Below are 137,604 nucleotides of genomic sequence, written 5' to 3' on the forward strand. Positions count from 1 at the left end.
CAGGGAGTTGCGGTGGTGCAGAAGAGGGAGGGACCAAACCTACCTGAGGAAGTCAGGCAAGATTCCCTGAAGAGTCTGAGGAACAGTCAGTGTTATTGGCACTGAGGATGTGCAGAGAGGGGCCAGAGGGAGAAGACCGAGTTGCAGGCTCGAACCATGGGGTTGTGAGGAAGGGCTAAGCCAGTGCTCACTCCATGTTGCTTTAATTCTGTGCACAAAGAGGTGTCATTTTAAGATTTGGATACCTCAACTCTAGACCTGTTCCAACATTCTTCTTTCTTTGTGCTATTTTGCACCTCGCTTTCAGGAAAAGCAAGATAAACGAGCCAGCTAAGCCTGTGGAACGTGCATCATACCTGGAGTCACCATTATCCCTGGAATTAGAAAAGTCTGCAAAATTTATAGAGCCCACAGAAATCCTGGAGGCTGTAATAAACCTGGAGCCCCCGGACTCTCCTGAGCTCACAAAACCCTCTCAGTTCCCACACATCCCTTACACTCATTCTCCATTGAATAGGGGTTTACTCTCAGACCTAGTCTTAGAGCCTCTGAAGACAAACTTTGCAATTGGTTGTTTGACTAAACCAGAAGAAATCTGTGCCACCCTGGGAAGGTGTCAAAAGAAGGAAAGATATATGTGACAATGTGAATCAAGTCCATCAGCAAGTTGCTTTTGAGCGCCTACTGTGTGCCAGTACCTGAGATACACCTACAAGAGCACCAGGCTTTCAAGCCTTCATATCTGGATGGAATCCCAACTTCAGTGCTTGGTAGCTGTGTATCTTTGGACAAAATCTTTCATTCCCCAACCTTTAAACATCACATGACCCATACCTGGGTGGAGAGCGGGTGAAAAGTACTGTTCAGAGATGCAGATGAGAAAAAACATGACAATGGGCCCTGAAGGCCAAGATTCATTGGAGCTTTATCTTGTAGGACCTTATCCTGACTCCCTTAGAATGTAAGTTCCAAGAGAACAGGGACTTTTTCTGCCTTGTTTTCTACTTTTATCACCAGCACCCAGAATGATGCCTAAAATACAATAAGATCTCAAGAATGTTTGTCAAATGATTTAATTAATTATAAGCTGTTGTAAGGTTCGTAGCAAGCAAGTAGAGTGACCAGATATATACAAAAACATCATTCCCCTACCCTGACCCCATATATGATATATTTAGAACGGGTAAGGCTGGAGGTAAAGATGCTAGTTAGGAGGTTACTGCAATAGTTCTTGGCCAGAATGAAAGGCAGGCATGCAAGGAATGAGAAAGGGATTCTGGCATTAGGATGAACGACAGCTGTGTATTGTTCCTCTCAGAATGGATGATAACCTCCCTTCTAGTAGATTTTTTTTTTCTTTTTTTCAGACAGAGTTTCGCTCTTGTTTCCCAAGCTGGAGTGCAATGGTGCAATCTCGGCTCACTGCAACCTCCGCCTCCAGGGTTCAAGTGATTCTCCTGCCTCAGCCTCCCGAGCAGCTGGGATTACAGGCATGCACCACCATGCCCAGCTAATTTTTTATAGTTTTAGTAGAGACGGGGTTTCACCATGTAGGCCAGGCTGGTCTTGAACTCCTGACCTCAGGTGATCCACCCACCCCGGCTGCCCAAAGTGCTAGGATTACAGGTGTGAGCCACCGTGCCTGGCCAGATGCTAGTAGTGTTCAGTGGGTCGAAAGAGGGTCATCTCTTCCCTGGGGCAATATTTGTGAGTAAATACAGTGACCCTGTAGCACCAACTAGATGGTCATCTTATACTCAGGGTGGACATTTCTGTTAGCCCCCACGTGTATAAGCACCTCTCACAGACAGTTCACATTTCACAGAAGTATCAGATGTGCCAGATAATGAGGGGAAGAAGTAAGACACTGACCCTGCCTCCATGGAGTCATGGTCTACACAGATAGACAATGAAGAAAAGCAGACAAGTGTATAGCTTAAAATGTTGATAAGTGCTAGAAAGAAAAAAGGATAGAATACTATGAGAAAGCACAGGAAAGGAAGCTAGGTTGGATTACAGAGTCAGAGAAGGCCTCTCAGAGAAAGTGACACTTGTCTTGAGACCTGTAGGATTCTCAGGAGCTGGCTAGACAGAGGGAGCAGTAGAGCCTAGGCCCTGACATGAGAGCAGTTTGGTGAGTTCAGGAGCCCAGAGCAGGCTGCTGTGACTGGAATTGACTGAGGGATGAGCTCCTGAAGGGCCAGAACTTTCAGGGCTTCAAGGGCTCTAGTAAGAAGTCTAGGTTTTGTCCTCACTTGTGGAGGGTTATTTCCTCTTATGCTTTGTAATTCTGGAAAGTGCAGATTGTATGAGAATCACATTCAGTGGAGGTGTATGAGAATCCTGTGCAGCAGAGGTTTTGAGTTGAGGATAGAAGCCTCTATATAACAGGTTTGGTGTTTGCTTCTACTAAAGATACATCCTCTCCTTGGGAGGGAGAGGCAGATAAGGCTGGGGAGAGGGAGAGTGCCAGTGCTGGGAAAGAAGAGAATAAAATGTAGAAGAGGAATGGGAGAGAGGATGGGGATCGGGTTGGAGATAGGTCAGAGATGGGTTTGGGAATGGGAATAGAGAGGCTACTCTTCATCGTGTGTCTTGTTTTCTTGGTGGTAGGGGCCTCGGGTGCAGGACAGGAAACAAGGAGTACACAGGGTGACTTCTGACCAGCCCCGGGGGTCCAGCACTGGGCATTTTGTTCCTTAGCCAGTGCCTTGACTTCCCGCACGTACTAGGTTGAGAGAGGAATGTTCCTTAGCAACTGATTGGCTTGGAGTCTAGAGGACTGGTGGGGGTCTGGAACCACCTGCCCAAGGAAACCGATTCTCCCAACGGCTGGCTTACCCAGTAGCGACGGTTGCTTCTGACTAGCTCAGGCTCTGGAGACCCGCGCGCTCTCCTATGCGGCTGCGCGTCCCAGCAGCTCCCGCGAGAAGCGTCAGGCCCTGATTGGCTCTGGACAAACTCGCGTGTGCTTGCGGGGCGGGACTTCACGGAGTTGGTATCCCCGTGCAAGGAGGTTGGCGAGGCCTCGGGGAACTTCCAGTTCAGCGAATCCGTTAGCTTTCCTCCACCTTAGTCACTTCCCCGTGAGGCACTCCGTGTTTGTGTACACGGTTATTCCACGTGTCAGTCAGTTCATCGGGCGCATCTGGAGTCATTGAAAACAGTAATAGGAAGTCAGACAAACCCGCTTGATGCAAAAATTCAGGAGGACATTCGGTTTTTAAGGAGACAGTGCTGAGGTTAAGACCAGGCTGGAGCTCTTTGGAACCTGAGACTAGGAGGTAAATATGGAAAAAGAAACAATAATTTAGGGGGAGGGAAAAGAGATCGCCTGTGAAGACAACTCATGCATACACCAGGGCCTGGAGAAGGAAATGAGACTGGAAAGAGATCAGAATTTTATTTTTATTTCATTATTTTATTCATCTATTTATTTTGAGACAGTGTCTTGCTCTGTCACTCAGGCTAGAGTGCAGTGGCACAATCTCAGCTCACTGCAGCCTCGACCTCCCAGGCTCAAGCAATCCTCCCACCTCAGCCTCTGGAGTAGCTGCACCCACAATGCCGGGCTGCTTTTTTTTAAATTGTTTTGTAGAGACAGGATGTCGCTATGTTGCCCAGACTGGTCTCAAACTTCTGAGCTCAAGCGATCTTCCCACCTCAGCCTCCCAAAGTGCTGGGATTACAGATGTAAGAGATCAGAGTTTTTGAGTCTGAAGGACCCTTACCTAGTTTGCAGTAACCCTCCCGTTTTACCGAGGAGGAAAAAAAGGGGAAGCAGAAAGGGAACAGAACTTGCCCAGAGCTATCCAACGAGTTACTGGCAAAGCCCCAACTGGAACCAGTCCACAGCTCTTCCCAACCTTTGATTTGAGGTTGTAAATTAAAGCAGGAGGAGGAAGGATTTTGACAGTGGGGAAAAAAAGGAAAAGTGGCTTATGATGGAGAGATAGGATTTGTTATCTGGAAGCCTGAGTAGCATCTTGATGTAAGGAGGGAGTCGTTTTTTAAGAGAAGCGAAATCAGAATGGAAAAGCAGAGGGCTGATTCTTGAATCAAAACATCACTGAGCAGAGAGATGAGTCAAGAGCGGTCACAATTTAAATGCTAAGGGAACCAGGCAGGTGATGTGAATGATAAACACTTGCTTAGCACTTATTTTGTGCTGGGCTGTGTTCTGAGGGTTTTACATACATTAATTCATTTAATCATTTAATCCAACAATTCTGCCAGATGAATCCTGTTAAAATCTACATGTTATAAGTGAGGAAACTAGGGAAACCTGGAGAGGGGAAGTAATTTGCCCACAGTCACACGGCTGGCAAGTGGTGGAGGCCAAATTAAACTCAGGAAGGCTGACTCACACACACTTAACCACTGTGTTATATGCACCTCCCAGGTGAGTGTAGCAGGGAGAGCACGGCCAGGAATGGACTGGAGAACAATTGTTCAGTGTTAAAGGGGAAAGTTAATATCTGCCATGTGTTGTCAGATCTAATTTATTAAAAAGTAGCTGGGAGTTCAGACTTTTATGTGAGGATCCTGATTTTTAAACATTGCAACTAATTAAAGTCTGTATGCAGGTTTCTTAATGCAGGCTAAATAAAACCCCTTGCATTTTAACTGCCTCACAAAGCCACTAATTTGCAAACTCTAGACTATCTTTGAAAGGAGGAAGCAATTCCCTAGTGAGGGAAGGGCCTGGCCCAGAAATACCTAGAAAACGGAAGGCAAAGACCAAGCCTTTGGACTGCTGGCCGTCCACTCACTGAAGAATCTAGGACCCTTCCTTTGAACTGGCTTCAATACAAGTTGTATGGGTTTCCTGTTGCTTTCATAAGAATTACCACAACTTTAGCAGCTTTTTTGTTGTTTGTTTTGAGACCAAGTCTCGCTCTGTCACTCAGACTGGAGTGCAGTGGTACAATCTCAGCTCACTGCAACCTCTGTCTCCTGGGTTCAAGCTGTTCTCATTCCTCAGCCTCCCGAGTGCCACCACGCCTGGCTAATTTTTAAAAAATATTTTTAGTAGAGACAGAGTTTTGCCATGTTGCCCAGACTGGCCTGGAACTCCTGCCTTGTGTGATCCACCTGCCTTGGCCTCCCAAAGTGCTGGGATTACAGGCATGAGCCACTGGGCCCAGCCCAACTTTAGCAGCTTTTGAAGTAACACTCATGTGTGATCTCACAGAAGGTCAAAAGTTCCAGCATAGTGTGGTTCCCCTGGTTTTCTGCTCCAGCTTTTACAAGGCCTGAATCACAGTGTCAGCAGGGGTATGTTGCTTTCTCGAGTCCCTTTGGATGAACCATTTCCAATCACATTCAGAATCAGTTCCACGCTTTGTAGTAGTGAGGTCTGCATTCCCTTGCTCGCTGTCTGCTGGGGTCATTGTCAGCTTCTAGGAGCTGCCCTCATGGGCTCGTGGGTTCGTTCCTTCATCTTCAAAGCAAACAATAGTGAGTCAAATCCTTCTTATGCTTCACATCTCTCTGACCTCCACTTCTGGCTCGTCTGTTCCCTTTCTTCCTCCTGAATCTCTCTGACTTTTCTGCTTTGAAAGTTTCATGTGATTACATTACATTCACTCAGATAGTCCAGGATGATCTCCTCAATTTAAGATCAGCAGATTAGTCACCTTCACTCCATCAGCAAAGTCCCTTCACTGAAGCACGTAGATTAATGTTTAATTGAATAACCAGGGCACAGGAATCTTGGAATGGGAGACATCTTTAGAATTTTGCCTACCACACAAGTCCAGGGGGAAGACATTTGCAACTCACATTGTGCATAACTACATGCTTTTCCCACTGTCTCTCTCGAACCTTGTGAGGTAGACAGGACAGGTTGATTTATCATATTTTATACATGAGGCATGGGACTCAGGAGAAGAGGCTTGAACCATGATGACACAGCAGTTCTGAAGGCAGCCTGGCATACCAGAAAGGACACTGGGTTTGGAGTCCAGGGACCTACATGATGACTTCAGGATGTCAATTTCTTGGCCCTGTGAACCTGACCAGTTCCTATGCTGTTCTGGGCCTCAGTTTCTTTATCTGTGAAGTGATGCATTGAGAACTACATCACAGTGCTGTTGTGAGATTAAGAATAATAAAATATGTGAAGCATGTGAATCTCCAGTGCACAGTACATGGGCCACCATGACTGTTCAGTATTTATTTATTTATTTATTTATTTATTTATTTATTTATATTAAGGTATCTGCAGAGCCACAGTTAGAACTCAGATTTATTTATTTATATCTCTCTCTCTTTCTCTTTCTGTCTCTCTCTCTCTCCCTCCCCTTCCCCCTCCCCCCAGGCTGGAGTGCAGTGGCACGATCTCTGCTTACTGCAGCCACTGCCTCTGGGGTTCAAGTGATTCTCATACCTCAGCCTCCCGAGTAGTTGGGACTACAGGCACATGCCACCACACCTGGCTAGTTTTTGCATTTTAAGTAGAGAAGGGGTTTTGCCATGTTGGCTAGGCTGGTCTCGAACTCCTGGCCTCAAGTGATCTGCCCGCCTTGCCCTCCCAAAGTGCTGGGATTACAGGTGTGAGCCTCCACGCCTGGCCAAAACCCCAAATTTCTTGGTTCCAAATCTTTCATTTGATAAAGATTTATTATGCACCAGCTGTGTTCCAGATTGTGTGTTGGGTACTAGAGACACAAAAGTGACTCTGACTTGACTTTGAAAGGTAGACTCCATTATGTCACACAAAGGTACCTTGGGCATGACACACAAAGGCCACCCAGGAGTGGTACACAAAGGTGATTCCAACATGACACGCAAAAGTTATTTGGATATGGCTAATTTTCTCAAGGAACTCACATCCTGGTCAGAATAGATACAGAGTTACTTCCCTGCGTACTGTGAAGTGGCAGAAGCTGACCAAGGAGAGAGAGAGAAACAGAGGGGAGGTACGGTTAGGTAGTATTTCTAGCAGTCTGCTAATAATCTGTCAAATTTTAGAGTTTATTTTGACAGTAAAGTGAAGCCAGCAGATGGTAACGAACAGGGAACTGACGTGATTGATTTATAATTTAAAAGGATGTCATGTGGATATGGAAATGTGAAGGGGCAATGGTGGAAATATCACTGGAACAATGGAGTCATGGAAATTCTACTGTCCTTCCTCAGCTGCAGAGCCCCCTGCATAGTCCCCTTGTCATCTTCCTCTAAAAGTTTTCTAAGAGTCCCCAAGGAGTCTCCTATCTCTTCACAGACAGGCCCCCTTCATCTGGTTCCTGCAAGCATGGGACCTTTACTTTTTTTGTGGCGGGGACGGAGTCTTGCTCTGTCACCCAGGCTGGAGTGCAGTGGCACGATCTCGGCTCACTGCTGAGTTCAAGCAGTTCTTCCACCTTAGCCCCCCCAGTAGCTGGGACTACAGGCACGTGCCATCACACCTGGCTAAGTTTTGTATTTTTAGTAGAGATGGGGTTTCTCCATGCTGCCCAGGCTGGCCTTAAACTTCTAGGCTCCAGCAATCTGCCCTCCTCGGCCTCCCAAAATGCTGGGATTCTAGGCATAGGCGACCGCGCCTGGCCTAGAAGTTCACTTTTGGCTGGATTCCCTGGTAAGGCATTTTGTCAGTTTTCCAACTAGCACGACAATCAAATGGAGAAGAGATACGGCGGCGGGCTGTGTGGGGTTGTTGCAACAGCTCCACAGGGTCTTCCGAAAACCAGGCTCTCCATGTCGTTGTCAGCGACATCCTCAGATCTCCAGCTTTCATCCTCACCGTTGTCTCATAGTTGCCAGGTGGCTGCACCATCTCCAGCATCACATTCATCTTCCAGGAAGGAAGAAGGGGAAGGTGAGGAGGAGGAAATGGTGGTGCCGGTGTCAGAAAAGAAGAACTCCCAAAACTCCCCAGCAGATAGCCTCTTAAGTTTGGTATTTTAAGTAGACAAGTCTCTCAAAATGCGTGCTCAGTAACAAATCTAGCAGAGTTAAAGGTTTTTATTATTTATTTATTTATTTATTTTTGAGACGGAGTTTCGCTCTCGTTGCCCAGGCTGGAGTGCAGTGGTGCAATCTCGGCTCACTGCAACCTCCGCCTCCCGGGTTCAAGCGATTCTCCTGCCTCAGCCTCCCCAGTAGCTGGGATTACAGACACCTGCCACCATGCCCAGCTATATATTTATATATATGTGTGTGTGTATATATATATGTGTGTGTGTATATATATATGTGTATATATATATTTGTGTGTGTGTGTGTGTATATATGTGTGTATATATATATTTGTGTGTGTGTGTGTGTGTGTTTTTAGTAGAGACAGGGTTTTACCATGTTGGCCAGGCTGATCTCAAACTCCTGACCTCACGTGATCCACCTGCCTTGGCCTCCCAAGGTGCCGGGATTACAGGCATGAGCCACTGTGCCTGGCCAGGTTTTTATTTTTCCTGCATTGTTCATGAGAGAGAAGAGTACAGTTCTACAGATTGGTATACAGTTTAGGAAAACAGATGTCAATTACAATGTTATTATTACCAGAGCAAGAAATCATCAGGTAAGACAACCCGTCAGAATTCCATTTTATGTGGGGATCATTTTCATGAGACATGGAATAATTTCTAACATCTTTGGAGTCTCATAAGACCATTTTGTTTAAATTGTTCTTCCAAGGGCAGATTCATATTAGCAAAGACTAGAACAAGTCAGCAACCGTCATGAATATTCATACAAAACTGTATATTGCAGAGGAGAACATAAATGACATTCTTATAAACAGTCTCAGTTTTGCACAACATCAAATCAAATTCCTTGAACCATTTTATAACACAGAACAGTATCTTTTGATTCAGTGCTGCAGGGGCAGGAAACATGTCCTTCAACTCTTTCTGAGAGTCATGTACTTTATTATGAAAACTTATGTTTTTAAAACCAAGTCTTGGAATTTTATTAGCTAGTATTACATGAAAAAAAAAAAAAAAAAGGGCGGGGGGTGAGAAAAGCTGAGTAGGCTTTTATTCACTGATAATAATTTGATAACATTTTTCTTCTCCTTGACTCATTGGCCAGAACTCAAAAAAAAAAGCAGGGGGGAGGGGGGGAGAAAAGCTGAGTAGGCTTTTATTCACTGATAATAATTTGATAACATGTTTCTTCTCCTTGGCTCACTGGCCAGAACTCTGCCATGTGGCCACCCCAGATGAGGCAAGAAAACAGAGACATTATTTTTCAAATTGGTGGCTTGGTCACCTGAACAAATTTGAAATAATAAGGAGGAAACAGAGGTTGGATATCAGGTAGGCAACTCTCAGGGTTTACCTGAGACATTGCCCTAGAGGAGATGGATAGCTAGGGCTGCTGAAGAGAGTCGGAGAGAGGAGGCTTCTTTCTGGTTGTGAGATCCAGGAGAGAACTTCCAGGAGGAGGTTACGTTTGACCTGGACTTGGAGAGAGAGAGAGGGTTTGAATGTGGGCAGAGGACAGGGCTGCAGAAGGACGCCATGACACGGGGAGTGGCCTGAGGAAACAGGCAGAGGAAGGATGTGTGGAGCATCTGTGGAAAGGATCCCTATTTCAGCCGGTGCAGTGGCTCCCGCCTGTAATCCTGGCACTTTGGGAGGCCAAGGCGGGCAGATCACCCGAGGTCAGGAGTTCGAGACCAGCCTGGCCACCATGGCGAAACCCCGTCTCTACCAAAAATACAAAAATTAGCTGTGCGTGCTGGCAGGCACCTTTAGTCCCAGCTACTTGGGAGGCTGAGGTGGGAGAATCGCTTGAACCTGGGAGGCAGAGATTGCAGTGAGCTGAGATCGCGCCATTGCACTCCAGCCTGGGTGACAGAGCAAGACTGTCTCAAAAAAGGAAAAAAAAAAATCTTTTTTTTTTGGTATGGAAAGAATGACAGGGTGCAGGCATGGGGAATATCGAGGTAAGGGAAAAGCGGGGCAAAATCAGGGAGGGCTCGAATGAAAGGCAAGGGAGTTTGGAATGTACTCCGTCTGTCCCTGAAATGTTGTTTATTTCTTGAATATCTCTCTTAAATATATCACCTTCTCTCTGTCCCCCATAGCTACCGTTCCAGCTCAGATTTCATCGTCTTTCTCCTGGACTGTTGTTTCCTCCTCAGTGCAGACCCAGAGGGATCTTTAGAACACCCAAACCCGTTCTCCCATAGTTCAAAACCGTTCCATAATTTCCCTGAGCTCCCCCATTGACATGGGAGGGAGTCCGAGCTCCTCAGCCTGGCATTTGAGACTCTTTGAAGAGGAAGTGGAGTGGGAATGCAGACTGGAGAGAGGAAAGCAAACATGGTGTTGAGGCATCACAAAGAGTTTGGGGACAACCCCTGTTCTTTTGTTTTTGAGGCAGGGTCTCACTGTGTTGTCCAGGCTGGAGTACAGTGTTGTGACCACAGCTCACTAACAGCGTCAACCTCCCAGGCACAAGAGATCCTCCCACCTCAGCTTCCTGAGTAGCTGGAACTACAGGCATGTACCATTACACCCGACTAATTTTTTAAAAAAATTTTTTTTATAGGGAGAGGGTCTCCCTACATTGCCCGGGCTGGTCTCAAACTCCTGGGCTCAAGTAGTCCTCCCACCTCAGCCTCTCAAAATGCTGGGATTACAGGCGTGAGCCACTGTGCCCAGCCCAACCTCTGTTCTTGAAGCTACCCAGCATCAGGTCCCATCAGGCCCCTAATTCACCAGATTAACAGACCTTAGGGGTGGATTGAAAAGACTAGAGCCCCTAGCAAGCCGTGGACTTCTTCCTAGCTGCACCCCATGCCTCTTGCTGCTGCCTCTCTCCTCATCCAATCCAAATCCTGCCCTCCAGGACAGACCAATCTGAGGTCAGAGTTAGCAGCAGGATACATCCTGGTCCTCTCTTGCCCATGAGGTCTCGCTGGGGCTGATGGCACTGCCGCTGCTATGGTTGGGTAAGTAGAAGGAGAGGCAGTGTGGAGGTATCTTGGGGAGGTGAGGGTGGGTAGGGGTGGAAGGCAGACAGGGCTGAAGTCAGATGAAGTGGTGAGAACATAAAAAATTAGGTACTTGGCCAAGCACAGTGGCTCATGCCTCTAATCCCAGCAATTCGGGAGGCCAAGTTGGGCAGATCACCTGAGGTCAGGAGTTGGAGACCAACCTGGCCAACATGGTGAAACCCTGTCTCTACTAAAAGTAGAACAATTAGCCAGGTGTGGTAGTGGACACCTGTAATCCCAGCTACTGGGGAGGCTGAGTTGGGAGAATTGCTTGAACCCAGGAGCGGGTGTTGCAGTGAGCCAAGATCGTGCCACTGCACTTCACCCTGGGTGACAGCAAGACTGTCTAAAAAAAAAAAAAAAAATGTAGAATCTTTATTCTACAATATAGACCCTCAAGAAACCCTGATCTTTGAAGACCAGAGTTCAGGTTCAAGCTCTACCACCTTGAGTAATTCTCTTCAGTTTACTCACCTGGACAATGGAGTGTTCCCCGTCTATACAGTGAAAGGAAGTTTATTTGTGGAAACCATTCAACCACAAGAGTCCTAGGTTTCACAGGGCTGTCGGGGAGGGGAGGGGGTTCCAAATGAGCTAATGGATGGCGAGCACAATTATTCACTAACTATTCACTGTGACATGGTCCCCTGTAGTGGAATGTGACTGAAGTCACAATCTGCAGTTATTGCAGAGGGCCACGTGCCTCTGTAGGTATTGTCCTTAATTATCACAATATTGTAGTGTTGGTATTATTGTACCCATTTCCCTGACTGAGAAACTGAGATTCAGAAATGATGCAACATGGCCAAGATCATAAGATACAATTAATACCAACAAGAAGAGCAATAAAAAATCCAGCAGACTAGATTGGGATGATGCAATTTAGGAGTCCCCAAGACGCCTCTGATTCAGTGATCCACAAGAAGGACCCAAAACTCAGCAGAACTGTTTTACTCATGATTGCAGTTGATTATAGCAAAAGAATACAGATGAAAATCAGTACAGGGAAGAGGTGCCTAGGGCAGGATTCAGGAGAGAGCAGGCATGCGCTTTCAGCTGGCCTCTCCCAGTAGTGTTGCACCAACAGAGGTTACTTCTTTCAGCAACAATGTGTGGTGACATGCACAGACATGCCAAGAAGAGAAGTGCACCCAAGCCTTGGTGTCCAGGGTTTTTATTGTGGGTCTGGTCACTGACTTAGCTTAGTCTTCAGCCCCTCCAGAGGTCAAGCTGATGCCCCAGGATCCAGGGGTCCCACCATAAATCAGAGTGTTAGCATCAACTGATGAAGTCCAAGGTCTCAGGTAAACAAAGACACTCCTATCAGGCAGGATATCCCAAGGGTTTAGAGATCACCTCGTAGCAGCTGGACAAGTGTCAAGCCTTTCTTAGGTAAGGTGACTCTTTTAATGCACAGATATAATACAGGAGTATGGTAGGTGGGTCTGTTTTTCAACTTGGATCTCTCCTTACAGGGTTACTTTCTCAGGTTTTGATGGAAATCAAGAAGATACCAGTGGAAGAGGGGCTGTGCACGACAATCCCTTGTGCATTTGAATTTCCCAAAGAACTCCCAAGCAATTCCATGATCATGGGCTACTGGCTCAACAAAAACGTCAGCTCCCTTGTAGCTACAAATAAACCCAATGCTACCGTTGGTGATAACACCAAGGACAGATTTTCCATGACTGGGAATCTTGATGAAGAAGACTGTACCCTACTCATCCATGATATTCTCAAAGGGAACAGTGCGACGTATTTATTCTATGCAGATCTAGGAGAACAAAAAAGTGCTTTCCTGGGGGAGAATATCAAACTCTTTGTGTCAGGTGATGTTCAATATCATCCAATAAGTGGTTTGGAAAGAAGGAAATCCAACCGTGGTTCTGGTGATTATGTGGTTTTTACTTGATGGGCACTAGGCTTTACAAAACCTCAGGTGTTTGAGTTTTCCAGTGATGCAATGAGATCGGTATAATAGGTAACTTTACTTTTCCAAATAGAAATGGCAAAAAGAGAAGCGACTCACCCTATGTCATCCAACCAATACAAAACAGAGAGGAAATGATCACAGACTGGGCTGGGAAGGGGCAGAGTCTAGGGGTAGAATTGGGCTGGAAAAGGGAGGCAGAGGAGGAGTTACCACTAGCACATCTAGTCTGGGGCTCAGGTAAGGGGCCAGAATGTAGAATCCTCATTCTACAATGTAGATCGTCAGAAAACTCACCCTCAGTCTTTGAAGACCAGAGTTCAGGTTCAAGCTCTACCACCTTGAGTAGTTCTCTTCAGTTTGATCACCTGGACGCTGGGCTGTTCCCCTTCCACACAGAGAAAGGAAATCTATTTGTGGAAAACCATTCAACCCCAACAATCCCAGGTTTCACAAGGCTGTTGGGGAGGTGAGGGGGTTGCAAATGAGCTAATGGGCGGGGAGCACTTTGTAACCTGGAAACGCCGTGCATCAGTGAAGTGTCCATGAGGGTCCCTTTTCCCCCAAGGTTTGGGTCTGCTTCTCTCTTCTCCAGACCTAACCCAAAAGCCAGAGCTCCACATCCCAGAGATTCTTTTGGCTGAGAAACCTGTGACCTTGAACTGTACCCTCAAAGGCACCTGCAAAGAAATCAAAGCCCTCTTTCGCTCCTGGAAGAACCCAGCCATCTCCAGCAGCTCCTCCTCAGTGCCGCACTTCATCCTGAGGCCTGAGGACCATGGCAACACCCTTGGATGTCACTTGAACTTCTCCCTAGCCAACGTGACCAGAAGTAGCTTGGTCAAGCTCCAAGTGGTCTGTAAGTGCTGGTGGGCACAGGCAGGATCCTGAGAAATAGTGGGCTCAAGAAAAGACCTGAGCCCCAGAGGGAAAGAAATCTTAGGAGCTGTCACATGTTCCCCCTGACCTTTGGGGCTGAAAGGTCAGAGGTAGGAGCTGAACCCAAGTCGGAGGCAGATGTGGAGAGAGGATGAAAGGGGACTGTTTTGAGTCCCAGCCCCACTCTGGATTGCCAGAAAGTCTTTCTGAAGCTCCCTGTGAATAGCGAGTAGAGAGAAGGCTGGGTCTTAGGGGAAGTAGAGAAGCAAAATCAGGACATCTTGATGATCCCCGATTCTTCCTCCGCACAGCACCTCCCAGGTTGTTCGATTCCTCTTGTTCTTTGGAGAAGACAGTTCTGTGCAGCTGTTCCTTCCATGGGATCCCCACACCCTCCGTGCAGTGGTGGATGGGAGGTGTCCCTGTGGATGTGAACAGCATGGATAACATCCCCCGGGTGACTTCTTCCACACGTGTCCCCTGGGCCAATAGCACCATCAACCTCATCGGGGAGCCAGAAATAGTCATGAGACTTCGCTGTGAGGGGAAGAACCAATATGGAATTCACACTTCCAGCTTCTTCCTGATACCAAGTGAGTATCCAGGGACCTAGTGACTGAGCTGGAAAGAACGCCTAAGGACCAGATGTGGATGGGCACAGGGCCAGTGGAAAGGGTAGAGAGTTTTAGCTCCGACTTCAAAGCCTTTGGAGAAAAGTCCATCTCACTTCCCTCCAATTCCAGATAAGAAATCAGTTTCCAGTATGTTCGTGAAAGGATTAATCCAGGGCATTGTGTATGGAGCCATTGCATTCTCATTGCTCTTCTTCTGCCTCGTCCTCTTGTTGTGAGTATCAAAGTTCAAATTCATCAGCAGCCTTTCCCAAAGCCTACTACCTTTATTTATGTTCTCCATTTCCTTCCTCATACTTCCTTCCAGTTTATTTTGCTTTTTCTACTTTGTTTGTTTGTTTGTTTGTTTTTTGAGACAGGGTCTCCCTCTCTCACCCAGGCTGGAGTGCAGTGGAGCAATCACAGCTCACTGTAGCCTCCACTTCCCTGGGCTCATGATCCTCCCACTTCAGCCTCCTCAGTAGCTGGGACTACAGGTGTGTGCCACCACGCCTGGCTAATTTTTGTATTTTTTTGCAGAAACGTGATTTCACCATGTTGCCCAGGCAAGTTTCCAACTCCTGGGCTCAAGTGATCGACCCACCTCAGCCTCCCAAAGTGCTGTTGGGATTACAGGTGTGGCCCACCGCCCCCGGCCTTGTCTGCCTTTTAAAAATGGATTCTTACGTCGTTAACTTTCGGTTATTCTTCTTTTTCAGTATTTGTATTTAGGGCCATAAATTTCCCTCTGAGCGTGACTTTAGCTGCATCTCACAAATTTTAATATAAAGATTTCATTATCATTTGGTTACAATATTTCTAATTTCCATTATGATTTTTTGACGCATGAGATTTTTTTGTTTTTGTTTTTTTGTTTGGTTTGGTTTGGTTTTGAGACAAGAGTTTTGCTCTTGTTGCCCAGGCTGGAGTGCAATGGCATGATCTCGGCTCACCACAACCTCCGCCTCCCAGGTTCAAGAGATTCTCCTGCCTCAGTCAACCTAGTAGCTGGGATGACAGGCATGCGCCAGCACGCCCGGCTAATTTTTTTGTATTTTTAGTAGAGGCGGGGTTTCTCCATGTTGGTCAGGCTGGTCTCGAACTCCCGACCTCAGGTGATCCGCCTGCCTTGGCCTCCCAAAGTGCTGGGATTACGGGCGTGAGCCGCCGCCCCCAGCCTAACCCTTGAGTTTCTTAGGCACATTACTGCCTTTTAAAATTTTTAGCTTAAACCGAATAAGGTCAGAAAATATACTATGCATGATTTCAATTCTTTATTTTCTTTGTAACACATTTTTTGTTTAGTTTTTATAACTATTCCATGTGAACTTGGAAAGAATGTATATTCTGTGCCTCTTGAATGCAGTATATATTTCTCTGTGTGTGTGTCTGTGTGTGTACACAAACACATACATATACGTATATACCCTTTAAATCAAATTCATTAATCGTGTTGTTTAAATCTTCTCTACTTGTACCGACTTAATTGCCTGCCTGCTCTAATGATAAGAGATAGGTGTTTTTAAATCTCCCACCATGATTGTGGATTTGTTTGTTTCTTCTTGAAATTCTGTCAGTTTTTGCTTTATAAATCTTGAGGCCATGTCATTAGCTTCAAGTCTATTTTAAAATGTGCATACAAGGCCGAGCGTGGTGGCTCATACCAGCCCTTTGGGAGGCCAAGGCAGGTGGATCACTTGAGGTCAGGAGTTTGAGACCAGCCTGGCCAACCAGGTGAAACCCCATCTGTACTAAAAATAAAAAATTAACTGGGCATGGTGGCGTGTGCCTATAATCCCAGCTATTTGGGAGACTGAGGCAGGAGAATGGCTTGAACCCAAGAAGCGGAGGCTGCAGTGAGCCGAGATCATGCTCCTGCACTCCAGCCTGGGTAACAGACTGACAGGCTCTGTCTTAAAAAAAAAAAAAAAAGTTCATACAAGTATCTTCCTTATATCAGAAACCATTTTTCTTCTTCACCTTTGTATTAAAGCCTATCCTGTCAGATATTAGTATAGCTCCACCAGCTCCTTCTTTTACATCTACTCTCAATCTGTGATCTTAAAGTTTAGATATGTGTTTCGTAATCAGCATATGATTTTGACTTTTTTTAGTCTGGTAATTTTAAAATCGGATTTAAATTACTTTACTTGATGTAATTACCAGTGCATTTAAACACTGATGGCATTTCAATATACCATCCCGGCTTGTTCCATATGTTTATTTTTTCCCTTTACTTGTCTTCATTTGGATTGGCTGGGTATTTTTATCAATCCATTCTTTTCTTTCTACTAGTTGAAAATTATGCGATTATACGTTTTTTAAATATTATTTTACTGGTTACCCAGAAATCACAACATCTGTACTTCAGTTATCAAAGTATATATTTGAGAATTTCAAAGTATAAAACCTTTACCCTCCTCCAGATAATATAAAGACCTTAGAACAGTTGAACTCTAGCTCTCCTCCTCACAACTTACATGCTATTTTCATAACATTCTTTGTGGCATTTTATCAATCCCAATATACGTGTTATTTCACATTCAAACATCTCCGAAGTAGAGGTATGTCTTCAATTGATGGTGATTTACAGTTGCTGTTAGTCCCAGGTGGCAGTCCTGATAAAGTTGTCATTGCCTGCAGGTGCATGAACTCTGTCATTGCTGTTCATATTATCGCTTTAATTGAATTATTTGTTCATTGATACATGTTTAATTTATTGCCTTTTCAAACATTTGCAAAAGTGTTACATTATTAGCTGGTACAGAGACAAAGTTATTGTGTATACAGAAGGGCACAGAAGTAAAAGAGGAAGCATACCTTTCATTCTTGGGACGCCTGTAACATTTGTTTGGGAAATGACCATATTCGGTATTTTTTTGTAGAGCAACAATCTGGTGCTTTATAGAACCTAGGAAAGAAAGATACCCACATGTGGATGAAGCCATGTTACTTTTTGTTGTAAGATAAAAAGCAAAAGGGTAATTTACCATAAACTGTCAGTGCAAATGAAATAAGAAGAAATTGCTTAATCCTTTAGAAGACATTTTTAAAATTTAAATTAACATGACATGGGATGATTCATGTGCTGTTCAGGACGATGATTCATGTGCTGTTCAGGACGATATTAGTTCTTAATAGTTTAACTGGCAACATTTTTTTCCCCTTAGGTGATATATAAATTATGCATCTTAGTATTAGTGGCATTTTATTATTAATGAAATACCAATTCTATATTTTTGAGCCCCCAAAGATATCATCGTGATGTTTGGTTTTATTTTGTACATTCACTGCTCATTTTGATTTACATACATATTTACCATAGTCTCTATTCTTTATTCCTTACACTCTGTTAGTATTCTTAGATCTTCCATCCAGAATCTTTTTTCCTGAAATATATTCTAGAAACCCCTTTAGAATTGGTTTTCTGGTAGCAAACATCCTTGGTTTCCTCTCTCACTTTCTCTCTCTTTCTCTCTCGTTCTCTCTCCCTTCATAGTCGAAAAATATTTTGGCCAGACATGGTGGCTCATGTCTGTAATCCCAGCACTTTGGGAGGCCAAGGTGGGCAGATCACTTGAGGCCAGAAGTTTTAGACCAGCCAGGCCAACACGGTGAAACCCTGTCTACTGAAAATACAAAAAACCAAAAATAGCCAGTTTTGGTAGTGTCCACCTGTAATCCCAGCTACTCAAGAGGCTGAGGCAGGAAAGTCACCTGAACCCAGGAGGCGGAGGCTGCAGTGAGCTGAGATTGTGCCACTGCACTCCAGCCTGGGCCACAGAGTGAGACTTTGTCTCAAAAAAAAAAAAAAAAAAAGGTAGATTTGCCAAGTTTGGAATGCTGTATTGGCAGGCATTTTCTTTCGGTATCTTGAACTATTCCGTGTTCCACTATATCTTGCTTCTATTATCACAGAAGAAAAGTCAGCTGTGACTCTCATCTGCTGCTCCTTTGAAAATGATCTCTCCTTCCCTGTCTCGGCCTTTAAGACCTCTTTGTCGCTGACATTTCTGGTTTGGCCTCACACTTTACACTTTCCTAACAGCAACTTGCCTATTTGTCTCTGACACATGCGTTTCTTGTCCTGCAGCTTTGCTGACAGTTTGGCTTCTGCCCAGTACTCCCTCTCCTCTGCATTTCATCTCCTACCCCTGCTCCCCTCTCACACCTGGCTGACATTTATTCATCATTTACAACTCAGCCTATAGTCCTTCCATCACACGGTCTGGAAAACTTCCCCGGGCCTCTCTCCAGGGCCAGGTGTCTCTTCAGGACTCCTGTACGTCTCCTGGACTTTTGGGTATTAGCACTAACACTTCTACTTTGATGTGACTGAGTGTGGATATCATCTTTTTAGGTTTGTCGTTATTGATATTTATTTGGCCTCTTCAATCTATGCTTTGGTGTCTTTCATCAGTTCTGGGAAGATTCTTAACCACTGTTTATATTGTCTCTGCTCTTTGTTTTCATTATAGGGCTTTCATCTAATGTTTGTCAAACTTTTTTATCTGTTTCCCCTCTTACCCTGTGTCCTGTAGTTTCCAGAGAGAGGGAGTCAAGTAAACAAGTACTAGGTTAGAGGTCTGTATGAGGGAGATGCTAACAGAACCCTACTCTTTCACTGTCTTCATCCTTGGAGCAGAGGTACGGGATCAGTACTGCCCAGAAATCCTTTAGCTTGCCTCTAATCAACCCCCTTCGACTTCACACTCTGTCAGTATGCCAGGTGTTTCCCTCTTTCCCCCAATCTCTTATCTCATCCCATCACATTCAGCAATAGGGTTTACCTACTTCCGAGGAAAAAAATCAACTCCCCGACACATACGACATCATTACCACTGACGGTGAGTGATGTACTCCCTGCCTTTTTCAGGTAAAGAGGCTTCCTTCCTCCTGTCCAAGGTAAACCTCACCTCCTCTGCTTGGGAATCCTTCTCCTCCACTGCCTTAGGAGCTGGACTCCATCAATCATCCCTTCTGGCTCCTAAATTTTCAATCATTCTTTCTTTGCCGGCACAAATCTCTCCCACCTCAGCCCCACAGGCTTCCTCTATGTACTATCCAATATTCTTTTGGAAAAATACCTTACACCACTTCCTGATTCTCATCACACTCTTCCACTTGCTCCCCAGCACCAGGCCACTGAAACGACATTGTCTAAAGCAACCAGTGACCCTTATTCTCAACGTTATTCTCAAAATCCAGTGGCAGGTGTTCTTTCTCTTGTTCACCTTTAGGCAGCATTTAGGATTGGGGTTGGTGGGGTGAGGTCCTCACACCCAGTGGCTTATTTTCATAACAAGGGAAGCATGGCAAGGCCATCTGCTGAAAATGACACGGGTGGGAGCATGGGGGATCCGTGGGGGATTGAGAAGAGGCATGATGTGTTAGAGTGGTTGGAATAGCCACTGGGGAGAATGAGCAGGATCTGTATAAGGACAAGGAGAGCAACCACTGAGCAGTAGCAAAGGCCCAGTGGTTGCTGGAGATTAGTAATCATTAATGGTGCCAAGCATCATTGCTATGTGACATCTCCTCCCAGCAGTGGTCATTGGAAGACGTCTTAGTCCATTCAGGCTGCTATAACAGAATACATAGACTGGGTGGCTTATAAACAAAAGAAATTTACTTCTCACAGTTCTGAAGGCTGGGAAGTTCAGGATCAAGGCACCAGAAGATTCGGTGTCTGGTGAGGGCCTGCTTCCTGGTTCACAGACGGCACCTTCTGGTTGTGTCCTCACATGGTGTACAGGGAAAGGGAGTTATCTGGGATCCCTTTAAAAGGGCACTATAATCCCATTCATGAGGGCCACACACTCCTGACCTAATCACTCCCCAAAGGCCCCAGCTCCAAATACCAAAACACTGGAGATGTTGTTTCAACAGAAGAATTTTGGAGGAACACAAACATTCAGACTATAGCAGAAAAAAAGGAGTAGATGATGGCATTGGGCTAGGTTTGAGTATTCATGGACAACATGCTAGGAAGGGTGATGGAGTGGGGAGGTGGGAGATGGGGAAGCGAGGAGGCTGGAAGGTGAGAGCACTTTAACTGAGGAGCCATTGTACCTAGTGGGGTGGGGAGGGAAGGAATGGAAGAGAAACTGAGTCTCCATAGACTGTAGAAAATATAGTGTCTTGGGATTGAAGCTTCCACCTGTGATATCATATAATGGGAACAGTTGGAAGGGGAGCACAAAAATACTGGATGGATAGAAGAACTAGGCAGATGATGAAGTATTGGAATTTGCATTTTCATAAGTGGAAAAGTTTTTGGGAGATAATGAACCCTTGGTAGTTAAAGGAAACAGTTGCCTTCATCAGGTCTCTTCCAGTTGTGAGTTATAAGGGCTGAACTCAACCAGCTCAAAGAGAAAGGTAACAGTTCTGATCATCTGTTGCTATGTGTCTCTACCCCTGTCTTAGTCTATCTGGGCGGCTGCCACAAAATGCCATAGATTGGGCGTTTTGTGCACAATAGAGATTGATTTCTCACGGTTCTGGAAGCTAGGAAGTCCAAGGCCTGGGCACCAGCAGGTTCAGTGTCTGGTGAGGGCTCTCTTCCTCTCACAGTGTCCCCACTTGGTGGAAGGGACTAGGGGGTCTCGCTGAGGTCTCTTTTATGAAGGCTCTTGTCTCATTCAGGAGGGTTCCATCCTCATGAACTAGTCACCTCCCAAAGGCCCCACTTCCAAATACAGTCACCTTGAGGGTTAGGATTTCAACATGTGAATTTGAGCGGAGGATATAAACATTCAGACCATAGCAATCCCCCAAAATACAGTGGCTTCAAACAATAATCATTTTAGTATTTTTCATGATTTCCTAGATTAGGAATTTGGGCAGGGCCCAGCTGGATGCTCCCTGTGGTGTCACTTGAGGTCACTTGAATTGGGCTAGCATGGAGAGTCCCAAATGCTTTCATTCACAAACCAGGCATTTGGTGACAACCAAAAAGACGAGAGTCAAGCATAAAAATCCTCTGGGAATACAGAGGCCTGGCCTAGGGGGTTGCCAGTGACAGAAATGAGGAGAGGAAGGGAATGTTCTGGCCCAATAGCCAGAGGCTCAAAGTAGCAGAAGGAGACTCTTTCTTCAGAGGATGAGGGTTCTAAAACAGAAGAACACAGATGTGGGCTCCAGGCCTCCTGGAGAATCAGGCCAGAGGCAGGGTCGCTCTCAATGGGGAGAAGGCTTCGGAGGTGGTGTCCTGGGGAAGGAGAAGGAAGGGATCTGGGAAGAGTGGGGTACAGGAGGTAGGAAGGGCCAAACACAGCAGAAGATGGGTGGAGAGTCCAGGACAGGAGAGTGTGGTGGTGGTGCCCCAGCCAGAGGGTGAAGCAGAAGGCATGGGGGCAGTAGATTGGGCCACAGGTGTGGAGGTGTCCCCTGCAGGCGGGCTGGTGGCTCTGGAGCTGAGCTGTGCCAAGTTCCCTCAGGAGGCAGACATTGGGGGCCTTGGGAGGGCAGGAAGAGAGTCACAGTGTGTCCAAGCAAATCCAGTACAAGCATAGGAGCGGGTTGTGAATGGGAGGAAAACCTACAATAAAACAAAATGGCGGCCGGACATGGTGGCTCACGCCTGTAATCCCAACACTTTGGGAGTCCGAGGCGGGCAAATCGTGAGGTCAAGAGTTCGAGACCATCTTGGCCAACATGGTGAAACCCCGTCTCTACTAAAAATACAAAAATTAGCCAGGCGTGGTGGCATGTGCCTGTAATCCCAGCTACTTAGTAGCCTGAGACAGGAGAATCGCTTGAACCCAGGAGGTGGAGGTTGAAGTGAACCAAGATTGTGCCACTGCACTCCAGCCTGGGCAACAGAGCAAGACTCTATCTAAAAAAAAAAAAGAAAGAAAGAAAAATGAGGCTGAATGCATTCACTCATGCCTGTATTCCTAGCACTTTGGGAGCCCAAGGCAGGAGGATCGCTTGAGCCCAGGAGTTTGAGACCAGCCTGGGAAACATAATAAGACCCCATCTCTACAAAAAAAATACAAAAATTAGCTGAGCATGGTGGCGCACGCATATAGTCCCAGCTGCTCAGGAGGCTGAGGTGGGAAGATGGCTTGAGCCCAGGAGGTAGAGGCTGCAAAGAGCTGTGATCACACCACTGCACTTCAGCCTGGATGACACAGTAGGACCTTGTCTCTCAAAAAAAGAAAAGAAACAATAAGTTGCAATAATAATCTTGAATTCAAACCATCTCACAAGGCTGCTTCAATATTTTGCTATTTTCCTGCATGTCTGGATTGGTATGCTTTGGCCTCATTCATAATTTTTTAGAGTATGCAAAACATGCAAATGGCCTTTATCACAGTGCACATGCTGCACACGAATGCAACGGAGATGTGTGATGCAAAGCCTTTCTCCACACATTAACTCAACAGAAATTTACTGAGCAGATTCTACATGCCAGGTCATACTGTTATAGGAAAGGGGTCCGGATCCAGACCCCAAGAGAGAGTTCTTGGATCTCACACAAGAAAAAATTCAGGGCGAGTCTGTAAAGTGAAAGCAAGTTTATTAGGAAAGTAAAGGAATAAAAGAATGACTACTCCATAGACAGAGCAACCCCGAGGCCTGCCGGTTGCCCGTTTTCATGGTTATTTCTTGATGACATGCTAACCAAGGGGTGGATTATTCATGCCTCCCCTTTTTAGACCATATACGGTAACTTCCTGTTGTTGCCATGACATCTGTAACCTGCCATGGCGCTGGTGGGAGTGTAGCAGTGAGGATGACCGGAAGTCACTCTCGTCACCATCTTGGTTTGGGTGGGTTTTGGCTGACTTCTTTACTGCAACCTGTTTTATTAGCAAGGTCTTTATGACCTCTATTTTGTGCTGACCTCCTGTCTCATCCTGTGACTTAGAATGCCTTCACTGTCTGGGAATGCAGCCGAGTAGGTCTCAGCCTTATTTTACCCAGCTGCGATTCAAGATGGAGTTGCTCTGGTTCACATACCTCTGACAATATCGTAGAGCAAACCAGGCCTCAGGGAGGTGGACACCGAAGGAGGACATATACAGATGTGTAGGGATAAATGTTGGGAAGTGCCTGGAGGAAAACGGGGAGCTGGGAGAGAGTTTGGCAAGGGGAGGGGATGCGAAGCAGCCGTTAGGTACTTGCTCTGAGACCTAAAGGAGTATGCTCAGACCGAGGGAGCCGCAGTTCTAGGCTGAGATTGCAGAGGTTTAGGAGTCCAAGAGTCCAGCAGGGCCGGATGAGCTGAGAGCTTAGGGAGAGCTTGAGAGAGGCCAACCTGTGGGCAGAGCCTCAAGGGCTCTGGTGAGAAATTTGGGCTTCATCTTCCTTGTGGAGGGCTGTTTCCTCTCATGCGTGGTCATCCTGGAAGGTGAACTGCTCTTCAGTGGGTACTTTACCTGCGAAAATCGTATGTGGACAATGTGGTGGGTGAGTCCCTCCAAAATGAGTTTTGTGTGAGTTGCCCAACAGCGTAACAAACTGGGCGCTATTTGTGTTCATTGCTCACTTTGTTGCTCTCTGATGCAAATCTCTGTAAATGGAGGCCTCAGCTTCTAAGAGAAATAAAAAAAAAGGTTTTTTGCAACCCAAAGCCCAGGCTGAAATAGACATGCTTCCTTGTCATTGCCTTGACCAATGACTAGATTTTTTTTTTTAGTGCCCTGTTGATGTGGGGGTGTCATATCCAGGTCCCTACTTAGTATGGACCCAAGGCCTTGTTGTCTGCTGTCACCGGACCATTTAAACCAAGTCCCTTGGTTATTATAACAGCGAGCCCCCCTACCCCGCGACCCAGCGGTGTGCAGCCAACCCTCAGTTGATGCGTGGCCTCTGATCTTCCCTCCCGAAGTCCTTACAACCTCAGCCCCATCGGTATTTTCGGATGTTTTTGTAGCGCAAGTGTTTTCAGACAGGAAATGGACGTTTGAATCTTATTGTCTGAATGCAGAAAGAAACAATGGAAGGATCTCCATCTGGGGAGGAACAGATCTGGTCTTTAAAGTTCGCTCAGGCTGCTCTGCAGGGGACGTGGGGCAGAAAGACAGAGCCGCCAGCCGGGGACCAGCAGGCGTCCCCTGAAGCTGCCAGAGCAAGAAAGGAAGGGGACCAGTTATATAATCCATGGGACATCCACACAACAGAACAACACAGCTGTCAGAAAGACCAAGGCGGTGTGCCGGGCACGGACATGCAGACATGAGCCAGAAATATTAGAAGGAGGAAGAAAGGTGCAAAAAAAAGACCTGTCCAAAACTAAAAAGTGTATATGGAGACATCACAGGGCAGCAAGAGAAGCAGGAATGGACCAGACATGAAGGGCCACCAGGCTGAAGGGCTGGGCTGTGTCCTGGGGGAACTGGGGAGCCATGGGAGGTCTGTGAGCCGGAGAGGAGCTGGGCAGCTCTGGGGGACAGAGTGAATTTCAGGAGGCCCAGAAAGAGGCTTGGGAGAGGGTCCACACCAAAAGAATAGAGGTTCTTATCCTCACTTGATGGGGTGGGGTGGGGCTGCGCTGGTGACAGAACCGGCAATCGGAGGAAGCGGGTGTTCTGGGCCCAGCCCAGGGCTTCTTCTGGGAACTGGACGGGGCAGGGACTGAGCACAGCATTCACCACGGGGCTTCCTGCCTTAGAATGAAGATGCTTAACTGGTGGGAGGAACATCAGAGTCCCAAGACCAAAGAAGGCCTGACCCTTAAGAAACCAGAGCTGCTGGAGGAACCAGAAGTACCCAGCGTGCCTGAAGCTGACATCCCACCAGACCGGGCTGGAGGTAAGTCCCTGGGACAGTCACAGGCAGGTCGTCAAACAACAGGGCCGCAGGCCAGGGTCCCCAAACCCATCACCTGGCAGAACCACCGGGAGGCACTTGTTCAGGACAGAGAGTCCCAGGCCGCCTCAACCCCCCACACCACATGCTACATTTGCCAAAACAAAGTGCCACAGACTGGCTGGCTTGAACAGCAGATATTGATTTTCTCCCCCTCTGGAGGCTGGAACTCCCAGGTCAAGGTGCCAACAGCCAAGCTTCCTTCTGAGGCCTCTCTCCTTGGCCCGCAGATGCTGTCTTCTCCCTGTGTCCCCACAGGGTCATCCCTCTGTGTGTGCCTGGGTCCTAATTTCCTTCCCTTGTAAGGACACCAGTCATTGAACTCAGGCCCACCATGTGACGTCATTTAACCTTAATCACCTGTGTGAAGACTCTGTCTCCAATACAGTCACATTCTGAGCCCCTGGGGGTTAGGATGTCAACATATGAATGATGGGGGGTGGGGTGGATTCACACTTTAAGCCACAACAGAGGCTTAAAGAGGCTGCTTGGATTCCCCGGTGTTGGGTACTCAGAGAGGGGACTGGGCTTGCCGGAGGCAGCGGAGCAGCCGAGTCTGGTTCTCCCGAAGTCTAGGGATCTGGAGAGACAGAAGAGTGTAGACTCCGAGACGGATCACGGCACTCGGCCTGGGACGTGGAAACCTGGCCCAGGCAGAGCTGCACAGACCTGCCGATGCCAGCAGTGACTCCGTCCCAGACTCCAGACCCGGAGGCCGATGCCCGGTTCTCACCCATTTCCTCCCATTTCCTCGGGGAACATGCCCCGGGGCCTCCCCAGCGCCAGCCCTCGTGTTAGCCAATGTAGGGAACATGCCTAACACCTGACACCTGCCCGAGGGACACGCCACCCCAGCAGCCAGGCTGACAGGAGCAGAAACAAAACACACAGGGACACGCCAGGCATCAGCACCAGGAAACAGGCTGCTGCCGCCCACAGGGGCCGTTGTGAGCCCAGAGTGGATCCAACCCAGCCTCAGCCTTCTTCAGAGAGAGAAACTGAAGCATGCTCAGCACCATGGGAAGGTGGCTTGAAACCCTAAGGAACCCCCAAAAACACATCCACAGGGGCACTGGGAACCATGAGGCCCCAGCCTCGGCACATCTGCATGCAGACAGAGAAACTGAGGCTCACCGTGCCTCGGGCCACACCGCAACGCTGCGCGCTGCTCAGGACTCCTGAACCCGGGACCCTTGCCCCCCACTGCAGCAGCTGACCCTGTCCTGGACATTTTCTCCTGACTTTATGAGACTCTAGTGCAGAGGTTGCAAACTCAAATGCTCACAGCCACCAGGCAGGGAACAAGCGGGGCACAGTTGGCCTAATGGGGGCCTCATCTGCCTTGAAAGCAACTGAGCGTCCTGAAGGCGGCGGCTCACAGTGGCGGAACTCTCTCCAACTCCTCCCTACCCGCTCCCCACAGGTCAGGAACACGGGGTGACTACAGCTAGCTCTTCATGTTTTTTTGTTTGTTTGTTTTTTGAGGAGAATCCAGAGATCTCGATTTCAGTGTGAAATGTCTTGATTCCAGCACCTCAGCAATTGAGAACATGTTTTTAAAAGGCAGCGCCGCCGTGGGTCAAAGAAAAGCCCCGATGAGGCGTCCCATTTGCAAACTCGGATCAGAGGCAGAGATGTGGAGGGGACTCCGCTCCCTGAACACACTTCCTGCCCACAGCAGGCGAGGCTATTCAGAACGCAGACGCTTTGCCCAGGGCAACCAGAATCCCCAGGTTCTGGGGGGAAGCTTGGGTGTGGAAGAGTAAGGAGGGGTTTCTAGGTAGAGAAAAACATTCCAGGTGTTCACTCACGTGGCCACAAATCCCCGGAGGCCTCCTATGTGCCAGGCGCTGGGCTGGGGACAAAGAGGAGTCAGACCCAGGTCCTACCCACAAGGACCTCCAGGTTGCTACACCCCTTCGAGCAGGGTCAGGGCTGTGTCCCAAGAAGCATGGGGAGAGGGGAGGGGAGGAGGAGCTGGCATTGAGGGAGGGAGGGCTTGACCCTGCTTGGGGAGCTGAGTGTTGCTACCTGAGCCCAGCGGGCATGCAGGGAGAGGTGATGGCACCGCCAGGCACAGAAAGCTGCAAGATTGAAGGCAGGAGGCATGGCGCTGGGGGTCAGAGCACTCCAGCAAGGGCAGAGCAAGCAGCATTTCTAGGGCAGGAGGCAGACGACGGTGAGAACGGAGCCAGGCAAGGGACCACAGGCTGGGCCTGGGTGAAGCTCCTTGCAAACAGGCCTTGCTCACCCTCAGAAGTGAGGGAGGAGCTGATACTGACGGGGGTCCACTTCCCCTCCTCTCTGAAGGACACGCACAGTGGTGACAATGTTCCTGAGTTTGACTTCAGTCCTGATGCCCCACCAGTTGAAGGGTCGTGGGGACTAGGAGGCTGACCAGGAAAATTGTGGCATCACTCTGGGTGGGCTGAGGGGTGAGCGCAGCAGGGACCAGCCGCTCCACAGATAAAGGTGAGATTGGAAAGTGGAATCATCTCCCAAGAAGTGGATATTGGGCTGAACTCTTTCCCCTGAGGGTAGACTGAGGACTGAGGGTGGCCCAAGCCCTCACAGGCCTTCATTCACCTAAGCCAAAGACCCTGTGGAATTGGTCCCATTACCATGCCCATTTTACAGAGGAGGAAACTGAGGCCCAGAGAGGCTGAGAAGCCTGCCTAAGGTTACATTCCTACCTTCTGAGGCAGACGCTATCCCCCTGCCCTTACCCACAAAGAAGTTGAAGTTCAGAAAGGGGAGGTCCTTCCAGACTGTCACAACCTGGGGACAAAGCCAGATCTGAGGTGCTCCTGCCCTCTCCTGCCTGCTCCTAGGAGCAAGGCCCATAGGGATCACATCAGGCTCTCTTCTCCCCATTCCAGAGTGCAGACTGTGGAAGGGAGCCGTCTGGGGCCATGCAGCCACTCCAGGCTTTGCTGGCTCAAGGAGCAGGTCTAGGCTCTCCCTCCCATTGACCCTCAAAGTCTAGTCTCTCTGTCTCTGTTTCTCCCTCTCTCTCAATTCCATGCACAGATGGTTAACTCTCTGTGTGTCCTGTACCCTGCTAGGTTTGGAGAATGGCTGTGGATAGGGCTGCCACCATCCCTTCCTCTCCCAGGTGGGGATCACCCCAACCGCGGACACTGCAGAGGATGGGGGCCATGGGATCATGGACTTCTGTAGTGGCCCCCTGGACAATGGAGCTGAGCCACCTGTGTTTAGATCCCAGCTCTGGCCCCGAATGTGGGCCACTCCCATGTTCCCTAACCCCAGCTTTCATCTGCAAAATGGGGGTATAACAGACCGTGGACCACTGTGAGGCACAGATGAGTTAATGTTTATTCGGTAACCAGCTCGGGGTTAAGGGCATGGTGATGGCAGCCTGTGTGTGTGCCAGGCCATGTTCTAAGCACATTACATGGGTCATCTTGTTTGTATCCATCAGGATTCCATCAGGGAAACAGAATGAGTAGCTGATCCTTATACAAAGGCTTATTGCATGGAAGTGGGTTATGTGATTCTGAGAGCTGGTTAGGCAGGTGCTATGGACTGGATGTCTGTGTCTTCCCAACATTTTTATGTTGAAACTTAATCCCCACTGTGATGGTATCTGGAGGCCTCGGTGTGGACTACCACAACAACATACCATAGCTTATAAACACAAGAAATTCAATTCTCACAGTTTGGGGAGCTGGGAAGTCCAAGACTTCTTATTTCTTCTGGGAAACCTCCATTCTGCTCTTAAGGCCTTTTTGGGATGTGATTAGGTTATGTAGGTGGAACCTTCATGAATGGGATTCATGCCCTTATAAGAGGCCTAAGATGGCTGGGCACGGTGGCTCATGCCTGTCATCCCAGCACTTTGGGAGGTTGAGGCAGGAGGATCACTTTAGCTCAGGAGTTTGAGACCAACATGGGCAATATGGTGAAACCCCATCTCTACTAAAACTACAAAAATTAGCCAGACATGGTGGCACACGCCTGTGGTCCCAGCTACTCGGAGGACGAGGCAGGAGGATCGCTTGAGCCTGGGCAGTGGAGGCTGCACCACTGCACTCCAACCTGGGCAGCACAGCCAAACCCTGCCTCAAAAACAAAACAACAACAACAAAAAGGCCTAAGAGGTCAGACATTTCCTCTTCTACCGTGTGAGGACATAGCATAAAGCACCGTCTATGAACCAGGATGCCGGCCCTCACCAGACACAGAACATGCCAGTGCCTGGATCTTGGACTTCCCAGCTCCCCAGACTGTGAGAAATGAATGTCTTGTATTTATAAACCACCCAGTCTGTGGCATTTTGTTGCAGCAGTCCACACCGAGTAAGACAGCAGGTCTGAAGTCTATAGGGCAGGCAGGCGGGAGAGGCAGGCTGGAAACGCCAGCAGCAGCTGAAGCGAAACGCTTTCTTTTCCCGGGAAACCCCCATTGTGCTTTTAAGACCTTTCAACTGATTGCATCAGACCCACCTACATTATTGAGACTAATCTCCTTCAGTTAAAGTCAACTGATTAGAACAACAACAACAAACAGGTAACTACAAGACGTGACGGATATGTTAATATGCTTGACGGTAGTAATCATCTCACTATGTATATATCTATCAAAAGATCACGTTGTATACCTTAAATATATACAACACAGTCAACTGATTAGAGACGTCAGTCACAGCTACAAAATCCTTCCTCAGTGACATGTCTCGGTGTTTGATTGAGCAGCTGGGGTCTGTAGCCCAGCCAGGTTGGCGCATAAACAGACCATCGCACTGCTGTGTCCCCACCACGGCCCTGTGGAGTGGGTTTTGAGATTATCCCCATCCTGTAGAAAAGGATGAGGAGACTCAGAGAGGGTAAGGAGCCCACCTGACTGAACAAACGGCGGAGACACCTGAGCCAGGGCTCGGAACGCCCCTTCCTCACCTCCCGCACCACGTCCCATCCAACCTTGCTCAGGGAATGTCTTCAGCTGCTATTATTAGCACCAAGCACAGCTCCAGGGACATGGCACAAAAAAGGAAAGTACATCTCAAAGTGGGTAACCATACCTGACCTTGTCCTAGGAAACAGAGCGTCAGGGAGGGAAGTCTTTGAAGATGAGAAGAGTTCAGTCAATGAAAGGGATAGGAACTAATTTATTCTTTCAAAAATATACTGAGGGCCAGGCACAGTGGCTCATGCCTGTAATCGTAGCACTTTGGGAGGCCGAGGTAGGCAGATCACTTGAAGTCAACATGGTGAAACCTTGTCTCTACTGAAAATACAAAAAGTTAGCTAGCTGGGTATGGTGGAGTGCACCTGTAGTCTCAGCCACTCTGGAGGCTGAGGCCAGAGACTTGCTTGAGCCTGGGATGCGGAGGTTACAGTGAGCTGAGATCGTGCCACTGCACTCCAGCCTGGATGACAGAGCAAGACTCCATTTAAATACATACTGAGGGCCAGGTGTGGTGGCTCATGCCTGTAATCCCAGCACTTTGGAAAGCCAAGGCGGGCGGATCACGAGGTCAGGAGATGGAGACCATCTTGGCTAACATGGTGAAACCCCATCCCTACTAAAAATACAAAAAATTAGCTGGGCCTGGTGGCGGGCGCCTGTAGTCCCAGCTATTCGGGAGGCTGAGGCAGGAGAATGGCGTGAACCCGGGAGGGAGAGCTTGCAGTGAGCTGAGATTGCTCATTGCACTCCAGCCTGGGCAACAGAGTGAGACTCTGTCTCAAAACAAATAAATAAAAATAAATATATACTGAGGCTGGCTATGGTGGTATGTGCCTGTAGTCCCAGCTACTCAAGAGGCCAAGGTGGGAGGATTATTTGAGGCCAGGAATTTGAGACCAACCTGGACAACATAGCAAGACCCCATCTCTACAAAAATAATAATAATAATAATAACTGGGCATGGTGGCATACACCTATAGCCCCAGCTACTTGGGAGACTGAGACAAGAGGATAGCTTGAGGCCAAGCACAGTGGCTCACACCTGTAATCCCAGCACTTTGGGAAGCTGAGGCAGGAAGATCAATTGAGCCCAGGAGTTTGAAACCAGCCTGGGGAATATAGTGACACCCCACCTGTATAAAAGTTTTTTAAATTAGCATACAGCCAGGCACAGTGGCTCATCCCTGTAATCCCAGCAGCACTTTGGGAGTCCAAGACAGGCGGATCACCTGAGGTCAGGAGTTTGAGACCAGCCTGGCCAACATGGCGAAACCCCATCTCTACTAAAAATATAAAAATCAGCCTGGCGTGGTGCACACCTGTAATCCCAGTTACTCAGGATGCTGAGGCAGGAGGATCGCTTGAACCTGGGAGGCAGAGGTTGAGTGAGCTGAGATTACACGACTGCATTCCAACCTGGGCGACAAGAGTGAAACTCCATCTAAAAAAATATATATATATTTATATTTATATTTATATTTATTTTTATATCTATATATATATACACACACACACACATACAGGGATGCCTGTAATCCCAGCACTTTGGGAGGCCGAAATGGGCGGATCACAAGGTCAGGAGATCAAGACCACCCTGGCTAACACGACGAAACCCCGACTCTACTAAAAATATAAAAAATTAGCTGGGCATTGTGGCCAGCACCTATAGTTCCAGCTACTCAGGAGGCTGAGGCAGGAGAATGGCGTGAACCCAGGAGGCGGAGCTTGCAGTGAGCCGAGATCACGCCACTGCACTACAGCCTGGGCAACAGAGCGAGACTCCATCTCAAAAAATATGTATATATATGTGTGTATATATATATTTTTATATATATATTTTTTAATTTTAAATTTTAAAAAAGCATTAACTATTTTGGAGAGGCTTTGCATCAATAAGGCATGAATTTTTGTACACCCCCGAGCTTTCTAAGCATTGCGTTCAGTGGGCTTCAGGCCTTGACTTATTCGACTCATGCCCTGCAAAGCCCCCTAGCAGAATGGAACGCTCTTAATGAATAAAGATAAAAGCCAGTGATGGTGCTAGTCAGCGAGGTCCTGGCCTGAAAGAGACAGCCCCCTCCAGTGGGATTTCTTAAACAGACGGTCTAATAAAGGTACCATTTGCAGAGGTGCGAGCAGGGTTAGGGATGTAGGGAGGGTAAGGATCTCAGGTGCCAGCAACGGGAGGGAAGGGTTCCTGCCAGATTCTGCTGAGTCCTGGAGGAACAAGGGGAGGAATAGTGTGACCAAGGCCTTAGTGAGAACTGAGATCATGGAGGAGCGGCTGCTGATGGCATTGAGGCTCCCAAGGTGGTCAGCAGGCAGGGAGGAGAGGATCCTCCAGCCCCCTCCAGTATCCTGCCTGTGCCTTCCTTTGGCCAAACCCACCTTGAAGTTGAAGGGCAAGGGAGCTTGCTGATGGGGTCAGTAGACGTCAGCCTCGTAGGCACAGGGGATGGCCACCTCGGCCTCCCAAATTGCTGAGATTACAGGCATGAGCCCCTGCATCCAGTCTGCCAAGTTTTTTTGTTTTTTTTATTTTTTTATTTTTTCAGACAGGGTCTCACTCCATCACCCAGGCTGGAGTGCGGTGGTGCAATCTTGGCTCACTGCAACCTCCGCCTCTTGGGTTCAAGTCGTGATTCTCATGCCTCAGCCCCCTGAGTAACTAGGATTACAGACACGTGCCACCACTACCCCTTACCTGGCTAATTTTTATTTTTTTAGTAGAGATGAGGTTTTGCCATGTTGGCCAGGCTGGTCTCGAACTCCTGACCTCAAGTGATCCGCCAGCTTCTGCCTTTCGAAGTGCTGGAATTACATGCGTGAACCACCGCACCCACCGCTACTTTTTAAATTATTTGTAGAGACAGAGTCTCACTATGTTACCCAGGCTGGTCTCAAACTCCTGGCTTCTAGTGATCCTCCTGCACTGGCCTCTCAAATTGTTGAGATTACAGGTGTGAGCCACTTTGGGCAACTCTATTTTATTTATTTTGCAAACAAATTTCCTAGAAATGTTAATTAAGTAGCTTGTCTGAGGCTACCCCCCTAACAGGTGCCAGGGGTGAGATTCAAACTTCTCCAGCTGGCACCAGAGCTGGAGCTTCTAGCACTGAACTGCCCCTTGCAATCCCCATCCTCTCCACATCTCTGTATGAGAGCTGGGACAAAAGGCAGAGCGTCGCCTGTCTGTACCTCTGCTCGGAACCTGTGTGCAGCAACTTGAAATTTTAGCCCCTCTGCGGATGACTGAATAGTCCTGAAAGCCCTGAGAGTATTGATTTTAGGGTTAGAAATAAATATTAGCGAACAAGCGAATTTGTAAACACAGAATCTGGGAATAAGGCAGATAGACTATATCTCTGTCCATTCAACTATCATCCAGACCAAGAAGTAGAACGTGCCCACTGCAGAGGGCTCCCTTCCGTGCACCTCCTACTGGATTACCATGACATGTCTCCTCCCAGACTCTCCCCAACCAGAGTAATTACAATTCTCACATCTATTGCCATGGATAATTTCTGCCGGGTATTAGACTTCATATAAATGGAATCATACAGTACGTAATCTCTTGTATCTGGCATTTTTCACACTACTCCTGTGAGTTTCCACCATGTTTTAGCACGTATCAACAGGTCATCCTATTTTATTAATGAATCGTATTCCATGGTATGAGTCTATATTAATTAATTTACACATTCACCTGTTGCTGGATATTCAGTTATCTTCAGTTTGAGGCTTTCATAAATGAAGCTGCAGTGAACATTCATTTGCCAGTCTTTGTGGACATGTTGTTTTCATTTCTCACGGATAAATACCTGGGGTGAAATTGCTGGATTATAGGAATACTCAGCTTTAGTAGACACTGACAAAACATTCCCCACAGCAATCGTGCCCATTTACACTCCCACCAATGATACAAGAGAGTTCCAGGTGCTCCACATCCTCACCAACACTTGCTATTGTCAATCCTTTTCATTTTAGTCATTCTGGCCGCAGAGTAAGAGTATATCCTTATACTTTTGATTTGATCTCCCTGATAACTGATGCTGAATTCTTTTTCATGTGATGATTATTACTATTATTTTTTGGTCCAGAGTCTTGCTCTGTCACCCAGGCTAGAGTGCAGTGGTACAATCTTGACTCACTGCAGCCCCTGCCTCCCGGGTTCAAGCAATTCTCCTGCCTCAGCCTCCTGAGTTTCTGGGACTACAGGCACGTGCCACTACACCTGGCTAATTTTTGTATTTTTAGTAGAGACAGAGTTTCACCATGTTGGCCTGGCTGGTCTCAAACTCCTGACCTCAGGTGATCCACCCCCTTGGTCTTGCAAAATGCTGGAATGACAGGTGTGAGCCACTGCACCCGGCCTGAATATCCTTTTTTTCATAAAGTGCTTGTTCATGTATTTTGCTCATTTTAAAAATCGAGATGTCTCCTTTTTGTTGATTTGTGAGAGTTCTTTATATATTCTGGATATAAGTTTGTTATAAGGTGCACATATGGCAGATATCTTCTGTCATATTCTGAGGATGTAGCAAGAAAACTAAAATTTTCAGCTCACTGCAACCTCTGCCTCCTGGGTTCAGACAATTCTCCCACCTCAGACTCCTGAGTGGCTGGGATTACAGGTGTGCGCCACTACACCTGGCTAATTTTTTATCTTTAGTAGAGATGGAATTTCACCATGTTGGCCGGGTTGGTCTCAAACTCCTGGCTTCAAGTGATCCACCCGCCTTGGCCTCCCAAAGAGCTGGGCAGAGCTGCCAGGCCCTCAGCAGGTGCACCACCCTCCAGGAACCTCCATGTGTTCGGCTATCCAAAAACTCTCTGAACCCAGTCCCTTTGGGTTTTTAAGGAGGCTTCATTAATTAGAGGCATGGCTAATTTTAATTAGAGGCATGGCTAATTAAACCATTGGCCACTGGTGATGAACTTAACCTTCAGCCCCTCCCTCCTTCTGAGAAATTGGGAGATGGACTGAAAGTCCCAACTCTATAATCCTGCCTTGACCTTTCTTGTGACCAGACCCTATCCGGAGGTTACCGGCCATTAGTCAATTCATTGGCATACGGAAGACATCACTTTGGAGGTTCCAAACATTTAGGAGTTTGTATGTCAGGAAAGGGGCTGGAGGAATGAAGACCAAATACATATTTCACACTATTACACACCATTCACCCCTGGTCTTTGGACATGGTTCCCTTATACCAAATGAATATACAACTCAAAAGATACTGCCACATTACTAGAATCCCATTCAATCATGACTAATTAGTTCAGTCCATCATATTGTAAGAATGTCTCCCGGAGCGAGACCACTCAGGTTTACAGCCTCCCATTCTATCTTATCAGGTTCTAAAAGCAGGAGTGGTCTCTGCACACATATAGTTTCACCCTCTCAGGCATCTGGTATAATTGAGCTAAGAGACGTCATCCCACGTTCTGAGCATCTTTCAGCCTGTTAACGTAACATTAGATTTCCTTCATTACATAACCTGTTTATTCATTCCTTTACCTTCAGCTACCATTATTCCTTCTCTTCATTTATATCCAAACTTTTCCACCTTTGCAAGGAACACGGTGCTTGTCTAGACTGCAGGCAGCAATACTAGTCTAGCAAGTACCCGCCCCCTAATCCACTTCCATTCAGACTGGGTAAGGTTATACAGGTGCAGAACTAGTGGACTGGTTTCACTACTGGACAATGTAGCTGCATCCACTGTTAGCCCCAGTTTTGCCAGATAGGATGGAGGTACAATCTGCCTCTATCAGGCCTTTAGGGAATTCTGACAAAAAAGGGATATGGAAAGATTTGTTAAAGGTTACACAATTACAGCTAGATAGGAGGAATGAGTTCGAGTGTTCTATAGCACTGTAGGATGACTCCAGTTAACAATAATATATAGCTTCAAATAGCTGGAAGGGGGATAGTGAATGTTCCCCACACAAAGAAATGAAACATTTTTGAGATGATGGATATGCGAATTACCCTGATTTGATCACTATATGTTGTGTGTATCGAAACATCACTATATACCCTGTAAATATATATGATTATTGTATGTCAGGTAAAAAATAATAACAAACAAAGAACATAGCTGCATTTTTTTTTTACTTAGGAATCATCCCTGCTTTCAGCACTTGGAGGTTCAAGACCTGGTTCTCGTCCTAGTGTTACCAACATGCCAAGGGTTTAGTCTAGTTCCCATTGCTAGATGCACAGAAAACCGACCCCTGAGACAATAAGGGTTGCTGGGGAAGAAGATTTTAATCGGGTGCTGAAGCCAAGGAGAATGGGAAATCAGCCTCAAATCCACCTGTGACTGACTAAAACTGGGGGGTTTATATAGTGGTGAAGGAATGTAAAACAGGAATTAGGGAGGAGTAAGGAAGCAATTATGAGAAATGAGGGATTTAGTCTCTCTTTGTCTGGGTGGTATAATCTGGTGAGTTTCAGTCCCTTGCCTGAAGGTCAGCTTCCAAAGGAAAGAACTCAAGTGAGACAAATGTAAATTTCAAGTTTTAACACCAAAAGGGTCACTTTCTAGGTTTATTCGAAAACTCAGCGGGTGAGGTGGCTCACTCACACCTGTAGTCCCAGCACTTCCGGAGGCCAAGGCAGGAGGATTGCCTGAGGCCAGGAGTTGGAGATCAGCCTGGCCAACATAGCGTGACCCTGTCTCTACAAAAAAAAAGTTTAAAACTTGCCAGGCGTGCTGGCACACATCTGTAGGACATGCAGGAAGCTAAAGTAGGAGGATCACTCGAGCGCAGGAGATGGAGGCTGAAATAAGCCAGGTTTGCACCACTGCACTCTAGCCTGGGTGACAGAGCCAGACCCTGCCTCAAAAATACAAAACAGTGAATACCATTTCTATGGGACAATTGGGTTGGTTTTACTAATACCAGTGCCTCAGGTAGGGGGAAAAAATGAGGTTACATCTGGAAGAAAGGAAAAAATACATAGTCATTATAGCAACTTGGCAAGAATTGCATAGCCACACCAGCATTCTCCCCACCCCCACTTTCCCAGGTCAACCAGAAAACAGGAAAGTCTAGTGGTGCCCTCCTCTAGCCCCATCAGGTTGAGTGTGAGCACACACTCAGGAAGGTGTGTAAGCCAGATCTTCCTGTTTTGTTTTGTTTTGTTTAATTTTTATGGGTACATTTAAAAAAAATTATGGGTACATTCTTCATGCTTTTATCTTCTCTGTTTTAGACAACCAATGTTTTAATTGCTCATTCCACTTCTTGATCAAATTATTACCCAAAGGAGGACAGCTCTGCCCATTGCTGGACATTATGGGCTGGACAGTGTGTTCCTTGGATGGAAGAAATGACGACAGCCTGTGCAAATGTGTGTAATATATTCTGTTCTGATTCTTTTTTTTTTTGAAACGGAGTCTTGCTCTGTCGCCCAGGCTGGAGTGCAGTGGCTGGATCTTGGCTCACTGCAAGCTCCGCCTCCCGGGTTTACGCCATTCTCCTGCCTCAGCCTCCAGAGTAGCTGGGACTACAGGCGCCCGCCACCTCGCCCGGCTATTTTTTTGTATTTTTTACTAGAGACGGGGTTTCACTGTGTTAGCCAGGATGGTCTTGATCTCCTGACCTCGTGATCCGCCCGTCTCGGCCTCCCAAAGTGCTGGGATTACAGGCTTGAGCCACTGTGCCCGGCCTGTTCTGATTCTTTTACAGCACTCTGAGCATTTGCATCTTCCACTGGGTAAGCAAAGGCCAGCCCAGAGTCAACGTCTATTCCTGTCAAGACCCATTTGTAGCCCCCCAGGGCTACCAGCATCAGCCTCACTTGCCAGCTGTGCTCGGAACCTTCCCACCAGGGAATCTGCCCCATAGCCATCTGCAGTTTCTGTCTGGCAGACAGAACAGTTCTTACTGGCATTATGTGCCTGAGAGGGTGCAATAGAAACATGTTTAGATTCAGCCCATCTCTGCACTGCTGCAGTGCCCTCATATCCTTTCATTTCACGGACACAGGTGGCCACCTTAAGTGAGCATACAGGGATATCTGCTTGTCGATTTCAATCACCTTCCAAACCTGGAAGGGAGCTCTTCTGATGGGCATTGACATGTCCTACTTTAAGGACCCCTCAAATTTCCAAAGGGCTGTGTGTGTCCCATATGGGCATCCCTTTAATAGGCTAGGTTTCCATTATCCACCTGCTTGACTATATGGCCAAATCATTGGCCACGGCCTGTGAGTCAGTAAAAACTCAAACAGAGGGGCTTTTAGCACTGTTCAATTCTTCAGCATGCAGTTCAGCTCACTGAATGGATTTGTTTTTATCTTCTTTGATCAGAATGGCATCCTTCTAAATAGGACGTGGTCTTTTCATCTTGGCACTGTCATCTGCACACCAAGCAGCTCTTTGTTGGTTGGTTGAGAGCTGTTTATAGGGCACTGTCCAAGTGGCAGTAGGATCCAGCTGCTCCCATACTGTTCCAGAGTCAGTCTGAGGGAGAAAGAGGCTCCCTTTTCATTAGTATCTCCTCCTTGCATTCCCCAGGTAGCATGATCCTGTATAAATCATTTCTAATTTCTTAGGGGACTCTTCTGGGCATTTTAATCTCCATTAGAGTGTTTTAAAACATAATCCAAGATATTATTGGTATTTCAGGCTTCAAGATCATTTCATGTCTCAGTCATAGGGGTAGCTTGAATTAATATCCCATAGAAAGTAGTATTATACTCTTCATATTGAAATTCTCTAGTCCAGGGTCCCAGTACTTGTCATTGGAAGGTGCTTATAGGCTGTTCCCATAGGTCCCAGTCTAGGTTCCATACGGGGCTCTGCCCCAGAGAATTTGTTCATAGCATCACTCCATCTTCTATTCTACATTGTGTGGGCTCCAGACATCTGACTGGTTCCTATTCAGCATGTCCAATTAATATTGATTAAAGGCAGATGTACATGGCTTTTGTTTTATAATGCTAGGTATGGGAAACATTTCTCAGGCTGATACAATGTCTATCCCTATAATGCAATCAGGGAAAATCACTTCAGAGAAAGTGTGTTCAAATATACCAACTCTCCTATAAAGGTTTATCTTAATTATCTTAACCAACCCTCACTTTCCTAACTGTAGCCTCTATTAGAACTTTATTAATGGGTTTTGGTTTTACAATACTAGGTAGGAGAAGTGTTCCCCAGCCAGATACGCTATGCAGTCTCATTAAACATTTAGGTAAAGGAGACACAACTTCTTTACATGTAACTTGTTCAAGCATTCCAACTTTCATAAGTCTATCAACCCTTAAATTTTTATGTTCTCTCAATCAAATTATACCCCAAGTCAGGACTTCACCAATGGATGTTGGTACCATAGTCAGTGGACCTCCTATATCAAGGAGTCCCAAGAATTTCCACCATCCCTGATCATTTTATCCACTTGTGTACACAGGCCTTTAGGTCCCCATCAGGGCATTGAGCAAAGGAACTCTTGCTTGTTGGGTTAATCTTTATCTCGATTAAACAGCCAGACTACTGCCCCAGGAAATTTCATATCAGATGTCTTATTATAATCTCTGCTTTCTGACTTTTAAAATTTCTCCAAACTAAGGTAAATATAGCAAACTTTTTTGGAACCCTTTAATGTTAGAGAACCAACAAGTACTCCCTTTGGCCCACCCAACCTTAAATAGGATTATATTAAAACCTTTCTTCTAACTCTATCAACTTCTATTTTACTTTTCCCACTTCTGACACCAAATCTGAGACCATAGGGAACACAACTAAAGTGTTTTTTCTATTCTCTCACTCAACAACCAACACTTCTCTGTTGATTGGTGTCACCAAGGATTGTGTAGGAATTTCTCCTCACTAGCAACTAATTAATCAGTTCTGCAGTGGACACCAATTGGGTGTACTCCAATTCAATTCTCATACTATCTACCCGGACTTCACAGCAGATCCCACGTTGAGAGCTTGGTCCCACAAGACTGTCCCCCACTTCCAATGACAATTGTAGGCTCCAGGTTCTCTACTTGTGCTTCTGACTGACCAGCTATAAATTGGGGTTCCCATAACCCCTTTCTCTTCAATTAATTTTTTAGAGCAGCTCAAAGAACTTAGAAAAACACTTATGTTTACCAGTTTATTATAAAGGATGTTATAAAGGATACAGAGGAAGAGACACACAGAGTGAGGTGCAAGGGAAGGAGAATGGAGTTGCCACGCCCTCTCCAGGCATGCCACCTTCCAGGAACCTCCATGTGTTCAACTGTCCAGAAGTCCCCTAAACCCAGTCTTTTGGGGTTTTTAAATGGAACATTCATTACATAGGCATGATTGATTAAATCATTGCCCATTGGTATTCCACTTAACTTTCATTCCCTCTCCCCTCCACAGAGGTTGGGAGACGAGCTGAAAGTCCCAACCCTTTAATCATGACTTGTTCTTTCCTGTGACCAGTCCCCATACTGAAGCTACCTGGGGCCTGCCAGTGGAAGTGGGGGGAGGGGGTGTTAGGAAGACCAAATATATATTTCACAGTATCACACATTTATAGCTCTTGGGATTTAAAAAATTCACTATGTCTCTTTTTCCTCACCTGTGAAATAGGGATAAAGTTCTGCCTCAGAAGGGTGTCAGGATGCTTCAGGGAGATAATATGTACAAAGTGCTTAGAAAGATCCCTGCACCGAGTATGCACTTATATTGTTATCAGGCATGGGATGGGTCATTTCAGGAAGAGGGAGCTCCTGTTCTCAGATCCTAAGTCTGAAAAGTTCAGAATTCAAAGAGGATCAATAAATGGCCTTTCACCAGGATCACAGTGGATTTTGTAGAATGGTGGGCTGGTAAGCTGATTTGGTGTTAACCATTGCTATGGTGTAAATTCTCCCAACATGACCAGTTTCAAGCTAATAATGGTTTAACACCTGGCTTGCACAATTTCTGAAAATTTAATAATCAGCTCTTTTGAGCCAGTGCAAGCCACCTCCAGAACACCATTAGCTTTTGTGTCACCCAGTTTTGTGAACGTGGGCAGGTCTCTTCTTGCCTCTGCATCTTACTTCCCTCCATCTCTCCAAATGGAGCTAAACCATCCAACTCATTCATGCAGTACGTATTTATTTGAGAACATACTACCTAGCAGTCACTAGGTTGGGCTCTGGAAATGCAGCCTTGAACAAAAGCAGACCAAAACCAAAACAAAAACCCTGTGAAGCTTACATTCTGGAAGTGGGATTAGGGGGAGAGCAACTAAAAATAACAGTGAAAGAACAAAATCAGCCGGGCGCAGTGGCTCACGCCTGTAATCCCAACACTTTGGGAGGCCGAGGTGGTCGGATCACCTGAGGTTAGGAGTTCAAGACCAGCCTGACCAACATGGAGAAACCCTATCTCTACTAAAAATACAAAATTAGCCGACTGTGGTGGTGCATGCCTGTAATCCCAGCTACTCAGAAGGTTGAGAGAGGAGAATCACTTGAAGCCAGGAGGCAGAGGTTGTGGTGAGCCGAGATCATGCCATTGCACTCCAGCCTGGGTAACAAGAGCAAAACTCTGCCTCAAAAGGAAAAAAAGAAAAGAAAAGAATGAGAAAAGAAAAGGAAAAGGAAAAAGAAAATTGTTGGTGCTATGAAGAGGTATGACATAGAGTTATTGTGTTGGGAGTAGCAGCTAATTTGGAAACTATGATCAATGAAAGCTTCGTAAACGGGAGAAGGTGAGCCTTAAATAAGAAGGGTCATCTGCCAGTGTGGTAGGAAAAGCATTCCAGCAGAAAGAACGGCAAGTGCAAAGACCCGGGGGCTGGAATTGTTTGGTTTGTTTAAGGAATTGAAAGAAAGTCACAGCGGGCTGAGTGATTGAGGCAGGGAGTGGCCTCAGCTGGTACAGGTGTTTAGTGGTGGTTGTTCTGAAGGTGGAGGCTAAGGTAGAGGCCAAGAGAGCAGAGCATAGGCTGCTACAGCCAGAGTCCTACAGGGAGAGGTGGTGACAGCTCTGACCAGGATGGGAGAATAAGAAAAGGACAAAGCAGAGATTTGTTTTGGAGGCAGAGCCAGCGGCTCTTGCAGACAAATTGGATGTGAGCGGAGAGGGAAGGAACTATTCGGAGAATGGATATGTTTTTGAGGCAGCACAGCCCCTACTGGGTAACTTCAAAAGCTCCTGCCTTGAACTGCTACAGAAATAACAGAGGCTCAGAGATTATTTTGCTCCTGCCTATGCCAAGGGGACAGGAACAGGAGGGTGGCATACACATGGTAAACCGGTGCAAAGTGGAAAGGGGAGGGAGAAACTCACTACAAGTTGTTGAGGTGCTGGGTGGAGCCAGGAGCTGCTCCAAGATCTCTCATTCTTCTCAATAACCTTGAGCAAGAGGGAATTTTCCACCTTGCAGGGGAAGACGCTGAGGTTCTGGGAAGAGAAATGGCTTGTCCAAGGTCACACAGCCAAGTCAGTGAAGGAACAGGGAGCCAGGATGCTTTGCGCCTAAACCCTGGATGGTGGTTTCCTCCCCACCTGCTCCCCCAGGATAAGTCCCCCAGTCCCTTCCCATTGCCCTGTTACACTGGGGATGAGGGTTGGGGTGGAGGGAAAAAGCAAATTTCACTCCAAACATCAGTGTTTTCATTATTCATGAAAATAGATGGAAAAGCTGAACTGTGGCCCACAGGAAGAGGGGCTCGGGGGCCTGGACTCCCGGGTCTGAGGGAGGAGGGCCTGGGGGCCTGGACTCCCGGGTCTGAGGGAGGAGGGGGCTGGGGGCCTGGACTCCCGGGTCTGAGGGAGGAGGGGGCTGGGGGCCTGGACTCCCGGGTCTGAGGGAGGAAGGGGCTGGGGGCCTGGACTCCCGGGTCTGAGGGAGGAGGGGGCTGGGGGCCTGGACTCCCGGGTCTGAGGGAGGAGGGGGCTGGGGGCCTGGACTCCCGGGTCTGAGGGAGGGGGGGGCTGGGGGCCTGGACTCCCGGGTCTGAGGGAGGAGGGGGCTGGGGGCCTGGACTCCCGGGTCTGAGGGAGGAGGGGGCTGGGGGCCTGGACTCTCGGGTCTGAGGGAGGAAGGGGCTGGGGGCCTGGACTCCCGGGTCTGAGGGAGGAGGGGGCTGGGGGCCTGGACTCCCGGGTCTGAGGGAGGAGGGGGCTGGGGGCCTGGACTCCCGGGTCTGAGGGAGGAGGGGGCTGGAGTCCTGGACTCCCGGGTCTGAGGGAGGAGGGGGCTGGGGGCCCGGACTCCTGGGTCTGAGAGAGGAGGGGCTGGGGCTAGTCGCCTAGGTCTAAGGGAGGATGAGATTGGGACCTGAAGGAGGAGGGAGCTGGATTTTAGGAAGTATCCCAGACTCCGTGTTCTGCGGACGGGGTGGAAAGACGTGGGGACGCCTGGGGCGGGAGGGGGTAGGGGCCGGGCCGCAGTAACAAAGGCCTCTCCCTCCAACAAGCAACCCCCCCTCGACCCCGCCTCCCCGGCCCCCCGCCTCTCCTGATTGGCCGGTCTCCCTGCCCGTCAGCGCCGCCCCCCTCCCCGGGTCTGCAGCAGCTCCGGCCGCCTCGTCGCGCCCCCCCAGCCCCCTCCCCCCGCCCCCGCCGCCCCCCGGGCCGGTGCAGCCGCAGGCGGGGTCCCCCTCCCCCTCCCCCCTCTCCCCCCAGGCCTCGCGCGCCCCGGACCGGCCCCCCCTTTCCCCTCCCCCTCCGCGCCGCCTCTGCCGCGATGCCCCCCCCTGCGCCCGGGGCCCGGCTCCGGCTTCTCGCCGCCGCCGCCCTGGCCGGCTTGGCCGTCATCAGCCGAGGTACCGCAGCGCCGGGAGCGGGGGGCTCGGCCGGGACGCCAGGGTCTTGGGTGGGTTATCGGGGGATCAGGGGTGGGGGTCGAGGGCTGCATCCCTGGGCCGGCGGGGGAAGGCCCCGGGACGCCGAGCTCTGGGCCCGGGGGCGGGGTCTGCATCCCCTGGCTGGGCAGGGGGAACCTCGGACGTGGGGGTCCGCGCCTCGGGGCAGGGGTCGGCGTCCCGGGGCCGGAGCCGGGCCTAGGGGCGGAGGTCTGCTTCCCGCAGCAGGCAAGAGGGTCGCAGACACCTAGCCCGGCCTGGGGGCTGGAGTCTGCGGCTCCTGATGAGGAGGGGGCAGACACTGGAGTCGGGGTCCCCGGGGCGGATCTGTGAACTGAGTTGGGGTGGGGGGCAGGGGATAATGCCCTGTCGGGGGTCTCCATCTGTACGTGGAGAGGGTCCCTGAAGAGGTCCTTGCCGGGGGCTGGGGTCAGGGGATGGATGTCTTCCCAGGGTCAGTAAGAGGAGGGGACAAGGGTGTCCAGAGACCTACGTCCCAGGGTCAGGAAAAGAGGGGAAGGGTCTGAAATCCCCCAGCAGGGTCATCTAGGTTGAGAGAGTGTTGGTACTTGAGGGGTTGCAGTTTTGTGGGGGAGAAGGGAGCTGGAGATACAGGAAGTTGGGGTGCTGGGCCGGGGTCTTGGATTCCAAAGCTCTGATTGAATGTCTAGTTCCTGGGGCTAAACAGTGGAAGAGCGATGGGCGGATGAAGGACAGAGGGAAGGGAAGGGTTAATGCAGAGTCGAACCCTGGCCCTCCCAGTTGGGGAGAGGGCCTGGGTCAGGTTTCTGCACTGAGGTTAGGTACCTGGACCTTGAGTCTCCCCAGTAGGGCCTGGCAGGCAGGGAGTGGTCAAGGAGATTCCCAGATCCCCCCTAAGAAAAGGGAGGAGAGCGCAAGGGGGCAGGAGGCTGGAGGGTGGGCGCTCAGTGGGGCAGGGAGCTGGGTTAATTCAGACCTTCTGGAGGATTCCCCCAGGCCCTCCCCTGAACAGAGTTCCAGGGACAACCAGGAGCCCTGACAGAGTCCCCAAGAGTCTCAGGGAGGCCGCCCACATAGACCGAGTCTGGCACAGAAACCCCGTCACAGCGTCCCACACGAAGCAGCACCTGCAGACACCAGTCACACACACACAGCCCCATCCACGCAGGACACGGGGACCCAGTGGGCCAGAGCCTCAGTCCCTTGCTGGTCCTCCCCCCACCACCTGACCAGTCTGAATTGCCCTCTGACTTTCTGACTGCCTGTCTCTGTCTCTGTCATGCATCTCTTTAAGTCTTTTTGTCTCTGCCATTTCTGGAGGCTCCCATCTCTGTTATCCGCTGCTGACTTTCCGCCTGCCTCTGTCTCTGGGTCATTGTCTCTCCATCCCTGCTGCTGACAGCACAGTTCCACCCACATCTGTCTCTCTCTGCTTTTCAGACTGTTGCCCGGTGCGTGATTCAGTCTCTCAATTCTTGCCTGCTCTCTCACTTGTGCCTTAATTCTCATTCACTTCTCTCATTTCCTTCTGTCATTCATTTCCTTCCTGTTCTGACTTTTCCCTTTCCTTCATCCATCCTTCCTCTTTCTTTCTTTCTTTCTTTTTTTCTCTTTCCCTTCCTTCCTTCCTTCCTTCCTTCCTTCCTTCCTTCCTTCCTTCCTTCCTTTCTTCCTTCTTTCCTTCCTTCCTTCTTTCCTTCCCTCTCTCTCTTTCTTTTTCTTTTTTTTTGAGACAGAGTCTCACTTTCTCACCTAGGCTGGAGTGGAGTGGTGCAAGCATACACAGCTCACTGCAGCCTCAATTTCCCAGCCTCAAGCGATCCTGTTACCTCAGCCTCTGGAGTAGCTGGGACCACAGATGCATGCCACCACACCTGGCTAATTTATTATTAGTATTATTATTGTAAAGATGGGGTTCTCACTATGTTGCCCAGACTAGTCTCAAATTCCTGACCTCGAGTGATCCTCCCACCTGGGCCTCTCAAAGTGCTGGGATTACAGGTGTGAGCCACTGCACCGGCCACCTCTTCTTTCTTTCTCTCCTTGTCCTTATGTCTTTTCTTCTTCCTCCTCCTTTTCTTTCCCTGCTCCTTGTACCCTTTGTGACCTTTCCCCTACTTTCCTGTTTCTTCTCTCTCTCCCTCCCCTTCTCTCTCTCGCTCTAACTTCCCACTTTTCACATTCACTATTTTTTTTTGTTTTGTTTTTTGAGATGGAGTTTCGCTCCTGTTGCCCAGGCTGGAGTATAGCAGCATAATCTCAGCTCACTGCAACCTCTGCCTCCTGGGTTCAAGTGATTCTCCTGTCTCAGCCTCTCAAGTAGCTGGGACTACAGGTGTGTGCCACCACACTGGGCTAATTTTTGTACTTTTAGTAGATAACAGGGTTTCACCATGTTGTCCAGGCTGGTTTCAAACTCCTGACCTCAGGTGATCCGCCTGCCTCTGCCTCCCAAAGTGCTGGGATTACAGGCATGAGCCACTGTCTGGCCCCTACATTCATTCTTAAAGTCCCCATAAATCGTTATGGGACTAGACTGGGGCAGGAAGCTGTGGCAGAGCCAGGAGGTGGCCTGTGACCCTGGTCAAGTCTTTTCCCACCTCTGGTCTTAGGTTCCCCATTTGAGAACTGGGGACGAGAGGGGATGGAGTGGGGTTGAGACAGAACGAGATGCCAGAAAGACACGCCCACCCACCCATGGACAGTTTGAGCTGCTGGGAAAAAAAGCTCATGGTAAGATATGCAAACTAGCATCTTCTCTCTTCTTTTATTCATGATCTTGTCCAAGTTGCAAGAGTAATGCACTACAAAACAGTCCACCTCTGATAAGGGCAAACCCCACTGTGCTGCCCCGCCACCACTTTCACAACCTCTATCTTGAGAGAACCGGTGTGTGGCTGGAACGCCTCCTTCCATAGCTTTCTCTCACTTCTGAGACTCAGACCCGACACACAGAGGTCAATGTAAGTGATGGATTGGTTGATTTGTTGATTTTTTTTCCCCAAAATAGAAGCAAAATACGCCCATTTCTCTGCAATCGGCCTTCTCCCACTTAACCATACCTCCCTTGCATCCATAAATATTCATCTATCTTCAATTTTTTTCTAACTCTTTTATGCCAACACACACACATCCCCTTACATATACACAAGTTATTTACAAAAGCAGCTACATTGTGGTATTTTAAAACAGTTCAACAAAATCAAATGGCAGCTTCTGCAGCAGCAAATGAGGTGGGTGATTCCTTTGCTTCTGGGGCAGCTGGCAGAGTGATGATGGCCAGGAGGGGGCAGGAGCCCCAGATGTGAGTCCCAGCCCTGCCCCTGACCAGCTAGCTAGCTCTCCCCAGGACCTCTGAGCTCCGGGTTCATCTTACGGGCTGTGCTTGGTTGGTTTATATAGCAGAGCCGCTATTCTAGACACTGGATATATACATATGGCGGTGAGTGAACCAGGCAGTCACTGGCCTCACGGAGCTTAGATCGTAGTGGGATGGAGAGAGATCAGTGGGATGGAGAGAGATCAGTGGGATGGAGAGAGATCAGTGGGATGGAGAGAGATCAAAGGCCAAACCCAAAACCTAAAAACAAACAGATAAAAGGTAATTTCAGAGAGTGATGAGTCATGTAAAGAAGATAAAAGTGACTTGGCCTTTGAAGCTCAGGGGGTTGAGGAAAGCATCTCTGAGCAGGGGAGAGTGGAGTTAAGACCTGAAGGAAGAGGGGAAGTCAACCTTTCGAAGTTGACAGCAGAGGCAAAGACCTTGAGGTGGGAACAACAGAAAGGAGGGTCCACGCTGGGCGCAGGGGCTCACAGCTGTAATCCCAGCACTTCAGGAGGCCAAGGCGGGTGAATCACCTGAGCTCCGGAGTTCAAGACTAGCCTGAGCAACATGGGGAAAACCCATCTCTAAAAAAAAAAAAAAAAAAAAAAAAGCCAGGCATGTTGGCACATGCCTGTAGTCCCAGCTACTCAGGAGGCTGAGGCAGGAGAATCACTTGAGGCTGGGAGGTGGAGGTTGCCGTGAGCCGAGATGGTGCCACTGCACTCCAGCCTGGGTAAGAGAGCGGTACCCTGTCTCATAAAAAAAAAAAAAAAAAAGAGAGAGAAAGGAAAGGTGCGTCTGGTTTCAGGATTCTTGGCACAGTGTCTGGACTCCTGGACTCTCCTGGCATCAGTGACGCTAATGCCTTCAGATTTCTTCTTGTTTTTTGTTTTTTGTTTTTTGGAGACGGAGTCTCGCTGTGTCACCCAGTCTGGAGTGCAGTGGCATGATCTCGGCTCACTGCAACCTCTGCATCCTGGGTTCAAGCAATTCTCCTGCCTCAGCCTCCCGAGTAGCTGGAACTACAGGCGCCCGCCACCATGCCCGGCTAATTTTTGTATTTTTAGTATTTTTATTTTCACCATATTGGTCAGGCTAGTCTCAAACTCCTGACCTCAGGCAATCCATCCTCCTTGGCCTCCCAAAGTGCTTGCATTACAGGCGTGAGCCACCATGCCCAGCCACTGAGGTCAGCAAAGGGAGGAGGAGTCTCCTGGGGGCTCCTGGGTGCCAGACATACCAGGACCAGCCCCCTCTCACAGCCTTTCCCAGCCAGAGCCGCACCCCCTCCTCCCTGCTCCAGTCTCATGCCCTCCCCCTGCCACTCCTTACGTCCCAGGTTTCCCACCTGTGTCTTCTGAGACTGTGGAATCAGTGTGTCACCCACCCGACCCCTGCCAACCATTGCAGGGTCTTAGCTTTGCCTAAGTTCCTTGGCAGGGTGGCAGAAGGTTCTCACCCTCAACCCAAGTCACTCAGCTTGTTAGGGATCTCTTTCTCTCTTAAGAAAAGCCACCTGCCTACCACCTTCATTCCAAGGTTTATCAAACACGTATGAGGCCTGTGAGTCTGGACTGTAAATCTTACGAGGGCAGGGACCAAGTGAGCCCTCTGATCACCACCAGACACTTCCCTTGCCACAGGCCGGTGCCTGCCACATAATCACCCTAACAGCCAGCTCACAGGCGGCTGTTTGCAAGCACTTAACTGGCAGGCACTGTACTGGAACCTTTACTTGGATTACCTCTTGTAATCCTCCCCACAACCCAATGAGGAAGGCATGATTATCATTTCCATTTCAGATGGGGAAACTGAGTCCCAGAGAGGTGAAGTAACTTGTGTGGCTCAGTGACAGAGCTGCCTGGCAGCCACATTGCATTCCCTGGGCCCCCTGGTTATGCAGGGTTGGTTTTATCAGTAGATGCTTACCAGGGTGTCTGCCTGGGAGTCAATGACTCAGAGCAATTGACAGCCCAGATACAGCCCTGCCTTCCAGGATCCCCTGAGCGGAGCATCTAGGGAGACCTTTGCCAAGCCAGGGATAGCAATAGATGATTCCTTAAAAAGAAGGTGCTGTTAGGAACCGCTAGCATGTATTGGGTTCTTTCCGAATGCCAACAGCTGAGCTAAACACTTCTGCTTGCATATTCTCACGGAATCCCTCACAGAAACCCTCGCAGGGAAGAACTACTATTTTTCACCTTGTACGGTTGGAGAAACTGAAACTCACACTGGCCAGGAGTTTGGATCATCCAGCTAGGAAGTGGTGGGATAGACATTTGACCTTCCAACTCAAGCTCCTCAGGGATTTATTATCTGGTCTCTTGAGGACCATCCATGCCCTTTCCACAAACACTTCTCAGTTCTGAGGTTGACCCGACCCTGGGGGAACACAGCTAAGATTCAAGCCCCTCACAAAGCTCCTCATCTCTGTCTCAGCTAAGTCAAACAGTGCCCAGAAAAAGGTGTGGGGGCTCTGCCTTGAACAGTCAGAAAGGTCCTCCTGGGGCAAGGGACATTTGCACTGGGGTCCTGAAGAATGAGTAGGAGTTCAAGAGTTGAAGAGTGTTGCAGGCATCCATTTATATTCATCCATTCAGCAAATTTTTCCCAAGGCCTCTGGTGGTCCAGGCCCAGTGCTGGGAGATGCTGGGGACACAGACTTGAGTCAGAACCAAGTTTTACCCCCAAGAAACTTCTAGTCTGATAGGGAGGCCAGACACAGATGATCATCAGAGTGCAATGGACAATCCCCAGAGACCAAATAGTAAAGTTCTGAGGCACCCGGAGTCCTGCCTTCCCTGCAGGGTCCACTTACCACCCCAGTGACCAGATAGTAAAGCCCTGGCCAGGCACTCTGGCTCATACCTGTAATACCAACATTTTGAGAGGCTGAGGTGGGAGGATGGCTTGAGCCCAGGAGTTCAAAACCAGCCTGGGCAACATGGCAAGACCTTATCTCTTTTTTTTTTTTTTTTTTTTGAGACGGAGTCTCGCTCTGTCGCCCAGGCTGGAGTGCAGTGGCCGGATCTCAGCTCACTGCAAGCTCCGCCTCCCGGGTTCACGCCATTTTCCTGCCTCAGCCTCCCGAGTAGCTGGGACTACAGGCGTCCGCCACCTCGCCCGGCTAGTTTTTGTATTTTTTAGTAGAGACGGGGTTTCACCGTGTTAGCCAGGATGGTCTCGATCTCCTGACCTTGTGATCCACCTGTCTCGGCCTCCCAAAGTGCTGGGATTACAGGCTTGAGCCACCGCGCCCGGCCGACCTTATCTCTTAAAAAAAAAAAAAAAGTAGCCAGGTGTGGTGGTGCACGCCTATAGTCCCAGCTGCTCGGGAAGCTGAGGTGGGAGGATTGCTTGTGCTGGGGAGGTTGAGGCTGCGGTGAGCCATGATCATAGCACTGCACTCCAGTCTGGGCAACAGAGCGAGACTCTGTCTCAAAATAAAAATAGAAATAAAAAATAAAGCCCCAAGAAGCCTGGACTGGTATGTGGGCTCAACTCATGGGGGCAGCACCTGCTTCAATCAGCGGCTGAGTTCAGGAGCCCTGGAGCCCCTGAACCTTAGGGTAGGCACCTTGGACAGCTCCCTCTTCCCCCTTCTTGGTTCCTGTAGGACAAGGGGCTCTCAACGGGGAAGTTGGGGTGTGATTTTGTCTCTTATGGGGCATCTGGCAATGTCTGGAGGCATTTTTTGGTGGGGTAGGGGGAGCTATTGGCATCAAGTGGATCCAGATCAGAAGCGAGACGCTGCCGACCTCCTATGTTGCACAGGACAGTCTGGCCCCAAATGTTAGCCGTGCTGAGGCTTAGGAACCCTGGCCCAGAAGGTGGGTCAGCAGCAGCATGGCAAATCCTGTTTGTGTCTGGGGGATAGGGCAGGGTACGGGCCTGTCTGTCTCCACCAGCCTGGGAAGGGATCTTGGTGCGTACATGTGACTCTTTGGCCACACCGAATGTGGCACTACCCGTTGTTCGGTCCAGGTTTTTGTTGGTGACTTTGCAATTTTCCCTGCGTGTGCATGTGTGTGTGTGTGCGTCCAGCCGTGTGTGATCTGATCACAGGTGACAACATGACCTGATTCTTGGCCCAGTGTGGCCCCTTTGTGCTTGAGGGGATGTGACAGTGTCGCCGTCTTGTTACACGGGTTGTAGCTTTGTGTGCGTCTGACTCAGGGCCTTCCAAAGTGCAAAGTGGGAGGGGAATCGTGGTGTTTGCGCCGGTGGTGTCTGTGTACCCAGTTAGGTTAGCAGGCGTGTGCGTGTGTGTGTGTGTGTGTGTGTGGTATGTAGGGATGGAATTGTGTGTGGACTTTGCAGCCATGCGTGGGGCTGTTGATGTCGATAGAACCATGTGGGAACTATTGTATATGATGGGGTGACTCAGGGTGCAGCAGTTGCTTGGCCTGGGACCGACCCTTTTGACTGAATGTGACAATATGAGCGCTCCTGGGACAGATCCTCCTTTCCAGCTGACCTGTTGCTGGGTGCCTGTGCAGAGCTGGGCATGTCAGCGTCACTATATATATGCACCTGTCCCTCTGAGTGGGTCCACAGCCATGCATGTGACTGAGTGGGACTGTCTCCTGTGTTTGTATGCGTGTGACTGTATGTGTTTGTGTATGTGTGTGTATGGGTGTAGCTGAAGCTGTTTTGTGTCTGTATGACTGTGTGTGTACCTGTCTGGGTAAGGACATAGCAAGTGTGGGGACTCTTGCTAGGCCTGGAGAGGTCTCTGTGCCTTGTCCAAGCCTCTGTGTGTACGTGTGTGTGTGTGTGCATGCGTGTGCACGCGCGCGTGCGTCCATCATCCATCCCCGAGCTGTCTCCTGTTGTTCCCAGGGCTGTATGTAGCAGTGTTCACTGTGTTTAGCCCAGGGAGGGTGAGCCCCCCTCACCATTCTCTTCAAATCCCAGCAGTAACTCTGGCATGAGGGAGCCCAGGGTGACGGGCTGCAGGGCCCAGCCCCAAGCCCCAGAGCCTGGCCAACCCACTGCACCTGGCTCCGTCCTGGCCCCATCCTGTGGGGCTGCTGATGGAGAGGGCCCCCGGGAGTCCTTGGGGCAGCACGGGCCATTAATTCATTAGATTAATTAGCTCTTCGCCTGGGCTGGGGGCAGGGCAGCCCAGCGCAGGCCCCTCCCGCTCCAGGAGTCCAAGGTCATCCAGCCGGCCTTCCTCTCTCTCTGCCTGGTGCCAGCTCCACCGCCTCCGCATGCCCAGCCCCCACTCCCTGGCCCTGGTCCAGCCCACAGGCCACGGTCTACAGAGAGATGACTGCGTGGGGGTGATGGGGCCTGCCTGCTGTGCTGAAGTGTGCGAGCGGGCATGGGCTCACACCTGCAAGCATGCCCTGACGAGCTTGGGCACACAGTGTGCCTGTGTACATGTGTGTGTCTGCGAAGGTTCGTGTGCGTGAGGGTGTATTTGTGCATCTGTGACGGATGTGTGTCTGAGCATGTACACATGTGGATCTCTGTGTGTACGTGTTCATATTTGTGTGTCTGCATGTCTGTGTACGCATATGTGTTGAGTTATCTACGTGCATGTGGTTTTATGCGTATGTCTTCGGTGCGTTTCTGAGTTAATGTATGTGTGCATCTGTGTGCTTGTGGGCCTGTGTGTAGATATTTGTGTGTATTAATGTATATATGTGTGTTTCTGGGTGTATGCATATATATTATACACTCATCTGTGCATAGGTACATGTGTGTCTGTACGCTGTACCTGTGAATGTTTGTGTGCCCCTGTACATGTGTATTTGTGTGTATGTATGTGTGTATACATGTATCTGTGCATATGTATTCTGTGTACTCAAGTATCTGTGTGTCGATGTGCCTGTGTGCATATGTCTGTGGGTAAAGACCGTGTGTGGATGTGTGTACACATCTCTGCATATGTATATGCATCTACGTAATTGTTGGGTTTTTTTTTTTTTTGAGACCGAGTTTCATTCTTGTTGCTGAGGCTGGAGTGCAGTGGCGTGATGTTGGCTCACTGCAACCTCTGCCTCCTAGGTTCAAGTGATTCTCCTGCCTCAGCCTCCCGAGTAGCTGGGATTACAGGCGCCCGCCACCACGCCCGGCTAATTTTTTGTATTTTTAGTAGAGATGGGGCTTCACCATGTTGGCCAGGCTGGTCTCGAACTCCTGGTCTCAGGTGATCCTCCCGCCTCAGCCTCCCAAAATGCTTAGATTACAGGTGTGAGCCACCTTGCCCAGCCGTATCTATGTAATTGTTAATCTGCTCATATTGGTACGTGTGTCACTGTACTCTGTATCTGTGAATGTATGTGTTCTGTGTACACAGGTATCTGTGTCTGTGTATATGTGTCTGTGTGTATGTCTTATGTGTACAGTGTCTGCATGTGTTTGCACACGTGTTTCTGTACATATATATGTGTGTGTACACATGCATCTGTGTGTATCTGTATGTGTGTGTGTGTGCGCTGCGATTGTCTCTGAATCTCTGGAGGTGTGTAGGTTTCTGTGTCCATGGGCGCCTACCCATCTGAGTCTGTGAGTCCGTGTGGCCTCATGGGAAGATACATGTTGCATGTGTCTGCTCTGATTGTGTCTGCCGTGTGTGTATCTCTGAAAACATCAGTGCATGGGTGTGGCAGCGCGTGCAGGAGATGTCTTTGTCCGCAAGGACGTGCGTGTGCACATGTGTGCAGGTGCTACCATGCCCGGGCCCTGCCTGAGCTGCCAAGGCTGAGCCACCCCCACCTTCCACAGGGCTGCTCTCCCAGAGCCTGGAGTTCAACTCTCCTGCCGACAACTACACGGTGTGTGAAGGTGACAACGCCACCCTCAGGTACCTCCCTCGGTGGGTGGGGACTCAGATCTCATGGAGCCATGCAGTCCTGCCCGTTCACCTTCGGAGCTTCACCTTCCTGGGTGGGGATCCTGGTTACAGGAACAGCCTGGGATGGGAAGACTTGGGCCCCACGTTCCCCCTCAGGAGCGACACAACTATGAGCTGGCTCCCCCTTGGCTTCGGTGTCCCCATCTGTCAACGGGGCGGGGAGACGGTGAACTACCGCTGGGTTATTGTGAGGATTCAGGATGCACACACCATGCTTAGAGAGCGTGACATACTACGACTGCTTAAAACACGACAGCCAGGGTTGCTGTTTCCCCAGGTCGTCACCTCTCCTCACCTCTCCTCTGGTCTCTGTTCCCCCTCTCTCCACGTCTCTTTCTCTCTCTCTGTCTCTGGGTCTCTGTCCCCCTCTCTTTCTGGGTCTCTGTCCCTCTCTGTCTCTGGGTTTCTCTCCCCCTCTGTCTCTGGGTCTCTGTCCCCCTCTCTCTGGGTCTCTGTCTCTTTCTCTCTGGGTCTCTGCCTCTCTCTCTGTGTGTGTGTCTCTGTCCCCCCTCTCTGGTCTCTGTCCCCCTCTCTCTGGGTCTCTGTAGCTCTCTCTCTCTCTGTCTCTCTCTGGGTCTCTGTAGGTCTCTCTCTGGGGTTCTCTGTCTCTCTCTCTGTCTTTCTCTCTCTCTGGGTCTCTGTCTCCCTCTGTCTCTGGGGCTGTCTCTCTCTCTGGGGACCCCCTCGGTGGGGGAAGGCTCAGGCTGGGTGGGTGGAGAAAAACCTTCCCACTCTCTTGCTCCCTGCAGCTGCTTCATCGATGAGCATGTGACCCGCGTGGCCTGGCTCAACCGCTCCAACATCCTGTATGCCGGCAACGACCGCTGGACCAGCGACCCGCGGGTGCGGCTGCTCATAAACACCCCCGAGGAGTTCTCTATCCTCATCACCGAAGTGGGGCTCGGCGACGAGGGCCTCTACACCTGCTCCTTCCAGACCCGCCACCAGCCGTACACCACTCAGGTCTACCTCATTGTCCACGGTGAGCCCTCAGCCGGGGCCTGGCTGGGTGGACGGGTAGACAGCGTGGGGGAGACGAGGCATGATGACAGATACCACGTGTTCCCCAACCCCAGGGATACATAGCGAGAACGACGGACACAGCCTTGCCCTTGGGGATTTCAGCCCAGCAGAAGGGGGCCAGTCACACAGAGAGTGACACATCAGCAGGATCGCTTCTAGGGCAGGAGAGCTACAGGGATGAGGGAGTGCTTGGGGGAAGACCACGTTCATTTGCTCAGCCCCATTCCTGGAGTGCCTACTCTGCAAGCATTGATCTAGGCACTGGGGCTACAGAATAAGGCAGGCTGTCCCCACACCTTGGGAGCTGATTTTCTAAGGAGAGGCTCAGAGAGGACTTCCCAGACATGACGTCTGAGCGGACGCCTTTGGCTGGGCACAGGGCTAAGACCGGAAAAGAAACAGTGTGTTCAGGGCCAGGCGAGAAAATGAACCAAGTGTGCAGAGGGAAGTCCCAAGAGGCTGGAAGTGCCAGATCCAGAGCAGGAAAGATGGGGCTGGAGAGCTCCACAGCAAGGCAGGAGGCAGAGGGAGAGACGCGGAGAGCAGTCAGGAGCCTGCCTCCTGAGCCATCCGAAATGGTGGAGGGCAGGGAACACCTGCAGAGACGGGAACTGGAGACGGAGAGAACCCAGGGGGATCCTGGCAAGCTCCAACTCTGGAGCCAGACTGCCTGGGTTCCAACCTCAGTGCCACCGTCCACCAGCCCAGGGACCCTGAGCAGGAGGAGAGGCCTGGGACTCCTCCTTTGCAAAATGGGGATGGTGCTGTCATAAATCCCAGACGTCGTCAATCGGAAGAGCTACTTTTATTTTATGCCCTGCTAGAAAAGAAAAAAAAAAAACAAACACTGCCAGTGATACCCTGGCATCCTATCTCGAGGGCCATCGTGCTTGGAGAAATGTTCAAATGGGAGAGGGGGGCAGAAAGCACAGATATGTCTTAGAATTGATGAAATAGAGTAACATCTACCCCAGAGGCTGGTAGTGAGCATCTGATCAGTGGATTTTGGTAAAGCACTTAGAATAGAATCTGTTACACAGAAAGTCCCATGTGGGTATTTGTTAAATAAATTAATTTAAAATAATAATAAATACAAATAGAGAAAGGGAGAGGAATTCAGACCCCAAGATGGAGAAACCAAGTTACGATGAAGGTGGAGAGAGAATAGAGACAAGACCAGCAATTAGACAAGAAGATGCCAGGCCCAGACAGAGGGTCCAGAGAAAGGGGCAGAGACTCCTGGGTCTGAGGGAGGAGGGGCTGGGGGACTGGACTCTTGGGTCTGAGGGAAGAGGAACTGGGGGTCTGAACTCCTGGGCCTGAGGGAGGAGGAGCTCCGGGTCTGGACTCCTGGGCCTGAGGGAGGAGGGGCTGGGGTCTTGGACTCCTGGGTCTGAGTGGGAAAGAGCTGGGGGTCTGGACTCTTGGGTCTGAGGGAGGAGAGCCTGGAGGCCTGGATTCCTGAGCATCCATATTCAGCCTCTCCCCCTGCCCACAGTCCCTGCCCGCATTGTGAACATCTCGTCGCCTGTGACGGTGAATGAGGGGGGCAGTGTGAACCTGCTTTGCCTGGCCGTCGGGCGGCCAGAGCCCACGGTCACCTGGAGACAGCTCCGAGGTGAGGATCCCATCCCAGGTCAAAAGCCCCGTCCCCCACTGCGCAGTCTGGGCCCCTCCTTTCCCCATATCCCTAGCTAGTTTCCCAAGCCCCCTTCTCTCTGGCCCCTTGGCTTCCCCTCCCACCCTGCTTCCAGTTATTTCATCCGCAGACCCTAGACCGAAGAGCTTCACCACTGGCTTTCCACCTGCCATCCTAGGCCTGGGTCACTGCTTCTGCGTCACTTGCCAAACCCCAGCCTGCTCCACTTCCCCAACCCCAGTGTCCCAGACGTCTCCCCACGCGTTCACAGCATTCTCCTGGGCTAAGATCCCCTGCTGCTAGATGCCCTAAGCCAGGCTGCACCAGCAGTCCTGTGTTCATCTCTGCCTTTCTTCTGCTGGACACTCTAGCCCAGCGGGCCTCATGGTGTGGACCCCAGACACGAAGCATCAGCATCCCTTGGGAACTTGCCAGGAATGAACTTTCCCAGGCTCCATCCAAGACCTGCTGAATCCAAAACTCCCTCCCCCCTCCACAAGCCCCAAGAACCAGTGCTCAAGGCTACCCACAAACAGCGCAGGGTGCCCGTATATGACAGTCCAGGTCCTAGACATCACCCACCAGCCCTTTTATGTGGATCTCTACCACCAGATCCCAGATCCCTGGATCCTCATTCTCAGGGTCTTTGAAGACCCATGGTGCCAATCACTAGATCCCATGACCATTCTGAATCCCTGGATCTTACCCGACTGGGTCATCTGAGCCCCGTGATCCTGGTCTTGAGATCTGGGATCTCCGGGTGTCCTAAGTCCCAAAGGGTCTTCTGAGACTGCTGCTGTGTTATGAGACCCCCATATACTTGGATTGCTGATCCCAATCACCAGATCCTGATTCCCCAGACCCCATGAACCAGATCCCAGAACGAGGGACCCTGCCCCACTGGCTCTGAATTTGCGAGGTCCTTCTGAGACCTAACATCCTGGGATCCCCCTCCCCATTGGGGTCCTCCGCACGGAGCCCCACGATCTGAGTCAGATTCCTAGAGGGATCTCCCAAACCCTTAGATTCTCTAACCCACCCCATTGGGTTCCAGGAACTGAGTCCTAGACCCTCACTCCTTCCCCAACCCTGAACTGGAGAGATCCCAGGCACCCCCGGCCCCGCAGCCCCTCCCCACCCCACCCCCATTGACCCGGGCACTCCAGGCCTTGCCGTGCCCGCCCCGCTGATGTGTGTCCGTGTTGTGCCCGTGTTGTCCCGTGTTAAGTGTTTGTGTCCGGCCCCGCCCCCTCCTCCTCCTTCCCCCCACAGATGGCTTCACCTCGGAGGGAGAGATCCTGGAGATCTCTGACATCCAGCGGGGCCAGGCCGGGGAGTATGAGTGCGTGACTCACAACGGGGTTAACTCGGCGCCCGACAGCCGCCGCGTGCTGGTCACAGTCAACTGTGAGCCCCCCTGGCACTGGGCACGAAAGGGTGGCGGACCCCGAGTCCCTGGGGAGGAAGGGTCTGCGGGAGGAGGAAGCGGGGGCGAGACTTCCGGGCCTAAGGGAGGCGGGGGCTGGGGGAGGGACCCCTTCGTCCCCACGCAGCTCGGAGAATTCGCTGACCCTCGCCCCTCGCCAGATCCTCCGACCATCACGGACGTGACCAGCGCCCGCACCGCTCTGGGCCGAGCCGCCCTGCTGCGCTGCGAAGCCATGGCGGTGCCCCCCGCGGATTTCCAGTGGTACAAGGATGACAGACTGTGAGGACAGCACTGAGGGGGGCCGTGGGAGCGGGACGGGGAGGTCCTTGGTCCCTTGGATTGTGAGGCAGGGGGACGGAGCCGGGCGGGGGAAGGCAGCAGAGCTCTGGGTCCCGGAACTGGGGCGTCCAGCTTCTGGGTGATGGGATCTGTCCAGCCTCCGGAAACAAGCTTGGGCTCCAGGATGATGAACGCTGGAGCCCCGTCTCCCTGGACTTTTCAGGGAGCTGGCCAGGGGTCGGGGGTCAATGCTGAGGATCTCTCGGGCAAGGTTTAGGGGACCAGCAGAGGGAGTCCCTAACGACTAGGGGTGCACCACGGGGGAGTCCAGGGTCCCTGAGAGGTCAGGGTGGCTGGAGAAGGGCGGCGGTGGGAGTGACCCGGGGTCCATGAGGTGCTAGAACCCCAGGCGATGGGTCAGTGGGGTAGGGGGCAGAATGCTGGGTCTCCGGGGAACGGAGGCGCCTGAGAGTCGGCGGGCGGGCCTGGCTGGGCGCTGCGACCCGGCCCCTTACCCAGATCCCTGGCAGGCTGAGCAGCGGCACGGCAGAGGGCCTGAAGGTGCAGACGGAGCGCACCCGCTCGATGCTTCTCTTTGCCAACGTGAGCGCCCGGCATTACGGCAACTACACGTGTCGCGCCGCCAACCGGCTGGGAGCGTCCAGCGCCTCCATGCGGCTCCTGCGTGCGTCTTCGGGCTGGGCGGGGAGGGGCGGGGTACGTGGGCGGGGCAGGGGCGGGGCTAGGGAGGTGGAGACGCCGGGACCGCCCCTCAGGCTGGCCCTGAACTTCGGAGACGGACGCCAAGACTGAAAAGCAATGCAAGAAACCGATTCATGCAATCAATAGTCATTGAGCGCCAGCTAAGGGTTGGGCGTGGGGGACATAGCTGTGCACAAAAGAAACAAGGTTTGGGGATTCCCAGAGCTTATAGTCTGGTAGGAGTAGAAAAGCAATAAACAAGTGGACATGTAGATAAACAAGCAAACACATACAAACAAAAAATAATTTTGGAGGCCGGGCGCGGTGGCTCACGCCTGTAAATCCCAGCACTTTGGGAGGCTGAGGCGGGCGGATCACCTGAAGTCAGGAATTCGAGACCAGCCTGGCCAACGTGGTGAAACCCTGTCTCTACTAAAAAAAAAAGAAAAATAATAATACAAAAATTAGCCAGGCGTAGTGATGGGCACCTGTAGTCCTAGCTATTCAGGTCAGGATGCTGAGGCAAGAGGATTGCTTGAACCTGGGGGGAGGCAGAGGTTACGGTGAGCCGAGATTGCGCCTGGGTGACAGCGAGACTCCGTCTCAAAAAAAAAAAAAAAAAAAAAAAACAGAGTCAGAAAAGCAGGCAAGCAGGCACACCCAATGAGAGATCCAGAAAGGTCCCTAAAGAGGTGGGCTCAGAAGAGACAGGGCTTCTGGAGGGACACACATGGGGTCCCCCACTCTCAGCCCTCCCTTCATGACCCCTTCTCTTCCCCCAGGCCCAGGATCCCTGGAGAACTCAGCCCCGAGGCCCCCAGGGCCCCTGGCCCTCCTCTCCGCCCTGGGCTGGCTGTGGTGGAGAATGTAGGCGCAACCCAGTGGAGCTCGCCTCCCCCTGCAGGGGGCCTCAGGCCAAGAGTGAGAGAAAAGGGGGAGCAAGAGCCGTGGGTCTCGTGGGGGCAGAAGAGCTCTCGGCCACCAAGGAAGAAGAGAAGAGGAGAAAGAGGAGGAGGCAGAGGAAGAAAGATCTTTAGAGAACCCATCACTGTGAGGGATAACGCAAAATTATGCATCTTTCTACAGCCATTCTCGCCACCCGTTCACGTTTCCGATTGTGACCCACTCCCGCCACCCCATACCCCTCTCTCTTAGCTCAGGCTGTCAACTGGCTCGTGTGGGTGTGGGTGTGTGAGTGTGAGCCTGCATGCGTGTGTAGGTGTCTGTGTCTCTGTGTGTGTGGGTGGGTGGGCTGGGGGAGGGGACTCAGCCGTCCTCCCCGCCCCGAAACCCCCATGTCCACTGTCCCCAACCCTACTGCCTCTCACCTCTGACTGGAGGTAGGTATGAGGCTCTGCAGTGGAAGCTGTGAAGAGAGGCTTACCAGGCTCCCTGCTTCCCCAATATATGCACGCACACTGACCCCTCCCCCTGTCGAAAGGGCAACTCCTGGCAGGTTGGGAGTGGAGAGGGGTGTCGCACTCACCTGTCAAGCTGTCATTCAGCCTTTGTGAGTAAGTGGGGGACCTCCATCTGGGCTCTGGGCTTCCCTGCCGTCAACCACCAGCTTCCTGTAGCCAGAGGCCCCATCGCTGGCTCAGTGGCCTGAGACCTTCCCACTTTTCCTGTCCCTCCCTACCTTGGATTTTCTGGCCCCCTCCTGGGCCAATCGGTGCTTCCATCCAACTGTCAGACTGGTGGCAGGAGTCACTTGTCTGTTTCAGTGCTTTGCCCTACCCCCGCCACCACTCCCCTTGGCCTTGATTTCCCCACCTGTGGCACCAGCCAGCTGCCCTTGGGGCCTTTGCAGCTGGCCCACAGGTGTAGGCTTGCTGGTCTATCACTTCCTGGCCTCTCCACCAACTGTACCTCCCAAAGGCTACCTGACCGCCCTCACACACTCAGACACACCACACACACACACACACACACACACACACACACACACACCCCAGCGACTGTGACCAGCAATAGCCCCCTGGCTGCAGCTGTCCTGTAGCTGGTGACTAGCTGTATTTCCCCCTGGGTAGGCATCTGTTGTCAGGAAGGGACGCTGAGAGGCTGCAGCCTCAGCTCTGATTGCAGGAATACTCCACCCTGATACACCACACCACACAAAGTGGGGGACAGAGAGGTATCACACAGACACCCTGAGCCCAGACAAAGATGCCATGTCACCAATTCCGACTCCCAGGAGACCCTCTCTATAAACCCCCACCCCAAACCACACCACCCCAGAGTCTGGTGGAGAAGAGGAGAGGGCAAGGCGCAGTGACTGTACCTCAGACGGGGGCATGGGCCCCATCCCACATTGTCTTCCATTCCCAGGGTCCAGGGGATGGGGTGGGACGGGGGAGGGATACCAGGGAGGGGGTGGGGGGCCCTGGGGGCCGTGTGTTCCAATTCATGGGGAGTGTTGAGACCACCGCACCAATAAACGCCTTTTTCCACAGTCTGCCTGCAGGTGTCAATGTCATTAAGAATTCGAGTTAATGAAGGGCAAAGGGTAGCAATCAACTGGTGGTGCCTCTCCAGCATCATTCCTACCACCTGCTTTCTCATTGGTAGACTTGGAATGGACTCATTACAGAGGTGCCCTGTGATTGGCCTAAGCCACTCAGCATAGCCCATTTCGTGATTGGCTTGGAGATGGGCACGTGACCTGGTAAGGCTAATGAGAGAGTGAATGGATTCCCAAGAAGAGATGCTTTTCTGCTGGATATTGTGGCTCCGTGATGTGAGGTCTACATCTGTAGGGTTGCTTTTCTCCATCACATGGAGAGATCTTGGGTCTGTGAGGATAGCAGTGGTGGGGAGGGCTGCATATGGAGCCTGAGAATGATAGGAACACTGTGAAGTGCAGAGTGGAAACCTTAGAGAAACTGAGTCTATGATGATATCATTTGAGTAGCTGGATCAAAACTTAACTGATGCCCATCTTCACTTGTATAAGCAATAAAGTCCCCTGTATATTTAAACCAATTTGCATTGGATTTTCTATCTCTAGTAATAAAAAAGAACGCAAACCCTGATAGATACAGAAAAGACATAGAGGGCCCAGAACCCCAACCCTCACCTTTCCAAAAGGATCCAGGGGTTCTATTTTCCAGTGGCCTTTTCTACCCCCCATCATGAACCAGAAGTTCTCTCACATGCTTTCCTTCCCTGAGACAGATGCTGGTTACCCACATTTGTTTGGTTCCCCTTTCTTCTTTGCTGGAAGATCCACCTGTTATGATACAGGCTAGATATTTGGTTTCTCAGCCTCCTTTGCAACTAAGTGGCCAGTTTGGGCCAAAGAGACATAAATGGAAATTTGCTTGTAGGTTTCCAGGAAAGCTTCCCTCCCACCCCATGAGAGGGAAGAAGGCAGTGATAGAGGGAGGTAGGGGGTGGGGAAGATGTATAGAGAGGAAGTTCTGTCCCCTTCCTTTTATCTTTGGATACAGTTGTATGAAGATGCGATGACTGGAGCTGCAGCAACCATCTTGCTACATGAGGCAACATGCTTAGTGTCAATGTGCCAACCCACTGAGGGTGGCAGAGCAGATGGATGCAAAGGGCCCATGTTTCAATGGCATCACTGAGCTGCTAAGCCAGCCTGAAACCAGCCACCTTCATATTTCCTGGCACCATTTTATTTTGTTACTCGCAGTCAAAAGAATCCTCACCAATGCACTCTCTAAATTCTCAATTAGAAACCCAGCTGAAAAAGCAAGACTTATGCTGAAGACAGCAGCGGCAAGCCCAGCTCTTCACCGGCACCAAAACATCGGATCAGTCAACAAGTATTTATTGATTGCCTGCTGCGTGCCAGGCTCTGGGTTAAGTGCTGAGATAATGATGTGGTCTCTGCTTTGGTAAAGCCCTTAGTTTAGACAGAGTCTCAGGCCACACAAGTAATTACATATTTATGTATCAGAAACGGCAAATTCAAGGATTCTGGGACTTAACCCAAGACTAAGGGAGGGGTAAGGGAATGGTTGTCTAAGAGGGCAATTGTTACTCTTAGACTTGAGAAATGAATGACATGGGAAAAAGAAGTGTTACCAGCAGAGCAAACTCTAGGGGCAAAATAAATTGTGGCTGAGAGACAGCCTGTGATACTGGAGTCAGGGGACAGAGAAACAATTGGGAGGGGAGGTCAGGGAGGCCAACAGAGGCCAGACCACAAGGTCTTTGAAGGTCATGACGAGGAGTTTGGATAATATCTGAAGGGAAATGCACAGGCCCTAGAAGGGTTTAAAGAGAAGAGGGACATGATCTGATCTGTTTGAAGATGAAGATGCTGGGAGCTGCATGGGGTGTGGCCTACAGGTGGCAAAGTGAATGTAGGGGGACGTTTTCAGAGAGCATGGCCAGGCTCCCTCTCTAGCTCAGAGCAACACAACAAGCCCTGCTTGTCTGCTGCAGAGGCTTGGAGGTTGTGCAAACCACACAGTTCTATCAGCAGGAGTTTCCCAGCCAAGAAGTCACATCTCCTTACTTGCACAAATACAGGAAGACTCTTCCTCTGCAGCAAAAGAGGGAGACAGAAAGTCCCACTTTCAGGGTCCAACCCTCAGTCATAGCAGGCCCTGCCTGCTGCTGGAGTGAAATTGGAAGTTCTGGCCCAAAATGCCCTGTGTAGGGCAGGCCACTGGCTCTGATCACACCTGTGTGGCTGTCCGAACAGTTTTTGAGCTTTCGTCTACAGAGACGACTGGACTGGGGTCTGTGGCCTGGAAGAGAGAGGTGGGGTGCGGGGAGAACTCAGTAGTACCCTGGATGTAACATGACTCACCCACCGAACTTTTTCCAGCTCTTGCTTGAACTTTTTAGAGATTATCTGGGAACCCTCCATTTGGAGAGGGGAAAAAAAAATGTCTGGCTATCGGTGGAGTGAAGACAGCCAACAACCCAACCCAGTTTTGTTTTTTTTTTAAAACGGGTCTCACTCTGTCATCCAGGCTGGACTGCAGGCTGGAGTGCATCCAGCCTAGAGCTCACTGAAGCCTCGACCTCCCAGGCCCAAGCAATCCTCCCACTTCAGCCTCCCTAGTAGCTGGGACTACAGGCACATGCCACTATGCCAGACTAATTTTAAAATTTTTTGTAGAGATGGGGTATCCCTATGTTGCCCAAGCTGGTATCGAACTCCTGGGCTCAGGCGATTTTTTCTCTTCAATGTCCCGAAGTGCTGGGATTACAGGCATGAGCTACCACGCCCCGTCACAGCAACCCCTCTTTTATGGGGAAACGAGGAAACTCCACCCCACTTCATAGAGAAAAATGGGTCTTGCCTAACTTTTATGGAAAAGAAAAAAGGAGGGGCCAGGCATAGTGGCTCATGCCTGTAACCCCAGGACTTTGGGAGGCTAAGGTGGGCGGATCACTTGAGGTTAGGAGTTTGGGACCAGCCTGCCTAACATGGTGAAACCCTGTCTCTACTAAAAATACAAAAATTAGTCAGGCATGGTGGCTTGTGCCTGTAATCCCAGCTACTCAGGTGGCTGAGGCAGGAAAATCTCTTGAACCTAGGAGGCGGAGGCTGCAGTGAGTCGAGATGGCGCCACTGCACTCCAGCCTAGACAACAGAGTGAGACTCTGTCTCAAAAAAAAAAAAAAAAAAAAAAGAAAGATCCGATCTCATCCTCCTTTGTAAGAGAAACTGAAATTCACTCTTTCACTCTAATTTTAATATACATCAAAGTTAGGCGGGAAGCTCTGTCCAACTTTGATGCATTTTTAAAAAGGATGAAGTTATACAGACTGTAAACTAACAAGTAAAACTGGAGTTAGATAATGGAGACCCTCTCATCTCCCTGACTATAATACAAGAAGTTCCGCCCCGATTCCAGGAGGAAAAGAGGGCACCCACACTCACTTGGTAGGCCCTAGTTGAGCTGTGGTCCTCCAGCGGGACTTTGAGGTCCAGAGGCCATGAAATCTCCACTGGGGTCACACTGTGCATCTTCTTTTCTGAGGGGGTGGCCACGGGGACCAAGGTAGAAGGATGCTTCTTTTTCTCAGGAGTCTTTCCTGATTGAGAGGAGGAAGAGAAGCAGGAACACCTGATTAGTTGCCCCAACATGCCAACCCAGCCAATAGCAAGGGAAGCTGGTGTGAGAGGCGGAGCCTTATGCTGATTGGCAGGATGGATGACCTATGATGGTGCTGATTGGCTCAGTCAGGTCTTCCACCGGCTTTTTTCTAGGGTCCCTCCCACTTGGCCATGTTTGCCCCTTCCCCAGTCCCCTTGCTCACCACGAAAGCGGCACAGGCAGCAGATGCAAAGGAGGAGAAGGACGGCTAGCAGCGCCAGGCCCAGTAGGGAGCCCAGGACGATGCCGGCGATGGCCCCGTGGCTCAACGTGGGGCCTGGAAGAGACAAAGAGAAGAAAGAGAAGGGGAACAGGAACTAAGGTTGGACCCAAGTTTCCTAAGCCCCCTAACTTTGTGCTGGGACCCAGGAGTCCAGCCCCCACTGTCCCTCCCCTCCCAGAACCCAGGAATGTGGGACCCCAGCACTCTCAACTCATTTAACAGTTACTACGGTTAACTACCTCGGACAGGTAGTGAGGATTCACTGGTGGGCCAAACAGGAAAGATACCTACCCTTGTGGGCTTAATTCTAGGAGAGAAGTCAGAAATAAATGAGCAGTACGTAACATAATCACAGATTGTCCCGAGAAAGAAAAAGTTATGTGATAGAGATAATGAGGGTCAGGTGTGGTGGCTCACACCTGTGATTCCCAACACCTTGGGAGGTCAAGGTGGGCAATCACTTGAGTCCAGGAGTTGGAGACCAGCCTGGCCAACATGGCGAGACCCTGTCTCTACAAAACATAGAAAAACCAGTCAGGTGCGGTGGCTGGGCCTGTAGCCCCAGCTACTCAGAAGACTGAGGTAAGAAGATCACCTGAGTCTGGGGAGGTTGAGGCTGCAGTGAGCCCAGATCGTGCCACTGTACTCCAGCCTGGGCAACAAAGTGAGGCCTTGTCTCAAAAAAAGAAAACAAACAAAGAAAAAACAAAAAAGGAATAATGGGAAGGGATGTGACATTTAGAAACAGTGGTGAGCTAAGGTCCCTGAGGAAGTAACATTTGAACAGAGACTTGAAGAATAAAGACCAGAGGCAGTCATACTAAACACAGGAAAGGGTGTTCCAAGAGGAGGGAACAGAAAATGCAAAGGTCCAGAACTAGGAAAGAGTTTTCTCTGTTCAACAAAGGCCAGCGTGGGTGGAGGATATGGAAGGAGAGAGCTGGAGGTGGAGGGTGAAGTAGAAAAGGTTTCCAGGAACCAGATCCTAAAGGGGTCCCGCAGAAATTAATGGAAGGCTTTTATGTAGGGCAGCCTCATGATCTGATTTGCATAACTCTGGCTTCTACATGGAGAATGCATTATCTGAGAGCAAGAGGGAGTATAAAGATACCAAATAAACATCTGTTGCAGTCCAGGCAAGAAAGGATGCTGTGTTTGACCAGAGCCTTGGGGTGAAGATGGAAAATATTTTAGACGGAAAATGGACCGAACTTGCTGGCGATTAGGATGTCAGGAGTGATGCGGCCTGTAAGTAGTGACATTTATGAGTATGGGGAAGACTGGAGGGTTGGGGGATGCAGTTTTGAGGGAAAACATCAAAAGATCTGTTTTGGGCATATGACATTTGGAATGCTAATTGGACATCCAAAGTGAAGATCTTGGCTGGGCTCAGTGGCTCACACCTGTAATCCCAGCACGTTGGGAGACTGAGGCAGGCAGATCACTTGAGGTCAGGAGCTCAAGACCAGCCTGGCCAACATGGCAAAACCCTGTCTCTACTAAAAATTCAAAAAAAGTTAGCTGGGCATGGTGGCTCACACCTGTAATCCCAGCTACTCAGGAGGCTGAGGTAGGAGAATCACTTGAACCCAGGAGGTGGAGATTCCAGTGAGCTGAGATCATGCCACTGTACTCTACTCTGTCTCACCACCCCACCCCGCCAAAAAAAAGTGAAGATCTTAAGTAGGGAGCATCCTTTTCAAGAGAGAAGTCAGGGTCCAGGATAGGACATTTGGTAGTCATCTGAGTATTAATGTTATTGAAGGCCATGAGCGTGAACTTGATCACTTTGGGGAGTGAGGACTAAATCCTGAGACACTCCAATGGAAGAATGTTATCAAGTGAATTGTGCCCACCCCAAAAGAAAAACATATATTGAAGTCTTAGCCCCTGTTCCTGTGAGTATGACTTTATTTTGGAATAAGTTCTCTGAAGATGTAACCAAGTCAGTATGAGGTCATTGGGGTGAACCCTAATCCAATATAACTGGTGTCCTTAAAAGAAGAGGACAGAAGCCAGGTGCCGTGGCTCACGCCTCTAATCCTAGCACTTTGGGAAGCCAAGGTGTGTGGGTCACCTGAGGTCGGGAGTTTGAGGCCAGCCTGACCAATGTGGTGAAACCCATCTCTACTAATAATACAAAAATTAGCTGGGCGTCGTGGCACATGCCTGTGATCCTAGCTACCCAGGAGGCTGAGGCAGGAGAATCACTTGAATCCGGGAGGTGGAGGTTGTAGCGAGCTGAGATCATACCATTGCACTCCAGCCTGGGCAACAAGAGCGAAACTCCATCTCAAAAAAAAAAAGAAGAAGAAGAAGAAGAAGAGGACAGAGACACACAGAGGCAGAGGTTGGAGTGACACAGCTGCAAGCCAAGGAATGCCAAGGATGAAACAGCTGCCACCGGGAGCTAGGAAGAGACAAAGGAGGATTCTACACAGGGTCCCAGAGGGAGTAGGACCGTCTCAACACCTTGATTTTAGACTTCTGACCTCCAGATCTGTGAGAGAAGAAATTCCTGTTGTTTCAAGCCATGCAGTTCATGGTACTTTGTTAGGGCAGGTCCCAGGACACTAAAACAGGGAGAGAGGGAGGATCTGGCACAACAGACTGAGAAGGTCTACTCGGACAGCCCCAACTCACCGGCCTGGTAGACCCGGCTTTGTGATGGAGTCCCTGGCTGGCCCCCCAGGATGGGCAGGATCCGAAAGGTCCAGATCCCTGGGTTCCGAGGTGGAAGGGGCACCACAGCTGACCGCTCCTGAGGCCCCAGGATGAGCAGGGAGACCCAGTCCTTGTAGGTGGAAGTCCTGCCCAGATCAGGCCCATCTGGCCATGCCTGGATCTCAAAACTGCTGATTAGGGCCCCGCGCTCCACATCCCAAGTCAGCACGGCTGCATCTCTGGCTCTCTGAAGCCTCCACGAGGATATGGAGGGTCCTAGAGGTATGTAGGAGAGGCTGGATTCTTGGGTGCCAGAGGGGAGAGGGAAGGGGGCTAGGGGACTGGGCTCCTGGGTCTGAGGGAGGAGGGGGCTGGGGGCCTGGACTCCTGGATCTGAGGGTGGAAGTGGCTGGTGACCTGGACTCATGGGTCTGAGGGAAGAGGGGCTGGGGCTGGACCCTTGGGTCTGAGGGAAGAGGGGCTGGGGCTGGACTCTTGGGTCTGAGGGAGGAGGGGCTGGGGCCTGGACTCCTGGGTCTGAACCAGGAGGGGCTGGGCCTGGACTCCTGGGTCTGAGGGAGGAGGGGCTGGGGCCTGGACTCCAGGGTCTGAAGCAGGAGGGGCTGGGTCTGGACTCCTGGGTCTGAGGGAGGAGGGGCTGGGGTCTGGACTCCAGGGAGGAGGGGCTGGGGGCCTGGATCCTAGGTCTGAGGAAGGAGACGTCTGGGGCCTGAACTTCCGGATCTGAGGGCTGGAGGGGCTGGGGGCCTGGACTTCCGGGCTTTCTGAAATAATGTGGCTCACCAATGAGAGTGATCTGGTCACCGCCAGCTCCCAACGCCCCACTGCACAGCACGGAGTAATTTCCCAGGTCCCAATCCAGGCTGAAGTTGCCGATGTGGAGCTTCCGCCCATCTTGACTGAGCCGCAGGCGACTCCCGCCTCCTGGAGCCAGGGGCCGCCCTTCCCGGGCCCAGGATGCCCGTGAGGGTGGGGGACAACCAGAGGCCTCCAGTGCCACCTCTGCCTCCCCCAACCGTGTCTCTGCCACCAGCGGATGCAGCAGCACCTCTCGGGGGGCCTCTGCAGGTGGGAGAAGCCCAGTTAAGAAAGTCGAGACCTTACCTTGGATTCAAAGAACAGGTCCTATGCCCTACTTTAAATCAGATGGTGGTAAGCCCCGGCGCTTTGGCCACCTGGGAAAGAACTGCCAGTTTACTCACTCATTCGCTCATTCATTCATTCATTTATTATCTGATTTCCTCATCAAACACTTATTGAACACATACCATAGGAGCAGGCCCTGTACTGGGAAACTCATATTATTCTCAGCTATTCATTCTTCTTTATTAGAATAATAATAATTATTATTATGTAGCAATAATAATTGTAAGACTGGGTCTTGCCACACTGCCCAGGCTGGTCTTGAACTTCTAGGCCCAAGCAATCCTTCCGCCCCCAACTACCGAAGTGCTGCGATTACTGCGCCCGACCTCGTTACTCTTTAAAACATCACTGCTTTATCTTACTGAACACGTGGGAAAGTGATGGCCTTCTTCCTGTGTCCAAAAAATACCCCCATCCCTGCACGCCCTCACCATGAGGTATAGGGAAATCTTTGTCCCTTTTCTCGTTTGAAGACAGTGAAGTCCTGCCTCTTTCTTGGACTAAGGACGTACCCCAAACCCCTTCAGAATTTTCGAAAGAAAAAGTCTCCCTCCTCCTGAGAAACAGCAAAAAAGCCCCGCGCCGTCTCACCCGGCGTGACTATGCAGGTACGCGTGGCCACCAGGTGGCGAGCAAGGCAGGTGATGGGGACGCCGCTGAGCCGGGGGTGGGCGGGGACGGCAGCCAGCAGCACAGAGGACACTGGCCCCGCGCGGATGCCTTCGGGGAGACCCTGGAACTGCAGGGAGGCGGCAGGGACCCCACCGGGCCACGAGCAGCGGAAGCGGAGGCTGCGGTCCCCGGGACCCCCTTCAACTGAGCACTGTGGGGCCCCGGGGGGCAGGTCTGCGGAGAGAAGGCAGAGAATGAAGACGTAGTCCCTCTCTCATTTCTTCTCCAGCCCCGCCTCTCTGCGCAGTAACTCTCTTCTTCCCTAGCCCCGCCCCATAGGCGCTCACACTCCCCACTTTTCCTGAGATCCCGTTCCCAACTTCCCCGCTAAGTGGGTAGCCGGCAGCCCTGATGACTGCCCAGCTTTCTTAAGAAAACTGCATCTTCACACAATGATATTTCTCTTCCCAAACGTAACTCATCCCCTTCCTTTCCAGCTCCACCACTTCTGCCAGGTTACTTCGCCCCCTCCTGGATTGCCCTCCGAGAAGCCTCCCCTATTCCCAGATATCTCCGCTCTTCCTTGCGGACCCCATCCCCTTTCTAATATAATTCTGCCCGCTTTCCAAATGACCTCGCCCCTTTCCCTGGTGACTCCACCTCCTTCCCAGGTACCTTCTCTGTTTGCTGATCCCACTTACCCGCCCAAGCAACTTAGTTCTTTCCCTTTCTAACTCCCACTCTTTGCCATTTAACTCCGCTGTCGACTTTGTTGAGAGTGTTCCATGCCCCGGAATGTCCGCCTTCTCAGTGCTGGGCCGGCTCGTCAGTCCTGGTCAGCCCTGCCACTCCATTTGGCTCCTTCCCTTGTCCTCTTTCTGGCTCCGCCTCTTATCCTAGGTATCCCAGCCCCTCCGCGCTGGCCCCGCCCCACCACGGGTATACCAGCTCCTTTTTGGTGATCCAGCTTTCCCGCTGGCCCCGCCCCCCTCCGGTATCGTGCTCCTCCTCCCTGGCCCCGCCCCTTATCCTAGGTATCTCCGCCCCTCCTCGCTGGCCCCGCCCACCACAGGTATCCCGGCTCCTTCTTGGTGACCCCGCCCTCCCGCTGGCCCTGCCCCACCCACCGGTATGCCGCGCCTCCTTGCTGGCCCCGCCCCTTTCACCTAGTCCCGCCCCTGTTCTGGCCCCGCCCCTCTCCCAGGCATTTCCCCACTCCCGCCCCGGCCTCTCACCGGCCACAGTGAGGTTGAGCAGCGAGCGGCGGCGGCGGCTGGTGCGCGGGTTCGCTGCCAGGCAGGCGTAGGTGCCTGCGTGGCCCGGCCCGACCGCGGGCAGCAGGAGGCGCGGCCCCGCGGGCACCGCGGCCTCGGCCGGGTCCGCCAGGCTCCACGCGATGTCGGCGGGCGGCCGCGAGGCGGCAGCGCAGCGCAAGGTCACATTGCTGCCCGCGGTGACAAAGCGGGCAGGCGTGGCGTCGCGGTCCGAGGAGACCGTGATGATCGGCGGGTCCGGGCCGTCTGGAAGGAGGAGGAGTCGGGACTGCGAGTGTCAGGGTCACCTGGGACTCCGCTAGGACTCCTGGAGACTGGTTCCCCAGCCCCCTTCTCCCCAAGGACCCCCTGTCCCCGTCCCGAGGTACCCCCACACTCACAGAAGACGGTGACGTCGGCGGCAGCCTCCCTGCGGCCGAAGGGGCTGCGGACGCGGCAAGTGTACCGGGCGTGGTCGCTGCGCACAGGGCGCACGATGAGCAGCTGGTCGCCCTCTGAGCGGATCCGGGGCGGCTGGGCTCCCTCGGATTCCGACGCCTCCAGGGCACGTCCGTCCCTGCTCCAGCTCAGCTCCCCGCGACCGGGTCCCCACCCCAGGCAGCGCAGCCGGAGCTCGGCCGCCCCCTCCTCTGTCTCTGGAGCCTTGGGCTGAACCGACAGCTGGGGTAGGGGCTCTGGGAGAGGGAGAACGGGCTCAGGACACAGTCCTGGAGCCCATCTTTGGTCCCCTTAGAGGGAGCCCCAGCCGCTGCTCCCTCTAAGCCCCTGGAGTCCCGGCCCGCACCCCTCTCCTCTCATAAACCCATGAGTTTGAGCCCCCAGACCCCTCCTCTCCGGGACCCAGGAGTTCGACAGAAGAGGCTCCCAGCCTCCTCCTCCTCCCTCAGACCTGGGAGTCCAGGCCCCCAGGAGTCTCCATCCCAAGTCCAACGTTGCTCAAACACCCCTGCCTTGACCTCTAGCTCTTTTCCTCCCTTCCTCAACCCAGAAGCCCTCTTCTGCCATCCAGGGACCCCACAGCACCGTGACTTGCCCAAAGTCTGGCAGAGCAGACCAGCCCCTGCCGCCTGCACTCCAGCCGCCAGGGCCCACTTACCATACACACCCACCGTGAACTCGCGAGTCTGCCGGGAGACCCCTGCCCGGATGACTTCAGCCGTGTAGACCCCTGCATCGTCCAGCTGGGCAGAGGCGAGCTCCAGAACCCCCCGGGCCTGGTCAAATCGCAGGCGGTCTCGGTGAGCAGGGTCCAGGCTGATCAGAGGTGCCCCTGGCCCCAGGCCTCCAGTTGCCAGCACCTTAGAGCCCCGGCGCCAGACCACCAGAGGGGTGGGGGGCCCAGGGCCGGGGACTGGGACCAGGGGGAGCCGGATGGTAGTTCCCACCAGCACAGCCAGTGGGCCCCCCAGCTGCTGGGGGAAGCTTGCCGCTGAGTGGGTCTCTGCAGAAAAGTCGGATTCAGGGCTCTGGGCAGAAAGTTGAAGATCCATGTCATCAGGGGAGAATTTCGAATCTGGGGCCTCAACAGAGAGTTTGGTGTTGGAGACTTGAGTAGAAATGTTTGAAGCTGGGGTCTTAACAGAGAAGGAAGGCTTGGGGTCTTTGGCAGGAACTTGTGGTTCCAAAATATCAGGAAATACTTCAGAACCAGGGGTTTCAGAGGAGGAAACCGGGCTCAAATCTTGGCCCTCAGCAGAAACGTTTGACCAGAAGGACCCAGACATGTTGTTGGAACTCAGGGCCTCAGGAAACCAGCTGGAATCAGAGATTCCTGCAGAGCCTTTTGAATCCAGGGACTGATCTGAAAATTTCCAGCTGGGAGGTTTGATGGAGGGAACTTCTGCACCCAGCCCCTGGGAAGAGCTCTTTGAGTCCGAAGAGAAGGCAGAGGAGAAGTTGGTTTGCTGAAGTCCAGAAGAGGCTCTGAGGGTGAGGACCCCTACCAAGGAGGCTGCAGAGAAGAGGGGAAAGCGTTGGGGGAGGCTGCTCCGGGGGACTGGAGGGGAGGGGACTGAGCAGGGAACTTACCCAGGAGTAGGAAGAGTGGCAGAGCCTGTGGGGTGTCCATGGTGCTGGCCTCACTGAAAGGACACTGGAGAGAGACCCAGGACTGCACCCATCCCTCCTGGGTTAGACGAGTCCAACAGGACTGGTAGCTTAGCTTCCTGGGAGGGGAAGGGAGCCAGACCCAGCGGGAGGGGCCAGGATCCCCAACCCCGATGTGGTGGCTGAGCTGCCCACCCCACCCCACTCTCTTCATCAGCTGGTCCCATCTGCAGGGAGGCCCAGCCTGATCCCTGCACTCCCCATCCCCAGGGGGCAGATGGAGAAAACATTCCCAGCTAAAAATGTGGTAGCAAGTTTGTGGGACAAAGCCAGGAAGACTTCCTGGAGGAGGGTGAGGTGACCTTTCTGAGAGCCCCACCTCTGATGGCCACAGCTTCACAACAGGCTTCCTCCTCCCCAGCCTCCTGGCCCCTTCCACTCTGTCTTGCCTGCAGCCTCAGATACACCTGACCGTGCTCCTCCTCTGCTCCAAACCCTCCCACGGCTCTCTCAGAACCAAGTCTCCAGGTGCTATCTCCTGCCAGGGCCTCTATCCTGAGACCAGAGCTGCATTTCCGCATCCCCGAGGCCCTCACATGGCCTGTGTCCCGCTAAACTCAGAATCTTTCCTCTAACCCAAACTTCCTCACACCTCCGGGATGGCTTCACCATCTTCGCAAATGCTGGGAAACATTCCCAACCTCCTCCCTCCCCATCACCACTGTCAATCTGAGTCCAACCCTCCTCACCCTAGTTCTCACTGGCCAGGCCCTGTCTTCTCTTCCTGCCCCGTCTCCCTCCTCTGCCCAGTCTCCTCCAGTCCCTGCCAGGGTCCTTCTACACCCAGAGCCGAACCTGCCTTCCCCTGCTCACAGCCCTCCCCTGGCTCCCCAGCGCCCTCTGGAGACATCCAAGCTTCACAGCAAACCCATGCACACCCCCCACTCCAGCACTTGAACATCCTGCCTGCCCATCTCACCTCCCAGTCCTCTACCTGGAATGCTCTCACACTCTCCACCTCCCTCCAGCCTGGCTAAACCACAACTTGTCCTTCAGGTCTCACCTTATTAAGAACCATAGTAATTACCACTTAGTTTGAGCCAGGAACTATGCTAAATGTTTCCTATGCGTTATCAGGCTGAACCCTTCTAAACACGCTATGAGCTGAGTGTCATTATACTCACTTTGCAGGCCAGGGGACTTAGGCTCAGAGAGGTCAAGGGACCTGCAGGAGGTTGCACAGCCAGAGGGAGAAGCTGGACTTGGGACCAGGATGGTCAGACCATTGACTCCTTCTGATAGCTTTTCCCACCATCCCATGCTGAGCTTAGGGCCTCTGCTCAGCTCCCAGTCCTCTAAGCTTACCTTGGCCCAGTTCTCACCAGTAATAATACTGGTAATATATGTATTTTTTGAGACGGAGTCTCGTTCTGTCACCCAGCTCACTGCAGGCTCCATCTCCCGGGTTCGAGTGATTCTCCCGTCTCAGCCTCTGGAGCAGCTGGGAGTACAGGCACGCACCACCACACCCAGATAATTTTTATTAATTTTAGTAGAGATGGGGTTTCACCATGTTGGCCAGGCTTATCATGAGTTCCTGACCTCAAGTGATCCACCCACCTTGGCTTCCCAAAGTACTGAGATTACAGGCGTGAGCCACCGTGCCCGGACTGACACTGGTAATAATATATGTCTAGCATTTTTTGCATAGCAGGTGTGGTTATGGGGGTGCTACATAAATTAACCTTTCAAAACTCCATGGAGTAGATTATGTAGCTTAAAGAGGGCTGCAAATTTGAGGATCCTCCTGTTAAGATGTGGGGTCTATCTCCCCACTCCTTGGATCTCAGTAGGCTTTGTGACTGCTGGACCAAGACGTGGAAGTGACCCTGTGCCAGGGTCTGCATCTAGGTCGGCATATGCCACTTTCTGTATCATAGGACACTCCCTCATGGAACCCAGCCGCCACACTGGGAGGAAACTCAGCAGTCCCATGGAGGGGAATCATGGCCCCTGGTCAGCAGCCCCAGCCAGCTTGCTGGCCATGTGGGTAAGCCCTCTTGGAAGTCAACCCCCTGGCCCCATTTGAGGCACCTGAACTGATCCTGCACCGAGGAGAGACAAGCTGTCCCTGCTGAGCCCTGCCCAGATTCCAGACTTAAGAGCATAATAAACAAGTGTTGTTTTAAGCCACCAAGTTTTGGGGTGGTTTGTTATGCCAGAACAGACAACCAGAATATAGGTATCACTAATTCCACCTGATAGAGAAAGAAACTGAGGCTCAGGGAGTAGTTGCCTATCTGAGGTCCTCCTAGAGCCAGGAATGGGTCCAGTGGGATTTGACCCAGGGCCCTGGGACCCAGAACCCATGCCCTTAACTCCTACATGATGCCGTTACTATTTTGATCTGCAGAAGAGGCAACTGAAACTCAAAAACAGGAAGGAACTCACCCAAGATCTAGCTGGCAAAGGTGAGAGTGAGCATATGAAATCACATGCTGTCAGAAGGCCAGAGGAATGGAACACAATTTTTTTAACAAAAAATTAGGCCAGGCGCTGTGGCTCACGCTTGTAATCACAGCACTTTGGGAGGCTGAGATGGGCGGATCACTTGAGGTCAGGAGTTCAAGACCAGTCTAGACAACATGGTGAAACCCCGTCTCTACTAAAAATACAAAAATTAGCCAGGTGTGATGGCGCAAGCCTGGGCAACAGAGCAAGACTCTGTCTCAAAAAAATATAATTGAAAAAAAATTAATCTGACTCTAGACCCAGGCTGTTCATCGCCACACTAAGTTTCGATTCTCTGTGGCTTGTCTCTGTCTCACACCAGAACCACAGCTTCTGGCCTCATTCTCTCCTGTGTCCCTGCTGAGACTGGGGACACAAGAGAGAATGAGTGTCCTGAGTGTTCTGCAAACATTGTGGATAAAAGCCCTTCTCACCCACCTCACTGATACTTGTGTTCCAACACTCAACGTGGAAGTCATCTCCCTGGGAAATCTCTGACCCCACGGGCTGGGCCAGGTCAGGTCCCCCAGTTGGGTTCCCAGGGGCCCAGTGTGCCTCCACCTCTAGCATACTTCACCCCGAATTACAGCTGCCTTTGTCCTCATTGTCCCCTGCATCAACACAGAGGCTCCTCGTGGGCAGGGACTGGATCCACGGGGCCTGGCACACAAAAGACTCAAGTAAATGTTGAATGAACCAAATAATGGGTCTCTAGGAAATGAGTTAACAGAGATAGACGTTGAGAGTCAGTTTTATTGCCATCTCTGGGAGGGGCTCAAATCCGCCCGATCTCCTTCAGCTTGGCCACTAGGTCCTCAGTGGTTTCCACCTTGACGCCAGCCGTGCGCTGGGGCGGGTCCTCCACGCTGATCACAGAAAGCTTGGAGGTCAGGTCCACGCCCAGATCCCCAGGCTTGATCACCTCGATCTTCTTCTTCTTGGCTTTCTGCACATGGGAAGCCACTGTTCACAGGGCTGTGGAACCCCTGCCACCCTCCTGCCACCTCCTTCCCATGGGTGCCATGCCTGCAGACCAGTCCCATGGGCTGAACCCTCTGGACCCACCGACTGGCCAGGACACACAAAACTTCTCACGGGGCCACACCTGGTATGGAAAACTCCTGCTGGCTTGGAGGCCCTGGGAGGCCCAACTATTGCAGCAGTTCTCCTTTAGGTAACCAATTCAGGAAGCCCTTCACGGGCTGCAACAGACTGGCAAACCCATCCTTTTGGTAGTAATGACTCTGGACTTTTGGTTGAGATGACATGCTGAAGGCTCCCAATAGGCTGAGATGATACCCTGAGCCCTCCCTATAGGCTGAGACGATGCGCTGAGCCCTCCCTATAGGCTGAGATGATGCCCTGAGCCCTCCCTATAGGCTGAGACGATGCCCTGAGCCCTCCCTATAGGCTGAGATGATGCCCCGAGCCCTCCCTATAGGCTGAGACGATGCACCGAACCCTCCCTATAGGCTGAGATGATGTAATGAACACTCTGTAATGGCTGAAATGACTCACTGAACCTTCCCCATTGGCTGAGATGATCCATTGAACTCTCCCTGTTGGTTGAAATGACCCACTGAATATTCTCCATTGTCTGAGATGACTCACTAAACTGTTAATATTGGCCAAGTTGACCCAGCGAACCTCTCCTACTGGCCATGATGATTAGTGAACTCTACCTGTTAGCCAAGAGACCCCATGCACCCTTCCTAGTTAGCCAAGATGATCTACACGATAACTTCGCACTGGCAAAAATTACCAAGGGGACCCTCCCTAATGAACCAAGATGACCCAGTGAACTTGTTCCACTGGCTGGAATGACAAAGGGAACAATGTCTGCTACCCAGCGAAGCCTTCCTACTGGCCTAGATACCAGCAAGCCCTCCCTGCTAGCCAAAGCAGCCCCCGTGAACTCTCAGCATTGGCAGAGATGACCCAGCAAACCCTCTCTATCAGCCAAACTCCAGGTGGCGGCTTCCTGCATACGAGACCTCCCTTGGATCCTTCCCTCCCCCGACGCGACCACCAGGGGGCACTGGGCTGGCAATGTGCTTGCCAATCCCAGGCCCTCAGTGCCCGCTGGCCAGGGGCTCACCATGATGTTGGGCAGCGTGGCATAACGGGGCTCGTTGAGCCTCAGGTCAGCTGTCACCACAGCTGGCAGCTTCAGGCGCAGGGTCTCCAGGCCCCCGTCGATCTCCCGCTCCACTTTCAACTTGTCCCCTTCCAGCGTCACCTGGGAGGCGAATGTGCCCTGGGGAGGGACAGTGTAGGAGGAGAGTGGGTGAGGCTAATTCAGGTCCGATCCGAGCAGTCCGCTTATGACACTACTGAGTACATGCACGGACAAGTGAATGAAGGAGGGAGCGAACAATGCAGGGTCCCATGAGGTTTAGAATCGATCCTGTACACCTGGGAGAGCGTATCTTTCCTTTTCCTGAGAGCCACGGTGTATGTACTGATGTCCTACGTCCTGATGCTGCCAGTGAGGCCTCCCTGCCTTCCTGACAGTGAACACGTACTGAGTGCTGGGCCCTGTGCTAAGCAACTGATGGGTCAATCATCGAATCCTCGTAGGAACTTTATGAGGTAAATGTTATTATCCCCACTTTACAGATGAGGAAAACTGAGGCAGCGAGATGCTGAGTTACGTGCCCACTGCCACCCACAGCTGGTAAATCCAAAAGCTGACAATCTGACTCCCAACAGCCCCCCGTGAGGCCCCTCCACTGGGCCGACAACAGAACTGTGTGTGTCCACACCGGTCCTTAAACCACCTTCTGGGACCCCATCCTCTGGCCAGGTCCCTTTGCCTCTCAGTCCTGAATCAACATTTCCTCCCCGGTAACTGATGCCACCTACACTCCTCTTTGTCTAACGACCTTTCTCCCTGTCCACTTACTAACATCTTTCAGGTCTTAGTGTGAACATCACATCCCTTCGTTCAGAACTTCCTCCTAGTGCCCTTATGAACCTGTCCCTGGAGATACACTGTGAACACGACCAGTGAAGCACCAGCTGGGGTGGGCTCATATTCTGCCAGGGAAGACAACCAGTCACCAGGGAAACACACACACACACAAATGAGATCATTTCAGATCAGAAGGAATAAGAAGAAAATAAGACACATGATATGAGAGCAAGAAGGGTGCAATGTTGGAGAAGCTGGTCAGATAGTGATAAATGCTTTGAAGATAAAACAGGATCATGGTTTTGAATGTGCTGTCCCATCCAGTAGCCACGGGCCGCGTGTGGCTGCCCAGCACTTGAAATGTGGCCAGTGCAGCTGAGGAATGAATTTTTAAATTTTATTTAAATTTAAACACTGATAATTTGGCCAGGCGCAGTGGCTTATGCCCGTAATTCCAGAGCTTTGAGGGGCCAAGGCGAGTGGATCGCTTGAGGAGTTCGAGACCAGCCTGGCCATCACGGTGAAACCCTGTCACTACTGAAAATACAAAAATTATCCAGGCATGGTGATGCATGCTTGTAATTCGATCTACTTGCGAGGCTGAGGCAGGAAAATCACTTAAATTCAGGAGGCGGAGGCTACAGTGAGCCGAGATCGCGCCACTGCACTCCAGCCTGGGGACAGAACAAGATTCCACCTCAAAAAAATAAAAATAAATAAATACTGAGAATTCAAGATACATTACCATGATTGTGGTGATGATTTCATGGATGTAACATATATCAAAACTTATCAAATTTTGGAGGGCTGAGGTGAGCAGATTGCTTGAGCCCAGGAGTTCAAGACCAGCTTGGGCAACATAGTGAGACCCCCATCTCTATCTAAATAAAAGTGTTTAAGAAAAGCAAACTTCACAAATTGTGCAACTTAAGATATGTGCAGTTTACTGTAGATCAATAACTCAATAAGGCTGTTTTTTAAAAAAACAAAACAAAACAAAACAAAAAACACAGATACCTAATGCAGCTACTGGAAATGCAGTTACTGGAAAACTTTGTTTTGAACAACTTGGGTGTGTAAATCTACTTCAACTGTCATCTTTAGGAACGTGTTTCTCATAGAAATTTAGCACCTGAATTGAGATGTGCTGTAAATATAAAATACATGCTGAATTTTGAAGATTTAGTACAAAGAAAATCCAAAAAATGTAAAATACAGATGGTCCCTGGCTTATGATGGTTTGAATTAAGATTTTTCAGTTTTCTGAAGGTGTGACAGTGGTAAGCATTCAGTGGAAACCACACTGCCAGTACCCCATACAACCATTCTCTTTTTTTAGTTCCAGTATAGTGTTTGATAAATTACATGGGATATTTAGCACTTTATTATAAAATAGGCTTTATGTTAGATTATTTTACCCCACTGTAGGCTAATGTAAGTGTTGTGACATGTTTAAGGTAGGCTATGATATTTGGTAGATTAAGTATATTAAATGCATTATTTGAGTTATAATATTTTCAATTTATGATGGCTTTATCAGGACATAACCCCACTGCTAGTAAAGCATATGTATCTCAATATTTTCTATGTTGATTACATGTTAAAATGATAATATTTTAGATATAATGAGGTGAAATAAAATATAATTTTATCTGTTTCTTTTTACTTTTTTATGTAGCTGTGAAAATTTTTAAATTTGTCTATGAGCCTTTCTTTCTTTTTTTTTTTTGAGACAGGGTTTCCCTCTTCCACCCAGGCTGGAGTGCAGTGGCATGATCCCAACTTACTGCAGTCTTGACCTCCTGGGCTCAAGGGATCCTCCCACCTCGGCCTCCTGAGTGGCTGGGACTACAGGCATGTGCCACCACACCCAGCTAACTTTTCTTTCTTGGTAGAGATGGGGTCCCACTGTGTTGCCAAGGCTGGTCTCGAACACCTGGGTTCAAGTAATCCTCCCACCTCGGCCTCCCAAAGTGCTAGGACTATAGGTGTGAGCCACTGTGCCCAGCCTGCATTTTTTTTTTTTTTTTGAGTCGGAGCCTCCCTCTGTTGCCAGGCTGGAGTGCAGTGGGGTGCGATCTTGCCTCCCTGCAACCTCTGCCTCCCGAGTTCAAGCAGTTCTCCTCCTTCAGCCCCCTGAGTAGCTGGGACTACAGGCACATGCCACCACACCCAGCTAATTTTTAAATTTTTAGTAGAGATGGGGTTTCAACATGTTGACCATGCTGGTCTCAAACTCTTCCTGACCTCAAGTGATCCGCCTGCCTCGGCCTCTCAAAGTGCTGGGATTACAGGCGTTGAGTCACCATGCCTGGCCCCAGCCTGCATTTATATCGGACTGGCATAGATGGGGATTGAGGAACCTGGAGTTGAGGGGGTGGGCATGAGTATTTCACGTAGGATGGCAAGAAAGTCCCCTTTGAAGAGGTGATACCTCAGCAGAGATCTCAAGGAGGGGAACAAGAAAGCCCTGAGGCCATCTGAGGGAGCAGTGTTCCAGGAGGAGAGAACAGCGAATGCAAAGGCCCTGAGGCAGAAATGAAGTTTGAGGGATGAGGGCCTGGCCCTCAGCAGGTGCTCCCCACTCCAGCCTCACCTGTGGCCAGTCGAGAAATCCAGCTGTCATCTGCCCTGTCTGGTTACAGTCATCATCGATGGCCTGAATGGGGAGAGAGAGGAAACTGTATGACAATCAATGGAGCTCGTGGACCATCCGGGCCTCTGTCTAGAACAGGGCTTGGCAAACTTTTTCTTTCTTTTTTTTCTTTTTGAGATGGAGTCTTGCTCTGTCACCCAGGCTGGAGTGCAGTGGTGCCATCTTGGCTCACTGCAACCTCCGCCTCTCGGGTTCAAGCAATTCTCCTGCCTTAGCCTTCTGAGTAGCTGGGATTATAGGCGCCCACCACCACGCCCAGCTAATTTTTGTATTTTTAGTAGAAACGAGATTTCAACATGTTGGCCAGGCTGGTCCTGAACTCCTGACCTCAGATGATCCCCCCAAAGTGTTGGGATAACAGGCATGAGCCACCGTACCCAGCCGGGTTGGCAAAATGTAGTAAATATTTTAGGCTTTGCAGGTCATACAGTCTCTGTCACAGTGACTCAGCTCTGCTGTTGTAGTGCACAGGCAGCCATAAATAATATGTACATGAACGTATGTGGTGATGTTCCAATATAGCTTTATTTACAAATCAGAGGTCGCTATGGACCATAGTTCACTGATTTTTGGTCTAGAACGATCCCCTCACTTGGGCCTAGAGATAAGCAGCCACTTGTCCAGGGACATATGGGGCCACCTGGCATTCCTGTCGCCAAGTCTCTGCCCTCTGAATAAAGCCTCTCAGGAATCCCGCCCTATGTGGCCCCTGGGCAGCTGCATGAAGAGGATCTGGGCCAGCGAGGACATTCTAGCCCCAACCCCAGTGATTGGTTCAGGGAGGGGCACATGACTCAAGCTGCACCAGAGAAGAGTAAGCCCTGGGAGTTTGCTGGAGCCCTTGGGAAAGAGGCTCCTTTCTTTCTGCTGGGGTCACTGGGCCGGTGGGATCTGAGCTTGGAGATGCAGACAGTGAAGCCAAGGTAGAGGGGAGCCTACAGCTCATGTGTGACCCTGGATCAAGCTGTGCCTGAAGCCCCTGATTTACATGAGCCAATAAATTCACTTTCTGGCTTAAGCCAGTTTGAGTTGTGAATCTGTTTCCTAGAACAAACAGCATCCTGACCAGTTCATCCGGCATTTCCCCAGCTGGAGGTCCTGGCCCCAGGAACTGTCCCTGGCCCAGGACAGGTAGGACATCGGAGTCTGAGAACCACCAGCAAATGCAGGGGACTGCTAAAGCCACGCTTCCAACACCTCGGCCTCTGCAGCCCCACGCAGGCCCTGCCTTTTTGGCCCGTTCTCCAGGTAGGCCCTTCTGCCACAGTTGGTTGATCTGTACTCTGATGCCCCTGCTGTTGGTAATCTCTCTTTGTTTTCTTCGGACTTTCTCAGGGCTGGGCAGGACACCCGATGACCTATCTGGACCCACCAGCCTCCTCTTTGTCCCAGAACTGACCTGGCCCTGGGATCTCCATCTCTCTCCAGGGGCCCCAGCTCTACCTGAGCCTGCTGTGCTCTGCTGTCTCCGTGCCCTGCTTGACATACCTTGCCATCTTTGGTCTTCCTTCTCAGCCTCCATCCCTAATTCCCTGCCTCTTCTCACTCCCATCTGCCTGTGGTTCTTCTGACGTCCCTATTCTGTCCTTCCCCTGGTTGAGGCCATGAGGTTTGTCCTCAAATCAGATGAGCTACCCCTGAGGAGAGGTGGTGCCCCAGGGTCTCCTGGGGAAACAGATGAGCCCCATGTACCTGTCTCAGTGGGGAGCACCAGTGTGGCAGGGAAGGTTCTGGTCGGGTCCTCACCCAGCCCTAACCTCCTTCCCTAACTCCTGGCCTCCAATCTCCCCTTCCAGTCCATTCTCGAAGCCCAGGGAGGCTTTTTCCGCACCTAGTGCTGATCCCACCCCTCTTCTGCTCATAGACCTCCCATAGCTCCCTGGCCACCTGCTGTCTCACCCCACATCTCCACCACCCTCCTCCCGAGCAGGGATGAACAAGGGGGCACAGGGAGAGTGGACCACAGCTACCTGCTTGCCCAGCAGCACCAGGTCCACCTTCTCCTGCTCTGCCAGCTTAGCCAGGACCCGAGCCACCTGCAGTGCCCTCCAAAATTCTCAAGTCTCTGTTTCAAGCCCAGGACTGTCTCCTGAATCTGCATCAATGTCTCCTGGGCTCCTCACACTCCCCATGTAGGATCCTCCTCTAACCTCCTGTTCTTCCTGGGTTTCCCACCTGTGTTACCAAGGCAGACCCAGGCACTGTCCTTGCCTCCTCCCTGCCCTCCCTCCCCATGCTAAGCCCAGTCTCTCCTGCCACATCATGTCTCTGCTCTGTCCCGACACCTTTGGCCGAGGCCTCATTCTCCCCACGTGACCATCACCTCAGCCTCCCAGCCTCTAAACTCAACCAAAAGGATCTTTCTTCTTTTTTTTTCCTTTCTTTTTTTTTTTTTTTTCTTTTTGAGACAGAGTCTCGCTCTGCTCCCAGGCAGGAGTGCAGTGGTGCCTGGAGTGCAGTGGTGCGATCTTGGCTCACTGCAACCTCCACCTCCCAAGTTCAAGTGATTCTCACGCTTCAGCCTCCCAGGTAGCTGGGATTACAGGTGCACGCCCCCACACCCGGCTAATTTTTTTATTTTTAGAAGAGATGGGGTTTCACCGTGTTGGCCATGCTAATCTCAGACTCCCGACCTCAAGTGATCCGCCCGCCTCAGCCTCCCAAAGTGCTGCGATTACAGGCGTGAGCCACCGTGCCTGGCCCAAGAGGATCTTTCTAACACCCAGAGGGACTCTGTCCTCCCTGCTCAAACTCTCTGTCAGGAGGGTCAGCAAAGTCCCAAGCTGCTCAGCCTGGAGTGGCTGAATGCCCTGGGCCTGGCCACCTGCTGTCTCACCTCACATCTCCACCACCTTCCTCCCAAGCAGGGATGAGCAAGGGGGCACAGGGAGGGCTGACCACGGTTACCTGCTTGCCCAGCAGCACCAGGTCCACCTTCTCCTTCTCTGCCAGCTTGGCCAGGACCCGAGCCACCTGCAGGGGACCCAAGCGTTCTGCTTCTGCTGGGGGCACCTCCACGTGGATACCTCGGTCTGCACCCATAGCCAGGGCAGTACGAATGGTCTCCTGCCGAGGACAGAGGGGCTTGACTTGGCTATCCTCAGGGCAACCCAGGAGTCTGGCCCCAGCCCCTCCTCCCTCAGACCCAGGAGTCCAGGCCCCCATCCCCTCCTTCCTCAGACCCAGGAAACCAGGCTATCAGCCCATCCTCCCTCAGATCCAGGGGTCCAGGCTTCCAGCCTCCTCCTCCCTCAGACCCAGAGTCCAGGTCCCAGCCCCTCCTCCCTCAGACCCAGAAGTCTAGCCCCTCCCCAAGACCCTGAGCACCTGGCACTGTGCAGGCCCACAGCTGACGGCGATGACCTCCTTCACCAGCTTCTTCTCCTTGAGCCGCACAGCCTCCTCCACTGCGATCTCACAGAAGGGGTTCATGGAGTGCTTCACGCCATCTGTGACCACACCGGTCTTGTCAGGTTTCACTCGGATCTGCTCAGCAGGAGGGGAGGGGGCGGGGTCAGGAGGAAACAGGCAAGAAGGTGGGGGCCTCAGCACCAACCCTGTCCCAGGCTGGATGAGGACAACAACAGCCTGGAAAGGGGCAGGGCCTTGTCTGGGGTCACACAGCTTCAGGGACAGAGCTGGGTTAGAGCTTGTAGGCAGGGGCAGGTCACCCTGTCTCCTTCTCTCATCCAGCCATTCCTGGGTACCAGGGACATCTGACTTGATCATCCCTACTGTGTCACTGCTCCTCTCAGGCCCGAAAGAGTGTTTCTCAAATTTACAGAATTTATGGGAACCCACAGTGAGAGGTGCATTTTACCATATCTCCAAGTGTATATAAATACATAACACACTGACACAAAAATACAAAAGAGAAGAAAAGGAAAAATCAGTTAGGTAGACAGTTAAGGCTGGTCCTCAGAGAAGCAGCCTGCCTGAAAAATCACAGCTACCGGAAACAATAGAGCAGCCTGAGGAAAACGTCAGGCTGCACGTGCACAGACAAGCAGGCAGGTCCAGCACAGAAGCCTTTTGTTCTCTGTGTGATTGACAGGCTCCCAGGAAAAGTTCCCTCCCCTTTTCAGGCATGTACCTTGTGGTCTCTGTGGGAACTTGCACAGGGAGGGGCGGAGCTTACCTAAAACAAACCCAGGGTTACACAAACAAGAGAAGCAGAGCTTTGTGCTTGCAAAAGGACATACCTACAACTATACAGATAACGGAGAGTTATGCAGATAGCTTTACAGATAAGATACTCAAACAGCTACAGAGATGAGAGGAGTTTCTTATAAAAGCTTTTGGAATCAACTGTAAAAATGGCAACACGCTTGGGCTCCCCTCTCCTCTGCAGAGAGCTTTCTGCTTTTGCTTATTAAACTTTCGCTCTAACCTCACCCTTTGGGTGGTCTATGCTCTTTAATTCTCTTGGTTGTGAAACGAGCTCGGATAACACCTTAGACAATGTGACCGGTGACCCGGACCTGTTTCACAGATGCCACTGCAGTGTAAGGGTCAGTGACCAATACTTACCCTGGCTACACACACACCATACCCTGACATTTTCTACCCTTTTTCAGAAAAATGCCAGCCCTTTGCCTGGATGTCATGATCACACATGGTCACAACCTGATTTGGAAAACACCAGCACCAAAGACCTCTTTGCTAAACAGACAAGGGAGTTAAGGGAGGTGGGTGGCAAACCCCACCCATTTGCTTCTGCACATCGTTTTTGTCTCTCCTGGGCCCTACTGTGTGCCTGGCACTAAGCTGGATCCTGGGGGCACCATCAAGTGCCAGGGAGAGAGGCTTCCGGTGTGGACCAGGGTGTAGCGTGAACCACTAACCACCTTCCTATTAGTTTCTCTCGGCTGCCATAACAAATCACCACATACTTGGTGGCTTAGAATCTTACAGCTCTGGAGGCCAGAAGTCCAAAGTCAGTTTCACCAGGGTGAGACCAAGGGGTGTGCAGGCCCTGTGGGGAGCACGTTTCTTGCCTCCTCCAGCTTCTGCTCTGACACCCTCTGGCTTGTGGCTGCATCGCTTGATCTTCAGTGCCAGCATCCTCAGCTCTGTCTTCATGTGGCCTTCTCCTCTCTCTGTGTGTCTAGTCTCCCTCTGTCTCTCTCTTATGAGGACTCTTGAGATGGCATTTAGGGCCCACCTAAATAATCCAGGGTAATGCCCCCATCTCAAGATGCTTAATTTAATCACATCTGCAAAGACCCTGTTTCTATGTTTTTCTTCCAGATGGGCTCTCGCTCTGTCACCCAGGCTGGAGTACAGCAGTGAAATCTCGGCTCACTGCAACCTCTGCCTCCCGGGTTCAAGCAATTCGCATGCCTCAGCCTCCCAAGTAGCTGGGATTATAAGCATGCGTCATCACACCCGGCTAATTTTTGTATTTTTAGTAGAGACAGGGTTTCACCATGTTGGCCAGGTCTCAAACTCCTGACCTCAGGTGATCTGCCCTCCTCGGCCTCCCAAAGGCAGCCTGCCACCGCGGCCAGCCTGCAAAGACCCTGTTTCTAAGTGATTTTCCCTTCTCAGGTACCAGGGATTGAAACCTGGCTGTTTTAGAGGGCTATTTCTTGGCCTACCACAATCCTCTTTTTTTTTTTTTTGAGATGGAGTCTTGCTCTGTCATCCAGGCTAGAGTGCAATGGCGTGATCTTGGCTCACTGCAACCTCCGCCTCCCCAGTTCAAGCCATGCTCCTGCCTCAGCCTCCGGAGTAGCTGGGATTACAGGCGCCCACCACCACGCCCGGCTAATTTCTTGTATTTTTAATAGAGATAGGGTTTCACTATGTTGGTCAGGCTGGTCTCAAACTCCCGACCTCCAGTGATCCACCCACCTCAGCCTCCCAAAGGCAGGGGATTACAGGCGTGAGTCACCGCACCCGGCCCAACCTGAGTTTTTATAAAGTCATTCTGGATTCTTGGTGGGTGGAGAAAACTGGAAAAAGATGAGAGGCAGTGACGAGACAGCTAGGTGGCTATTTGTCACCAAAGTGAGAGGTGACACTGGGTCAGACAGCTGTGACAACAGAGACAGATGCAAGAGGTCTCTGGAGGTGCAACTGACAGGCCATGGTGCGCGATGGGAAGATGACACCAAAGAAGGGCTTCCAGTCTGTACATCAGCCTGAGCTGGGAAGATGGTGAGTTTGGTTTGGGGCACAAATGTTTAAAAGCCTCCAGGGACATCCAGAGAAGCCTTGCTAAGGAGCTGTAGGGAGCTGCCCATTCGGCCTGGGGCCTGCCCTCTTTCTCTTCTCCCATGTGGCCGCCACCCAGGGCTTAGCCAGAGCAGATCTCGGGTGGCAGCTGGGCCCGGTGAGGACACTGGGACGCTCTTGCTATTTCCCTGTCCCTTTTTCTCTGAGGCTGTGGGTGTAACTGTTCCTCCCACAGGCAGGACAGAATCCGAGATGAGAAGGTGGGACCCATAAGGGGTTTCCCACTCTGGCTGTGCCTCATGGAGAGGGTAACATTAAAAGATGGAGGATGGAGACCTGGCACAGTGGCTGATGTCTATAATCCTAGAACTTTGGGAGGCCAAGGTGGGAGGATCCTTTGTGCCCAAGAGTTGGATACTAGCCTGAGCAACAGGTTCTACAAACAACAACAACAAAAAAAACAAAAACAGCTGGGCGTGGTGGCTCATGCCTGTAATCCCAGCACTTTGGGAGGCCAAGGTGGGTGGATCACCTGAGGTCAGGAGTTCGAGATCAGCCTGGCCAACGTGGCAAAACCCCATCTCTACTAAAAATAAATATAAAATAAAAAATTAGCCAGGCATGGTAGTGCACGCCTGGAATTGCAGCTACTCAGGAGGCTGGGGCAGGGAGAATTGCAACCCAGGAGGTGGAGGTTGTAATGAGCCAAGATTACGCCACAGCACTCCAGCCTGGGCAACAGAGCAAGACTCCATCTCAAAACAAACAAACAAACAACAACAACAAAAAGCAGCCAGGTGTGGTGGCACACACCTGTAGTCCCAGCTACTCAGGAGGCTGAGGCGGGAGGATCACCTGAGCCCAGGAGATCAAGGGTGCAGTGAGCCGTGATCATGCCACTACACTCTAGCCTGGGTGACAGAGCAAGACCTCATCTCAAAAAAAAAAAGAAAAAAGAAAAGGAAAAAAAAAAAAGAAAAAGGAGAAAGAGGAGGAGGAGCTAGAGGAGGAGAGGAAAGATAAAGAACTGTTATTTTCGTCTCTCTTGTTGCCCAGGCTGGAGTGCAGTGGTGCCACCTTGGCTCACTGCAACCTCCGCCTCCCAGGCTCAGGCAATCCTCCCACTTCAGCCTCCCCAGTAGCTGGGACCACAGGTGGGCACCACCATGCCGGGCTAATTTTTTTTTTTTTTTTTACTTTTTGTAAAGAAAGGGTTTATCCATGTTTCCCAGGTTGGTCTCGAACTCCTAGCCTAAAGTGATCCGCCTGCCTCAGCCTCCCAAGTGCTGGGATTACAGGTGTGAGCCACAGTGCCTGGCCCCTTTTTTCTAAATAAATAAATAAATAAATAAATAAATAAATAAAATACAACGTAGGAAAAGAACCTCACCCACCCAGCAGTAAGAGGCCCCAAGCTTTTTGCTGTGTGTCAGGGAGGCTTCAGAAGGGCCTCAAGCCCCATCTTGCTCTTGCTCTGGCAGAGCTCCCAGCCCCAACCTCCTCATTCCCAGGCTCCTGACTCCTGAGGAGAAAGGGTAAGAACTTTCCAGATACACACACACACACATACACACACACGTGCACGCACGCACACACACACACATACACACACGTGCACGCACGCACACACACACCCCCCCCCCGAGGAAATGAACTAGCTCATCTTCTCAATTAAGCTTGAGTTGATTTCAAGCTTGAAAAACAGTTTAATTAAATTACATAAGTCAGGAAACAATGGTAGGGCTGAAAAATGATAGCTTGTTTGTTTGTTTTTTAAATAATGATGGTTCATGCTTGTAATCCTAGCACCTTAGGAGACTGAGGAAAGAGGATCACGGGAGCCCAGGATTTCAAGACCAGCCTGGGCAACATAGAGAGACTCCATCTCTACTGAAAAACAAAATTAGCAGGGCATGGTGGCGTGTACCTGTAGTCCCAGCTACTCAGGAGGCTGAGGTGGGAGGATGGCTTGAACCCAGGAGGGTCGAGGCTGCAGTAAGCTGTATTGCACCACTCCAGCCTGGGTGACAGAGCTAGACCTTGTCTCAAAAAAAAAAAAAAAAAAAAGCTGGGCATGGTGGCTCACACCTGTAATCATGGTGGCTCACACCTGTAATCTCAGCACTTTGGGAGGCCGAGGCGGGCAGATCATAAGTTCAGGAGTTTGAGACCAGTCTGGCCAATATTGTGAAACCCCGTCTCTACTAAATATACAAAAATTAGCCAGGCGTGGTGGCGGACGCCTGTAGTCACAGCTACTTGGGAGGCTGAGGCAGGAGAATCCCTTGAACCCGGGAGGCAGAGGTTGCAGTGATCTGAGATTGCACCACTGCACTCCAGCCTGGGAGACAGAGTGAGAGCGAGACTCTGTCTCAAAAAAAAAAAAAAAAAAAGAAAATGAATCCCAGATAATAAATACAAAATTGCCCCAGCCTCTCCTGGGGTCTTTTTTTTTTTTTTTTTTTTTGAGACAGAGTCTCCCTTTGTCAACCAGGCTGGAGTGCAGTGGCACAATCTCGGCTCACTGCAATCTCCGCCTCCCTGGTTCAAGCAATTCTTCTGCCTCAGCCTCCTGAGTAGCTGGGACTATAGGCACGCGTCACCACACCCAGCTAATTTTTGTATTTTTAGTAGAGACGGGGTTTCACTATGTTGGCCAGGATGGTCTCAAACTCCTGACTTCGTGATCCGCCCGCCTCAGCCTCCCAAGTGTGAGTTTACAGGCATGAGCCACCGTGCCCAGCCTTTCTCCTGGGGTCTTGAAAGAGGCCCTGAAGGTTAAGATTCATCAGTTTACTGGAAAATGTGCCCCTGGATAGGACAGGGTGTTACTGAGTTGCCAAATACTTATTAGGATGCTGGATACACACACATACCCGGAAACATGCACGCAGCCGGACACACATACACACTCACACACACACACAAATACACTCTGAACAGAGCATTTGTTATGTTTTGAATAAATGAATGACTAAACTTCCATTACTACTACTGCCAATAAAAACACTTATTGCAGCTGGTCACAGTGGCTCACACCTGTAATTCCAGTGCTTTGGGAGGCTGAGGCAGGCAGATTACCTGAGGTCAGGAGGTCTAGACCAGCCTGGCCAACATAGCAAAACCTTGACTCTACTAAAAATACAAAAATTAGCCAGGTGCGGTGGCTCACACATGTAATCCCAGCTACTCAGAGGCTGAGGCAGAATTGCTTGAACCTGGGAGATGGAGGTTCCAGTGAGCTGAGATCATGCCACTGCACTCCAGCCTGGACAACAGAGATAGACTCCATCTCAAAAAGTAAAACAAAACACTGTGTGCCAGGCACTGTTCCAAGGACTTATTTAGACCGGACGCGGTGGCTCCAGCCTGTAATCCCCGCACTTTGGGAGGCCGGGATGGGCAGATCACCTGATCTGCCCTGAACTGACGTCAGGAGTTCAAGATCAGCCTGACCAACATCATGAAACCCTGTCTCTACTTAAAATACAAAAATTAGCCGGGTGTAGTGGCCCGCACCTGTAATCCCTACTACTCAGGAGGCTGAGGCAGGAGAATCACTTGAACCCGGGAGGCGGAGGCTGCAGTGAGCCGAGATTGTGCCACTGCACTCCAGCCTGGGTGACAGAGCGAAACTCCATCTCAAACAAACAGAGAAAGAAACTCCAAGGGCTTATTTAATTTTCATCACAACTCAATAAAGTATATTACCATTATCCCCATTGTACAAAGTAGAAAAACGAGGCTCAGAGTGGTGAGGCAATTTCCTCAAGGTCACACAGCAGGAAGTGGATGCAGGCGCTGGGCTCGGAGTCTGAGGTCTGAACTATTCTAGCAGTGCACCCAGTCTCAGGAAGCAGTGACCACATCCAACTGTCTTCCCCACACCTGGGGCGCAAATTCCAGAAGCGGCGACAGACACCAGAGCAATCAATAAGTAAATGACACTGTGGATTACAAAGTGTCCACACCAGCTTCCCTCTGGGGACAAGCTGGGCTCTCAGAGGGTGCCCCCTGCTCCCGCCTCTTTCATGGAGAATGTGAGCCACTCCCTCCACTCAGTTAGGTTGGCTCCTTGAACTTTCATCTCTAGCAAACACACTTTCCTCTCCCTTCCTAGTTGCAAAGTATAGGGGAAAACACAGCAAAACACAGGGACTCCAGGGCCTGTGATTTTAAGGAGGCAAACAGGGAAGTCCTCCCAGAGAAGGTGATGTTTGCACAGGGAGTTGAAAGAGGTCAGGGAGTGAGTGTATGATTCTGGGAACAGAGGTGGATCAGACATGGCCCTCTCTGCAGGGAGCTACCAACCTGGGGATGACAGAGTAGGGCAGTGGCGAACATGGGGTCAACAGAGGATCCCAATCCAGTCTGGCGAGGGCTGATGGAAGGAAACCTAGGGACTGCAGAAGCCCCCAGGGATATATCAAGGCAGCCTGAGGGTGTAGGGTCAGGGGCTTCCTGGAGGAGGCGATGCCAGAGAGAATCACTAAATTGGTTTTATTATTTGTTTGTTTGAGATTACAGACACGTACCACCACGCCTGGCTAATTTTCTTATTTTTGGTAGAGATGGGGTTTCACCATGTTGGCCTGGCTGGTCTCAAACTCCTGACCTCAGCTGATCCACTCGCCTCGGCCTCGCAAAGTGCAGGGATTAGAGGTGTGAGCCATTGCACCTGGCTGAGAATCATTAGATTTTGATATAATCCATGAGTGGGAGTTGGGCAGGACAAAGGATAGAAAGCAGACGTAGGAGGGTGGTGCTGGAAGAAGGCATGGAACGGGCGAGCCGCGGCCTGGCCTGTCAGGACAGGAAGAGTAGGTCACAGTGGTGGAAGCACAAAGGGTAAGGGAGGGTCCAAGGAGGGAAGTGGACAGCTGAAGCAGACCATGAAGAGGAGGCTGGACCACAAAGCATCCCAAATGCCAGGCAGAGGGGCTGTGACCCTGTCCTGAGGGTGCTGGAGAGCCACAGGCAGGCTGGGAGCAGGGGAGAGCAGGGTCAGCTCTGGGTGCAGAAAGGCCCCTAAGAATGGGTACAGGTGGGCTCTGACGGGGAGAGACTGGGAGCGAGGGAGGACGGGGGTGAGGGTCCAGGTGAGACAATGGGACCAAGAGACAATAGGGCAGGAAGGGTGGGGCGGGGGTGGAGAACTGACAGCTTTGGGAGGAGAAGGGAAAGGGGGTGGGACACTGCCCAGGTCTAATCTGGTGCTTAGGAAGCTGGCAGGGTCTGAATCACTCGTTTGTTCTGAAAAGGACATCAACAGACACATCCAGTGAGACAGGATGTAATGCAGGGAGCCCTGGGGCACTGTGGGAGGGGAAGGCAGCACCCTCTGGAAAGGACAGGAGCTGATCCAACACTGCCTTCACGCTTCCCCTCTGTTCTCTCCCTGAGCACACCAGAGACATCCAGGTGCCAGGCTCTGTGCTGAGTGACGCTGGGACCAGAGCTGAGTCAAACGTGGGCCTGCACCATGGGGGAGACAGATCCAAACCCAGACATGCCAGGCAGGGAAGGCCAGGGCTGGGATAGAGGATGCCCAGGGGACTGTAGGAGTTCAAAGATGTGACAGTAATGGACAGTCAGAGCAGGGAGGAAACCAAGTGTTGGGACCCAGGACCTCAAGAGGAATGTGTCTCAAACGGGCTGGAGGCGACATCCCTGTCATGTGCTGTCAGAGGCATCATTAGGACAGGGGGCACTGAGGGAGACGGGAGAGCAGAGTCTAGAGCCAGACTTGCCCAGGGTTTTGATTGTAACTCTGCCACTTACTGGCTGGGAAATCTGACAGGCCTCAGTTTCCTCATCTATCCAATGGAATTAATAGTACAAAGGGTCGGCCGGCACGGTGGCTCACGCCTATAATCCCAGCACTTTGGGAGGCCGAGGCGGGTGGATCACCTGAGGTCTGGAGTTTGAGACCAGCCTGACCAACATGGTGAAACTCCATCTCTACTAAAAATATAAAAAATTAGCCGGGTGTGGTTGTGCATGCCTGTAATCCCAGCTACTTGGGAGGCTGAGGTAGGAGAATCACTTCAACCCGGGAGGCGGAGGTTGCAGTGAGCCAAGATTGCACCATTGCACTCCAGCCTGGACAAAATGAGCAAAACTCCATCTCAAAAAATAAAAATAAATAATAAATAATACAAAGGGTACTGAAAGGACTGAATAGCTTAATCTCTACAAAGGACTTGGAAGGATGCCTGGCACGTAAACACCCACTAAATGCTGGCTGCTATGATCACTGACGCTTTCATGCTCAAGTCTGGCTCCTGTACCCTCTTCCCTAGCCCGCTCCCTAAGCAGGCAGGGGCAGTATCAGTGTCAACTTTGTGACCCTGGTTTCGCCCACCCTGAGGCCTCCAGGGTGCCAGGCCCCATGCTAGGTAATGCTGGGGACACAGAGGTAAGTCCCCAGGCTGATGGGAAGGACAGATGTGGATGGACAGTCACCATCTTCAGTCCAGTTCAGGCCAAGCATTGAGAGAAACGGGCCTGAGAGACCGTGTCTGATTCACCTCTGTCCACACCAGCCTCCCTCTGGGGACAAGCCAGGCGCTCAGAGTGCCCTCCCCCACCTCTTTCATGGAGAATGTGAGCTATCCCCAGCTCAGTCAGGTTGGCTCCTTGAACTTTCACCTCTAGCAAACACACTTCTCTCTCCCTAGCTAGAGCCTCCTGGCTCACCCTGTGGCTATGGAGGGTGGCAAGCAGCTTCTGGGGCCGCACAGGGCCCTGTCTGACTCCCTATAGCACATTTCGGGTAATAGTACAAAGGTAAGCAATGCAGCCCAGTGGGTGAAACCAGTCAGAGGAACCTGGATAGAACTCTCGGCTCTGCCCTTCTCTAGCTGGGTGACCTCTCTGTGCCTCAGTTTCTCCGTGCGTTAAACAGGGACCATGACTTCTTCCAGTGGGTAAGAAATGGAGAAAGCAACTCACTCTGAACAGTTATCAAGAGAGTGAATCCAGAACGAGGGAAAAGAGAACATGGCCGTGACCCCGGAGGGATCGGATGTTAGAACTTCACTCTTTTGATTTTTGCCGTCAGGTGTGACTTTGACGTATAGGGGTTAGAGCGGCAGAGGTCGGGGGTAACAAGAAGACCCCCACCCAGTGTGCGCTCCTGGCCCCGGAAGCACATGGCTGCGGGACTCAGGGACGTGGGAGAGGGGGGCCCGGTCACCTTCACGGCGTAGTCGATGACCCTCTTGACAGCTACGAGCGCGCGCAGCTCCGCCATCTTCCCGCCGCAGCCACCTACAGGGTCAGCCTGCACCCTCAGTAGCTTCTTCCAGACACCCGACCCCACCCCGCCCCTCTCTGCGCCTGCGCGCAGCACGGTCAGCCAGTCAACCACTGCAGAGCCCGCCTCCCCGACAGAGGACCAATCGAGAGGCCGGAGGGAAGGGAGGTGTGGCAAGCAACGCAAACCAATGGGAAGCGGATCTTGGGGAGCCAGCCGGACCCCGAGAGGGAAGGAAAGGCCTGGCCGAGGGGGCAGGGCAGAGAACTAGGGGAAAGGTCGTGCACTGGAGGGAAGCGCGCCCGGAGTTTATAGATCCTCCTGGTCCTATAAACGCTTCCCAGATCCTCCTAGTCCTATAAACGCTTCCCAGATCCTCCCGGTCCTATAAACGCTTCCCGGTATCCCCGGATCTCCTCTCCCTCTCCAGATCCCCCACTTCTTTCCGGCCTTTCCAAGTCGTGGTACTCGTATTCCCAGGCCTCTGAATCCTCGCGTGTCGGTCTCTCTCCATCCCCGTGTTCCCTGTCCTTTCCATATCCATATCCTCCCCTGTCCACGTCTCTACTTCACCTCCATGTCGTCCCCACAGCCCCTCCACACCCTCTCCAAAAGCCCACGTCCCATCCTGGCCCCGCCCCTCCCACATGTCCCTGTTCCCATCCCAATCCGTGGAGACTTGTGTCTCTATATCTGTGTCTCCCCGTCTCCACGTTCCCTATAGGTTCGTGTCCTTATGTCCTCCCTGAGTCTCTATGCAACCCCGTGCCTGCGTCCCCACGACCCCCAGAAAAGCACGCGGAGCCGCAGCGCTAAAAAAAAAGCCGTTCCTTTATTCTGCCCCAGGCAGGCTGCAGTCACAGACACACGGGGAATCCACTGATGGCGTCGGTGCTCTGCATGATCATATCTGCCAGCAGAAAGCAGAAGCCTGGGGGGAAGGGGACGCGGGGCGGGAAAAGGAAGGTGGGCCCTGGGGCGGATGGGCTGGCGGGCCCCGGGAACTGGGATTTGGGGCTCCAAGGGGGTCTCTGCCGGGTCTGCGGGAGTCGTTAGTGTGTTGGGGAGTCCCTGAGAGGTCCCCGGGGTTTACTGGAAGGGCAGCTGGGAAGCCTCTGGGGTGAGGGTCTTCTGGGCAGTCTCCTCCACCCTCTTCCCGCTGTGCAGGTTACCCGCGAGAATTGAGAAGGGTAAGGCCAGCCACCCAGAAAAATAGGACCAAGAGAAGAAGACGTTGTTCTTCCACGCGTTCTTCACCGTGTAGCCTATCAAGGCGGTCAGCAGCAGCAGTCCTGGGCCCCGACCAGCCGCAGGATGAGCTAGCTGGGCCTGGTGGGGCTGCACCCAGGCCACGCCCCTACAGACCCGCCCCCTTCCATCAGACGACGCCTATCGGCTCTCGGCCCGCCTCTGGCCCAGGCCCCTTCCGGCGCCTCCCGCTCTGAACTCTGACTCGAGCCCCGCCCACCTCTCTCGGCATCTTCCAGCCCCGCCCCTCGGATCCAACACGAGTACCTCAAGCCCCGCCCCTAGTGACCAGGCCCCTCCATCACCCCAGGCCCGCCCCGCCTGCCGCTGCAGTCTCACCGCCAAGGAAGAGGAAGGCGCTCGTGGTCTGGCCTCGCAGCGACTCGCCCTCGTGGCACCGAATCCGCAGTCCCATCACCATGCCCACCACGCCGACACCCACCGCCAGCACCATGCACGCCGCAGTCACGGCCAGCGTGGCTGGGGAGAGCGGGCGCATCAGCCCCGCGGGCGCCGCCCCAGCCGCTACGGGTTCGGCTCTTCTGTCTCCTCCCCCCAACCCGGTGTGTGAGCAGGAGCCGAGTTCCCCCGACCCGGAGTCAGGCGTTTGGACGGAGACTTGGAGGTCACGTCAGGACCTGCGGTTACTGCCGCGACCGGGACGGGGAGGGGGTCAGGGACAAGCCCACAAGTCGAGGGGCGGGGTTCGTGGCGGCTTCGGCCGAGGAGGGACAGGTGCAACTGAGCCCGGGGTGGAAGGGGTGGGCGTCTCGCCATGGGCCCAGCAGTGTGTCCCGAGCCCTGGGAGTCTGAAGTGCCCTCTGCCATCTGGGCGGGCGGAGCCTCACTCTGGCAGGGGATGTTGGAGCAGATGCCGTGGTTGCATTCCTGCCACAGGCCACTGTGGCCCTCTTGTTGGCGGGTCCAGTAGTTGGTGGCCGTGGAGAGCACCATGAGGACGTTGGCCACGAGGCTGAGCAGAATGCCCCCTCTCTGGAGGCTCCGCTTCACCCCCATGCCACTGAGGCTGCAGCCGGGGGCCACAAGGGCAGGATGGGCCCAGGCCCTTCCTACCCCGAGGCCCCCAGCTTAGGAGGCCGCTTCCTCCACACTCCTCCCCTAGTACTCCTGCCTGAGATCCCTGCTTCTGGGAACCTGAAGACCCCCTCCCTCAACAAGCATGCCTGAGGACCCACAACCTCCTCCCTCCAGACCTCGTTCCCCTTCCTGGGGACCCTGAGACTTCCCCTGAGAGGCCTCTGAGACCTTCACCACAGGCTTTGCTGTGAAGAACCTGTCTTCCCAGAGATGTCTCCCCACAGTGGAATGCCCCTTCAGCCTGTTCAGTGCCCTCCCCAGACACCCGTCCACACACGCCCACCTAAGTGACTCACACCCAGCGCCCCAGGGCTCCTTAGACACAGAGCCCAGAGAGATGGGGGGAGGGAGGCTGGGTCTCTGTGAGGCCGGGGGTTCCAGAACCCCCTCCCCAGTGGCTGTTTAAAGGGATATTCACTCCCCCCACAACCATACACATACACCCCAGCAGCTTGCAACTTAGTGACAGCTTAGATTCAGACAGCAGCTTTGGGGGCCATTACATGGTAGGCCAAGTCCTTCTTTTATCATTATTATTATTTGAGATGGAGTCTTGCTCTGTTGCAAAGGCTGGAGTGCAGTGGCGCGATCTCGGCTCACTGCAACCTCCACCTCCTGGGTTCAAGCAATTCTGCCTTAGCCTCCCAAGTAGCTGGGACTACAGGCACACACCACCACGTCTGGCTAATTTTTGTATCTTTAATAGAGACGGGGTTTCACCATATTGGCCAGGCTGGTCTCGGCCTCCTGACCCCGTGATCTGCCTGCCTCAGCCTCCCAAAGTGCTGGGATTATAGGTGTGAGCCATCTCTCTCTTCCAGGCTGGAGTGCAGTGGTGCCATCACAGCTCACTGCAGCCTTGAACTCCCGGGCTCAAGGAAACCTCCTGCCTCAGCCTCCCAAGTAGCTGGAACTATAGGCATGTGCCACCACACCTGGCTAATTTTCTTAAGATTTTTTTTAGAGATGGGGTCTCACTGTGTTGCCCAAGATGGTCTCAAACTCCTGGGCTCAAGCAATCCTACCTTGGCCTCCCATAACACTGACATTATGGGTGTGAGCCACCACTCCCAGCCCTTTCTTAGAAACTTCTCTTCCCTTGGCCAGGCGCGCAGTGGCTCACGCCTGTATTCCCAGCACTTTAGGAGGCCGAGGCGGGCAGATCACCTGAAGTCAGGAGTTTGAGACAAGCCTGACCAATGTGGCAAAACCCTGTCTCTACTAAAAACACAAAAATTAGCCAGGCTAGCTGGGAGTGATGGTGGGTACCTATAATCCCAGCTACTTGGGATGCAAGGCAGGAGAATCACTTGAACCCAGGAGATGGAGGTTTCAGTTAGCTGAGATCACGCCATTGCATTGTAGCCTGGGCCACATAGCAAGACTCCATCTCCAAAAAAAAAAAAAAACAAAAAACAAGACAACAAAATTAGCCAGGTGTGGTGGTGCACACCTGTAATCCCAGCTACTTGGGAGGCTTAGGGAGGAGAACTGCTTGAACCCAGGGGGCGGAGGTTGCAGTGAGCTGAGATCACACCATTGCACTCCAGCCTGGGTGATAGAACTAGACTCCGTCTCAAAAAAAACAAGAAACTTCTCTTCCCTTGACATTCTAGGCACCGCAGAAGCTCTCCAGGTCCCCAGCTATTTAACTGCAGACTTCTGCTCCTCTGCCTTCTCCCCTTCACTTGTAAATCTGGGTATCCCTTGAAGCTCCACCCTGCACTCCCTTGCCAGCAAGCCTCCTCACTGCCAAAGTTTGAGTGCTCCTTAATGCTCCATCCAAAACTCGATCTCCAACCCAAGGTCTCTCCCCTGAGCCTGACTCAAGTTCTCACCTGCTCGTGGCTGCCCCTCAGGGCCTTAATCGTCAACCATATTCCATCTGAGCTTAGTGTCTTCCACCATATTAGGGATGGCCTTGCCATCCCATCCAGTTCATCGAGCCAGACCCTTGGGCACTGTCCTCACCTTCTTCTTGCCCCTCACCCTGAAAAGCCTTGGGTCCCCAAGTCCTGCTCCTCCTGCCCCTGAATCTGTCTGGCTCATTCCCTCCTTTCCTGGTTCCAGGTCAGGCCTCATCATGTCCCACCTGTTGCATTGCCAAGTTCCTCCCTGACCTTCTGGCCTCCCCTCCATGTCTACAGGGGGGTCTGTCTGGTACCCAGAGCTGATATTGTCCCTCCTCTGCCTCCAATTTTTTCCCAACTTCCCATCATGCTCAAGAGAAAATCCAGCATGACATTAGAGGCCATAACCCCCACCTGCCTCTCCCTTTTCATTTTCCATCTCCTGCCCCCAACATTCTATATCCTGGCCATACATTACCGTTCTTCATTCCCACAAGACTCCTGACTTTTCTGCACGTTCATCTTCAGGCCCCTCTGCCTGGATATTACCTTTCCTTGGCCCTTAAGAAGCCCCTAAACATTCTCTCTCCAGAAAAGTCATCTCCATCCCTCCACAATATGGTTAGTCTTTTTCTGGTGTTCTCCCTGCACTGGGACTGCTGTCTGGCCTGTATTAACTGCTTCTGGTCTGTAAGTGCCTCCTCCCCACCACCCCACAGACTGAGGCCCTGGCAGGCAGGTCCTGGGTCTGACCCGTGCTAGTGTCCCCAGCATGGGGAAATGTGCAAAAAGAACTGAGAGAGACTGCGTGCAAAGAAGGGCTGAGTTTTGGCAAGGGGTACAAAATCAGAGAGGGAAAGAGAAGGAAAGAGAGCCAGCTAAAGGGAGAAAGAAAAGTGCTGGAGAAGGGGAGAGATAGACCCAGGTTGGAGCCTGTATCCACACAGGCCAGGCAGTTGTGCTGGGCAGGAGCGCCCTGCAGGCTGGTCGGCCTCGTGGGCTGTCACCTTCTCTTGGTGCTCAGCTCCTACCATGGAGCTGGCAGACGGTTGGCTTAGGTCTTGGCAGAATTAATCTCAGAATAGCCAGATTCCAGCCAAATTTTGTTGAATGAATGAAGAAACAAGCGGAGGGGCTGGGGAAGGGCTGAAAGGGTGGGGCGGATGTAGGACCAGACTTTCCGGAGGCTCCAGATGAGGCCTTTGGAACACAACGCTCAAAACTCATCTTGCCGCTCTTGCCTTCTGCTCACAAGGTTTCATAGCCAGGCCGGGGGCTGCCGCAGTGAGCACCCAGGCTCAGGGCACCTGGGAGGCCAGAAAGAGTTTAAGCACTTGCCCCTGCCCTTCATCCTCAGGGCCCCCTATTGGCCCTCCCAAGCTCCCCAGGGCAGTGGACAGGATAGTCACCTGTGCAGAGCAAGAGGATAGCTGAGAGCCAGCCCAGGTAGAAGGACCAGGAGAAGGAGGCCTGGATCTGGGGGTGTGGAGGCTCGTCCCACCGCTCGCTGGTGTACACCGCCATGGCCACTGCCATGGAGAGGGCTGGGGGCAAGGACAAGAGAGATAGCTCAACCCTTCGGCAGGAATTCACTGACTCCCGATGCCCCAGTCCAGTCCAGAGTCCTTACCTGCAGCAAAGGCTGTGATGGTTGAGACAAGGGGGCCGTGGCCTGGGGTGGACAGTGAGGGGATGCAGGACAGGACCAGGAAGCTCACGCACACCAGGCCCCACAGGACAGCCAGAATGCTGAAGCTCTGCGTCACATGAATGTAGCCTGATCGAGAGAAGACCACTGAACACCCATCCCCACTGGCAACCCCTCCGCAGGACACCCATTCCCCTTACCTGCTATGATGTCCCCATGCCCCGTTGGCCAGAGGCCCGAGTGAGCTGAGTCGTTGGGACCCACAGCCTCAAACCAGAAATCGGTGCTCAAAGCAATCAGGCAGAACATCAGGCCCAGGAAGCCCACAAGCAGGGCCAGGGACCGGCAGGGCTCCATGGGGGTGAGCACGGGGCTTCTGGGTCCTGGAGGAGGAAGAGGCTGCTGATCAGACTGTTGAATCTCAGAGGGAAGGAGGCTGTGCACCCAGACTCCTGGGTCCTTGGAGCTCAACAAAGAGAGACCAGCAAGCAGTCGGGGCAGTGAGGGTTCGTGTGCTTTGTCAGATGAGGCTGGTTTGGTTTCACACAGTTCCCGGTAACTGGCTTTTCACATACCCTCCCTTCCTGGATTGCACAGGCAACGTCCTCCCTCCCCTCCCCGGGGTCCGGTTCCCCGCTTAGTGTGTGGTGGGGGAGGGCACTGAGGGTGTCAGATCATCAGTGGTTTGGGTGGTGGTTTAGAACTTGCCTCTGTCACAGGTTCTACAGCTCCCACCCCTGGAACCTTCAACACCAAGTTGGGGCTTCCTGGAAGAGGTGAGAGAGAGAGAGGCTTGGGGGCCCTGAGGTGGGAGGAAGCCAATCGGGCTGGGGTATGCGTTAAGTGGGAGGGGAGATGTGGCTGGAGGGGACAGTTGGCGATGTGTCATGCTTTCCTGTGGGTTCTGCAGTCTTCCATTTTGGAAGAGGAAGGCCCCAAGTCTAGGGTCTCTACTAAAGGAGGGGGCTTGGGAGTTAGAACTCCTGGGGCTTAAGGAGGAAGGAGCTGGGGTCCTGAACTCCAGGTCCCGAGGGAGGAAGGGGCGGGTGGGAGCTCAGAATCCTGGGCCGCAGTTTGGAGCATATGCCGAGGGCAGGTAAACAGCAGAGAATCACAATTCTGAAAGGTTTGCAGAGAGGCAGACATACCCACATCCTCATCTGATATAATGAGTTCAGTGGCATCTCTGCTTTGGTGGGGGCTCCAGCCTGGTGGCCTTTGTCACCAGGATCAGGAGGCCTAGGGGGTGTTGGGAGACATAAGGATTTCGGTCGAGGGTTCTCCAGCCCCTGAAACGTTAGCCTCTTCCATCCACACCAACATCAGGTCCTGGCAACACCTCACTCGTGAGCAGGTGTAAGGTGAAGGTACCACAGCCCACGTAGAAGACCCAGGAAAACTTGGCCTCTGTGAAACAGGGTGATATGGTTAGGCTTTGTGTCCCTACCCAAATCTCATCTTGAATTGTATCCCCATAATCCCCACATGTCTAGGTAGAGACCAGGTGGAGGTAATTGAATCATGGGGCGGGTTCCCCCCTGCTGTTCTTGTGATAGTGAGGTTTCACAAGATATGGTGGTTTTTTAAGGGGTTCTTCCTGCCTTCGCTTGGCACTTCTTCCTGCCACCCTGTGAAGACGGTACCTTGCTTTCCCTTCGCCTTCTGCCTTGATTGTAAGTTTCCTGAGGCCTCCCTAGCCATGTTGAACTGTGAATCAAATAAACCTCTTTCCTTTATAAATTACCAAGTCTCAGGCAGCTTTTGTTATTGCTGTTGCTGTTGTTGTTGTTTGAGATAGAGTCTCACTCTTGTCACCCAGGCTGGAGGGCAGTGGCAAAATCTCGGCTCACTGCAACCTCCACTTCCTGGGTTCAAACAGTTCTCCTGCCTCAGCCTCCCAAGTATCTGGGATTACAGGTGCCCACCACTACACCCAGCTAATTTTTGTATTTTTAGTAGATTTCAGGTTTAGCAGGTTTTCGGGTTTTTACCATGTTGGACAGGCTGGTCTTGAACTCCTGACTTCAGATGATCTGCCTGCCTTGGCCTCCCAAAGTGCTGGGATTACAGGCGTGAGCCATCTCGCCCGGCCAGGCAGTTATTTATAGCAGTGTGAGAATAGACTAATACACAGGGAATAGTCTGGAAGAGGACCTCTGTCTTGAAGATGAACTGGGCCAGCAGTCCCAGGACAGCTGGCAAATGTGGAGAACGGGAAATGACCTGGGAGGTTGGTTCCTCTCCTTTATTGGAGAGACTCCGATTGGCAGCCCCCATCCTTCACTCAGATCCGCACCACTCTGAGAACCAATTCATGAGCACAGGCTCCCAGAGGTGGCAGAGGCCATGAGCAGGCCAGGTCTCCGGAAAAGCTTCCAGAAATCTGCCATGGTGTGCAGTGAGTAGCAGGTCAGAGCACACAGCCTATCTGTGGCCCTGACCACCTCCCAGACCCAAAGCCATCCTTAACCCCAAACCCAACTCCATCCCCAAACTCAATATCAAGCCCAGTTCCAACCACAAATTCAACCCATCCCTATCCCCAAAGTTAACCCTATTCCCATTCCTGAACACAACTCCAAACCCAAACCCATCCCTATTTGTAATCTCCACCCCAGCTCCAACCCCTAATTTAAGCCCATCCCCATCCTCAAATAGAACTCCATTCTCAGTCCCAACTACACACTCAACCCCAGCCCCCAATTCGACCCCATCCCCAAACCTAACATCATTCTAATTCCCAAACTCAACACCATCCTTATTCCCAGTTCCAACCCTTAATCCCTTTCTACCCTCAAATCTAACTCCATTCTCATTCTCATTCCCAAACCCTACCCCAATCCCTCTCCATTATTAACCCCAGACCCTGCTCCAAACCCAACCCCATCCTCTTCCTGAAACTTGACCCTATTCTCATTCCCATCCCAACCGTTTTTTTGTTTTTTGAGACGGAGTCTCACTCTGTCGCCCAGGCTGGAGTACAGTAGCATGATCTTGGCTCACTGCAACCTGCGCTTCCTAAGTTTAAGCAATTCCTGTGCCTCAGCCTCCTGAGTAACTGGGGTTATGGACTGTGCACCGCCACATCAGGCTAATTTTTTTTTTTGTATTTTTAGAGATGGGGTTTTGCCATATTGGCCAGGCTGGTCTTGAACTCCTGACCTCAGGTGATCCACCTGTCTCTTCCTCCCACAGTGCTGGGATTACAGGAGTGAGCCACTGCACCCGGCCACTGTCCTTTCATTCTTCTCTGCAACCTCTATTATTCATACGTAACTCTGCCCATTTTCATCCTCATTTCACCTCCACGTCCAAGCCTGTAACCTTGTGTCTCATCTCCCCACGTGGGTCCCACTACCATCACCATCACACCCATGCATGCGTGCACACACACAGGTGACCTGCACCTGGCTCCAGTGAGTCTCTGCACATGTAGGTGTCACAGGCTGACCACAAGCCCAGGTTCTTGGTGCCCTCTGACACAGATACCACAAGCCAGTAAGAGCTGGTGATGGTCATCTTTTTTTTTTTCTTTTTTCTTTTTTTTGAGACGAAGTTTCACTCTTGTTGCTCAGGCTGGAGTGCAATGGCATGATCTGGGCTCACGGCAACCTCCATCTCCCGGGTTCAAGCAATTCTCCTGCCTCAGCCTGATGAGTAACTGGGATTACAGGCATGCGCCACCATGCCCGGCTAATTTTGTATTTTTAGTAGAGACAGGGTTTCTCCAAGTTGGTCAAGCTGATCTCAAACTCCCGACCTCAGGTGATCCATCCGCTACAGCCTCCCAAAGTGCTGGGAATACAGGTGTGAGCCACTGCGCCTGGCCAGCCATGGCCATCTCTTAAGAGCACAAAGGCAAGGCAGCTGTGGCCTTGAAGACGGAATTGCTCACAGGACCTCCACCTGCTTTCTCAACCAGATGTGGTCTGTGGTTGCCAGAGGAAAACCCCAGGCCTCCTTCTGAAGCTTTTCCTGAGAGCTCTGTGAAGGGAATATCTTGGGGCCCCCAAATTACTGAGCTAAAGGGGAAAGTCAGGCTGGGAATAGCTCAGGGCAAACCTGCCTCTCATTCTATTCAAAGTCATGTCTGCTCACTGAGATAGATGCATAGCTGATTGCCTCCTTTGGAAAGACTTATCAGAAACTCAAAAGAGGCCAGTACAGTGGCTCACACCTGTAATCCCAGCACTTTAGGAGGCCTAGGCAGGTGGACCACCTGAGGTCATGAGTTTGAGACCAGCCTGGGCAACATAGTGAAACCCCATGTCTTCTAAAAATACAAAAATTAGCTGGGTGTGGCAGTGCACGCCTGTAATCCCAGGTACTCAGGAGACTGAGGTAGGAGAATCACTTGAACACAGGAGGTGGAGGTTGCAGTAAACCAAGACTGTGCCACTGCACTCTAGCCTGGGCAACAGACTTAGACTCCATCTAGGGAAAAAAAGAAACTCAAAAGAACGCAACAATTTGTCTCTCACCTACCTGTAACCTGGAAGCCCCCTCCCTGCTTTGAGTTGTCCCCACCTTTCTGGAAGAACCAATGTACTTTTTTGTTTGTTTGTTTTTTTTGAGGCGGAGTCTCGCTCTATTGCCCAGGCTGGAGTGCAGTGGCCGGATCTCAGCTCACTGCAAGCTCCGCCTCCCGGGTTCACGCCATTCTCCTGCCTCAGCCTCCTGAGCAGCTGGAACTACAGGTGCCCGCCACCTCGCCCGGCTAGTTTTTTGTATTTTTTTTTTTTTTTTTTTTTTTTTTTTTGAGACGGAGTCTTGCTCTGTAGCCCGGGCTGGAGTGCAGTGGCCGGATCTCAGCTCACTGCAAGCTCCGCCTCCCGGGTTTGCGCCATTCTCCTGCCTCAGCCTCCTGAGTAGCTGGGACTACAGGCGCCCGCCACCTCGCCCGGCTAGTTTTTTGTATTTTTAGTAGAGACGGGGTTTCACCGTGTTAGCCAGGATGGTCTCGATCTCCTGACCTCGTGATCCGCCCGTCTCGGCCTCCCAAAGTGCTGGGATTACAGGCTTGAGCCACCGCGCCCGGCCTGTATTTTTTTTTAGTAGAGATGGGGTTTCACCGTGTTAGCCAGGATGGTCTCGATCTCCTGACCTCGTGACCAATGTACTTCTTACATGTATTGATTGACATGTCATGTCTCCCTAAAATGTATAGAACCAAACTGTGCCCCGACCACCCTGGGCACGTGTCGTCAGGACCTCCTGAGGCTGTGTCACAGGTGCACGTCCTCAACGTTGGCAGAATAAACTTTCTAAATTAACTGAGACCTGTCTCAGATTTTCGGGGTCCACAGCTCATGTCACCTGCTTGGCCACGTGATTTTCTTAGGTGTCTGTCAGTCTTGTCTAAGCACTGTCAGATTCTTTGAATCACCCCAGGTCTCTTCCAACTTTCTCCAGCCCCTTCCAACCTCTCCCAGGCTTGAAAGCTCCTCAGTAGCCCCTATCTGCCACGGAGGACCCCAAAAAATTAGCTGGGTGTGGTGGCGTGCACCTGTAATTCCGGCTACTCGGGAGGCTGAGGCAAGAGAATCACTTAAACCCAGGAGCCAGAGGTTGCAGTGAGCCAAGATCGCACCACTGCATTCCATCCTGGGTGACAGAGCGAGACTCCGTCTCAAAAATAAATAATAAAATAAAAAAAGACTAATCCTCAATTAACCTACGTTCTAATAAAGAAATGAATGCTAATGGTAAACAGTTATTATGGAAGGCATTATCATTTCTATGGAGGCTCACTTTAGTCATAATATTTAATGACTATCATAATGATAAAAGGATATTAAATCTCAGTATCATTAGAGTACTTTTCAATAAATAATACTTTATGTAAGTCAATAAACAGCACTATCAATTGGCCTGAATAAGTATTTATGGTTCAACAAATGTTCTTTTGAGTGATTACCGTGTGCCAGGTGCTGTCTTTGAGGATTTACAGGAAACCAAAAGCAGACACAGGCCAGCTGAGGTGGCTCACACCTGTGATCCCAGCACTTTGAGAGGCCGAGGTGGGAGGATCACTTGAGACCAGTAGACAGAGACCGGTCTGGGCAACATAAGGAGACCCCATCTCTACAAAAAATTAAAAAATTACTCAGGCATATTGGTGCATGCCTGTAGTCTTAGCTGCTCAGGAGGCTGAGGTGGGAGGCTCACTTGAGCCTGGGAGGTGGAGGCTGAAGTGAGGTGTGATCACGCTACTGCATTGTAGCCTGGGCAAGACTGAGACCCTGTCAAAAAAAAAAAAAAAAAAAAAAAAAAAAAAAAAGCCAACATTGAATCCCAAAGTTGTTGGCTTGAGTAGCTGGATAAAAATGGGGTTGTTGGCTGGGCGTGGTGGCTCACGCCTATAATCCCAGCACTTTCGGAGGCTGAGGTCGGTGGATCACAAGGTCTGGAGTTCAAGACTAGCCTGGTCAACATGGTGAAACCCTGTCTCTACTAAAAATACAAAAATTAACTGGGTGTGGTGGCAGACGCCTGTAATCCCAGCTGCTTGGGAGGCTGAGGCAGGAGAATTACTTGAACCGGGGAGGGGAAGTGGAGGTTGCAGTGAGCCGAGATCTCGCCACTGCACTCCAACCTGGGCAACAGGGCAAGACTCCATTTCAAAAAAATAAGTAAATAAAATAAAAAATGGGGTTGTCATTTCCTAAGACGGGGAAGACCATGGGAGGAACACATAGGGTGTGTGTGAGATCAGAAACTTATTTTTGGATATGTGAGATTGGAGATGCGTCTTCAAGTGGAAATGTTGAGTAAGTAGGTGAAGTAGGTAAGTTGCAGTCCTGAGTCTGGAGTCATAATTATATCATTATTATTGCTAGAGTAAGCCCCTATAAATATGATTACTAGAATAAGGCTCGGCAAATATTTCTATTTAAATAGGCCTCAATAAATTATTAGAGAAAGCTTCAATTGTCATTATGATTAGAAAAAGCCTCTATACATACAGTATTATTTTTATTTGAGGAGGCCCCAATAAATATTATTTTAGGGAATAAACCTCTATAAACATAATATTTATTAGCATAGCTGTAGTAAATAGTCTCATTAGAATCAGCCTTGTGAAACAGTCTTATTATTTTATGATAGACATTAGTAAATCTCACGGCAGTTAGCAACCATTTATTTTCTTTTTTTTATTTTGAGACAGAGTCTTACTCTCGCTCAGGCTGGAGTGCAGTGGTGCGATCACAGCTCACTGGAACCTCTGTTTCCTCGGACTCCTGTGACCCTCCTGGGACAGGCACATACCAATATGCCCAGCTAATGTGTTTTTTTTTTTTTTTTTTGGAGAGATGGGGTTTTCTCATGTTGCCTGGGGAACTCCTGGGCTTCAGAAATCCACCTGCCTTGGTTTTCCAAAGTGCTGGGATTGCAGGTGTGAGACACCGCACCCAGCCAGCATCAATTAATAGAATGAATTACTAACAAGTGAATGAAGAGAAGATCACGGTCATGAATAGTGTGTGAAGAGCAGGTTCCAGAGGTGAAGGCTCAGGGTTCTGGTGTTTCCTTTGAACGGACGCATCATGGGAGGAGAGAGGAGGCTGGAGTCAACTGGGGGTGGCGTGGGCAGGGAGTTTTTTCAGAGATCTTTTCATTTGTCCGATTATCCTACACATCCATTTCCTGGAAGTTGAGTTGTGGTGAGCTCCTGGACAGGTACTGTTGATTGATCTCTGTTCCCCTCCCTGCAGAAACGGAGAAGGTGGGGCCTCCATAATACAGCACCCCTGGGCCGGGTGCGGTAGCTCGCGCCTGTAATCCCAGCGCTTTGGGAGGCAGAGGTGGGTGGATCACCTGAAGTCAGGAGTTCTAGACCAGCCTGGCCAACACGGTGAAACCCCATCTCTACTAAAAATACAAAAATTAACCGGGCGTGGTAGTGGGCCCCTGTAATCCCAGCTACTTGGGAAGCTGAGGCAGGAGAATCACCTGAGCCCAGGAGGCAGAGGTTGCAGGTAGCTGAGATGGCGCCACTGCACTCCAGCCTGGGCGACAAGAGCGAAACTCCATCTCAAAACAATGACGAAAACAACAAGAAAAACACACAAAAAAGCACCTCTGCCCACATCCACCACCCTTACAGCTGTTTCTCCCTATCCCAGCCCCTCAAGGATGAACACTTTAGTAATTTCACATCAATTTTATTAGACCTCAGAAAGTTACTCTAATGGATATTTCATTTTTCTAACAACCTGCCAGGCAGGTGGGGACTTGAGTCTTCTCAGCTCCCTCCCACAGGCCCCATTCTTCCTCCTTCTGGCCTAGGACCAGGAGTCAACCTCCCCCCTCAACCCAGAGTTCAGAACTGAGCCCACTCATTCCCCTAGGAACCAGGATTTCAGGCCTCTAGACTCTCCTCCTCTTCAGTGGCCTCGCTTTAACTTCCAGATAAAGTTGGTTGACACATTTGGGCTCAGCGCGGTGTAGACAGGCGCCGACATTCATGCACCCGGTAGGCACATATGTAGAAAATCCCTGCATGAGAAGTTTAAATTGACCCCCTTAAACCCCCCCAGCCCCATTTCCACCCCAAGAGAGTCCAACACCCTACTCTCTTTCTCCCTGGGTATCCATGACCCCAGACTCCATAGACCTGGAGTCTTCCTCCTGACCCAGTGCTGAGGGACCCATGTGGGATACCCTATCATCTTCCACCCGATCTGCTGCCCACTCTGCCCTGGACACTGACCTTCCCACCCCTTGCCCCCAGTACCTGCGAAGAACGTCATGAGCACTGCCACCCAGCCCAAGATGTAGGACCAGGAAAAACGCCAGTCCCCAAAGCGGCGGCCCAGGAAGCTGACGGTGACTCCAGTGTAGATGGCCAAGGCCAACAAGACAAAAAGGGCTAGGGAGAGAGAGCAGGAGGATGCAGGTGAGACTAAGGCTGGGTGTGGTTTTGGAGATGGGCAGAGAGCTGATGATGGGGGTGGGAACTAAGATTGGGGAAAGGGGTGGAAGTGGGTTGGGGTGGGGATAAGAGTGAGGATCGGGGTTGAGTTGAAATTAGGGGTAAAGATGATTGAGGGATAGGTTTGGGATGGGGTTGGACATGGTTGTGCTTTATAATGTAACTGGCCATTGTCTCTGGTTCCTGGAAGGCAGAATCAATATTTGGAACTTCCTGAGTAATGGGAGGGTCTTTGTTATTCTTGAGCTTCTTGGGCCCAACCTGAGTTTATGGTAATGAGATGAGATGACGCAGGGTTGGATGTAGTCATCAGAGAGACCAACCAGGCCAGGCACAATGACTCACGCCTGTCATCCCAGCACTTTGGGAGGCTAAGTCGGGTGGATCACTTGAGGTCAGGAGTTCAAGATCAGCCCAGCCAACATGGTGAAACCCTGTCTCTACTAAAAATACAAAAAAAATAATAATAATAGTTAGCTGGGTGTGGTGGTGTGCACCTGTAATCCCAGCTACTCAGGAGGCTAAGGCAGGAGAATCACTTGAACCTGGGAGGGGAGGTGGAGGTTGCAGTGAGCTGAGATTAAGCAACTACACTCCAGCCTGGGGGACAGAGCGAGACTCCATCTCAAAAAAGGAAAAAAAAAAAAGAAAGAAAGAAAGACCAACCATGATATTAAGAGGGTTGGGGCTCTGAACAACTTCATATCCGGGAAGAAAGGAAGCTGGAAACTGAGTTCCATCAATGGTCAACGATTCAATCAGTCATGCCTATTTAACAAGACTCCAGTGAAAACTCTGGACACTGAAGCTCAGTGGCGCTCCCTATTGGTGAAAACATCTGTATGCTGGGAGGGTGACCCCTGGCTCCACGGGAAGAAGGCTTGGAAGCTCTGCATTTTGGGCTCTCCTAGACTCTGTCTCTTCATTTGCTTGGGCCTGAGTTGTGTCCTCTAGAATGAAACTATAACTGTAAGTATAGCACTTTCCTGCATTCTGTAAGTTATTCCAGCAAATTTTTGAATCTGAGTGGGTCTTGGGAACCTCCTAGTTTGTAGCCAGTGGATCAAAAGCATGGGTTGCCCAGGCACCCTGCTTGCAGCTTGTAGCTGAGGTGGAGGCAGTCTTGCTAAGGACTGTGGTCTTAACCTGTGGAGTCAAACACAAATTTTAGGTGATTAGTGCCAGAACTGAATTGTAGTACACCAGCTAGTGTCAGAATAGACCGGAACTCGAAATAGTCATGAGGTTGGTTTTGGGTGTGGGGATGGGATTAGGGTGGGGTGGGGTTGAGTGTGAGGAGGAGTAAGGGGTGAGAATGGTGTTGAGGGGTGGGGACAGATTGGGGTTTGAGATGACAGTGAGGAGAGGGGTAGGGAGAGGGCGGGCTTACTCACTTGAGGCAAAAAACATGATGCCAGCAGAGAAGGGCCGAGAGATGCGGGAGAAGGTAGGCTGATGAGTGAAGGCCATGATGCCCATGATGATGCCGGAAGTGGCGCATAGGGCAGACAGGATCATGAAGGCCCGGGTGGCATTCCAGTATGCTGTGGGAGCACCCCATGGTCACTCCCACGCCTCCCCTGCTCTAAGTGAGAGATGCTGCTACCTCTGAGATGAAAATGCCTTGCCCCTTTCCTTATCCCTAACCCAGCTCATCCTTCCCTTCTTTGCAAATGCCCTCTTCTTCACCTGGCAAACTCCTACTCATCCTGCAAAGCCTATCTCCCATGACCCCTCCTCTAGGAAGCATCTCCCCACCCCTCAGTCATCATCTTTACCCACGGCTAAAGGTTGTGACTCTCTTTGTCTGTCTCCTCCTCTAGCCTGATTGTTCCTTGAGGACAGGCACTGGGTTGGTTCTGTGTCATAAACACCCCCACCACACATTTGGTTTGCATTCTGGCCTCGGGAAATGTTTGTTGAATGAATGAATGAATGAATGAATGCTGATTCCCTATATTTTCCTACTAATTACTATTCTCTCTCACATTTCTTTCATTTCTTTTTTTTTCTTTTTCTTTTTTTTTTTTTTTTTGAGACTGAGTCTTCCTCTGTCACCCAGGCTGAAGTGCAGTGGCACAATCTCAGCTCCCTGTAGCCTCCGCCTCTGGGGTTCAAACAATTCTCCTGCCTCAGGGTCCTGACTATCTGGGACTACAGGTGCACACTACCACGCCTGGATAAGTTTTGTATTTTTATTAGAGACGGGGTTTTGCCATGTTGGCCAGGCTGGTCTGGAACTCCTGGCCTCAAGTGATCCACCTGCCTTGGCCTCCCAAAGTGTGAGATTATAGGCGTGAGGCACTGCACCCGGCCTACTCTTTCATTTCTTTTATACTACTTGCTTATATCTGAAAATGTCCTTTTTACTTGTTTTTAACTGATTTATAATGTCTGTCTCTCCTCAGTAAATCCTTAGCTCTGCAAGGACAAGGGCCTTGCTGTCTCATTCACCACAGGGTCCCCAGCACCTAGCACCTGGTGCATAATAGGTGCTCGATAAATGCGTGAAATGAATGAGTGTTGAGCACTGGGGCCATTCTTCTCTTGTGCTTTGCCCAGCGCTGGCCCCTCAGGAGATGCTGTGGGAAAGATAATAATAATCTCTTCCTCCTTTGGCAATAGTTAACTATATGCCAGGCTCACTACCCAGGTGTGATGTTATTTGTTCCTCCAGAGTCCTATTCTATAAGTACCATTTTTATTCTTATTTTTCAAGTGAAGAAATGGAGACCCAGAGAGGTAAAGTAACTTGCCGAGGTCTCATAATTAGAAACAGGGCTGGAGTTGGAATCCAAGCTCCAAGGCCCGCGTTCCTAACTGCTTGGCTATTCTGTCTGCTGGAGCACCCAGGAAAATGGTATACCTCAAACCTTGCATCTTGCCATTGAAAAGTAAAAAGTCTAGGATCTTTGTAAAACCCAGTCTTTTGTCTTGTAGAAGCCTCAGTGAGAGAAATTCCTGACAGGTTCTCCATGGATATTTGTATGGGTTGAGTTATATCTTTCTGTCCCCAGCTCCAAATTTTTATGTTGAAATTGTGACTAGTGCCTTAGAATGGTACCTTATTTGGCAATAGAGTCTTTGCAAATATAATTAGTTATGAAGAGATCACGCTAGAGTAGGGTGGGACTCTAATCCAAAGACTGGGCTGGGCCTGGTGGCTCCTGCCCAGTGTAATCCCAGCACTTTGGGATGCCAAGACAGGTGGATCACCTAAGGTCAGGAGTTTGAGACCAGCCTGGTCAACACGGTGAAACCCTGTCTCTACTAAAAATACAAAAATTAGCCAGGCGTGATGGTGGGTGCCTGTAATCCCAGCTACTCGGGAGGCTGAGGCAGGAGAGTCACTTGAACCCGGGAGGTGGAGGTTGCAGTGAGCCAAGATCATGCCACTGCCCTCCAGCCTGGGCGGCAGAACAAGACTCCATCTAAAAAACAAAACAAAACATAAAACAGAGACTGCCGTCCTTATAAAAAGAGGAATCTGGACACAGACACGCTTTCAGGAAAAATGCCACGTATGAGGGGGACAAAAATTGGAGTAATGCATCTCCAAACCGATGAACACCAAAGATTCCCAGAAAATCACCAGAAGCCAGGGAGGGAGGGAGATGGAACAGATTCTCCCTCACACCCCTCAGAAAGAAGTGATTTTGCCCACATCTTCATCTAGGCCTCCAGTAGTGTGAGACAACACATTGCTCTTGTTCAAGCCACCTGGTGTGTGGGACTTTGTTATGGCACCCCTAGCACACTAATTCAGGCCGGTCACAGGGTCTCAGACCTGGAATCCTAGCACTTTGGGAGGCTGAGGCAGGAGGATTGCTTGAAGCCAGGAGTGTTTGTTTTTAAGTATTTCTTGTATCTTCTTCTTATTTTTTGAGACAGGGTCTTGCTCTGTCACCAGGCTGGAGTGCAGTGGCTCCATCTTAGCTCACTACAGCCTCAAACTTCTGGGCTCAAGTGATCTTCTCACTTCAGCCTTCTGAGCAGCTGGGGCCAGGGGAGCACACCACCATGCCCAGCTAATTTTTTTTGTTGTTGTTGAGATGGGGTCTCCCTACGTTGCACAGGTTGGTCTCAAACTCCTGGGCTCAAGTGATCCTCCTACCTCAGCTCCCGAAGTGCTGGGATTACAGGCTGAGCCACCCTGTCCATCTGAAGCTGGGAGTTTGAAACAAGCCCGGGCAATACAGCCAGATGCTCTCTCTACAAAAATCAAATCAAATGAAATAATGAGGCTGAGTGTGGTGGCTCACAGCTGTAATCCCAGCACTTTGGAAGACCAAGGCGAGTGGATCACCTGAGGTCAGGAGGAGTTCAAGACCAGCCTGGCCAACATGGTGAAACCCTGTCTCTTACCAAAAATACAAAAATTAGCCAGGCATGGTTGTGGGGGCCTATAATCCCAGCTACTTGGGAGGCTGAGGCAAGGAGAATTGCTTGAACCCAGGAGGCAGAGGTTGCAGTGAGCCGAGATAGTGCCATTGCCAGAGCGAGAGTCTGTCTCAAACAAAACAAAACAAAACAAAAACAGACAAACAAAAAACCCGAAGACCTTCACCAAGCCTCCCTGTCTCCTGCATCCCTGGCAGAGATAAGACAGAGAGGCAGCTCAGGGCTGTCCCTCCGGGAATTCCCAGCCTGAAGCAGGAGAAATGTAGAAGTGTCACAGATGAGACAGCCAGAAGTGAGAAGGATGTGTGGAGTCAGGCAGATGGGACTCTGAAGCTGGTGGCCCAAGGCAAGTCTTTCCACTTCTCCCTGCCTCAGTCTACCTCTCCAGCAAACAGGCATCGTCCTGCCTCTCCCTCAGGGCTGGCTCAGGGAGAAATGGGTGGGCGAAGTCTCCCGTGCCTGTCATGTCCGGCACTCAGTGGGGCTTAGCTCTTCCTCTCAACCACTCAAGAGGATGTTTGAATTTTGAGGTCACATCTCATGTCTCACTCTTACATACAATTGAACTGCTCTTACATGTAAAGTGCTTAGAATAGCACATAGGGCATAGTAAGCACTCAATTAATGTCAGGTATTATTAATACTATTACTAGTAGTAATATATATAATATAGTATTAATTTTTATTTATTTATTTTTCTGACAGAGCCTTTGTCTGTCGTCCAGGCTGGAGTGTAGTGGCACCTTCTGGGCCCACTGCAATCTCCACCTCTTGGGTTCAAGCGATTCTCCTGCCTCAGCCTCCTGAGTAGCTGGGATTACAGGCGCGCACCACCATGCCTAGCTAATTTTTGTATTTTTAGTAGAGACCGCGTTTCACCTCTTTTGCCAGGCTAATCTCGAACTCCTGACCTCAGGTGATTCACCCACCTTGGCCTCCCAAAGTACTGGGATTACAGTTGTGAGCCACCACACCTGGCCAAATTTATTAATATATTATATAATAAGTGTGCAATATAATATTCTCTACTTTATATATTTATTATAATATATTGTATAATATATACACTATTAATTTATTATATTATATGTAGCATAATATATACTATTTATTAGATATTGAATGTGTAATATAATGGATTCTACATCATATATACAATATATGTGCATTATTTATTATATAATATGCAGCATATTATATACAATATATTATGTATTAGTAATTTATTATATAATAGAGGTGCATGTATAATACACTATATTGTATATTAATTTATTAATGTATATATGTAGTTACATATATTATACATAAGTTATATGTAATAATATAAATTGCATATATTATACATAATGTAGTATATACTAACTTAATATATTATAGATGTTATGCAGCATGCACTATACTATATATCTCTATGTATCTCTCTATCTATGGCCTGGTACATTATAAGTAGGCAAAAATACTTTATGCTACATTATGCAGTATTTAGCAAATTCAGGGCCCATATTTCTTCTGTATCCCCTGGTACCTAACATAGTTCTTGGTCCATAGTAGATATTTAGAAAATGCTGTTTCGTGACACTAGCCCCAGTTGCTGTGCATGACACCTTTGAGGCGTCAGGAAATGCCGCCTCTCCCAACTTAACCTGCAAACCAGCACCCCGTGTCACTGCAGCTAGAAAGCAACCCTGCAGTACCAGTTCTGCCCCCTCCATGTGAGTGACCTTGGGTTGCTCCCTTTCCCTCTTTGAGCCGCAGAGTTCTCCATCTGGAATACAGGTGTCCTTGGGCCCCGAGGTCCGCCCTGCTCTTTCCCCAGGCGCGGCCCGGACCCTGGCCGGGGGGCTCACCGATGCTGTCTGTCTGCAGGTAGCACTTGTTGCCCAGGCAGTACCGCCACAGGCCCTGGTGGGCGAAGGACCCTGACAGCCGGTACTGCATCCAATGGTCTGTTGCCGTGGCCACCACCAGCAGGATGGTCCCCACCCAGGCACAGAACAGGCCACCACCCATGAAGCTGTACATGGTGATCTGCGGGGAAGGGGAGAGATGGGATTGGGAGCTGGATTCCTGGGACTTGATGGAGGAAGGGAACTGGGGGAAGAGAGGGCTCAGGAGTGGGATGCCAGGTGCTTGGGAGAAGGAGATGGAGACCTAGACGCCTGGGTCCTGGGGAAGGAAGGGACTGGGGGCCCGGACTCCCGGGTCTGAGGGAGGAGGATGGTAGGGATCCTGGAAAGACAACAGGGAGGAGGGGCTGGGTTCTTGGAGCCTGGCGTCCTGGGGAAGAGAAGGCCGGGGACCTGGACTTCCAGGTTCTGAGCAAAGAATAGCTTGGAGGCCTAGATTCCTGAGTCCTAGGTGAGGAGAGGCCCAGGGGCCTGGATTCCTGGGTGCTGGGTAAGGAAGGGGCTAGGGGCCAGGGGGTGGACACCAGGTCCTGGGAGGAGGAGGAGCTGGGACCCTAGACTCCTGGGACTTGGGGAAAAGGGGGCTACAGGTCCCATGCTTGGTGCCTACCTGAGTGGCAGAGCCTGCCCGAGCCCTCCTTCTGCCACGGCCCCTCTGTGCAGACTGAGCTGAGCCTGGTCACTGGCCTCTTGGCCCCCATAGGTTCCCCAAATCCCTTAAGCCTCCCTACACAATGGTCCCACGATCCAGCAGCTTCCAGCAATCAGAAATGCAGCGGTGGCAGAGGCCTCAAATGGAATTTGCTGAAGCAGGCATCCAGGGGACTCCCCACCCCCAGCCCCTGCTCACTGACCTCTGTGACCCTCCCCTGGACCCACTACCTTGTCGCCAGCCTTGCTCACAACAACCCTGGCTTTGTCCGAGCTGTGTAAGCACACACATGCAAGATACAGGGAGAGTCACACATTTATTGTTTGTTCTTCGTGGGGATGGACACAGAGCTGTGGCTGAGGTTGAGGATGGGGCTCGTTGGAGCTGTAGATTCAGAGGACATTAAAGATGGGCTGAGGTACATAGGGAATGAGGAGAAAGGGGTTGGTAACGAGGGTGGGTTTGGGTTGAGGCGCAGAAGTGGAGTTGGGACTGGTGACAGGGATGGGAGTGAATGGGTTTGGGAATAGGGATTGACAGTGGGGAAGAGAGAGGCTGGTAGGAGTGGCTTTGGGGTTAGGGAGAGGGTAGGGGATGGGGCTCGGGGAACCTTGGGGATTGAGAATGAGGTAAGGATTGTGGTTGTGGTTGGGGATGGCATTGGGAATGGGGTTGAGGCCATCAAGGAGACAGGCCTGGGCATGAGGTTTAGGGTTTTCTTCTGGCTTGGGATTCAGGTGACTTAGGTCAGGTTCACCAAGTGGCTCACAGGAGCTACTCCTGGGACCATGGTTTTGGGGAGAGGGGAGGATGGAAGATGTTTCTTGGGGTTCTTCTGACAGGGCCGAGGTCACTCCGGGCCCCAGGAAAACCCTCCTGGGCGACTGCAATCTCAGGTGCTGGACCCTCCAGGGTCCTGGTACTCTGTCTCCCAGTCCTCAGCAGCCGGTGGTGCTTCCAGGGGTGGCTCTGGACCTCGAGCTTCCTTCTTCCCATCCTGGGCAGGCAGTGTTGGTGCTGATGGCAGTGTCATTGGTGGGGTCCTGGGGCCAGCCCCAGGGCCCCCCGCCCAACCCCTCTCTGGCTGCTCAGCTCTCCCGAGGCCTCCTCGTCGATGTGGGCCCCGGCCCCAGCCTGGCCTGTGCCTGACTTCCCAGCCCCCGCGTCCCCTGGGAGGCCTCCTGACTGCGCCAGGCTGAGTGTGGCCTGCCTGGGGGCAGCAGGAGCAAGAGGGCAAGGACTGTTGGAAGGTGTAGGCCCCCAGCAGGGCGCTGTGCAGGAGGCAGGAGAGGGTGTCCAGGCGTATGGGCACGGTGACAGAGGCCACGCTCTCTGGGAGCCCCAGGTGGGCGGGGTCTGTGGAGCTCAGGAGCCAGGGTGGTGGGGTTGGGAGAGGCGCAGGGGGCCATGGCTCAGTCCCAGATGACGGCAGGGACAGGTTGTTCCTAGAACAAAAAGACAGGTCAGTGGGGCTCAGCGTCTCCGTACTTCCTTGTTTCTCGCTGCCAGGCTGTCTCTGCACCTCTGTGGAAGGCAGCCATCTCTCCATCCTCAGTGCCCACCTGTGACTTCCTCCCCCGCTTCTCTCTCTCTTTTTGTTTCTAACCCGGGTCTCTCTAGAGAAACAGACATCTCTGCCATGAACTGCAGCATGAGACAGAACTCAGTTCCAATTCCTGGCCGCCTCGCTTTTGGTGGTGTATCTTTGGACAAACCATTTTCCTATTCCAAACCTTAACTTGTTTATAGTCAAAGATGGCTTTGGATGGTATCAAAGGCACGAATAACAGGGCTGGGTCTGGTAAGTGCTAAAACAGTGGACAGCCACGATTTCTCCAGCCTTCTGGGGATCCCTGGAGTCTTCACATTTCTTGGTTTATTCTTGGAAATTTCTGTTCGATGAGTATCTGTTTCTAGCTCTTTTTCTTTTCTTTTCTTTTTAAGATGGAGTTTCGCTCTTGTTGCCCAGGATGGAGTGCAATGGCTGATCTTGGCTCACCGCAACCTCCGCCTCTTGGGTTCAAGCGATTCTCCTGCCTCAGCCTCCCGAATACCTGGGATTACAGGCATGCGCCACCATGCCCGGCTAATTTTGTATTTTTAGGAGAGACAGAGTTCTCTATGTTGTTCAGGCTGGTCTCGAACTCCCGACCTCAGGTGATCCACCCGCCTCGGCCTCCCAAAATGCTGGGATTACAGGCATAAGCCACTGCACCTGGTCTCCGCCTGTTTCTAAATATCTCGCTCAACTCTCACTAAGCTCTTCTAAGATTCTATGTGATGATACCTGAGCCTTTTTTGTTTTTCCTGATTCTCTATGCAGGTCTGTTCAGCGCATCCTTTCTCTCTCGTTTTCACTGTCCCCTCCTCTCTCTGGGTTTCTGTCCCCCTCTCAGGAGGTCTTTGTTTGTCTCACCCTTCTGGCCCAGCCCCGTCCTTTGGTTGTTCCATCTCCCCTGGGGCCCTCTTAAGTATCTTCTAGTAACTTCGCCTCCGAGATCCTTCGAGGGCACGGGAAGGTTGGGGAGGGACCCAGGCGGAGAGAGGTGGGGCTTGGCCAGGTCAGAAATGGGGCGTGGCTCGCGGAGTGATCCGGACCCCTGAAAGAAAGAGCACAGGAGGGGACCTGGATGTAGTTCCTCGAGACAGCTTACTTCAGTCCTCCAGCACCCCCTCAGCCCCTCCTCCCTCAGACCCAGGAGTCCAGATCCCCAGCCCCCTCCTCCCTCAGACCCAGGAGTCCAGATCCCCAGCTCTTCCCTAAGACCCAGGAGTGCAGATCCTCAGCCCCTCCTCCCTCAGACCCAGGAGTCCAGATCCCCAGCTCCTCCCTAAGACCCAGGAGTCCAGATCCCCAGCTCCTCCCTAAGACCCAAAAGTCCAGATCCCCAGCCCCCTCCTCCCTCAGACCCAGGAGTCCAGATCCCCAGCCGCCTCCTCCCTCAGACCCGGAAGTCTAGGGCCCCAGCCCCTCCTCTCTCAGACCCGGGAGTCCATGCTCCAGCCCCTCCTTCTTCAGACCCCGAACTCTGGGTCCCCAGACCCTTTCCTCTCTCAGATCCAGTAGTCCCGGGACCCCTGCCCCCTTCTCTCTCTCTCTCTGTCTCTCTGTTTCTCATTCTCTGTTTATTCCTGCCACATCCTCAAGACAGATTATTTAGGACTCAAGGGACATTTTAGGTAGGGAAATCTGGACATGTGGACACTCCCCAGGGCAGAGGGCGTGGTAGATGGTTTGGGGGTCTTAGCCATTCTAAGCGCTGGGTTCTACTAGGGGCCATGGCTCTAACTTGCTTTGTAACTCTAGGTCCTTCTAGTCTCTATGCCCTAGTTTCTCCATCTGAGAAATGGGGCTAATACTGCCGTCCAGGTTCTTTGTGATATTACCCGTGTATTAGTAAACACAGAATCTGGACCACAATTAGGCTGAACAAATGATATTTACTTATTGTTATTGCTGGTAGTTGTGACAGTGTTTTGCTGAGAAGCAGTCGTCATTCTTACATGCGTTCATTTAAGAAATATTCAATGCCTGCTATGCTTTGGGCTCCAGGCTGCACACTGGGGACAGAATAGACACGGCCCCTACTCTCAGGAAACCTGCATGCTTGTAAGGGAGACAGATGAGACATACATAGCATATATTCTGTAAGAATAAGTACCTGAAGATGTCAAATCAGAGCAAGGGGAAATAGAAGCACTGAGGTAGGGAGATACAGTAGATAACGTGGTTAGGGGCCTGGCCTGGTGGCTCACGCCTCTAATCCCAGCATTTTGGGAGGCCGAGGTGGACGAATCACTTGAGGTCAGGAGTTTGAGACCAGCCTGGCCAAGATGGTGAAGCCCCATCTGTACTAAAAATACAAAAATTAGCTGGGCATGGTGGCAGGCACCTGTAATCCCAGCTATTCGGGAGGCTGAAGCAGGAGAATGGCTTGAACCTGGGAGGCAGACGTTGCAGTGAGCTGAGATCATGCCACTGCACTCCAGCCTGGGCAACAGAGTGAGACCCTGTCTCAAAAATAAATAAAATAAATAAATAAATAAAATAAAATAAAAATACAAAAATTAGCCGGGCATGGTAGGGCATGCCTGTAGTCCCAGCTACTTGGGAGGCTGAGGCAGGAGAATTACTTGAGCCCAGGAGGTGGAGGTTGCAGTGAGCTGAGATTGCACCATTGCACTCTAGTCTGGGCTACAGAGTGAAACTTCATCTCAAAAAAGAAAAAAAAATCAAGTAGATAAGATGGTTAGGAAAGGCTGTTATAGGAAGGTATTGGAAGACCGGAAGTTGAATATTCCTGGGGAGGGAACAGCTTCTGAAAGTAAAACAAACATAGTGATTCAGGGACTGGAAAAGAATCAGCTAAGAGGAGTGGCATAGGTCTTTATATTTTTAAATATATGCTTTATTTTGCAATACTTTTTGTGTGTTTTTTTTGAAACAGGTTCCCCCTCTGTCACCCAGGCTGGAGGGCAGTGGTGTGATCATGGCTCACTCCAGCCTCAACCTCCTGGGCCCAAACCATCCTCCTACCTCAGCCTCCCGAGTAGCTGGGACCACAGGCACACACCACCACACGAGGTGCCTTATTTTATAGAGACAGGATCTCAGAATGTTGTCCAGGCTGGTCTCAAACTCCTGGGTTCAAGAGATCCTCCTGCTTTGACCTCCCAAAGTGCCAGGGGATTACAGTCATGAGCTACCATGCTCGCCTGGAATACTTTTATACTTACAGAAAAGTTACAAATATAAAGTTACAAAGATAATAGAGTTCTCATCTACTCCTGACTCAAGTTCCTCTAATGTTGCCATCTTACATTGTCATGTAATGTACATGGTACATTAGTCACAACTAAGAAACTGGCAGGACTATTAGGTAAACTGCAGGCTTTATTTGGATTTTACCAGTTTTTACACTAATGTCCTTTGTTTCTGGTCCTGGATCCAATCTGGACTACCATGTTGGATTTAGTCACTCTCTCTCCTTAGTCTCCTCTAATCTGTGGCCCTTTCTAAATCTTTCCTTGTTCTTCACAACCTTGAGAGTTGGGGGAGTACTACGTTATTTTGTAAAATGAAGGTCTTTTTTTTTTTTTTTTTTTTGAGACAGGGTCTCCCTCTGTCACCTAGGCTGGAGTGCAGTGGCGCTGTCTCAACACACTGCAACCTCCACCTCCCGGGTTCCAGCGATTTTCCTGCCTCAGCCCCGAGTAGCTGGGATTACAGGTGCCCGCCACCACGCCCCACTAATTTTTGTACTTTTAGTAAAGATGGGGCTTCACTATGTTGGCCAGACTGGAGGTCTATTTTAATGAATAATATGAACTCATTTAATCCACATTTTAAAAAATTATTTATTTTAATAGAGAAGAGTTCTCTCTGTGTTGGCCAGGTTGGTCTTAAACTGCTAGTCTCAAGCAATCTTCCCACCTGGGCCTTCCCAAGTGCTAGGATTACAGGGTGTTTTTAAATTTTTATTTATTTATTTATTTATTTGAGACAGTCTTGTTCTGTCACCCAGGCTGGAGTGCAGTGGTGCGATCTCTGCTCACTGCAACCTCCGCCTCCCTAGATTCAAGCGATTTTCCTGCCTCAGCTTCCCGAGTAACTGCGATTACAGGCATGCGCCACCATGTCCAGCTAATTTTTGTATTTTCAGTAGAGATGGGGTTTCCCCATATTGGCCAGGCTGGTCTCGAACTCCTGGCCTCACGTGATCCTCCTGCCTTGAGTGCTGGGATTACAGGGGTAGGCCACCGTGCCTGGCCCGCAAAATTGCATTTTAAGGAGAAGTCCCAGGCACCAGGATCGCCCTATGCTGGACGATGTTACTCGTCCAGTGACTGGCCTGAATAGGATTTTTGCCAAGAGATCTGGCTTGCTTTTCTTTCCTGGAGACTGATGAGAACCCGGATCTTCAGATTTCAAGTCAGGGTCTATCCATTCGGTTACTTTAAATCCCAGAGGCAGATGGCGCGTACTGCTCACGTCTAGCGTCATGGGATTGTTCTAGCTTGTTCTTTTATTGCTTCTCCTGTTACTAAGATCGGGATCTGACGCCATTTGGAAACCAGGGTCTGACCTCTTCGTTTACCACGTACCTCGCCCTTTAAGGTTTTTCTGTTCCGCCCCTTGTGCCCCCGTGGCGCTAGGAGACTGGAGGCGGGACCTTGTGTCGATAAGGAAATGCCGTTCACTCAGCTTCCAAAATTGACAGGCTAGTTCTGAAAACTGACCAATCAACTTCTGCGTAAGGGGAAGCGAGACTTCCGATTTGTAGGGGAACCCAGCGGCGATGGGTTAGGGTCCCACCCACTTCTTGTTGAGCGACGCGACTCACTATTCTCGGCTCTGATTGGCCAGAGAGCTCGCGTCGCTTTTGAATTCCCACCCAGCGTACTCCGCCCGCCTCGCCTTCTCCCTCTGGATGGCAAGGGCTTATATGAGCCTTCTTCAGGCTTTTTTGCTGAGGCTTTTGTCTGCGCTTGTTCGGGGAGGTTCTGGCAGCGTCCGGGAGACCTGGCCCAGGCCTGGAGATGCGGAGCGGAGCTTGGAGGGAGAGAGGGAACTGGGTTGTTGAGGGGAGAATCCCTCTCGGCATCTCCTTGGTCCACTGGGGAGCTCCATTGCCCCATCCACCGCTTAGAACCAGACCCTTCCTTTCACTCTCCACTCCATCCCTCCTGGCTTTAGACCTTCGAAGTTCCAAGATTCGACCTTCGGGGTCTCCTCATTCCCTACGGGCTCACAAATTTCCTTAAATCCTCCTCCTCCCCGAACCCCCTTCCATCCCTGGAGATCGTGGGGTCCCTGCTCTTTCCCATTTATTCCATCCCATCTACTTGGGGACCCTGCCAAGGGCAAGGTGGGCGCCTCTCAATGCCTCTCCTACCCTCATGTCCTCCCTCCTCTTTTAGGTCCAGGAGGTCATCTTTGCCTCCCTTCCCTAAAATCTCCCCACATTTAGAGGCCCTCACCCAGCTTCTCCCCTCTCAGCCCTGTCGAGGTGTCAAGGTTCGGGGGTCACCTTTGTTATTGTTGGGGTTCGGGGGTCACCTTTGTTGTTTTTTTTTTGTTGTTTTTTTGAGACTGAGTCTCGCTCTGTCGCCCAGGCTGGAGTGCAGTGGCGGGATCTCGGCTCACTGCAACCTCTGTGTCACCCGCGTCCGTGTGAAGAGTCCATCAGCAGGCTTTGTGGGAGCAACAAGGCTGTTTATTTCACCTGGGTGCAGGCGGGCTGAGTCCGAAAAAGGAGTCAGCAAAAGGTGGTGGGATTATCATTAGTTCTTATATGTTTTGGGATAGGCGGTGGAGTTAGGAGCAATGTTTTGCGGGCAGCGGGTGGATCTCACAAAGTATATACTCAAGGGTGGGAGAGATTACAAAGAACCTTCTTAAGGGTTGGGGAGATTACAAAGTACATTGATCAGTTAGGGTGGGGCAGAAACAAATCACAACAGTGGAATGTCATCAGTTAAGGCTATTTTCACTTCTTTTGTGGATCGACAGTTACTTCAGGCCATCTGGATGTATACGTGCAGGTCACAGGGGCTGTGATGGCTTAGCTTGGGCTCAGAGGCCTGACACTCCACCTCCCGAGTTCAAGCAATACTCCTACCTCAGCCTCCTGAGTAGTTGGGATTACAGGTGCCTGCCACCAGGACCAGCTAATGTTTGTATTTTTGGTAGAGACGAGGTTTCACCATGTTGGCCAGGCTGGTCTCAAACTCCTGACCGCAAGTGGTCCACCCACCTCAGCCTCCCAAAGTGTGGGGATTACAAGCGTGAACCACCACGCCTGGCCTAAGCCCTAGTTCTTCATTGCCACAATTAGAGGACGTACAGGAAGTGTTGAGATCATGGGTGTGGAGTCCAACTGACATGCTTGACTGGTGTCACATACTGGCTCTGCCCCTGAAAAGCTGAGTCACCTTGGGTAATTTGCTTAGCCTCTCTGAGCTTCAGTTTCACTCGGGAGCTGAGCAAGAACACTTGTCTCAGAGTTGCTATGACATTCAAACATGGTGGTGTATGTAAAGGGCTCAGCATGGAGCTTGTTCTCATTGAGCCCCATGGCATGTGGGCATCTGTGCTATTTTTTTTTTTTTTTTTGTAGAAAAAAGTTTATTTGCTGGTTTTTGTTTGAACCTTGAAATACAATTCCTCACTGATGATGCTAGTATAAAATGGTGGTTATGAATCCATGCTAGCCCAACAAAAACTAATTTAACATTATTGGTAAAAATGAGTCATTTTTGAATCTCTATTAAAATTTGAACTAACACATAAGCAAATCTATGCTAAAACTGGAACTGCTGGTCTGGGTGCGGTGGCTCACGCCTGTAATCCCAGCACTTGGGGAGTCCGAGGCGGGTGGATCACGAGGTCAGGAGTTTGAGACCAGCCTCACCAACATGTTGAAACCCTGTCTCTACTAAAAATACAAAAACTAACCAGGCATGGTGGTGCACGCGCGTGTAATCCCAGCTACTGGGGAGGCTGAGGCAGGATAATCACTTGAACCCAGGAGGCGGAGGTTGCAGTGAGTCGAGATCGTGCCTTTGCACTCCAGCCTGGGCAACAGAGCAAGACTCTGTCTCAAAACAAAACAAAACGAAAAACTGGAACTGCCTTCTCACACTACATATAATTTACTTTCCAACTTCAACCATCTGATGTTGAAATCTAAAGCACCCTCTTGAGTTAAATGTCCCTGACAAACCATGTAGATGGACAAACCAGATTGGTGGTCTTTATCTGCTGGTGATAGAAAAAGGCTGCAGAGGCCGGGCGCGGTGGCTCACGCCTGTAATCCCAGCACTTTGGGAGGCCGAGGCAGGTGGATCACGAGGTCAGGAGATGGAGATCATCCTGGCTAACACGGTGAAACCCCGTCTGTACGAAAAATGTAAAAAAATTAGCCAGGCGTAGTGGTGGGCGCCTGTAGTCCCAGCTACTTGGGAGGCTGAGGCAGGAAAATGGCGTGAACCCGGGAGGCGGAGCTTGCAGTGAGCTGAGATCGCACCACTGCACTCCAGCCTGGGTGACAGAGCAAGACTCTGTCTCAAAAAAAAAAAGAAAAAAGAAAAAGGCTGCAGTTTAGTACTTAAACCTGCAGTTAGTCGTCAACTTTCTATCCAGGTAGAGTAACTAAGGAGAGCTATGAAATATCAAAAGAAAACTAGAGGCTAGGACAAAGAGGCAATGTCAGCCAAGCCAGTGCAAGCTGGTATGCACCCCTGTATTTCAGCCAAGGGCAGGCAATCCAGAATTACAGATTTCTCCTTAACTTGACAAAACAGTGTATTTTACCTCTGAAAATCTTGTCAAGGGTTGCATTTCATTGTATCTGGTAAAACACAAAGTCCACTCTCATGAAAATATTATATTTTTCAGAAGAAATATTATATGTAATACATTGAAAATCACGGATTGCTTTTTCTTCATCTTTTTTTTCCGTGAATGTGTAGGTGTTTGAGTCTCTTGTGTTTCTTATTTTACATAGGATATGGGCTGTTTGAAAACAATTTCATTATCTTCATCATCGTCATTCATTTCAGCCACTTCAGATTTTTGTCTCTCCAGAAATATTGGTGTACAAACTGGTGTGAGGCCCTGGATATCCACAGTCTTCTCAGGAGTGTCAAGAGTGCCTAAAACCTTTTTCTTCTTCTTATATAAACCTTGGCCTTTTGTAGATGTCTGACAATTAGTTTTTGAAATACTTTCTGTTTTCTGGAAAATCAAAGAAGGAAAATCATAATTCCTTTTTTAGCTAATTCCTCTTTTTTTGAGATTGAATCTTGCTCTGTCACCCAGGCTGGAGTGCAGTGGCCCAATCTTGGCTCACTGCAACCTCTGCCTCCAGGTTCAAGCAACTATCCTACCTCAGTCTTCCAAGTAGCTGGGATTACAGGTGCCTGCCACCATGCCTGGCTAATTTTTGTATTTTTAGTAGAGACAGTGTTTCACCATGTTGGCCATGCTGGTCTCGAACTCCTGACTGTTGGGGTGATCAAACCCAACACTAGGCTGTGGGGGCTATGAAGTCCAGTGGAGTCAAAGGAACGAGAAAAGATAAGTTAAGAGTGCATAAGGTGGGTCCAGGGGGCCAACGCTAGTGTGGAGGCTGCAAAGGCTCCGAGCTCTGGAAGCCTGCACTATTTATTGGTGATCAAACAAAGAAGCAGGTGGTGAGGATGTAGGGGTTGAAAGAAAGCAGTGCATCAAGCACGTGACTTACAGCCGTGATGATTTACCATTGTCTTTGAAGCATATGGAACATATTCTGCTACTTAAGATAATGGGAAACATGTTCTTCTAGCTTAAGATACAATCGATCTATGAGCCTGGGAATGCTAGAAGCAAGGAGCCAGCAAGTCTAGACAAATTCCAGAGGCCAGGAGGGGTTTCATGCCCTGAGCCCTGGATTCCATCCAAGCCATGAGGGGTTTTATGCCTTGGGCTTAGATTATGGTGCAGCAGGGTAGCCTTCCACCCTTTAGCACAGAGCTTGGTGTTCCAAAGGCCATGAGTGGTTTTAGACCCTGGACTGTGGACATGTTCCAAGACTCTTTTTATATTATGTCAGACTAGCAAACCCTGCCTCAACTTTTTCCCCAACACTCAGCTTTTCCCCAACATGCCCGCCTTTTCTTTTTTGTAAAACCGCCACAGCTATCATTGCTTGTTCTTGATGGCGGCTTTCTCTCCAGAGGTGGCTTCTGCATCTGCAGAGTAAAGGAGACAGCACAAGCACCTAATTATTAGAACAGAATTTGCAAATGTAGAGCTTTCAATGGCCTTAATCCGTTTGAGAGGATTGATTGCAGACAACCCATCCACTGTCTTGTTCAAAATATCAGTTCCAAGGAGCAGGGCTAAGTGAGCCTGAGAGGCTTCAAAAACCTGCTCTTTTAGTTTTATAATATTGGGGGTAAGATTTTCCTCTCTACCCTCTAGATGGCGTTTAACTTTTTCCCATGGATGTTCTGTCTCATTGTAACTATGAGGAGTAATACAAAAGTCAGATGTATTCCAGTCACATTGCATTTGAATTCTACTTTCTAAACTCATAATATGATCTCCCATCCAAATCACTGTCTGACGGAGATCATTAATTTGGTTAACTATTTTTTTATCTATTTGAGCTTGGGAGTTCCATAATTTTGTGGAATTCTTTTGCCACTTATTGACAAATTCAGCAGTTTGCACAGATGAATGTAAAGCCACACTAGCTACTGTAGCGGTAGTAGTAACAGCAATGAGGCCAGTTATAGCAAATATAAGAGCAACTATAAATCTTTGGGATAAGAGTTTTTTAAGGATCTTAGTTACAATATGAATGGAGGATGATGCCTCCCATGTTCTATTTAGAGATATAGGGATCCAAACTCCTTCTCTGGCTTTAATTATCAGGATAGTCTGATTTTTATTAAAAGTTGGTAACATTTCCTATTGCTAGCATAAAAGGTGGCTGAACACAACTTTGAATCCAAAGGGTCCTGTTGGAAAGAAAAGAGAGAGCATATTTATTTTTACCTCCCTCCCCTCTATACCTTTTATATTTACCCTCCCAACTTTTGATTGAACTTTGAGCCATAACTAATTTCCATAATTCAGAATGTTCCTGTCCTATGGCAGGAGATATCATTTTTGGGCTACGGGCAACAATGCCAGCAGGACTCCACATGATAGGGGCATTAGCTTCCATGCGAACATACTTTGTATGATTCCTTTGCCAGCAATTCCACTGGTTTACTACATTTGTTCTACAGGAAGGCTTTCCGGTGCAATTTTCCTTAAAGATCCCGTTAGGGGACTAATCAATGATGATTCCACAGGAGTTACTTTGAGGCACCTCAGTCTTACTATACAATCTTCCCAAGTTCGAGCATCCACACCTTCAAATGTAACTTTGTTTTGCTCCCATTCGAGCTTATTCGGATGGAACTTCAGAGTTTTAGGACTGGAATAGTTGTATTTTAAACTATGCCCCCAAATCATATGCAAAGCAGCCTGTGATTTATTTTTTCCAGGGACTACTGCCAACCAGGCTTGTGTGTCAATCTGTAAGCATCCAACAACAGGTCCCAGGCATATGGGGGATATTTATATCTTATAAATATATTCATTTTTTTCATCCCTTCCTCATTAGGATGCATTGGCCCGTATTCAAAATGGAGTCACTCTGGTTTGAATGCTTCTTACGTATTTCCCCTTTCCCATTTACAGGAGGATCCTTAATCCTAAGGGTTGCAGAAGGATGAAGGTCCGTCTTCCGCAACTTCTTCATGCTGAATAGGGGCGACGATATTCCTGCCTAACTATTAAGGTGTCTTGTATTCAGGTAGAGAGGAGCTCAGTCAGAAAGCATTGGTCCGTTAAGCATCTGTTGTACCTCTGAATCCCAGCAAAAGGTAAAACCCTGGTGCTCCAGCAGTTTCTCAGCTTCCTGTGTGGTTTTCTTGATCTGTCCCCGTGTTATGGGGGTTGATGTCAGCCTGACTCCGGTTGGTCCTCGTTCCATCTTCACATTCAGATTTAAACTGGCTCATGGCTCATACTGGGGGAACCAGGTCCTTGGCTGGGATCCATTGGTCCCTCCAGTCTCCCATTCCATGGTCGTACACATCTTGAGGGCATCCACACATTTGTTTGTCTCCTGCAAAAAACACAAGCATACCCTCAAACCCACGTTAGTAAATCTAGCGAAACAGACGCAAAAACTTTTGTGGCTATAGCTGGGAGGCATGCCATTGCTGAAGCATTTGTTCTACAAGCTGTAACTCAGCTTCTGCCTCTTTGGTTAATTATCATGGTGTAAAACTTTCCACTGATGATGAGAAACAGGCCCCTTCTAACGGAAGGCATAGAAAAATCAGATCGAGGCTTATCCTTCTCGTGCAACAGTAGAGCAAGAAGGCAATCCTCAAGCCTTCAATTTGCATTGTACAAGTGGGTCCACTAGATGCTGTGGCTCTTGATAGGTCTTCGGCTGTTTGATGGGCACCACACAGGTACCTGATTGTCACCTGGAGAGACACAAGCAAATCCTCTTCCCCATATAATTATCTTTCCTTTTCCCCGGCTCTTTGTATGTGCATCCCTCCACCATATATCTTGCCCAGCCTTTTTATTTTCCTTTTCTACGTTCCTTTTTTGTGTATTCAGATTGCCCATAATTAAAGCCAAAGCCTGAGAAATGGGGCCTTCCTACTTTCAACCCAGCCATAGCGTGAGCTGAAAGAGTAGCCCTATGCAAGTTACCTCCAATACCGTCGCAAGCCCCAATATAGTCAGCCAAATGAGCCTTCCGTCTCATAGGTCTGATAGCAGTTTGACATTCTGCATCAGCATTATCATATGCAGGAAGCTGTGTTACAACATCCTGAGGTGTTTTATCAGTTATGGCTTTATACACAGCCTCTTGGAGCCGAGTAATAAAAACAATATATGGTTCTTTAGGTCCTTGTTGGACAGATCTGAAAGAAGGATGTTTTTCCCCTGTAATATTTATCCTTTCCCATGCCCGTAAGTGCACAGATTGCAGTTGAACAATGGCAACATCCTCCATTACTGCTTGATTTTCTAATCTACCCCAATTAGGGCCAACTCTCATTAACTGTTCAAAGGAAACAGGCACAGGTGGCTGCATTTGTGTGTTTTCCCTTGCCTGAGTTTGCGCTTCATCAGCCCACCAGGTTTTAAACTGTAAATACTGAGACGGAGTGAGAACAGATTTTGTTGAAGTATCCCAATTATATGGTATTAACCTATTATCAAGAGCCACATTTTGTAACAAAGTTTGCACAAAAGGAGAGTTCAGACCATATTGACTAATGGCTTACTTAAATTCCTTCAGTAACTTAAAAGGAAAAGTGACCCAATTAGTTATATTCTGTCCTCCTTGCTGTATTATAGTAACTGGAAATTGCCATGCTTCAAGGTCTCCCTCAGCTCTAGCTTTTTTTCTTTTCTTTTTTTTGACAGAGTCTCACTCTGTCACCCAGGCTGGAGTGCAGTGGTGCAATCCTGGCTCACTGCAACCTCCACCTCCCAGGTTCAAGCAATTCTCCTGCCTCAGCCTCCCAAGTAGCTGGACTACAGGTGCACACCACCATGCCCGGCTAATTTTTTTGTATTTTTAGTAGAGACGGGGTTTCACCATGTTAGCCAGGATGGTCTTGATCTCCTGAGCTCGTGGTCTGCCTGCCTTGTCTTCCCAAAGTGCTGTGATTACAGGCGTGAGCCACTGCACCCTGCTTGCTCTAGCTTTTTGAATAGAATTTTGTATAGCACCAGCAATTGCTCCAGGTTTTAACGTTGCAAGTACAGGAGCAGTAAGTTTTACAGCTAATTCACTTCCTCACCCATTAAGGGGAAAGGGAGGAGGTGGCCATTCACTTAATTCAGCAGGTGGAGCCAACAGGCTAGTAAAATATACCTTTTTCAGTTTCGCCTTCTTTAACCTCTTCTCGTTTTTGCTCCTTGCATTCAGAATCTGAAGTTAGTTTTTTACACTCGTTCTCCTCTTCCTCATCTGAATCTGCCTCATCATCTGTTTGAAATGGCTCAAGAGCTGCCTTTATTAGCGCCCACATTGACCAAACGGAAACTGGAATTTTTGCTCCCTCTTTATACGCCTTTTTAAAATCTCTGCGAATTCTCTCCCATTCATCCAACTCCATAGTCCCTTGTTCTGGAAACCATGGGCAAAACTACTTTACTGTACTAAAGAGTGATAACAAATTTTTGAGTACTAACTTTCACTGCCCCTCTTTGTAGTAAATGCTTTAAGAAATTCAAATAAGTAGAATACTTGCTTTCACTTTGTCTGATTGTTACCCTGGTTCTTCCGCGTGCTCAGCTTTCCCACCGAGCTTCTTTCAGTCGTCCTCGGTGTCCTCTGATAATACCTCCTCCACTTTCACATGCTCTAGCGTTCCTTCACTGGGGTTTTCATTGCCCCACGTTGGGTGCCAGGAATGTTGGGGTGATCAGACCCAGTGCCAGGCCATGGGGGCTACAAAGTCCAGCAGAGTCAAAGGAATGAGAAAAGACAAGTTAAGAGTGCATAAGGTGGGTCCAGGGGGCCAATGCTAGTGTGGAGGCTGCAAAGGCCCCGAGCTCTGGAAGCCAGCACTGTTTATTGATGATCAAACAAAGAAGCAGGTGGTGAGGATGTGGGGGTTGAAAGAAAGTGGTGCATCAAGCACATGATTTACAGCTGTGATGGTTTAACATTTTCTTTGAAGCATATGGAACATGTTCTGCTACTTAAGATAATGGGAAACATGTTCTTCTAGTTTAAGATACAATTGATCTATGAGCCTAGGGATGCTAGAAGCAAGGAGCCAGCAAGTCTAGACACGTTCCAGAGGCCACGAGGGGTTTTATGCCCTGAGCCCTGGATTCCATCCAAGCCACAAGGGGTTTTATGCCCTGGGCTTAGATTATGGTGCAGCAGGGCAGCCTTCCACCCTTTAGCGCAGAGCTTGGTGTTCCAAAGGTCACGAGGGGTTTTAGACCCTGGATCCCGGACATGTTCCAAGACTCTTTTACATTATGTCAGACATGCAAGCCCTGCCTCAGCTTTTTTCCCAACACTCAGCTTTTCCCCAACACCTGACCTCAGGTGATCCACCTGCCTCAGCCTCCCAAAATGCTGGGATTAAGGCATGAGCCACCATGCCCAGCCAGCTAATTTCTTCCTGAGTAATTTTTCTTTCTTTTTAAATCACTCCTCCATCTGTAGCTTTTGTGTTAGTGTCCGATTCTGATTATACCATTTCACTGATGGATTTGATAGCTGCTTAAATGGAATATTCCAGTCTTTAAAGAGTTCTTTATGTACTTTTTCAGGTGACATAAAATGACACTCCATGAGTCTTTCACCAAACAGGTAGTTGTTCATTGTTTCAGCAACTATCTTGGCAACATCCTCAGACTCAAACTCCACAAATGCACATAGCCTTTATTATTTCCAGTTGTTTTAATTCTGGACAGTCTGAACCGTGTCACAGTGCCAAACTGGGAGACATATGAAAAGATCTGGGTTTCGTTAAGTAGGTTAGGTAGGTGGCACATGTAGACTACTCCAGGAGTAAGTTGTTCTTGTTTTTTTTTTTTTGCTGGATTATGCACTTGCAAACCTGCACCACCTCCTTTTGAAACTGGACATCTTCCTGTGGGTTAAGCAACGAGATCCCAGCCGGACCAGACAAAGCTGCCATGCCAAAAGCAGCTGACATTAACTCCACGCAGTGCTCCCAGAAATGTCAGGCTCCCAGCTCCCCTGAGGCAGAAAACGGGCATCTATGCTTTTAACATACATATGTGTACACAGTCCAAGTGATGAAATATCAGGATCAGTGGCAGCTGGGAGGGTGGAGGAGGCAGCACCACCTGATATTTGGGAGGGAGAGTGGCTAGGAGTTGCCAATACGTAGAGTGAGGGTCAAGTCAGGGTTGTTTCTCAGATTTTGAGTTTGGGCAATGGTAGCATGATAAGCTAAGATCAAGCATACAAGGGGAAGAAGGGCTTTCAGGCTGGGAGCATTTAGGAGAGCACGGGAGGATAATGCATGTGTTTTGGACATGTTGAGGTGCTTGCAGGGTGTCCACATACAGATGTCTGGGAACAATAGATGTAGGCTGGGTGTGGTGGCTCACTCCTGTCATCCTAGTCTCCTGGATAGCTGAGGCAGGAGGCCTGCTTGAGGCCAGGAATTTGGGATCAGCATAGGCAACAAAGCAAGACCCCATATCTACCAAAAAAATTTAAGGTCGGGCACGGTGGCTCATGCCTGTAGTCCCACCACTTTGGGAGGCTGAGGTGGTTGGATCACGAGGTCAGGAGTTAGAGACCACCCTGGCCAACATGGTGAAACCCTGTCTCTGCTAAGAAAAAATACAAAAATTAGGTGTGGTGGTGCATGCCTGTAATCCCAGCTACTTGGGAGGCTGAGGCAGGAGAATCTCTTGAACCTGGGAGGCGGAGGTTGCAGTGAGCTGAGATTATGCCAGTATACTCCAGCCTGGAAAACAGAGTGAGATTCCATCTTAAAAAAAAAGAAAAGAAAAAATCAAGACAAAATAAAATGTGGTGCTCTCTAGAGCTGGAGGCTGTTGATAAAGGTGGGGGAATTACCACTTGGGAGAGTTCATCTCTGCCTGTTCCAAAATCCATTGTGAGCATTGCCAGTGCTTTCATGAAGAGGTCTAGTGAGAGTGGGGCAGGAGTGGTGCCATCTTCATGTTACAGGCTGTCGTAGTTCGTTTGTGTGGCTATAACAGACTACCACAAACTGGGTAATATTTAAATAATAAAAAAAGTATTTCTCATGGTTCTGGAGGCTGAAGTCCAAGATCAAGGCACCAGCAGGTTCAGTATCTGGTGAAGGCCTGATCTCTGCTTCCAAGGTGTGCCTCTGTTATGGAAGGTGGGAAGGCAATAAAGGGCCAACACTGCGTGAAGCCTCTTTTATAGTCTTTAATCCCATTCATGAGGGAGGAGTCCTCATGACAAAATCACCTCCTAAAGGCCCTGTCTCTTCATATTATTGCATTGGGGATTAAGTTGCAACATGAATTTTGGAGGGACACAAGCATTCAAACCATGGCAGAAACTCTTTGCAAGCCATTTTGCTGCTAAAATTTAAGGGTGGGGGTATGACTTATTTAATAAAGACGACATTTTCTGTATAAATGACACCAAAGTCCTCCTCATTAGCAGGTGTTGAATAGGACATTTTGTTTCCTTCCTTCCTTCCTTCCTTCCTTCCTTCCTTCCTTCCTTCCTTCCTTCCTTCCTTTCTTTTTTCTCTTTCTTTTCTTTTCTTTTTTCTTTTTCTTTTTTTTTTTTTTGAGATGGAGTCTCACTCTGTTGTCCAGGTGGTGTGATCTTGGCTCACTGCAACACCCACCTCCCAGGTTCAAGCAATTCTCCTGCCTCAGCCTCCCAAGTAGCTGGGATTACAGGCACCTGTCACCACACCCAGCTAATTTTTGTAATTTTAATACAGGGGGGGTTTTGCCATGTAGCCAGGCTGGTCTCAAACTCCTGACCTCAAGCGATCCACCCACCTTGGCCTCCCAAAGTCCTGGGATTACAGGCATGAGCCACTGTGCCCTGCCCTGCCCTGAATAGGGCTTTTTCTGTTGCCTCTTAAATGGTTTAAAGAGGGCAGCCAATAATGCAGTCAGAAAGCTTCTCTCTGCCTAGTTTCCCCAAGAAAACAAAGCTGCCAGCTGGCTGTTGGACAGGTGAGAAGTCTTTGGTGAGATGCTTCATCATCCTCTCTTTCCCTGAACTCTTCACGTCTACCAGGGCTCTGGGTAGGAGGGGATGCTCCAATGAAGTGTCGAGGAAAGACTTGGGTTTCCTGATAGAATGGGAGGAATCAACATGCTATCTCTCCATTGGGTGTCTGTGTGGGCAGCCAACTTCTGGCTGTGCCCTGCATCTCCCTGTGCAGGGAAGAGGAGCATTAGAGAGGAAAAGCTGGAGGCAATGAGGGGCTTAGGGCAGTATAGCCTGTACTCCCCAGTCCAGCATGGTTAGGATGTGTGAGTTTCTGAGTCCTTTCTAGCTACTATAACAAAAATACTATAGGCTGGGTGGGTTGTAAACAATGAAAATTTTTTTCTCATAGTTCTAGAGGCTGGGAAGTCCAAGATCAAGGTGTCAGCAGACTCAGTGTCTGATGGGGACTCACTTCCTGGTTTACAGATAGTGCCTTCTGGTTGTGTCCTCACGTGGTAGGAGGGACAGTTCTCTGGGGTGTTTTATTAGGGGCACTAATCCCATTCATGGGGGCTCCACCCTCATGACCTAATCACCTTCCAAAAGTCTTGACTTCAAATATCATTACATTGGGGGTTAGGACTTCAACCTAGATTTTGGAAGGACACATACATTTTGTCTATAGCAGAGGGTGGATGGACATGAGGGAGGGTAGCTGGGCTTCCGCAATCTAGGTGATATGTCACCCAAGAAAGCAGTAACAGGCTGCATGGGTGTCTGCCAATGGTGGAATTGGAGAAGGTATGGGAGAAGCAGGGGACCCAACTCTCATATCAAGAAACAGAGAAGGCTGGGCACGGTGACTCACACCTGTAATCCCAGCATTTTGGGAGGCTGAGGTGAGCGAATCAGTTGCAGTTAGGAGCTGGAGACCAGCCTCGTGAACATAGCGAAACCCCATCTTTAATAGGAAAAATACAAAAATTAGCTGGGTGTGGTAGTGCGCATACCTGTAGTCCCAGCTACTTGGAAGGCTGAGGCATGGGAATCGCTTGAACCCAGGAGGCAGAGTTTGCAGTGAGCCAAGATCGCACCACTGCACTCCAGCCTGGGCGACAGAGCAAGACTCTTGTCTCAAAAAACAAACAAACAAAAAAAGAGCATGATTGAATCAGTGATCAGAAAAAATAGAACAATTTTATATTCATACTTCCTGGAGTTAATGTCCCAATTAACTGGTTAAAAAGAATATTTGGCAATACAGAAAGTTCCCCTTGGGTTTTCTGACTCCAAGCCTGGTGGGTTTCTCTTTCTTTCTTTCTTTCTTTCTTTCTTTCTTTCTTTCTTTCTTTCTTTCTTTCTCTTTCTCTTTCTCTTTCTCTTTCTTTCTTTCTTTCTTTCTTTCTTTCTTTCTTTCTTTCTTTCTTTCTTTCTCTCTTTCTTTCTTTCCTTTCTTTCCTTTCTCTCTTTCTTTCTTTCCTTTCTTTCCTTTCTCTCTTTCCTCTCTTCCTTTCTTCTCTTTCTCTCTTTCTTTCTGTTGTTGTTTTTCTTTGCACAACATTGCCTTTCCCCAAGAGTACTGGATAACAGTGCCCTCCCTCCTAGTCCCAAGTCACTATTGCAGAAGTCAGGACCTTAACACACACATTTCAAAGTTACTGACTCCTGGTCAAACCTGGTGCCTTAGCAATGCAATCTTGTAATTTCCCAGGTCAAACAGATCTTCAAGAGTTGCTCTCATGGCAGAATTTGGTGGTAGAAGGAAGGAAGCAGAGGCTTAATCTTTGGGCAGCTTGTAGGGAGTTCCCTTTTTCTCAAGCCCTTGCAGTGTAGCAGGACGAGCCGCAGACAAAACTCCTCAGACACTGGATTAAAGAAGGAAGAGGTTTTGTATTTGGCCGGGAGCATCGGCAGACTCACATCTTAAGAGCCAAGCTCCCTGAAAAAGAAATTCTTGGCCTTTTTAAAGGCTTACAACTTTAAGGGGTCCACGTGAAAGGGTTGTGATAAATTGAGCAAGCGTGGGAAACGTGACTGGGGGCTACATGCATCAGCTAACAGAACAAAAAGTTTTACAATGCTTTTTTCTTACAGTGTCTGGAATTTACAGATAACACAAGTAGTTTAGGTCAGGGGTTGATGTTATTATTATTACCTTTTTTAACTCCTAGGGCCAGGTGGTGGTGCCAAGGTTGTCTGGCTATTTATCTTACTTTTGTTTCTTTCTGGCTTTTTGCTTTCTGTCTCCTCCTGTCTTGTGAACTAGGCAAGGTGGGGGGAAGAGGGCAGCAGGAATAGTAGTGGTCTCCTTCCTCAGCAGCATCCGTCCCACTCTAAGCTTAGTTAAAGGAGACTGTGTAACCAGCAGTGCTCATCCATCCTGGGCCTGAGTTTGAATCTCAGCTCTGCAGTTCAGCTGTGTGACATGCAAGACCTTGTTCCTCTTTGAAGTCCTTCTGTAAAATGAGGTGGCTGCATTGGGTGATCCCATCCTACTCCATGAGTCTGTAGTCCTATTATCCTGGGTATACTGATGTCTGGTGGCCAACTTTGGTCCTTGCAGCGAATTCAGGTTTTTCGTTTGTTTGTTTGTTTTGTTTTTGAGACATAGTCTTGCTCTGTCACCCAGGCTAGAGTGCAGTGACGTGATCTCAGCTCACCGCAGCCTCCGCCTCCCGGATTCACGCGATTCTCATGCCTCAGAATCCTGAATAGCTGAGGATTACAGGCACCCACCACCACACCCGGCTAATTTTTGTATTTTTAGTAGAGACAGGCTCTCGCTCTGTTGCCCAGACTGGTCTCGAACTCCGGAGCTCAAGTGATCTGCCTGCCTTGGCCTCGCAGTGTGCTGGATTAC

At 50.5% G+C, this 137,604-nt stretch overlaps 9 protein-coding genes, 1 long non-coding RNA gene and 1 pseudogene across 15 annotated transcripts in view; 3 read left to right on the top strand and 8 right to left on the bottom strand.

Moving 5' to 3' along the window:
- SIGLECL1 (SIGLEC family like 1) overlaps positions 1-1,054 on the top strand; it is a 15,592-nt gene extending 14,538 nt beyond the window's left edge. For both annotated transcript variants that reach the window (XM_074024408.1, XM_015441845.4), the window contains one exon: positions 308-1,054. In XM_074024408.1, coding sequence (XP_073880509.1) covers positions 308-334 — 27 coding nt within the window. In that variant the 3' untranslated portion in view covers positions 335-1,054. The remainder of the gene's footprint in view (positions 1-307) is intronic.
- Positions 1,055-12,288: 11,234 nt separating this feature from the next.
- LOC123566809 (sialic acid-binding Ig-like lectin 13) lies at positions 12,289-26,544 on the top strand. The gene is made up of 5 exons (XM_045380295.2): positions 12,289-12,777; positions 13,474-13,737; positions 14,069-14,350; positions 14,501-14,603; positions 24,993-26,544. Exons 1-5 carry the CDS (start codon positions 12,381-12,383, stop codon positions 25,492-25,494), a joined length of 1,548 nt encoding a protein of 515 aa, XP_045236230.2. The 5' UTR covers positions 12,289-12,380; the 3' UTR covers positions 25,495-26,544.
- Positions 26,545-30,301: 3,757 nt separating this feature from the next.
- On the bottom strand, positions 30,302-42,627 carry LOC135968606 (uncharacterized). Its single transcript, XR_010583524.2, has 3 exons — positions 42,397-42,627; positions 33,825-33,939; positions 30,302-31,559 (listed from the first exon to the last, which is right to left on the bottom strand). It is a non-coding gene; the product is annotated as an uncharacterized lncRNA (long non-coding RNA).
- Positions 42,628-43,792: 1,165 nt separating this feature from the next.
- Positions 43,793-61,615, top strand: IGLON5 (IgLON family member 5). 3 transcript variants are annotated; one of them, XR_012427914.1, is made up of 8 exons: positions 43,793-43,877; positions 53,962-54,040; positions 54,841-55,073; positions 56,613-56,732; positions 57,125-58,160; positions 58,341-58,461; positions 58,992-59,146; positions 59,946-61,615. XR_012427914.1 is itself a non-coding variant. In XM_045381276.3 (8 exons), the coding sequence occupies exons 1-8, from the start codon at positions 43,799-43,801 to the stop codon at positions 60,032-60,034; spliced, it is 1,011 nt and encodes a 336-aa protein (XP_045237211.1). In that variant the 5' UTR covers positions 43,793-43,798; the 3' UTR covers positions 60,035-61,615. The 3 variants fall into 3 exon arrangements, 1 of the variants encoding a protein (XP_045237211.1); XR_012427913.1 differs by having other exon boundaries at positions 57,982-58,160; XM_045381276.3 differs by having other exon boundaries at positions 58,026-58,160.
- Positions 61,616-62,940: 1,325 nt separating this feature from the next.
- On the bottom strand, positions 62,941-73,280 carry VSIG10L (V-set and immunoglobulin domain containing 10 like). Of its 2 annotated transcripts, XM_005590097.4 has the most exons (10): positions 73,215-73,280; positions 72,283-73,137; positions 71,567-71,860; positions 71,148-71,432; positions 69,892-70,146; positions 68,938-69,216; positions 68,113-68,409; positions 65,410-65,523; positions 65,030-65,184; positions 62,941-63,884 (listed from the first exon to the last, which is right to left on the bottom strand). In XM_005590097.4, exons 1-10 carry the CDS (start codon positions 73,252-73,254, stop codon positions 63,813-63,815), a joined length of 2,646 nt encoding a protein of 881 aa, XP_005590154.3. In that variant the 5' UTR covers positions 73,255-73,280; the 3' UTR covers positions 62,941-63,812. The 2 variants fall into 2 exon arrangements, with proteins under 2 accessions (XP_005590154.3, XP_073880510.1); XM_074024409.1 differs by lacking the exons at positions 62,941-63,884; positions 65,030-65,184; positions 65,410-65,523; positions 68,113-68,409 and having other exon boundaries at positions 69,213-69,329.
- A 3,198-nt stretch (positions 73,281-76,478) lies between these two features.
- Positions 76,479-94,809, bottom strand: ETFB (electron transfer flavoprotein subunit beta). 2 transcript variants are annotated; one of them, XM_015440929.4, is made up of 6 exons: positions 94,692-94,809; positions 84,641-84,799; positions 84,221-84,379; positions 81,254-81,316; positions 77,842-78,000; positions 76,479-76,689 (listed from the first exon to the last, which is right to left on the bottom strand). In XM_015440929.4, the coding sequence occupies exons 1-6, from the start codon at positions 94,746-94,748 to the stop codon at positions 76,519-76,521; spliced, it is 768 nt and encodes a 255-aa protein (XP_015296415.2). In that variant the 5' UTR covers positions 94,749-94,809; the 3' UTR covers positions 76,479-76,518. The 2 variants fall into 2 exon arrangements, with proteins under 2 accessions (XP_015296415.2, XP_073880511.1); XM_074024410.1 differs by lacking the exon at positions 84,221-84,379.
- Positions 94,810-95,563: 754 nt separating this feature from the next.
- Positions 95,564-97,157, bottom strand: CLDND2 (claudin domain containing 2). The gene is made up of 4 exons (XM_015441685.4): positions 96,848-97,157; positions 96,339-96,479; positions 95,924-96,043; positions 95,564-95,682 (listed from the first exon to the last, which is right to left on the bottom strand). The coding sequence occupies exons 1-4, from the start codon at positions 97,014-97,016 to the stop codon at positions 95,609-95,611; spliced, it is 504 nt and encodes a 167-aa protein (XP_015297171.1). The 5' UTR covers positions 97,017-97,157; the 3' UTR covers positions 95,564-95,608.
- Positions 97,158-99,756: 2,599 nt separating this feature from the next.
- NKG7 (natural killer cell granule protein 7) lies at positions 99,757-101,138 on the bottom strand. The gene is made up of 4 exons (XM_005590103.5): positions 100,796-101,138; positions 100,578-100,724; positions 100,357-100,491; positions 99,757-100,254 (listed from the first exon to the last, which is right to left on the bottom strand). The coding sequence occupies exons 1-4, from the start codon at positions 100,950-100,952 to the stop codon at positions 100,196-100,198; spliced, it is 498 nt and encodes a 165-aa protein (XP_005590160.3). The 5' UTR covers positions 100,953-101,138; the 3' UTR covers positions 99,757-100,195.
- Positions 101,139-108,744: 7,606 nt separating this feature from the next.
- On the bottom strand, positions 108,745-116,013 carry LIM2 (lens intrinsic membrane protein 2). The gene is made up of 4 exons (XM_005590104.4): positions 115,656-116,013; positions 110,925-111,074; positions 109,333-109,467; positions 108,745-109,094 (listed from the first exon to the last, which is right to left on the bottom strand). The coding sequence occupies exons 1-4, from the start codon at positions 115,954-115,956 to the stop codon at positions 109,033-109,035; spliced, it is 648 nt and encodes a 215-aa protein (XP_005590161.1). The 5' UTR covers positions 115,957-116,013; the 3' UTR covers positions 108,745-109,032.
- A 779-nt stretch (positions 116,014-116,792) lies between these two features.
- C19H19orf84 (chromosome 19 C19orf84 homolog) lies at positions 116,793-119,346 on the bottom strand. The gene is made up of 2 exons (XM_005590106.5): positions 118,910-119,346; positions 116,793-117,938 (listed from the first exon to the last, which is right to left on the bottom strand). Exons 1-2 carry the CDS (start codon positions 118,942-118,944, stop codon positions 117,386-117,388), a joined length of 588 nt encoding a protein of 195 aa, XP_005590163.3. The 5' UTR covers positions 118,945-119,346; the 3' UTR covers positions 116,793-117,385.
- A 12,779-nt stretch (positions 119,347-132,125) lies between these two features.
- On the bottom strand, positions 132,126-133,369 carry LOC102116865 (MKI67 FHA domain-interacting nucleolar phosphoprotein pseudogene; annotated as a pseudogene).
- Positions 133,370-137,604: the final 4,235 nt, after the last annotated feature.

Source organism: Macaca fascicularis, chromosome 19, assembly GCF_037993035.2.
Source record: "Macaca fascicularis isolate 582-1 chromosome 19, T2T-MFA8v1.1".
NCBI classification, from domain to species: Eukaryota; Metazoa; Chordata; class Mammalia; order Primates; family Cercopithecidae; genus Macaca; species Macaca fascicularis.

Coding starts and splice junctions, on each gene's coding strand:
- IGLON5 (XM_045381276.3), top strand. CDS start 43,799: ATGCCCCCCCCTGCGCCCGGGGCCCGGCTCCGGCTTCTCGCCGCCGCC. Junction 43,878..53,961: donor CTTGGCCGTCATCAGCCGAG/GTACCGCAGCGC, acceptor CACCTTCCACAG/GGCTGCTCTCCCAGAGCCTG. Junction 58,161..58,340: donor CGTGCTGGTCACAGTCAACT/GTGAGCCCCCCT, acceptor GCCCCTCGCCAG/ATCCTCCGACCATCACGGAC.
- ETFB (XM_015440929.4), bottom strand. CDS start 94,748: ATGGCGGAGCTGCGCGCGCTCGTAGCTGTCAAGAGGGTCATCGACTAC. Junction 81,317..84,220: donor TGGTGCTGCTGGGCAAGCAG/GTAACCGTGGTC, acceptor CTCCCCATTCAG/GCCATCGATGATGACTGTAA. Junction 78,001..81,253: donor GATTTCTCGACTGGCCACAG/GTGAGGCTGGAG, acceptor GTCCCTCCCCAG/GGCACATTCGCCTCCCAGGT.
- NKG7 (XM_005590103.5), bottom strand. CDS start 100,952: ATGGAGCCCTGCCGGTCCCTGGCCCTGCTTGTGGGCTTCCTGGGCCTG. Junction 100,492..100,577: donor CATCACAGCCTTTGCTGCAG/GTAAGGACTCTG, acceptor CCTTGCCCCCAG/CCCTCTCCATGGCAGTGGCC. Junction 100,255..100,356: donor TATCCTCTTGCTCTGCACAG/GTGACTATCCTG, acceptor CTGGCCTCCCAG/GTGCCCTGAGCCTGGGTGCT.
- LOC123566809 (XM_045380295.2), top strand. CDS start 12,381: ATGGTAGGTGGGTCTGTTTTTCAACTTGGATCTCTCCTTACAGGGTTA. Junction 12,778..13,473: donor TATCAAACTCTTTGTGTCAG/GTGATGTTCAAT, acceptor TCTCTTCTCCAG/ACCTAACCCAAAAGCCAGAG. Junction 13,738..14,068: donor GGTCAAGCTCCAAGTGGTCT/GTAAGTGCTGGT, acceptor TCCTCCGCACAG/CACCTCCCAGGTTGTTCGAT.
- CLDND2 (XM_015441685.4), bottom strand. CDS start 97,016: ATGGGGGTGAAGCGGAGCCTCCAGAGAGGGGGCATTCTGCTCAGCCTC. Junction 96,480..96,847: donor CTCCAACATCCCCTGCCAGA/GTGAGGCTCCGC, acceptor CGCTCTCCCCAG/CCACGCTGGCCGTGACTGCG. Junction 95,683..95,923: donor ACCCTTCTCAATTCTCGCGG/GTAACCTGCACA, acceptor CCTTCCCCCCAG/GCTTCTGCTTTCTGCTGGCA.
- VSIG10L (XM_005590097.4), bottom strand. CDS start 73,254: ATGGACACCCCACAGGCTCTGCCACTCTTCCTACTCCTGG. Junction 71,861..72,282: donor GTTCACGGTGGGTGTGTATG/GTAAGTGGGCCC, acceptor TCCCTCTCCCAG/AGCCCCTACCCCAGCTGTCG. Junction 68,410..68,937: donor TGACCAGATCACTCTCATTG/GTGAGCCACATT, acceptor ACATACCTCTAG/GACCCTCCATATCCTCGTGG.
- LIM2 (XM_005590104.4), bottom strand. CDS start 115,956: ATGTACAGCTTCATGGGTGGTGGCCTGTTCTGTGCCTGGGTGGGGACC. Junction 111,075..115,655: donor GGGAAAGGGAGCAACCCAAG/GTCACTCACATG, acceptor GTGCTCCCACAG/CATACTGGAATGCCACCCGG. Junction 109,468..110,924: donor CATCATGTTTTTTGCCTCAA/GTGAGTAAGCCC, acceptor CTCTCTCCCTAG/CCCTTTTTGTCTTGTTGGCC.
- C19H19orf84 (XM_005590106.5), bottom strand. CDS start 118,944: ATGGAACAACCAAAGGACGGGGCTGGGCCAGAAGG. Junction 117,939..118,909: donor GACGGGGCTGGGCCAGAAGG/GTGAGACAAACA, acceptor TTTTTGTTCTAG/GAACAACCTGTCCCTGCCGT.